The 141149-nt window shown below is 40.9% G+C and overlaps 6 protein-coding genes, 2 long non-coding RNA genes and 1 pseudogene across 33 annotated transcripts; 5 read left to right on the forward strand and 4 right to left on the reverse strand.

Annotated features, from left to right (window-relative positions):
* Positions 1 to 6: 6 nt before the first annotated feature.
* smug1 (single-strand-selective monofunctional uracil-DNA glycosylase 1) lies at positions 7 to 27228 on the reverse strand. Its single transcript, XM_034083864.2, has 2 exons — positions 26699 to 27228; positions 7 to 1405 (listed from the first exon to the last, which is right to left on the reverse strand). The coding sequence occupies exons 1-2, from the start codon at positions 27017 to 27019 to the stop codon at positions 869 to 871; spliced, it is 858 nt and encodes a 285-aa protein (XP_033939755.1). The 5' UTR covers positions 27020 to 27228; the 3' UTR covers positions 7 to 868.
* On the forward strand, positions 22946 to 23755 carry LOC139433823 (uncharacterized). The gene is made up of 2 exons (XR_011643227.1): positions 22946 to 23084; positions 23664 to 23755. It is a non-coding gene; the product is annotated as an uncharacterized lncRNA (long non-coding RNA).
* Positions 27229 to 27356: 128 nt separating the features above from the next.
* Positions 27357 to 33268, forward strand: LOC117447201 (uncharacterized). 2 transcript variants are annotated; one of them, XR_004552204.2, is made up of 4 exons: positions 27357 to 27892; positions 28358 to 28915; positions 29923 to 30015; positions 32728 to 33268. It is a non-coding gene; the product is annotated as an uncharacterized lncRNA (long non-coding RNA). The 2 variants fall into 2 exon arrangements; XR_004552205.2 differs by lacking the exon at positions 29923 to 30015.
* Positions 33269 to 44463: 11195 nt separating this feature from the next.
* On the reverse strand, positions 44464 to 64328 carry znf740a (zinc finger protein 740a). 24 transcript variants are annotated; one of them, XM_071203151.1, is made up of 21 exons: positions 64031 to 64328; positions 61804 to 61987; positions 61451 to 61633; positions 60893 to 61039; positions 60149 to 60269; positions 59820 to 59903; positions 57918 to 58031; positions 56379 to 56462; positions 55851 to 55934; positions 55296 to 55379; positions 54887 to 54970; positions 54093 to 54176; positions 52433 to 52516; positions 52000 to 52083; positions 51556 to 51639; positions 51087 to 51170; positions 50252 to 50335; positions 49724 to 49807; positions 48412 to 48495; positions 47886 to 48004; positions 44464 to 47683 (listed from the first exon to the last, which is right to left on the reverse strand). In XM_071203151.1, the coding sequence occupies exons 2-21, from the start codon at positions 61867 to 61869 to the stop codon at positions 47510 to 47512; spliced, it is 2016 nt and encodes a 671-aa protein (XP_071059252.1). In that variant the 5' UTR covers positions 61870 to 61987; positions 64031 to 64328; the 3' UTR covers positions 44464 to 47509. The 24 variants fall into 24 exon arrangements, with proteins under 24 accessions (XP_071059252.1, XP_071059254.1, XP_071059250.1 ...); XM_071203153.1 differs by having other exon boundaries at positions 61825 to 61987; positions 64031 to 64327; XM_071203149.1 differs by having other exon boundaries at positions 61430 to 61633; positions 64031 to 64326.
* Positions 64329 to 65762: 1434 nt separating this feature from the next.
* Positions 65763 to 83304, forward strand: LOC117446949 (LIM domain and actin-binding protein 1-like). Its single transcript, XM_034083481.1, has 10 exons — positions 65763 to 65866; positions 68754 to 68892; positions 69009 to 69054; positions 76321 to 76749; positions 79738 to 79792; positions 80096 to 80193; positions 80375 to 80447; positions 80645 to 80679; positions 80789 to 80922; positions 81053 to 83304. Exons 2-10 carry the CDS (start codon positions 68774 to 68776, stop codon positions 82134 to 82136), a joined length of 2073 nt encoding a protein of 690 aa, XP_033939372.1. The 5' UTR covers positions 65763 to 65866; positions 68754 to 68773; the 3' UTR covers positions 82137 to 83304.
* A 596-nt stretch (positions 83305 to 83900) lies between these two features.
* LOC117446741 (SPRY domain-containing protein 3-like) lies at positions 83901 to 105135 on the reverse strand. Its single transcript, XM_034083113.1, has 11 exons — positions 105041 to 105135; positions 102756 to 102902; positions 102519 to 102594; positions 92715 to 92839; positions 92344 to 92476; positions 92034 to 92222; positions 89223 to 89372; positions 87261 to 87318; positions 86521 to 86640; positions 86286 to 86425; positions 83901 to 86087 (listed from the first exon to the last, which is right to left on the reverse strand). The coding sequence occupies exons 2-11, from the start codon at positions 102881 to 102883 to the stop codon at positions 85953 to 85955; spliced, it is 1254 nt and encodes a 417-aa protein (XP_033939004.1). The 5' UTR covers positions 102884 to 102902; positions 105041 to 105135; the 3' UTR covers positions 83901 to 85952.
* A 1534-nt stretch (positions 105136 to 106669) lies between these two features.
* LOC117446742 (insulin-like growth factor-binding protein 6) lies at positions 106670 to 109247 on the forward strand. Of its 2 annotated transcripts, XM_034083116.2 has the most exons (5): positions 106670 to 106803; positions 107170 to 107443; positions 107863 to 107891; positions 107979 to 108098; positions 108201 to 109247. In XM_034083116.2, exons 1-5 carry the CDS (start codon positions 106801 to 106803, stop codon positions 108303 to 108305), a joined length of 531 nt encoding a protein of 176 aa, XP_033939007.1. In that variant the 5' UTR covers positions 106670 to 106800; the 3' UTR covers positions 108306 to 109247. The 2 variants fall into 2 exon arrangements, with proteins under 2 accessions (XP_033939007.1, XP_033939006.1); XM_034083115.2 differs by lacking the exon at positions 106670 to 106803 and having other exon boundaries at positions 106855 to 107443.
* An 847-nt stretch (positions 109248 to 110094) lies between these two features.
* On the forward strand, positions 110095 to 119867 carry LOC117447236 (phosphatidylinositol 5-phosphate 4-kinase type-2 gamma-like). Its single transcript, XM_034083917.1, has 10 exons — positions 110095 to 110244; positions 110327 to 110424; positions 111510 to 111606; positions 112762 to 112911; positions 114146 to 114292; positions 114584 to 114622; positions 117024 to 117137; positions 117215 to 117473; positions 119347 to 119450; positions 119585 to 119867. The coding sequence occupies exons 1-10, from the start codon at positions 110095 to 110097 to the stop codon at positions 119663 to 119665; spliced, it is 1239 nt and encodes a 412-aa protein (XP_033939808.1). The 3' UTR covers positions 119666 to 119867.
* A 3970-nt stretch (positions 119868 to 123837) lies between these two features.
* On the reverse strand, positions 123838 to 141143 carry LOC117446166 (arf-GAP with GTPase, ANK repeat and PH domain-containing protein 1-like; annotated as a pseudogene).
* Between the last annotated feature and the right edge of the window lie 6 nt (positions 141144 to 141149).

The raw sequence follows: 141149 nt of genomic DNA on the forward strand, positions 1-141149 counted from the left end.
TAAAAAGGCAAGCACACATAAAATAAGTAAAATAAGTCATATAAAAGCACGCTAAATAGGGGAATATAAAATAAACTACTCAGCGGTGAGTAGCTGCTGTAACAGGCTACTACTCCGAGTATGTTTTTCTTCCTGAGGACTGCACCTATACAGCTTAATTTTCTTCGGAAACATAGGACATGAAAGACCTTGTTTATATAAGGTAAAAATGAAGGGCATAATGATAAATGTTCAACTTGGTAAATGATTGAATACATTTTTTAAGGTAAATTCAAATACCTAATATGTGCATGGAAAGCACCGCATTGTGAAATACATTTTTTTCTTTCGACATGTTTAGTGGTCAGTGTGTGTCCCAATACACAGGATACATGTCCGGACAATTTGTAATGCCTGTATTAATATATTCCTAAGAAGTTCAATTAATGCTATTACCTGACAACAACTCCTAAACACAGCATTCTCACCAAACACTGAGCTTACACTTTGACTATAGACTTACAAGCATATACAGTACAGACAGTAGTGTTGTTTTTTTCTTACAATAAATGCCTAATACCATAGTGCTGTGCTCAGCATGCTACCTTCAGATAAACAGACAAATCAATGTTTACAGAAAAATAAAGTTTGCATACGCTGACAGTTGTGATGCCAGACGTGGGATAGTATGACGAGATCTCCTTGGAGCAGCTCAAATACAGACTGATCTGTAAGGGGAATTGTGATCCTGCCCTTATAAGAAGAACACTAACCCATTGATCACATCACACACACTAAAGTCTCTAACTCAAACTTCTCACATCCTGGTCGATTTTCAGAGGTAGTGCGCTGCTGTTGATAAGGCCCGTGTCAGAGAAGGTGTGTTAGCTCACAGGTTGTCCTTGTTCAGCAGTGACAACACACCAAGTTCTTCCAGCTTGGCTCTGGCTACTTCCTCCCAGCCCTTATTGGCTCGAGGGTTCCTGGGTGACGGGTGCATAATGCCCTCGACTCGGACCCTAACCCCTGCTGCTGACAGGGCTTTCCTCGCTCGCTGCTCTGCCACCCTCCCAACCCCGATCACCATGGAGACACCCAGAGCCTCCACTGCCTGGCACAGAGCAATATCACACAGGGCAAGGAGGGCCTCCCGCTCACCTGCAGGCAGCTCAGGGGGGGTTAGATTCTTCCCACTGGCCCCGAGGAACATGAGCGGACATAGATTGTGCACAAAGCAGTGCTGGAAGAACAGTGCTGGTTCACCACACAGCTTCCTGAAGAAGCCCCAGAAACGTGCGCCGCTCACTTCCTTCTGAGTGCAGGCAAGTCCTGTGATCCGCCGCTTTGGATGCTCGTCCTGAGGATGACCCACCTCCCCTGTGATCTGCAGCCAATCCACAACTGAGCTCACCTCACCAAAGGGGACCTGTGGCCAGAAAAGTAGATATTTGTTTTTTTACCACATCATTTACTGCAGTACTTGACACTGATTTGTGTTGGTTAAAGGTAAACAGCACACCAGAAACTGGTTGGAAATAAAATAGGAAACTATAGTTTGAACTAGGTTTATTTTTTTTTAAATCTGAATTTCTAGATTAAAATCAGAGTTTTGAGATTTTAATTTGAACCCTTATTTTTCCCGCTAGGAATTCTGAATTCAAACTAAGCATTCTCAGATAAATTATTATTTAGATCTCAAAATTCTAAATGTGAATTTAGAAAAGGGGGGGGGGGGTTATGTCACAATGTTAATAGTGCTATTGAGACCAAATATGTAATCATTTATTGTTAGAATCATCCTTTCAATACATGATACAGCTTATACAGATACAAAAACGAAATACCAGTAATGTGTCAAAGATCACCTGTCAGTTGCATGGTTGCGTAGAGAAAACAAGAAACAAGATTTAATCTTAAGAAAATTACCATGAAGTGATCATCAGGAGAAAAAAATAAGGCAAAGACTTACAGTATAAAATGTACAGCCACGTGATAATATAATATGTATATAACATTGCACAATATACAAACAAAAAAAGGGAAACCACGCATGTAAAACAAATGAAGTGTACAGAATATACAACAAGGCACGTGGAAGAAACCTGTCTTTGGATGGATCTGCCGCCCGCGGAGCTCCAGTGAAATGCCGACCCCAGCAAGTCTTTAAACTAAAATCTGATCGATTACATCGATAATTCAGAAACAAATAATTGTTCAATATTTGCAGTCTGAGTCACTTAAAAGGGGCATTGCGTACTGTTATAAGGCCATTAAATGGTGCTACATCAGGAGCTTTCGATGAAAATGCAATAATTGTGGCGGTAAAAGCCATACTCTTTTTTAGCCTCGAAATTCCGAATTCTTAAAAAAAGGTTGAATTGTGAGATAAATATCTAAATTATTTTCTCCCTTTGCTATTCTTTGAATACGTTTAGTAAATACAAATAAAATTGAAATAGTGCAAGAATTTCAATTTTATTTGTATTTACTTGTATTTTACTTGACTGACGATGTCATCACATTCTGCATAATGTCATGTGATCACCGGTGAAGAAAGGCTCTTTGAAATCAGTGATGCGGAGTGCGATGACATCATTGGTGACATCATGCAGAATGTAGTGACATCATCGGTGACATCACAGAACCTCTCCTGAAAGTTTGCAAATAGAACTCAAATAGTGAACTCCACCAAGCAAAAGACTACCAAGTGCTTGCCCTGTGTAAAAAAGCTGATCGGCAGCTTTGATACCTTGCGGAGCATGATCACGTTGTGACGTCACTCCGAAGTGATGACGTCACCGATGAATACTTGAAATTATTATGGATTAATTACTAGGGCTGTCAGTCGATTAAATATTTTAATCGACTGACAGCCCTAGTAATTAATCCATAATAATGATAGTGATGTCACCGATGATGTCACTACATTCTGCATGATGTCACCAATGATGTCATCGCACTCCGCATCACTGATTTCAAAGAGCCTTTCTTCACCGGTGATCACATGACATTATGCAGAATGTGATGACATCTTCAGTCAAGTAAAATACAAGTAAATACAAATAAAATTGAAATTCTTGCACTATTTCAATTTTATTTGTATTTACTAAACGTATTCAAAGAATAGCAAAGGGAGAAAATAATTCAGATTTTTATCTCACAATTTACAATATGTCCACCAGAGTGCGCTATTATATTTCTAACTTTTGTCCACTATATTTAATTTGCAGATGTAATACCTAAAATGTGATTTTATTAGCCTTAATATGAAGTAACATTAAGTAACCCAAAATGTTAAACAGTAAGAGTAGTAGTCATATTTCGTGAACCCTTTGAAGAGTACTGTCACCGGTGTGATCATTCTATAATACACAATTTAAGCCCGGGGGAGAAATGCTAATGCTAGCATCTGCGATCGCCGATCTTTTCTACTTCATGCTATCTGCACAAATGGTTGACATTAAACATTAAAAAGACCAGGCAGTTCAGAGAGAATCAATGGAAGGCAGGCAGGCAGCTTTGCATGACATTCTTCTGAACGTGTTTCATTGTGGTGATAGTGGGGTAGTCAATCGTTTGGTTGACAAGACAGTAGTGACGGCCATCTTGGTGACGTGTGTTGTTCTGCGAGACCAGATATGTAGTTAATTGAGCGTTTCACACAAACAAATGTGTTACTTCAGAGTTTTACAACAATTCTTTTTATGTTTGACTTGCAAAATTATTTTTTAAATTGACAAACATCATATGTGTAATTCGTGGCACAATTCAAATGGGATTGAAAGATAATCTCTCCATTGACTTCAATACATATTTTTTTCGAAATAAGGTCCCATGGAGGTCCACTGGAAGGGGAGGGACTTCGCCACTCTATAAAATATATTGCATCAATTCTTAAAATATAGCGCCCCCAGTGCCTAGTGGACATTTTAGGTATTACATCTGCAAATTAAATGTAGCGCCCCTAGTGGACAAAAGCTAGAAATATAATAGCGCACTCTGGTGGACATATTGTATATTATTATATACATTATAAATAATACAATTCAGTCACACACTGGTGTTCAAATTTAGAACTATTATATTTAGCACATATTTGTATATTTAAAGCATTACACATAAATAATTGTTATCAGAAGTACAAAAGGGATTAGTAATTAATAGGGCTGTCAAGTTAACGCGTTAATAAAAAAAATTGACGCCACTAATTATTTTAACGCGATTAACGCATGTGTATTTTTTGATGACGTCACCGATGAATACTTGAAATTATTATGGATTAATTACTAGGGCTGTCAGTCGATTAAAATATTTAATCGCGATTAAATATTTTAATCGACTGACAGCCCTAGTAATTAATCCATAATAATTTCAAGTATTCATCGGTGACGTCATCACTTCGGAGTGACGTCACAACGTGATCATGCTCCGCAAGGTATCAAAGCTGCCGATCAGCTTTTTTACACAGGGCAAGCACTTGGTAGTCTTTTGCTTGGTGGAGTTCACTATTTGAGTTCTATTTGCAAACTTTCAGGAGAGGCTCTGTGATGTCACCGATGATGTCACTACATTCTGCATGATGTCACCAATGATGTCATCGCACTCCGCATCACTGATTTCAAAGAGCCTTTCTTCACCGGTGATCACATGACATTATGCAGAATGTGATGACATCGTCAGTCAAGTAAAATACAAGTAAATACAAATAAAATTGAAATTCTTGCACTATTTCAATTTTATTTGTATTTACTAAACGTATTCAAAGAATAGCAAAGGGAGAAAATAATTCAGATTTTTATCTCACAATTTACAATATGTCCACCAGAGTGCGCTATTATATTTCTAACTTTTGTCCACTATATTTAATTTGCAGATGTAATACCTAAAATGTGATTTTATTAGCCTTAATATGAAGTAACATTAAGTAACCCAAAATGTTAAACAGTAAGAGTAGTAGTCATATTTCGTGAACCCTTTGAAGAGTACTGTCACCGGTGTGATCATTCTATAATACACAATTTAAGCCCGGGGGAGAAATGCTAATGCTAGCATCTGCGATCGCCGATCTTTTCTACTTCATGCTATCTGCACAAATGGTTGACATTAAACATTAAAAAGACCAGGCAGTTCAGAGAGAATCAATGGAAGGCAGGCAGGCAGCTTTGCATGACATTCTTCTGAACGTGTTTCATTGTGGTGATAGTGGGGTAGTCAATCGTTTGGTTGACAAGACAGTAGTGACGGCCATCTTGGTGACGTGTGTTGTTCTGCGAGACCAGATATGTAGTTAATTGAGCGTTTCACACAAACAAATGTGTTACTTCAGAGTTTTACAACAATTCTTTTTATGTTTGACTTGCAAAATTATTTTTTAAATTGACAAACATCATATGTGTAATTCGTGGCACAATTCAAATGGGATTGAAAGATAATCTCTCCATTGACTTCAATACATATTTTTTTCGAAATAAGGTCCCATGGAGGTCCACTGGAAGGGGAGGGACTTCGCCACTCTATAAAATATATTGCATCAATTCTTAAAATATAGCGCCCCCAGTGCCTAGTGGACATTTTAGGTATTACATCTGCAAATTAAATGTAGCGCCCCTAGTGGACAAAAGCTAGAAATATAATAGCGCACTCTGGTGGACATATTGTATATTATTATATACATTATAAATAATACAATTCAGTCACACACTGGTGTTCAAATTTAGAACTATTATATTTAGCACATATTTGTATATTTAAAGCATTACACATAAATAATTGTTATCAGAAGTACAAAAGGGATTAGTAATTAATAGGGCTGTCAAGTTAACGCGTTAATAAAAAAAATTGACGCCACTAATTATTTTAACGCGATTAACGCATGTGTATTTTTTGATGACGTCACCGATGAATACTTGAAATTATTATGGATTAATTACTAGGGCTGTCAGTCGATTAAAATATTTAATCGCGATTAAATATTTTAATCGACTGACAGCCCTAGTAATTAATCCATAATAATTTCAAGTATTCATCGGTGACGTCATCACTTCGGAGTGACGTCACAACGTGATCATGCTCCGCAAGGTATCAAAGCTGCCGATCAGCTTTTTTACACAGGGCAAGCACTTGGTAGTCTTTTGCTTGGTGGAGTTCACTATTTGAGTTCTATTTGCAAACTTTCAGGAGAGGCTCTGTGATGTCACCGATGATGTCACTACATTCTGCATGATGTCACCAATGATGTCATCGCACTCCGCATCACTGATTTCAAAGAGCCTTTCTTCACCGGTGATCACATGACATTATGCAGAATGTGATGACATCGTCAGTCAAGTAAAATACAAGTAAATACAAATAAAATTGAAATTCTTGCACTATTTCAATTTTATTTGTATTTACTAAACGTATTCAAAGAATAGCAAAGGGAGAAAATAATTCAGATTTTTATCTCACAATTTACAATATGTCCACCAGAGTGCGCTATTATATTTCTAACTTTTGTCCACTATATTTAATTTGCAGATGTAATACCTAAAATGTGATTTTATTAGCCTTAATATGAAGTAACATTAAGTAACCCAAAATGTTAAACAGTAAGAGTAGTAGTCATATTTCGTGAACCCTTTGAAGAGTACTGTCACCGGTGTGATCATTCTATAATACACAATTTAAGCCCGGGGGAGAAATGCTAATGCTAGCATCTGCGATCGCCGATCTTTTCTACTTCATGCTATCTGCACAAATGGTTGACATTAAACATTAAAAAGACCAGGCAGTTCAGAGAGAATCAATGGAAGGCAGGCAGGCAGCTTTGCATGACATTCTTCTGAACGTGTTTCATTGTGGTGATAGTGGGGTAGTCAATCGTTTGGTTGACAAGACAGTAGTGACGGCCATCTTGGTGACGTGTGTTGTTCTGCGAGACCAGATATGTAGTTAATTGAGCGTTTCACACAAACAAATGTGTTACTTCAGAGTTTTACAACAATTCTTTTTATGTTTGACTTGCAAAATTATTTTTTAAATTGACAAACATCATATGTGTAATTCGTGGCACAATTCAAATGGGATTGAAAGATAATCTCTCCATTGACTTCAATACATATTTTTTTCGAAATAAGGTCCCATGGAGGTCCACTGGAAGGGGAGGGACTTCGCCACTCTATAAAATATATTGCATCAATTCTTAAAATATAGCGCCCCCAGTGCCTAGTGGACATTTTAGGTATTACATCTGCAAATTAAATGTAGCGCCCCTAGTGGACAAAAGCTAGAAATATAATAGCGCACTCTGGTGGACATATTGTATATTATTATATACATTATAAATAATACAATTCAGTCACACACTGGTGTTCAAATTTAGAACTATTATATTTAGCACATATTTGTATATTTAAAGCATTACACATAAATAATTGTTATCAGAAGTACAAAAGGGATTAGTAATTAATAGGGCTGTCAAGTTAACGCGTTAATAAAAAAAATTGACGCCACTAATTATTTTAACGCGATTAACGCATGTGTATTTTTTGATGACGTCACCGATGAATACTTGAAATTATTATGGATTAATTACTAGGGCTGTCAGTCGATTAAAATATTTAATCGCGATTAAATATTTTAATCGACTGACAGCCCTAGTAATTAATCCATAATAATTTCAAGTATTCATCGGTGACGTCATCACTTCGGAGTGACGTCACAACGTGATCATGCTCCGCAAGGTATCAAAGCTGCCGATCAGCTTTTTTACACAGGGCAAGCACTTGGTAGTCTTTTGCTTGGTGGAGTTCACTATTTGAGTTCTATTTGCAAACTTTCAGGAGAGGCTCTGTGATGTCACCGATGATGTCACTACATTCTGCATGATGTCACCAATGATGTCATCGCACTCCGCATCACTGATTTCAAAGAGCCTTTCTTCACCGCGATTAACTATGGACAATCATGCGATTAATCGCGATTAAATATTTTAATCGCGATTAATCGCATGATTGTCCATAGTTAATCGCGATTAATCGCACATTTTGTATCTGTTCTAAATGTACCTTAGAGGAATATTTTTCATGTTTTTAATACTCTTATCAACATATGAGTGGACAAATATGCTTTATGCAAATGTTTATTATCATTTGAACAATGACGAATATTCTCATGAATATTAAACACAACAACTTCTGAACATTACAAATATTCGCCTCAATTCAACCTGGAACCTCTCTCATACAATAATACAATACAAATGGTGTGTGTGTGTGTGTGTGTGTGTGTGTGTGTGTGTGTGTGTGTGTGTGTGTGTGTGTGTGTGTGTGTGTGTGTGTGTGTGTGTGTGTGTGTGTGTGTGTGTGTGTGTGTGTGTGTGTGTGTGTGTGTGTGTGTGTGTGTGTGTGTGTGTGTGTGTGTGTGTGTGTGCACGTTCTCACTCTCATCCCGTCACATATTGACGGACGGTCAGGGCCCCTCCCCGTCGCTATATTACGTACAGGGTACCCCTTTCCCGTCATTTTCTACGGGCAGGGCGTCCCATAGACCTTCATTGCGGACACAGCGGACCCCTTGCCCGTCAGGCTTCTACGGGCAGGGCGTCCCATGGACCTTCATAATGCCTATTTTAAGGTTCATTTGGCCATTAAAATGCGTTTTGATCTCATTTTATGCGAGTAATGAGTTTTTATTTCTGATTATTTGTGCAGTACATGTACATGATGTTTAGTTTGCTAGTTATGACGAAGATTACTTCATGAATGTGTACACATTCATGGTTGCTAAGGTGGTTGCTATGGACGCTGCAACAGCTCCCAGACCACGTGATCAACAACAATGGCTGTCCTTCGTGTTATTCTCGGTGAAAATGCCTATTTTAAGGTTCATTTGGCCATTAAAATGCGTTTTGATGTCATTGTATGCGAGTAATGAGTTTTTATTTCTGATTATTTGTGCAGTACATGTACATGATGTTTAGTTTGCTAGTTATGACGAAGATTACCTTACGTCTGTGAGGAAAATACACGGGGCTCAGAGCCTCGTATTTTTTAAATCTTTTTTTCCTTCTAATTTATTATTCTTTTCAAAATAACACACAACAACACAATTATCCTTGCTTTTATTTATTGGTTTAATTCCATAATCTCGGTCTCTTTTGGCGTTCGTCAGGAACTGAATTTAACAATAAAAATAACCGGAAACTGACGTGGGCATTTCGAGCGATTACCCAAGATTCTCAGCTACGCTGATTGGATGTTTTAGCCGCAATGCATGCTGGGGTTTGGTGTTTATATTAGATGAAATCCGGAAAACATTTGAAAAGACTAAAATAATACTTAATTCCGAGTGTTCTTGCTTTTCTATTTGAAAGTCATCACATAACGGCATTGTAATACACGGTTCGGCTGCATTACATATTACAGATATGCCGTAGTTCTTTATTTAGAGCGCCCTGATGAGAAGACCTTTGGAAAAACTGAAGAAATGCCGCCGAAACTGAATACTTGACGTGGATCATAAATATATCAACAATTAAAAAACTTCTCAATTTCTCTTCACACAATACGTCTCCTTGCAGTATCAACACTAATTCGGCTGACTTTTACATTTGATATAATTCATAGATAGGTTATATTTACACCATAACGGTGCACAGCTGATATAATAGGACTTGTAGTTTTTAAAGATATTACTGATTTGAATTGGATTGAATTTTGAATGTAAGAATGTAAATACTGAGTCTGAAATAGTATAGCAATATGCTGTAAAATTATGTGAAAGCATGAATAAAACTACACATCTTCAGATGTTGTACATACAAGTGTCTGTGTGTACCTTGTGTGCCTAGTGGTTAAAGCACGTTATTGAATTATTGTTTTTATGTGTTATATTTGATTAAAAAAATATTAAGAGTACATATACTTTCATAGGGGGAAAGTAGAAGGTCTGTGATAGAAATATAGAATATAAAAAATCAAGAAGATACTATAAGTGATCTCTTCAATAAAACAGTTTAGTGCAGGATGTACAAAGATATTAATAGGAGGAGGTGCAAAACAGAAAAACGAATTAACCTTTATTTAAACATTAAATAACAGATTACGGTCTTCTTTTAAATAAGAAAAAAACGTTGGGGGTATCTATCTACAGATAAATACAAAGTACTTAACGTCTAATATATTGCTTTCCTGCAATGTTAACTATGTTGAAGCACTTATTTTAACTGATATTATACATATGGATTATACTCTTATGTATGTAGATAGAATAAGAAATGTGCAGAATATGGCAGTTTAATGGTGGAGGTACACACATATTGATAGATGTCTTGTAATGCACTGTTGAGGGACCTGTGACCCAAGTTTTTCATTCATTTCATAACTACACCGTAAGTTGTGTATGATATGTCAATACACCTTTAAAATCTTGAAATCTTGAAAGATGTGCAAAATAGCCATAATATATAGTCTTTAATTAACTATTAGTAGAGAATAACGAGTAATTAATATACTTTATTACTCGTTTCCATTAATGTCAATTGCAGATACGTGTTTAGTCTTCTCAAGCACCAACTATCAAATATCTCTCCTGATTGTTGGCACTTGACAATCACCTTACCTGAATGTCACTCAGGTGTAACTAAAGTCTGATTTAAGGGTTGTTTATATTTCACATCATTAATCAGAATCTGCAAAGTAACTCAAATAAGTGTAGTGGAGTAAAAATACCAGGTTACCCTCTGAATTGTAGTGGAGTAGAATTACAAAGTATCAATGAGCGGTCATGTGGGTATATTAATGCTATATATTGATGCTGCGCATTATGGACAGCGATTTTCACCCATTTATTAATTATATGTTTTACATTTGATAACACCAATGTGTTTAATACTGGCAACTTCTAATTGTGGGAAAAACGAAAACGTTCAGTAGAGACGTCCCATAGAACATTTTGCGAAACACAATAGTGTAGTGTGTAGTTCTGGGGGGGCGTTCGATTCCAGTTTTGGATAGTCTGGCGTGGTTTCGTTCCATTTCAAACAGCTGTTTGACGCTGTAACCTTGGCGCACTGCCACTCCAACATCCAATCCCAGACCTTGAAGAGTAATCACGGGGACTGTAGTCCTAAACGATAGCTGGGGATTCTGGGTAGTGTAGTGTCTTCGGCCATCCTAACTCAAACATTTTGACAATCGCAATGATGCTCGAAATGTCCCTTATAGGCCTACGTCTGTTTCCGGTTATTTTTATTTTGAAATTCAGTTCCTGACGGACACCAAAAAAGACCGAGATTATGGAATTAAACCAATAAAAAAAAGCAAGGATTATTGTGTGTTATTGGTGAGTAAATAACAGTGTGTTATTTTGAAAAGAATAATAAATTAGAAGGAAAAAAAGATTTAAAAAATACGAGGCTCTGAGCCCCGTGTATTTTCCTCACAGACGTAAGGTAATCTTCGTCATAACTAGCAAACTAAACATCATGTACATGTACTGCACAAATAATCAGAAATAAAAACTCATTACTCGCATACAATGACATCAAAACGCATTTTAATGGCCAAATGAACCTTAAAATAGGCATTTTCACCGAGAATAACACGAAGGACAGCCATTGTTGTTGATCACGTGGTCTGGGAGCTGTTGCAGCGTCCATAGCAACCACCTTAGCAACCATGAATGTGTACACATTCATGAAGTAATCTTCGTCATAACTAGCAAACTAAACATCATGTACATGTACTGCACAAATAATCAGAAATAAAAACTCATTACTCGCATAAAATGAGATCAAAACGCATTTTAATGGCCAAATGAACCTTAAAATAGGCATTATGAAGGTCCATGGGACGCCCTGCCCGTAGAAGCCTGACGGGCAAGGGGTCCGCTGTGTCCGCAATGAAGGTCTATGGGACGCCCTGCCCGTAGAAAATGACGGGAAAGGGGTACCCTGTACGTAATATAGCGACGGGGAGGGGCCCTGACCGTCCGTCAATATGTGACGGGATGAGAGTGAGAACGTGTGTGTGTGTGTGTGTGTGTGTGTGTGTGTGTGTGTGTGTGTGTGTGTGTGTGTGTGTGTGTGTGTGTGTGTGTGTGTGTGTGTGTGTGTGTGTGTGTGTGTGTGTGTGTGTGTGTGTGTGTGTGTGTGTGTGTGTGTGTGTGTGTGTGTGTGTGTGTGTGTGTGTGTGTGTGTGTGTGTGTGTGTGTGTGTGTGTGTGTGATGGATTGTTGGAGCTATGTGCATCTTAACCTGTTAAACCCCGAGCCTGTTTTTCAGGTTTCAGGCTCGAAAATGACATTCCCCGAACAAATGACTATAACTTCACTTCTAAAAGGTTTATATGAATAATTGTTATTATCAAAGCAAGGTTACTTCTGTGAGTTGGATGTAGAAGTGTCAGAATCAATATAGATTTTTCTGTGTCAGAGTAAATTCAGATGGAACATAGCAAAAAAATGTAAATTCCTGTCTCCGCCTAAAGAAAACCCATTACTTATAGTGAAGACCAACCTTGAATGATGGGTTAGTAGCCTAAAAGCTTTAGGAATCCAAAGTATAACATATAATAAGTACCCTGTATCAAGATTGAGGAAAAACAAGTGACATTTGAACTTTTTAGAGAGGTTTATGAAAATAAAGTCCAGGCGGAATAAGCTTTGGGCACATTTGGGCACATTTGGTTCCATCAGTGCCATTTGACCTTTTTCAGCTACCAGACTATAAAAATCATTGTATTACATTGAATCATCACTATAGGTATTCATTCCACCCAAAAAAATAACTCAGTTGTTTTTCTTGCAACTGTTCTTCTAGCAGTGTGCTAGAAGAACAAAAAACATTTATACTAAGAGATAATAATTCATTATACTGTTTTGACCATTGATGGTTCTGTTTTATATTGAACATAATTGAACCTGCTGGCATTCACAAAAGCAAAAATCCACAAAATATGACTAAAAGTCAAATTTGTATTGAAAGCTCCTGATGTATCACCATTTACGGCCCCTACACACGGCGGCGTGCGTTGCCGCTTCAACGCTTCTGCCCATTCACTTTGAATGGGGTGACGTCACGATTCGCCGAACTGCATTGTGGGAGCAAAGCGTAGCTTCTCTCGAGGTGCTCGCTGCAAAAGTAGAGCAATGTTTTACTTTTGCCGCCTCGACGGAGGCGTCAGCCGATCAAATCCCTCGTATGAAAATCTGACAGTACAAGCACTAGCCAATCAAACCGCGTGTATGTTGGGAGAGCCAGACCGCAGTTATTTCCCATATGTCAACAAATGGAGGAGAAAATTATCGTGGCGGTAGGGAACATACAGGGATACAAACCGGAGGAGCCAGGCATGGGGGGAGGTGGCAAAGACAGTGGGGGAAACTGGTAGGTTTTCGCTTGTTTGGGGAGTTTATATCCAGTGTATTTCGTTTGAATGGACAGCTAGCAAGCATAGACAGTATATTTAGCCAGCATGGATGTAGCATGAATGCTTTGCTTTGTATGTCCGGGGCGGGACATTCATGTGGTTGGTTGTTGGTCGTGTTGCTCGCGTTGACTCCCCAAGCTCAAGACACGCCCACCGCCAAGCGGCAACGCACGCCGCCGTGTGTAGGGGCCGTTAGGCCTTAAAACATGGGACCTTATTTTGAAAAAATTATGTATTGAAGTCAATGGGGAGAGAAAGATTATCTTTCGATCCCGTTTGAATTGTGCCAAGAATTACACATATGATGTTTGTCAATCTTAAAAAATCAATTCCATGTCAAAAAAGTCACAGTTTGTCTTAAAACTGTTGAAATATAAGACTATGAAAAATACGCAACTAGAAAGACTACAAATCCCAGAGTCGTGTAAGTGATTTCATTAACGTTACACTCGTGTTACTCACCGAAACCTTGTAAAGCCGGTCCTGCATGCTGGCTCTTACGGAACCGACTAACTCCCCTTTTTTGTGTATGTACAGCTCTCAACATGCCCAGACTTGCAGTGATTTTCACCTCTTAATACTTTTCACCTTATTCTGAAAGAAAGAGGTGAAATGTGCCAAAGTGACGGCCATCTTGGTGTTGGTGACGTGTGCGAGACCAGAGATGTAGTTCATTGAGCGTTACTTCATAGTTTTACGACACATTTAAATTATCTTTTAAATTGACAAACATATGTGTAATTCGTGGCACAATTCAAACGGGATCGAAAGATAATCTTTCTCTCGCCATTGACTTAAATACATAATTCTTCCGAAATAAGGTCCCATGGAGGTCCACCGGAAAGGGGGGGACTTCACCTCTCTATATCTTTGATAGAATGCCCTGGCCGTTGCACTGAATGAGAGCGTACATTTGGACTGACAGTTTGATCCACCAATCATATATCGATTTGTAGCCAATGGGCATATTCTTTAGAGTTTCCCTCGGTTCCAGGGTACTCTAGAAGGCTCCATAGTTCACTGGCTCGAGACAGAGGATCTAGATCAGGGGTGGGGAACCTTTTTCCTCTCAAGGGCCATTTCAATTTTTTCAACATCCTCCGAGGGCCGTACAAATGATTGACCTCTGATTAAAAAGCACAGCCCATTCATTTCACCTTTCTTTCATGCTGTGCAAAGAAAAAGCAACCTCTTAATCCAGATATTTTACCATGACTCGCGTATGCATGCACGTGCACGGTTGTGGCATGAACACTACAACAGAAAGATATGGACACAAGATGTGTGCAAATGTATTTACTTTCCTATCCATGTGGACATGATTGAAGTGGGGGGGTACCTAACCTCCTCTAGGGGGGTCCAGGGGGTATGCTCCCCCGGGAAGATTTTTTTTAAATGTTGAAGTTAAAAGCATCAATCTGGTGCACTTTTGCCCCTTTCACACCAACGCGTTTTCAGCTCCGGTTCGGAGCTGGAGTGTGAAAAGTACCGGTTTTTCCTGTTCACACCGCAGAGGCGCCGCCTCTTAGCTCCGGAATCCGGTTCACTTCCAGCTCCAAAATATTGTCGGTCTAGAGGCAAGAGCTTCGGAGCTAAGAGGCGGTGTCGCTTACGTCCCTCTTACGTTGAGGCGGGGGCAGGGGCATTCGTCGTTGAAGTAGATGCTGAAGACCACAAAGAAGTCTTGCATTTCGCATGTGATGTTTGTAAAGTTCCAAGTAAAGTCGTCCCTTGTAAAGCCGTCCCTTGTAAAGTCGTCCGATGCCTTCCATTTCGTTCCGTAAGAGGATAACCAAAGCGAACAGCGCTTCAATACAATCGGCCATTGTTGTTGTTGTCGATGTGAGGGATTTCCGCGCGGTTTGGATTTTATGAAGCAGGCACGTAAACGGTGACGTCATGATGCAGCAGCGGCAGCTCTGGGCGGTGTGAACAGAGCGGGAGCAGAAAAGGGAAACCGGAGCTGAACCAGAAAAGCTCCCGCTCGGAGCTAGAAAGGGAAAAGCGCTGGTGTGAAAGCCGCATTTGAGAGCAACATTGTGGTGGTTGCATTCTCCAGCCACCTTCCTTGTGTGTGTGTTTTCCCTTTCCCTGTCTGTGTGGGCGTGGTGCCTGTCACTCCTGGCTCCCGGCTCAAATCTCCACCAGCTGCAAACAGTTGAGCACTCTCCTCTGCGACACACCTGATTCCCATCAGCCATTACGGATGGTATATCAGCGGAGACTCCACAACCTGTCAGCGCCAGATCGTTGTTAAACCCCAGTGGTAAAACTCTTAGCCTTCTCAGCCTTCTTAGAGTATAGTGACTATTTTCGCTACACCTGAATATATTCTTACCTGTTCTTCTTGTGCTCCAGGATTACGCTTCAGTGGATTACGTTCCAGTGGATTAAAATTTTGGAGGATACTCTTCAGTGGATTACGCTCCAGTGGATACTCTCCAGCCGGATTATCTCCTCCAAATAAAACCTTTGTAACACACTGCCGTGTCCTGCGTTTGGGTTCTCTCAGATAACCGTAACAGAACGATCTGGCCAGTATGGACCCAGCGGACACCGGCTACCAGGCCAAAACTACGGACGAACTCTGCCAAGCCCTGGCCAGTCAAGGCGCTCTCGTGGGGCATCATGATACAGTTCTCCGTGAGGCATTGGAGACTCTCCGGAACCTCTCCGTTAATGTGCAAAGAATCGGCACGCAGGTAGAACTGCTCACTTCACAGGCTTTTCCTCCGCAGCACGCTGCACAGCCGACAGCCCCTCCCCCCCCTCCTGCCGCACTCCTCCATCAGCTACGAGAGGCTGTCATTCCCACACCTGAACGATACGCTGGAGATTTGGGTAATTGTAGAGCCTTTTTGTTCCAGTGTACGTTAGTTTTTGAGCAGCAGCCTAGTACTTATCACACAGATGGGGCTAGGGTATATATGTAATGAGCCTGTTGAGGGGGAGGGCTTTAGATTGGGCTACAGCTGTTAGGGAGAGCCAGCCACACATTTGCTGGTCATATGATACTTTCATTTCCGAAATGAAAAAAGTTTTTGATCACCCGGTACGGGGGAGGGATGCTGCTAGGCGCCTTCTTTCTCTCCGGCAGGGCTCCCGTAGTGTAGCCGAATTTTCAGTGGAGTTTAGAACAGTGGCTTCCGACTCACGCTGGAATAACGAGTCACTACAGGATGCTTTTCTTCAGGGGCTGAACGAAGCAATTAAAGACGAGCTAGCGGCTAGGGATGATCCAGGTAGCTTGGATAATTTAATAGCCACAGCCATTAAGATTGATAATCGCCTCAAAGAGAGACGTAGGGATAGGACTAGCCGTCACTCCAATCCCAGCGACTTCTCACTTGATCCCCAAATTGGAACCGCCACTACCCCTATTCCCCGATCTTTCCCGACTCCTTACTCAGCCTCATCCCATGGAGATGAGCCCATGCAAGTGGGAAGGGCCCGCCTCTCACCATCTGAGCGTGCTAGAAGGATCCATGCTGGGGAATGTGTTTATTGCAGCCAAACCAGTCATCTCGTTTCCTCCTGTCCTAGTCTGCCAAAAGGTCAGGCTCGTCAGTAGCTGTGGGGATTCTGGCGAGCCCTTCCTCCTCTCTCAACCCCCGACCCAGAACGCAGCTAGAAGCCATGCTTTGCTGCAACGAACAGTCCCTACCCCTGCTCGCCTTAGTGGACTCGGGGGCGGATGAGAATTTTTTGGACATTGACATTGCAGCTCAGGCAGGAATTTCCTGCAAAGTGTTAGATTCACCTCTTAGTGCTAATGCTCTAAATGGAAAATTCCTGGCCCAAGTCACTCACCGCACCAAGCCAGTAAACCTCATTCTGTCTGGAAACCATCGTGAGTTTATTCAGTTTCACCTAATTTCCTCACCTCAGGCCCCCATAGTGTTGGGCCATCCCTGGTTAAGAACTCACAACCCCCAGATTGATTGGGTAACTGGCAAGATCATTAGTTGGAGTTCTTTTTGCTTATCCTCATGCCTGCAGTCTGCCCTACCGCCAGCAGAGGCCGCCTCTCCACCACTCAAGATCGAGCCGCCTGACCTGTCATCTGTTCCCACTGAATATCATAACCTAGGAGAGGTGTTCAGTAAACAGCGACCCTACGACTGTCCCATTGACCTCCTTCCCGGGGCCCCTCTGCCTTCCTCACGTCTGTTCAACCTATCTCGCCCTGAGAGAAAATCCATGGAAAATTACATCCATGACTCCCTGGCTGCTGGTGTCATTTGGCCATCCTCCTCCCCGGTCGGTGCTGGGTTTTTCTTCGTCTCCAAGAAGGACCGCTCACTGCGGCCCTGCATTGATTACAGGGGTCTCAATGCCATTACTGTAAAAAACAAATACCCACTACCCCTCATTAACTCCGCCTTTGAACCCCTCCAGGAAGCCACCATTTTTTCCAAACTGGACCTCCGCAATGCCTACCACCTCGTCAGAATCCGAGAAGGGGACGAGTGGAAGACGGCCTTTAACACACCACTCGGTCACTTCGAGTATCTGGTGATGCCTTTTGGACTGACGAATGCCCCTGCAGTCTTTCAGTCAATGGTGAACGATGTGCTCCGTGACCTCCTCAACCGGTCAGTCTTTGTCTAGCTGGATGACATCCTCATATTCTCTCGTAACAAGGAGGAGCACATTATCCATGTCAGGCAGGTGCTGCAGAGACTCCGGGAGAACAGACTCTTTGTAAAGGCGGAGAAATGCGAATTCCATGTCAACACAGTCTCATTCCTGGGCTACATCGTTGAGGAAGGAAAGCTTAGGTCCGACCCTGAGAAGATCCAAGCGGTGGTGGGGTGGCCCAAACCAACCTCAGTTAAACTGCTTCAACAGTTTCTTGGTTTCGCCAATTTCTATCGGCGCTTCATCAGGGACTACAGCAGAGTGGCGGGTCCTTTAACCAGACTCACTTCCCCCACAACTGGCTTTTCCTGGACCCCAGAGTGCGATGCAGCCTTTTCAGAGCTAAAGAGACTCTTCACCACTGCCCCTGTGCTCATCCACCCTGATTCCTCTCGCCAGTTCGTTGTGGAGGTCGATGCCTCCAACACCGGGGTAGGAGCAGTTCTTTCCCAGCGCTCGGAACGAGACCAAAAATTGCATCCTTGTGCATTTTTCTCTCGCCGCCTCACCCCAGCTGAGAAGAACTATGACGTGGGTAACAGAGAGCTGCTGGCTGTCAAACTTGCCCTAGAGGAGTGGAGGCACTGGCTGGAGGGAGCTGAACTCCCTTTTATTGTATGGACGGACCACAAGAACCTGGCGTACATCCAATCTGCCAAGCGCCTTAACTCCCGTTAGGCTCGATGGGCCCTGTATTTCGGCCGCTTCTCATTCACCCTCACCTACCGTCCAGGGTCACGGAACCTCAAGCCTGACGCCCTCTCTCGCCAGTTCGCTTCCGATGGACCAGCTGCCAGTCCAGACACTATCCTGCCTGCCTCCTGCGTGGTGGGGGCTGTTACCTTGGAGATTGAGTCATTGGTCAGGGAGGCTCAGCGAAGGCAGCCTAGCCCAGGTAACTGCCCAGCTAATTGTATTTTTGTGCCTACCCCTGTTCGCTCCAAGGTCCTGCAGTGGGCACACACCTCTCGTTTCTCATGTCATCCTGGTATCCATCGCACACTGTTCGTTCTCAAACAACGCTTCTGGTGGCCTTCCATGGCTCAAGACACCAGGGCCTTTGTTGCTGCCTGTACAGTGTGTGCCCGCGCCAAGTCCTCCCACCAGCCTCCCGCTGGCCTGCTTCGCCCACTGCCAGTACCTAGTCGCCCTTGGTCGCATGTGGCATTGGATTTTGTTACTGGACTTCCACTTTCACAAGGAAATACCATCATCCTAACTATTGTGGACAGATTCTCAAAGATGGTACACTTTGTGGCTCTTTCCAAACTTCCCACTGACCGAGAGACTGCAGATCTTCTGGTCAACCATGTAGTTCGACTTCATGGGATCCCCACCGACATCGTCTCTGACCGGGGCCCCCAGTTCATTTCCCACGTTTGGAAGGCCTTCTGTCAGGCTCTGGGAGCATCGGTGAGCCTATCATCTGGCTATCATCCTCAGACGAACGGGCAAACAGAACGGGCCAACCAGGATCTGGGGTCGGCCCTTCGTTGTGTGGCTTTCAAGAACCCTTCGTCATGGGTCCCACATCTGCCATGGATCGAGTATGCCCACAACTCCCTGCCAAGTGCAGCCACAGGTATTTCACCTTTTCATTGTGCCATGGGTTTCCAATAGGGCTGCAACAAACGACTAATTTGATAATCGATTAATCTATCGATTAATGAAACGATTAATCGATTATTCGGATCGTTAAGGTTTTAACTGTACTACTACTTATATCGATACTGCTTATCGATCCGGTCCTTTTAACAATAGTATTAACGGTTCTTTTGACAAGAAATAAGGTAAACTAACTAAACAAATTGTGAACAAAACTAACATCGCTTTTTATTTTAATTAAATGCATAATATTTCACATCAAAAGAAACAACAATGTTTTAACAAATCATATTAAATAATCTGAAGACAGAACTGGAAACAGAATAGTTGAAACTTTAACAAAATAAATAACTCCGTTACCTCTAATCATTAACCTATGTTTTTATAACTGAGTTAACTCGGTGTGTTGCTGCTAGCATACATAACACCTGACGTGGAAACGTTACTCGTGGACGGGGCTACAGAGCTGCTAGAAAGACAGTCGAACCCGGTGCATTCCTCCGTCTGGATCTGGAGCACTTTCGCTAAATGTTTAGACAAATTGCTCGTGTCACCGCCCTTACATGATAAACTGTTATTGCACTTTTGGTAACGAGCATTGTCCACATCGAGGCGGCTAAAGTTTAACCACACCTCGGAGCGCGCTCTCTCCGCCATCTCCTCCGTATGTGTGTGTTGCATGCATGTAGCAGCTGCATGTGTGTGTAAACTGCCCCGCCCCCTCGCAAGCAGGCGGGGGAGAGATCTCTCGTCTGAATTGGGAAGATCGAAAATACATTATAGACGCATTTTGTAGTCATATTGCATATTAGAAACGAAGTTGGCGACACTAAGACTGCAATATAATGTTTTTGTAGCAATAATACATATGACATGTTTTAAATGTCTCCTGTACCGATAAAAAAGTACAGGATAACGTTGGAGCTTAACGGGGTGTAGAACACATGTGATGACGTCACCAACGAATCGACGACTGAATTAGTTGCCAACTAATTTGCTAATCGATTTTAATCGATTAAGTCGATTAGTTGTTGCACCCCTAGTTTCCAACCACCTCTGTTTCCAGCCCAGGAAGAGGAAGTTGCTGTTCCCTCCGTTCAGACCCACCTTCGTCGCTGTCGTAAGGTGTGGAGGGACACCCGAGCAGCCCTGCTCCGCTCCGCTGCCCGCAACCGCCTCATCGCAGACCGCCACAGGACTCAGGCCCCCAACTACTTACCAGGTCAGAGTGTTTGGCTTTCGTCCAAAGATCTCCCACTCAAGACAGAGTCAAAGAAACTTACCCCACGGTATGTCGGCCCCTTCATCATCGACTCCATTATTAATCCATCTGCAGTCAAACTCAAACTTCCCTCACACATGAAGGTTCATCCAACATTTCATGTATCTCTGTTTAAACCTGTTGCCAGCAGTCCTTTGTCTCCTCCAGTGAGTGTTCCCCCACCCCCCCGCATCATCAATAATCATCCAACGTACACCGTCAGGCGATTGTTGGACGTTCGTCGCCGTGGAAGGGGATTCCAATATCTGGTGGATTGGGAGGGCTATGGTCTAGAGGAGAGGTGTTGGGTTCCCCGGCGGGACATCGTGGGCGCATCTCTGATACGGGACTTCCACCGGGATAACCCTGGAAGACCTGGTAAACCTGGTAGACCGCCTGGAGGCGTCCCTTAAGGGGGGGGTACTGTGGTGGTAACCCTACATCTCTCAACATCCATATGAAACAGAACTGTAAACAGATTTATTTTTCTTTATGGAAATGTTACAAATCACTCTCCTTTCAAACTGTATTCTTGTTTACTAATAACAACTTTTTTTTACTGTCATATTGTATTTTATACCTGTTTACTTTATTCTCTTGTTTTTTTATAACTATAATGATCATATAAAGATGTGCCTTTACCTCACTGGTTGTAGAAAAAGCTTCTTATATTCGTTAGCATAGCTAGCTAACCAGATGCTAATGACAACAAAGTTATTGACTGTATGATCAGTATGACAGATGAACAGATCGCCACTGGGCTTTCAACTAAAGACACAGACACGCAAAAACTGTGGCATGGATACGGCAATTTTTGGAAGTGCCGGAGCGACGTTCTGGTGCTCTCCGTCAGAACTGCACCCCTGTCAGACGAGACATATACCACGTGATGACCAAGCGGCAAACTCTGGGGAAGAGCCGGGACGCCAATACGGAAGTGCCACACACTGCAGTTCATATATTGGCCGATAGGCGATGGCTGCAGAAAGGAGCAATTTCCATAGACCCCATGTTAAAATGCCCAACTTTACAGCAGAAAAAAACATGTTTCTACCCCTGGCTGCAATAAATATTATTATGCATATAGTTAGATTCCACCATCATGATTATGGATCTGTGAGTGAATTGTTTTCTAGCGCGATCCTTTTATTTATATTAGGTCTTAACGTTTTTGCATAAATTAGGGCGTGGTCACATTGAGTGACAGCTCTGTCAAGTGACTGCTGCTGCTAGCTTCTCGTCTCTCTGCTAGCTGCTCCGTGAAGCTACTGGGACTCTGCCTGCTCAGCTCATCCAGGGAACACAACTTGAAGCCGGCCGTGGTTGTTTGTTCTTCATGCTTATATATCGGACTATTGTGACTCGCTCTGCGGTTAAAACAGACGGTGCATGAATGCGGTTTTGCGGTAAGTGAAATGCAAGTACTTTATTTATGTGTTAATGATTTTAATCAGCTACGACGTAATGAATGTTAAGGCTTGGGTTAGCGTGTAAGCGAGTGGTAGCTACATCGGTGCTAACGATGCTAATAGTAGCCTCCAATTTAAAATCATAGACTATATATATAAAGGTTATAACGAAATAGACGTTAAGTGGGATAATACTGTAGAACAAACGGCTTCTGTTTGAGGTTGATCAAATAAGGTCATCCTTGTAACTTAGAGAGATATGTTATTATGTAGGAGGAACTGTATGCATCGCTAAGGTTAATTTAAATTGGCTATGCTCAAGTATGTAGACAAGCTAATGTCGAAGTAGTGTATGTGAAATCAACCTCACAATAAGATGTGTGTATATTACAAATAATAATGTCATATTTCTAGATGATTACTTAGATATTACAATATGGTTGATTGAGCTGGAGTTCATTATCGAGCTTACACGTTAACGTCACAGTCATCTGAAGAACGAACCCAAACCTTGTTGTTTTTATTAATTGCATTACCAAATGGGTATCAAATAAACAGTAAGCATTGGTAACACAACTTCCAAAGTTACAGTAAAACAAAAAGGACCCTGACTCAGACAATACACAATCCAACATGTTCAACAGAAGAGAATGCGTTGTTTGTACACATGGTACTTTACACATATATCTGTTTGTTTAAAGTGTCCAGGTGATGCAGACAGGCTGGACCAGAGAGTGAGAGACAGAACTGGACTCCTCACAGCAGTGAACTTCAGCACAGGTACAAAGACTCTATTTTTCATACTGTACAAAGAATAAAGAAAGATATTGGTTTAAATAAATAAAGTATTGACTTGAATACACTGATATACATTCCATTAAACAATACTAAATACTAGATCACCTACACATCAGTTAAGTTGAGGGGTTTTTCCATGCAAAAAGTTACATTTAGATATTTAGCAATATGACTTTGTCAGCTTTCTAATTTAATGTATTGAAGGCAAAGATATATAACACAGTGAGAACTGCTACTATTTATCTCTCAATATTGTCTGAGAAAACGTGGTAAAAGTTATTCTTTCAGTGAGACAACAGAGCAAGCTTCTACAGTTGCACTACGTTTTGATAACAGTTAAATATTATTTTGATAATAACATATATTTCAATGTTGATGAATTTCATACTGTTTGTTCATAATCTGATTGTCTTTGTCGCTCACTGTTGAAATAAAAAAAAAAAACATTACAATTACAAAATAATTATATCTACAGCCCCTAAACACACAAACACTCTGCTTTCATAAATAACACACTTGTTCTGCAATAATATGTTTTATGTTTCCTATCATTTTTGTTAGGAAAGGACATGCCTGAAAGACACGACATTTTCTCCTTCTCTGAGGGTCAAGAAGAACATCCAAGAGGAACATTAAAAGCTGATGTTATGAGATTTTAAGACCAGTACAGGACATTCACTAAGAAACTACTTTTATTGTAAAAACAGTCAGCTGATCGAATGCACCTATTTCCACATCTACACTCCATCCGCTGATTATTTCTATTTGCCTCACTTTATGAGCTTCACATCACCTGTGCCTTGTACCGCAGAGTTTGCAACGTCACAAATAAATGGGGCCAATCTTCAGTCAGATGTGAATGTGTAATCTAACATTTTCAGTAAGAATAATGGACAAAAGGAGTGCAAATACAATTTATTGAAATGTAAACCAAAAGTTAATCAAATGTTTTAAATAAAAAGCACATATGGACAGAAGGTATAAACCTATTAAATATATAAATAAACACATTTAGTCAAATAAAGTGACAGACTAGGCCTGTGCAGTTGGTATCAGCTATGCCCAGCATGGGCTCCTCCATCAGGCCTGGTCCTCCTCGTAGAGGAAAGACCCTCAGTCCTCTCCAAACCAACAGACAGGACGTCCATCACACGGAGGTTTCTCCCTGAAGTCTCTGCAGCCCTCTGGACACCACGCTGTCTCAATCCGTCCACACTGGATATGAGAGGGGGAAAAGGAAAATAATAAATGCTTTGGACAATAAGAAATATAAAGTTGACTGTTGAGTTGCTCAGTTTTTTTAGATTGTCAATACTATTACTGTATAACTAATATCTCAGGTTAAGAGGCACCTTCAAATAAAGATTGGTCTTTAAAAATACATATTGTCTTTTGATTTGTTTGTCTAAAGTCAAGGATCTAGAACTGGTACTTAGTTTTAATGATACAGTCTGGTTATTATGCTGTTTGGAGGAGGCCTCACATGTAAGAACACTAACTAGCTACCATCACATGTACCTTAGCTTGACTTAAATGTATAATTAAGTGATATCAAAATATAAATAACTAATATCATGCAAACATATTAATATTTGCTTGATTCCAGTGTTGAATTTAGCACAATTGCATACAAACGTTAAGGGATTTTAAGATTCTGAAGTATTATGCTAAAAACTCAATAACTTAGATTATTATTTATAGTTTTGCTGAATAGTTTGTCCGCTTACCTTAGAAACATAAAATGCGACGGCAGTGTGCAGATGGGGAGCATGTTAGCTTAGCTTGGTAGCTTCAGCTAGCTCTGGAACTTCCAACTCGGTAGCAGGAGGTCCCGCCTCTTTGCCCTTCTTTGGAGCAGGCGGGAGTTGAACTCTGACGTCACTGTTGAGCCGTTAGTGGCCGACTCCGCCTACTAAGGGCTTCTCGGCAACTCTGCAGAATCCTATGGGTGACGTCACGGACCCTACGTCCATTTATATATATAGTCTATGGTGATGACACGTTAGGCCCGTGTTGTGTTCAAGGACCCTGACCAAGGAAAAACAGGCACTCGAAAAAGAGGCACTCGCTTGTTTAATTTTTTTTGCGGTCTAGATTTCTTAAAGGGCAGTGGTTTTCAAATTGTGGGGCGCTACCCCTGGTGGGTCGCGGGGGTACTGCAGGGGGGTCGCGGGAAGATTTTTTTATTTTATTATTTTCTTTTTTTAGCTTTGTGAAGCACCTTGAGATGACGTTGTTTTTAAAGTGCACCTATATACATCAAATGTATTGTTATTATTCAATTGTAAACAAACACTGCAAACATTGGTCAGAGAGCTGTGGGCATAATGCTGCCTTTTGCAACATTACTTGTGTGAGATAGGCTTTTTCTGCTGTTGCTGCCATCAAAACGAAATACAGATCAAAGCTGAACATTGAGACTGAACTGAGAGGGGCATGCAGTCTCAAAACAACAGCCCCGGTTTGAGAAGATCTGCAAGGGAAAGCAAGCACACACAAGTAATTGATAAACTAGTGTGGAATAGGAATGGTAAAGTGATGTGATCGTTTTCAACCTGCAGTAGAAATAGTAGTTAATTAATATATTTTCCTTAAAGAAATTTGAATTAAAAAATCTACTACTCAGGGAAGAAGGCCAACCAGTTTTAATTAGGCCAAATGAATTCACAGTATCTATTACAAGCACTTTTGTTCATGTGTAATCCATAATAAAATATACAATTGTAGTTGGATCTTTGTATCTTCTTATTATTAGCAGAGAAAATGTAATGTTTTTACAACAATATACAATTAATCCTACCAATATAGATGGGAACCGTGTTGGGGGGTCCCGAAAATATTTCCAATACCCAAGGGGGTCCCGACTGAAAAAGTTTGGGAACCACTGGGTTAGGGGGATTCTACAAGCTGTTTGCATTGTCTTGTTGTAATTTCAGCTGTGATTTTATTGAATGAATATTAAAGGTGGGGTAGGTACGTTTGAGAAACTGGCTTGAGAAACACTTTGTTATATTCCATGGAATGCTCTTAACATCCCGATAGCAATGAATATCTTAAGTGCTTTGACAAAAAATCCATTAAAAAATGTCACCTGCGGAAGCCGTAGGCCGAGTACTGTAAAAAGCACGACCAATCATTTTAGCTGGCCGGCTAAAATAACTGGATGGCCTACCTGCCTGTCAGCCTTCAATCTGTGCGCAAACTTATCTCGCGCCCTCATTGGTCATGTGCGCGTTCGTGTGTGTTGGAGGAGGGGCTCAGTAAGGAAGTAGCAGATTTCTTCCGGCTGTGTATTTTCAAATTCTATCGATTCTAGCGCACTCGAGCTGGTTTCTCCAAAATGACCTACCCCACCTTTAAGATAATATAACTGTTATTTGCTTTTATGATCAAATACAAAGAACAAAGGAAAAACGAACATGTTCTTGCAGTGAAAAATAGGGATTGTTGTTGTTTAGGTTAACTTCCGCATTCAGATCATCGCGCATGAATGATGCATGACTGAGCAGAGACTCTGAGACCAACTGTCTCTACCAGTTAAACATGTACGCCAAGTAAAAAAAGCTAACTGACAGAAATCTAAACGCGGTGCTCACCCCGGTCTGTGCCATGCCGAAAGGTCCCGGATTCATCCCTAGAAACAGGATCCTCTGTCCGGGCCGACAGTACCTCTGCACGTAGCAGCGGTGCGTGTCCCAGGCGTACTCCAGTGGGTTGTAGATGTGCCGGACGGGCTCACTGAAGGACAGCCGGCGGAGGTGGGCGTTCAGCTCCAGCTCCACCTGCAGGAACCTGGCGGAGGGGGGTTGACCGACCCCTGGTCCTGGTTTAAAGCCCTGCTCCTCTGACCCACACAAAGGCAGCTCCTTCCCCCCATCTGCAAGCGCGTGCTCCCCTGTATCTTCTGCACACGACATGTTTTATTCTAAGTGCATTGAACGAGGTGTCAGAGTAAAACGTAACTCTACGTTACGACAGCTTTCCTAAAATGTTGCCTTGATAGCGTACTGAGCTGCAGGGTTTTGTTGATGTGTGTGATTTCTTCCTCTGCTGTTTCCTGCAAAATCGTCGTATTCATAGTGGTTGGCCCCCTCTAAAGCATCACTGGTGGCATTACAGCCAAACAGATAGGGTGTTTGTTTTTTGAGACTGGGGCTGCAGTCGGATAGTTTAAAAATCAGCTCCTAAATTCTAACCCTATCGTCTATTCCTTGACCTCTGAGTGAAACGTCACGGGGTTAAGGGATAGTGGATAGGAGAATTCAAAAGGACTTAGGAGAAGAGACTGCGGTACTTTTAGAGAATCCGAATGCACTTTCACTATCCAACGTGTTTATGATGCGCCCGCGGACGTCATTGTGTGCGTCTGCTGCTGTGGGGAAACTATGGAAACTACAGTTTTCTATACAGCGGACTACAACATGGATGTTTAATAAGAACGAGGGACAGCTGTAAACTCATCTAGAGACTCTGCTCCGTGCTCTGATGCTGCTGCTTTGCTTTATGAACGTAGACAACAGAGAAACATATTCTTCATGACCAAAGTTGGAATTGAAATAAAAAAGGAAAGTGAAACTTATGCTCGTCACCCTCTCCCTCCGGTCCACATTAATACCAATGATCCCAATACGTATGATTGTATGAACTAAAGATCTTAAAATCAATACAGATGTATTTATTATAAACGTTAGTCCTTAACATCTATCACTGTGTATATCACCATTCAAACATCTTTTAAAAGTTGAACAAACTCCACACAGCTCAGTAAAGACTGAAATGTTGACTTTCAGGTAAGTAATTTAACAACAATTATAAACCGTGTTATTATAGTTGTATTTATGTCTAAAGTGATGATGTTAGCTTGCTAGCCAGTTGCTAGAAAATGGTATTTCCAGCTAACATCATAACTCCAGCTAGCTATATTGTTTTAAAGCAACATACTCTTCTTTCAATGACAAATTCATTCTTATTTTTTTCTACATAAGCAAGAGGTCCATATTTATTTCACGATTCTCTGTCACTTGCACTATTGTTATATTTTGCGTTGCTCTATCTTTACTTGTTTTTTTATGTCTTAAGGATATTGTATGTTGTAGCCTACTTTTGGAGCAGCCTGGGACTTCAGATATGAAATGCCAATCTGCGCTGTAGCTATTGTATTTGACAATAAACCTTTGAATCTTACATTTGTACAAGCTTAGGAGAGTTTAGCTTTTATATGACACAATTAATGTTCTGCATTTTGCACTTAACAGGTCAATCATTCCCAGGCTTTGAACAGCAAACCAACATCTCCATGGATTGTGGTGCAGGAGGACGGGACAGTGGTGATGGCGCATTGTACATGCATGGCAGGGTTAGGAGAGGTTTGTTCCCACGCAGCAGCACTTATGTTTACAGTTTTGGCTGCTGTTGAGAAGAGAGAAAACCAGACATGCACAGAGAAGCCATGCACATGGATACAGCCTAGCACTGAAATTGTGAAGTACGATGAGGTGTCTTAACATCTTCGCCATTAAAGAACAAGTTCAAACCGAAGACCTGTTTCAGCACATGAGACCATCTGCTGATGATTTCAAGTTATTCTGTGAACAACTCCACCAAAGTGAAGAACAAGAGACAAAGCCCAAGAAAAGTTCTATCCTGTCAGTCATTGAAGGCCATCCCCACAGATACACGCCAAATATGTACAACTGGATCTGCCAACACCCCTTACCAGTCTGTATCAAAGCAGCATACTTGTACTGGATTTGCCTGCACTGCTAGAGGAGGGTGCCAAAGTTGTTGATGAGCTGAATCTCACACCAGAGCAGGTAAGAAATAGAAATGGCTTACGGTATAAAGCGTGTCACAATGCTAAATCCTAAACGTCACTATATTCATTAAGAATAACTTTACTGCTTTCTGATAATTACAGCTCTTTTGATAGTTCAATTCTTTTTGAGTGTTTGTTAGTTGAGGAGAAGACCAGGAAACAGTAGGTTGAGGGTCTGGTTTGAGCAGGTAGAGTTACTGCGTCATCCTTCCATGAGGCAGCCAAGACAGAGAGCTCTTCGTCTTTGATTAAAAGAGTTTGCTATCCTCGCTCCTCTCAGTTTTCCACTGAAGCGACCAGGTATATATATATATATATATATATATATATATATCGAGGGGTGAGAACCAGAGGGGCGTAAGTGACATTTGACCAACTTTACAGGAGAGCCAAAACAAAAAATGACAATACTTTGTCCTGACTTTGTTTATTAAATTCAATCTTTAATATGAAAACTTCATAAACATGTGGATGACAATATACTTAATGAACAATATTTTGACTTTCATTGAAAAAAATATTCTTCTATTTTTTTTTTATTCGAAATAAAGTCACATGCGCCTTTTTGGAACTAAGATTTTATCTCATATGAACTAAGAAAAAGGGCGTATCTGATAAAAATAGGAAAAAGGCTTTACATTAATGAGGTCAAAAGTAACAGTAATCAATTGTTATAATAACAATATTATATGAAAATATCCTTATATCATATTAGTTCATTGAATGTAATTATTTAAAAAAAAAAAAACATTAATAACCATTGTGCCAAATAGTTAATTATTTAGCCATTTCCCCAAATAACCGATTGAAAATAGGCTACAGAGTCCATTGTGATCATATAAAATATCAATATCACATTAGTTCACTGAATAACAATCAATTACATTAAACCTGGCCTAATAACTGTTTGGCAAATCAAAAACTACTTTAGAACATTGGGAATGTCAAATATAGCAATATAATATACGACAACAGCATATTTCATGCAGATCATGTACGTTTCAGATTGATTTGAAAGGACATACTAGCCTACTCTGCCTGGATGACTTGCAAAGAATGGTAGAAGTCCACATAAGAGTGAGGGATACTCCCATTTGTGTGAGTACGTCTTTCTTTTTCACAGCAGTGGTCCCAGGTGGACCTGTGTGCATCTTCTTTGGTTCAATTGCATGAGCACCTCTGGTCTCCTGCTTTCCAATTTGCAGCTTGGTTGGACAGCTCATATTTGAACTGATTCCTTTTCGGATCCTCTTTTGTGTAGCACAGGCGCAGCCATTTCATTTTCTGCCAAATAACTGTTTGTCCCTCTGTGTCTTTGGTTCTGTTTCGGACCGTGTGTTGTAGGGCTGTGCAATTAATCGTATTTTAATCTCGATTACGATTTTGGCTTGCAACGAGGTCCACAGTTTCCCCGCAGCGAGGCCCCCCGCCCCCCTGTTGACAGTTCACGAGCGTGCACCCTCGACTTCATTCACCACATCACAGTCATCAATTAAGGACGCGCTTTACAGTGCAACGGCTTACTGAAGCAGCTCGCAAGGACACAAAGATATAACACATGCCATCACATTCTACATAGCTAAAGACATGTGCCCAGTTAGCACGGTTAGCAACCAGGGGTTTAAGCAACTGGTTAACACTATGGACAAGCGTTAAGCGATGCCATCTCGGCATAATTTCACCAGATCTGCACTGCCTGCCCTATATGACAAATGTCGTGGGGAAGTTAAAAAAGATGTGGCTTCAGCTGAATACTTTGCAGTTGAGTTATACTTAAAGTTCAGGGTAATCAACTGTTAAAAAGATACTGTTCAAATTATTATTATTTTTTAAGTTCAATAAATGGATGTTTTCAAAGTCAATGAATAATCATATTTAATAATCGTGATATCAATATTGACCAAAAATAATCGTGATTATGATTTTTGCCATAATTGAGCATCCCTAGTGTGTTAATAATAATAATAATTCCTTGCATTTATTATAGCTCAAAGCGCTTTACACATATTTGTTATACATGCAATGGTCACTGTGGACAATACCCACAGGAGCAAGTTCAGGTGAAGTGTCTTGCCCAAGGACACAACGGCTTTACAGACGACGCAGCAGCGGCAGGTTTCACCTGATGATGATCTGATGATCATTGCACAGCGCACTGCCCCACACCATCCATCTTCACGCCTCGAAGTCATCGAGGCGCTTTTACAAGTACACATTGATATCATACATGTACTGTGGACAATACCCACAGGAGCAAATCCGGGTGAAGTGTCTTGCCCAAGGACACAACGGCCTGACACAGTGGCGGCAGGAGCGGGTTTCGAACTTGATCTGATGATCAGATTCTCATGGTTGACCTAGCTTGCTTACATAGGTGTCAGCCATTTTGACTCAAGTGCAATCCAAAGGCTTTACCCATAATACATTTCTCAGGGCCAAAAGGGCGTAAGTGCACTTACGTCCTTTTGGCCCCAAATAGTTCAGTGTGTTCTGTGTTAGGTCTTTTGGTTTTTGATGAATAACTCTGGATTGGTTTAGAATTCACATGCACCCTTTTGGCAGTAGAAAGAGCTCATTGAGAGCTTTCATTTGATATATATAACTCATTTTGGACCAAAATGTCACTTACGCCCCTCTGGTTCTCACCCCTCGATATATATATTAGGGCTGTCAAGTTAACGCGTTAATAACGCATTAACGTATAAATAAAAAATAAAATTAACGCCACTAATTATTTTAACGCGATTAACGCATGTGTATTTTTTTTTCTCGGCCGCCCCGTAGTTTCAGAGCGCATCGAGTTTAAAATACCATCTACAAGCTGATGCTGACAGCCCCGCTCCTGCCGCCCGCTTGTGGCAGACCACACTTCCACGCTCACCGGCAGGCACCGACTGGCCATCTGGAGGACCGGGCGGGTGTGTGTGTGTGTGTGTGGCCCGAGCGAGCGAGAGAGAGACCTTACGTGCATTGTTGTTGTTAGCATCTGGTGCTAGCTAGCTGCGCTAACGGATATAAGGAGCTGTTTAAATGAAAACAGAGGAGCGACATTTCGCCACAACTGCGCCGAGCACTTGACTTTATGCAGGAAGCCAGACAGTGGGACATTGTACGAGAAGTCAGCACACTCAGCATGGATAGTGCGCAACATGATCACAGCGTCCAGGCAGCTCCCGCTCGAGCATATGCCTTAGTTGCACATAGCTCCAACGATCCATCACACACACACACACACACACACACACACACACACACACACACACACACACACACACACACACACACACACACACACACACACACGCACGCACGCACGCACACACACACACACGATTTGTATTGTATGAGAGGTTCCAGGTTGAATTGAGGCGAATATGTGTAATGTTCAGAGGTTGTTGTGTTTAATATTCATGAGAATATTTGTCATTGTTCAAATGATAATAAACATTTGCATAAAGCATATTTGTCCACTCATATGTTGATAAGAGTATTAAAAACTTGAAAAATATTCCTCTAAGGTACATTTAGAACAGATAAAAAATGTGCGATTAATTTGTGATTAACTATGGACAATCATGCGATTAATCGCGATTAAATATTTTAATCGACTGACAGCCCTAATATATATATACATTTAGGCAGCAAGACTAAATCATACATTCTTTCCACTACTTCATCATGAATAAATACAATAATTGAGTAACTAGATATTATGAGGGTAAAACAAGATATTAACATTCTAATAACAGTATTTTAGGGGCTTTTTAAAGTGATGAGTTTTTTTCCAAAATAACATGTTCTTTTCTTCAGATGGGGTTTACAAAACGAGGACACTGCCAAAAAGTCTTACCTGGTGGCTATGCAAGATCACCATGAAGACATTAATGTTGCAGCATCAGGGCTCATCCTCAACCCAGAGCTGCCATGGATTGGTGCATCCCCAGATGGTGTCGTGACCGGTGCTTGCCATGAGCCTGGCATTTTAGAAATTAAGTGTCCTTTCAGCGCTAAAGACCGCAGTCTACTTGAATGCACCAAAGACTCGTGGTTCTGCCTGACTGTCCCTGAGGGAGGTGTGATGAGCCTAAAGCTGAATCACAGCTACATGTATCAAGTGCAGGCACAAATGCGTGTCGCAGAGGTAATGTTCTGTGATTTTGTTGTGTGGACACCTCAAGAACTTTTTAAACAGCGCATCATGTTTGATGGTGCATTTTTTGATGTTGCACATTCAAAGGTGGTAAACTTCTCATTAGAACGGGGATACTACCAGAGTTGTTGGGTAAATGGTTTACTGTGCCATGCTTCTCCCCCACTGCAACCTCTGACAAAACATCTGAGGGGCATTAAGAAGCTGACAATAAATAAGCTCTTCTTGTCAGACACTGGTCTTTTTCTTTTGTCTTCATGGTCAGGTTTTTGTTTACCCATTAAGCTTACATATTCATACACTGTAGATTGTGCAATAAATAACTGTATCTAATACTTGCAGATGCATTGTAGTATAAGTAGGAGTATTTCAAAAAACCTCAAGAAACAAATACTTGGAAAAAGTGATGTTTATTAGTTCAAGACTGGACATTGTAATGTATTAATTGTAAAGATAATAGAGAGAAGATCCAACATACATAGAAAAGGGAATACACAATAAGCATTTTGTTTTATTTAGCTGACGCTTTTATCAAAAGCGACTTACAAATAGTATCTATCTATTCTGTGGGTACCACAGATGGGCAGACATTACAAAGAACAGCAAACTGTTACCATCTTGTCAAGGGAAGTAGGTTGTCCTTGAGTGGCTGCTTGGCAAAGAGACGGCGGGATGGTGTATTTGTTCCTGACCAGGCCAATGACTCTGTCCACATGGATCCTGACAGCAGCGAGTCCCCTTGTGGATTCAAGTTCCAGTGGATGGAGCTGCTGCTTGCCTTTGGTGAATGCTGGTATTTTCAACTGTGCATTATACAGTCCCACAGTGTCTTTCACATTGAAGCCTCTATCAGCAAGAACAACATCTCCTGGTGAAAATTTCTCAAGATATGAGCAGTTTTCTGTAATGTACTTGTCGCTTGTGCGTCCCCCCCAGCCCTTTGACACAAAGGATGTAACACCCTGTGGTGTTATAGAAATGAGATATTGTACAGTGTTGTGGTGCTTGTAATAGGAGTATGTTTGTGCACGAGCCCTTAAATTCTTTGGCTTCTCTACAAACATTTCAAAACAGTCAATGATGGAAGTGCAGTTGCTAAAATTATCCCTGAAACACATGGGCAGACTAACCTGAATTTGATCTTTTGAGGGCCAAAATATAAGTGGTGACAGTCTGACATACATGACATCTAAAGTATTGTTGAACATTCTGACAACACTGCTCTTAGACATATGAAAAAGATAAAGGTAAGTTAAGCCTCATTCTCATCAGTGTTAATAAAAAGCTATGAAAGGGAGTCAGTCTTGGACCGGCTTTCACAAACCCAGACAGGAAGCCAAAAACAACCATCATTTTAGCATAGCTTGGTAGGCCTGTTAGTTCCTGTACCATCTCATCATTTCCTTTGAAGGCTTCCATTGAAAGACAGCACATTAACTTTGTCCTTAAGACAATTAACTTCAGCTCTTAATAGTGCACACTCGTTTGTCAATGCCTTGACTGTAGCTTGGCAGGCTGCATTTGAGCATGGTTCCACAATACCTGAGCTAAGAATGGCGTGAGAGTAACTGGTCATCTTTCACACATTCTACCTGTTCAACTAAGGTGATGTCAAGCCCAGTGGAGGGAAGAGGCTGTGAATTACTTTACATTGTGGATCCACAATGTAAAGTGATTAACACAGCCTCTTCCCTCTTCTCTCTGTGAGGAGCAGCAGGTTCAGCTCTCAGAACAAAGTAACACAAAACTAAAATGGCATTCATTTGTTTAAATATGTCGTGGAGTAATAGATGTTTTTATTTTTCTTCTCAAGAGAGTACCAGAATGTGTATTTTATGTTAGTATTTCAAAAAATCTCCTGGGGGAGAATCCCCCCAGACTCCCCTGCAGGAGTTGGGTTTTCAGCATGTCAACTCTTTCACCTGTGGGTAAATTGCAGGATTGGCTCCAGGTCGCCCTTTTTATTTACTACAAGACAAATGTGCCTTTTTATTTCATACAGTTCAATTTGGATTGAGACAGGAAAATAATCTAAACCTCACGCGTGGCGTTTCACTGTCAAGGGGAGCGTGTAATTACATTGCAAATACTGACTTGAGCCCCACCACTTTATGGGTTAGCCCTACCATATTACCCAACACAGATACTTTGGAGCCGCAACTGCCGACCCGTATTGCGCATGCGCAGATCTAAGATCCAGTAGAAATTATACAAAAGTAAAAGTCTGCTGCTTATTGTTCTACTAGGCCAGGGGTCTGCAACGAAGAATATGTCAGCATAAATGAGGCCACTCCACCCAGCCATATCAACACTCATATTGCTCGAGGCACGGGCCGAGGAGGTGGAGTTGCAGCAATCTTTGACTCAAGTTTACTTATCAATACTAAACCAAAATTAAATTATACCTCCTTTGAAAGCCTCGTTTTTAGTCTTACGCATCCGACCTGGAAAACTTTGCAGCCAATCTTATTTGTTACAGTGTATCGTGCACCAGGTCCTTATTCAGAATTCTTATCAGAATTCTCTGAGTTTTTATCAACTTTGGTTCTTAAAACAGACAAAGTAATTATCGTAGGTGACTTTAATATTCATGTTGACGATGATAAAAATAGCCCTACTGTTGCATTTAACTCTATATTAGATTCTGTTGGTTTCTGTGTAAATAAACCAACCCACTGCTATAATCACACTCTCGACCTTGTTCTGACTTATGGTATGAAATTGAGCAACTATTAGTCGAACCGCATAATCCTGCTTTATCCGACCATTTCTTAGTAACTTTTGAAGTACTATTACGAGACTACAAAGCATTAGTCAAAAGCTCTTGCAGCAGAAACCTATCTGTTAGTGCTATAGCCACATTTAAAGAAGAGATTCCACTAATACTTAACTCGATAGCATGTCTGCATGTAGGGGAGGAAACTTATACAAAATGTACACCACCCCAAATTGATCATGTTGTTGATAGTGCTACAGATGCGCTGCGAATAAAATTAGACTCTGTTGCTCCTTTGAAAAAGAAGAAAATAAAACAACATAGATTAGCTCCATGGCATAATGCCGAAACCCGCAAAATAAAGCAAAAGTCTAGACAACTTGAAAGGATATGGCGTTCCACTAAACTTGAAGCATCTCGTTTAATTTGGCATATTACTCTCAATGAATATAAGAAAGCACTGCGTAAAGCGAGAGCAGCCTACTACTCTTCATTAATAGATGAGAATAAGAATAATGCAAGATTTCTTTTCAGCACTGTAGCCAGGCTGACAGAGAGCCACAGCTCCATTGAGCCTTCTATTCCCATAGCACTCAGTAGTAATGATTTTATGTGCTTTTTTTTAACGATAAAATTGTTACTCTTAGAAACAAAATTAATGACCTCTTGCCTTTGACCAGTATAGTGTTATCAACAGCTCCCGGAAACCTAAGTTCTAATATTACACTAGATAGTAAACTAGAATGCTTTTCAGCCATAAACCTTGAACAATTAAATTCAATGATTCTCTCTTCTAAACCACCAACGTGCATGTTAGACCCAATTACAACTAAGCAGTTGAAGGAAGTTTTTCCATTAATTAGCACTTCTTTATTAAATATTATGAATATGTCTTTATTATCAGGCTATGTTCCACAAACATTCAAAGTAGCAGTGATAAAACCGCTTCTTAAAAAGCACAACCTCGATCCAGAGGTTTTAGCCAACTATAGACCTATTTCTAATCTTCCGTTCCTCTCAAAAATTCTTGAGAAAGCGGTCGCAAAACAGCTGTGTGATTACTTAAAAAACAATGATTTATCTGAAGATTTTCAGTCTGGCTTTAGTCACAAATGACATTCTAATAGCCTCAGACAAGGGACTTGTCTCTATTCTTGTTTTGCTCGATCTCAGTGCTGCATTTGATACTATCGACCATGATATCCTATTGCAAAGACTAGAGAACTTAGTTGGCATACAGGGAACTGCTTTAGGCTGGTTTAGGTCCTATCTATCTGAACGCTCTCAGTTTGTACGTGTTAACGATGAATCTTCCACGCAAACCAAAGTTAGCCATGGAGTGCCACAGGGCTCAGTGCTCGGACCTATTTTGTTCACATTATATATGCTTCCGTTAGGCAATATTATAAGGAATCATTCTGTAAACTTTCATTGTTATGCGGATGATACTCAACTATATTTATCAATCAAGCCTGATGAAATTAATCATCTAAATAAAATTCAAGACTGCCTTAAGGACTTAAAAACGTGGATGACCTCATTTTTTGATGTTAAACACGACCAAAACTGAAGTTATTGTACTTGGCCCGAAGAATCTACGAAACAAATTATCTAAAGATATACTAACTATGGATGGCATTAATTTGGCCTCCAGTGAGACTGTAAGGAATCTTGGTGTTATATTTGATCAGGATTTATCCTTTAACGCCCACATAAAATCAATTTCAAGGACTGGATTATTGTAACTCCTTATTATCAGGGTGTACCAAGAAGTCAGTCAAGTCGCTTCAGCTGATTCAAAATGCTGCAGCTCGTGTACTAACCAGAGTTAGGAAAAGGGACCACATTACTCCTGTTCTGGCTGCCTCACACTGGCTCCCTATAGAACACAGGATATCATTTAAAATTCTTCTTCTCGCCTACAAAGCCCTTAATGGGCAGGCGCCATCTTACCTTAAATAACTCATTATACCCTACTGTCCTACTAGGGCATTGCGTTCCAAGAATGCAGGGTTGTTGGTTGTTCCTAGAGTCTCTAAAAGTACAATGGGAGCCAGAGCCTTTTCTTATCAAGCTCCACATTTGTGGAATCAGCTTCCAGTTTGTGTTCGGGCGGCAGACACCCTATCCGTTTTTAAGAGTGCGCTTAAGACCTTCCTTTTTGATAAAGCTTATAGTTAGGGCTGATTAGATTCAGCCCCTAGTTTTGCTGATATAGGCTTAGTTTGTCGGGGGACATCTTACTTCTTCCTTCTCTCTGTCTATACCTGTGTACTCTCATGTTCCGATTAACCCAGCTTCCCCAAATTTCTTTCTTTTTGGTGTCTATATACGCCGGGATCCGGAGTCATGGATGATCCTGCGGTCCTGTGTCCTGGATTGCGAGCCCTGGATCGCGAGTCGTGGCTGTGGTCCTGGATCATCGGTCCTGGATGGATATCCTTGTGGATCCATCCATCCATCTTCTCCCGCTTATCCGTGGTCGGGTCGCGGGGGTAACAGTTCCAGCAGAGAGCCCCAAACTTTCTTTTCCCTGGCGACATCAACCAGCTCTGACTGGGGGATCCAAAGGCGCTCCCAGGCCAGCGAAGAGATATAATCCCTCCACTTGGTCCTAGGTCTACCCCTTGGTCTCTTCCCAGCTGGACGTGCCTGGAACACCTCCCTAGGGAGGCGCCCAGGTGGCATCCTAACTAGGTGCCCGAACCACCTCAACTGGCTTCTTTCGACGCGAAGGAGGAGCGGCTCAACTCCGAGTCCCTCCCTGATGACCGAACTTCTCACCTTATCTCTAAGGGAGACACCAGCCACCCGGCGGAGGAAACCCATCTCGGCCGCTTGTATCCGCGATCTCGTTCTTTCGGTCATGACCCATCCTTCATGACCATAGGTGAGGGTAGGAACGAAAATGGCCCGGTAGACAGAGAGCTTTGCCTTCTGGCTCAGCTCCCTTTTCGTCACAACGGTGCGGTAAAGCGACTGCAGTACCGCTCCCGCTGCTCCGATTCTCCGGCCCATCTCACGCTCCATTGTTCCCTCACTCGAGAACAAGACCCCGAGATACTTGAACTCCTTCACTTGGGGTAAGGACTCATTCCCTACTTGGAGTGGACAGTCCATCGGTTTCCTGCTGAGAACCATGGCCTCAGATTTGGAGGTGCTGATCCTCATCCCAGCCACTTCACACTCGGTTGCGAACCGATCCAGTGAGTGCTGAAGGTCGCAGACCGATGAAGCCATTAGAACCACATAATCTGCAAAAAGCAGTGGTGCAATCCTTAGTCCACCGAACTGCAGACCCCCTCCCCCACGACTACGCCTCGAAATCCGATCCATGTATATTACAAACAGGATTGGTGACAAAGCGCAGCCCTGGCGGAGGCCAACCCTCACCGGAAATGGGTCCGACTTACTGCCGAGGACCCGGACACAGCTCTCGCTTTGGGAGTACAGAGATTGGATGGCCCTGAGTAGAGACCCCCTCACCCCATACTCCCGCAGCACCTCCCACAGTAACTCCCTGGGAACTCGATCATATGCCTTCTCCAAGTCTACAAAACACATGTAGACCGGATAAGCGTACTCCCAGGCCCCCTCCAGGATCCTTGCGAGAGTAAAAAGCTGATCCGTCGTTCCACGACCAGGACGGAATCCGCATTGTTCCTCCTCAATCTGAGGTTCGACAATCGGCCTGACCCTCCTTTCGAGTACCTTGGAGTAAACTTTCCCGGGGAGGCTGAGTAGTGTGATGCCTCTGTAATTGGCACACACCCTCTGATCCCCCTTTTTGAAAAGGGGAACCACCACCCCGGTCTGCCACTCCTTCGGTACTGTTTCCGACTTCCACGCAACGTTGATGAGACGTGTCAACCATGACAGTCCCTCAACACCCAGAGCCTTCAGCATTTCCGGGCGGATCTCATCCACCCCCGGGGCTTTGCCACTGTGGAGTTGTTTGACGACCTCAGTGACCTCCCCCCGGGAGATTGGTGTTGATCCCCCGTCATACTCCAGCTCTGCCTCTAACATAGAGGGCGGAGTTGTCGGGTTCAGGAGTTACTCAAAGTGTTCCTTCCAACGCCCTAACACTCCATCAGTTGAGGTCAACAACGTCCCATCCTTACTGTACACAGCTTGGATGGTCCCCTGCTTCCCCCTCCTGAGGTGTCGGACAGTTTTCCAGAACAACTTTGGTGCCGCCCGAAAGTCCTTCTCCATGTCTTCTCCGAACTTCTCCCACACCCGCTGCTTTGCCTCGGCCACGGATGAGGCTGCTGCCCTTCGGGCCTGTCGGTACCTTGCAACTGCCTCGGGAGTCCCCTGGGATAACAAATCCCTGAAGGCCTCCTTCTTCAGTCGGACGGCTTCCCTGACCACCGGTGTCCACCAGGAGGTTCGAGGGTTACCGCCCCTTGAGGCACCTAGGACCTTGAGACCACAGCTCCCCGCCGCGGCTTCGGCAATAGAGGCTTTGAACACCGACCACTCTGGTTCAATGTCCCCAACCTCCACAGGAATGCCCGAAAAGCTCCGCCGGAGGTGTGAGTTGAAGGCCTCCTGAACTTGGGCCTCCTCCAGACGTTCCCAGTTCACCCGAACTACACGTTTAGGCTTACCAGGTCTACCCAGAGGCTTCCCCCGCCACTCGACCCAACTCACCACCAGATGGTGATCAGTTGACAACTCCGCCCCTCTCTTTACCCGAGTGTCCAAAACATACGGCCTCAGGTCCGATGATACGATAACGAAATCGATCATGGACCTTCTGCCTAGGGTGCTCTGGTACCACGTACACTTATGAGCATCCTTATGTTCGAACATGGTGTTTGTTAAGGCCAATCCATGACTAGCACAGAAGTCCAGTAACAAACCACCACTCCGGTTCAGATCAGGGGGGCCGTTCCTCCCAATCACGCCCCTCCAAGTGTCTCCATCATTGCCCACATGTGCGTTGAAGTCTCCCAGCAAGATTAAAGAGTCCCCTTCAGGAGCCCCATACAGGACTCTTTCCAGGGTCTCCAAGAAGGCTGTATACTCTGAACTGCTGTTGGGTGCATAAGCACACACAACAGTCAGAGTTTTCCCCCCCATAACCCTCTCGTCCACTGGGGTAAACTCCAACAACGAAGCACCTAACCGGGGACTTGTGAGTATCCCCACACCCGCCCGGCGCCTCACACCTTGAGCAACTCCGGAGAAGAATAGAGTCCAACCCCTATCCAGAAGTAAGGTTCCAGAGCCGACGCTGTGCGTAGAGGTGAGCCCAACCAGATCCAACTGGTACCGCTCCACCTCCCGCACAAGCTCCGGCTCCTTCCCCCCCAGAGAGGTGACGTTCCACGTCCCCAAAGCCAGCTTCTGCCGCCCGGGTCTGGTCCGTCGAGACCCTCCGCTTTCACTGCCACCCTTCTGGCAGCGCACCCGACCCCATCGTTGTTTCCCGTAGGTGGTGGGCCCGCGGGACGGAGAAGCGGAGGTGTTGCCCACGTTGCCTTTTCGGGCTGGGCCCGGCCGGGCTCCGTGGCAAGCCCAGCCACCAGACGCTCGCCGACGAGTCCTCCTTCTGGGCCTGGCTCCAGAAGGGGACCCCGGGTTTCCTCCGGGCCGGGTATCCTCACTTCTTGTGTCGTCTTTCATGAGGTCTTTTGAACCAATCTTAGTCTGGCCCCTTGCCTGAGACCAATTTGCCATGGGAGACCCTACCAGGAACACAAGGTTCCAGACAACACAGCCCCCAGGTTCATCAGGGCACACAAACCTCTCTACCACGGTAAGGTGCTGGTTCTTCAGAGAGGTCCTTGTGGATTCATCTTCCTATTATACACACATGCATTTCCAAACATTTGGACTACCTATGTTGCAAATGTATTATCTTTTCAATTTACACACGACATCTATTGCACGTCTGTCCGTCCTGGGAGAGGGATCCCTGCTCTGTTGCTCTCCCTGAGGTTTCTCCCATTTTCCCCTTTAAACTGTGGGTTTTCTCCGGAAGTTTTTCCTTGTACGATGTGAGGGTCTAAGGACAGAGGGTGTCGTATTGTCATACTGATATTCTGTACACACTGTGAAGACCACTGAGACAAATGTAACATTTGTGATATTGGGCTATATAAATAAACATTGATTGATAGATGTTGAAATATTGTGTGTGTGTGTGTGTGTGTGTGTGTGTGTGTGTGTGTGTGTGTGTGTGTGTGTGTGTGTGTGTGTGTGTGTGTGTGTGTGTGTGTGTGTGTGTGTGTGTGTGTGTGTGTGTGTGTGTGTGTGTGTGTGTGTGTGTGTGTGTGTGTGTGTGTGTGTGGGTGTGTGTTTCGGGCATGGGAGAAGAAGGAGAAATAGTGGAGCAGTGATATAAAGAGGGGCTTGCAGGGGTATGGGACAGCAGCAGAGAGAGAGAGAGAGAGAGAGAATTGTTGTTGTTAGCATCTGGTGCTAGCTAGCTACGCTAACGGATATAAGGAGCTTTTCTATGGCGTTATATTTGTGCCTCTATCCTGAGCACGCAATGAAACATGTTGAGCATAGAAAATGCTATTGAGCACGCACTTGAACATTTTTGAGCACAGAGAAATACATTTTCTCTCATAAAACTCCTGCTCCGTGTGCAAGCAGACCGCTGCACGCGCTCTCTCTCCCTCGCTCGCTCGACCTCTCCAGCCTGTGCGCGCTCAGCTTTGCCTGCGCTCGCTCAAGTTGTCACAGTGTTACAAATGTGCCACGAAACCAACCAATCGGAGAACTCGAGAAGGTCAATTCTGATTGGCTGGTCGTCTCCAATCATTATCTTCTATCTGAGATGAGAGAGGGATTTTCGTTTGCCATCAGGCTGTTGACGTTCTTATTACACATCTATCGTTGACATTTACAGGACATGACAGACTCGAATTAAGAGAATAGTACGCCACAGTGTCAGGTGAGTTATACATTTCTAGTGTTCTGATATCACGTTATTGTTTGCAATGCCTGAGTTTGCTAGCCGGCAACATAGCTGACAAACCTTAGCCTACATCAGTGGTTCTCAAACTTTTTCTGTCAGGTCCCCCCTTTGGAGAAAAAAAAAAGTCGGGCCCCCCCAACACAAATAGTCAGGCTCAGTGGCGCCGCCAGAGATTTATTTTGGGGGTGCTGTGGGGTAGCTTGACGTTTCATAGAGGGTGCTCAAACATTTAGGGTTTCCCATTAATGTCCCGGGCGCTACAGTGGAAGTTTCTACTGCAACACTCCCCACGCACATACACAGTGTTCCCGCAACTGTTACAATGAAGGCTCGATAATCAGCTCACGGCATATAGGTGTAAGCTGGGGTAAAGTGCTATTTTTATAGGTGGTGTGTGGACCTCACATAGGGGGGTCCGGGGGCATGCTCCCCCGGGAAGATTTTTAAATATTGAAGTTAAAAGCATCAATCTGGTGCACTTTGAGAGCAAAATGAAGAGATCTATGGATACATCTCTCAACACAGAACTGTAAAGAGATTTACTATTTCTTTATGGATATTTTACAAATCACTCCCCTTTTAAACTTTATTCATTTTTTAATGTCATATAGTATTTCATACCTGTTTTTCATTTATTCTCTTATTTTGTTATAACTATAATGATCATATAAACAACACAGCCGAGCTTTAATGAAACACAGAGACCCAGACGTAATAGAACTGTATCATATTATTTTCGAATCAATAATTTTTCAAAATATGATTTTTTTTTTTCAAATTTTTTTTAATAACCATTTTTCCTCCTGGTCTCTCCCCACATTGAGAACCACTGTCCTACATGTACATGAACCTTTCTGAAGTATTGATTACTTGCTGTAAGCATTAGAGGTGGCAGAATGACAAAACATGTTTCTCTCTCTATCACAATTTTGGGTTGACCAGAACCTGGACCAACTTCTGTTTCCTGTTCTACAATGGGCATAGAGCTTGTGTTAATTTTCAACCGGACAACTAAACAGATTAGGCTAGGATATCGGATAAAGTTAGCAACACACGTTATCCATGAACAGCCTATTAATCCAACGATGTGGAATTAGAGAAAAGGGGCTTCTTAACGTGCTTTTATCCGGGGTGGAGGGAGTTACATATTAGTTAAATATAACATTGGGGCGTGTGATTGTAGTGGGTGGAGGTGGTGAAATGAGGATATCCATCTTGGAGTTCAAGCTAGTATAATATAGTTAACGTTACACAATAATAAGGAAAAGAGCTATTTTTGTGATACATCGCTATTGATATGGATTTAGAGTGGATATTTGAGACTTCCAAACAGTAAACAAAAATGTAACTTATGGGAGTGTTTTTAGCAGAGCCATATTGTCCTTGTGATTCTGTTGATTATTACCTGTCTGTATTATGTTGCAGCTCAGCTGATTTTGGATTGATGGCAAAGGGAGAGGGACTTCAGTGAGTGAAAACACAAGTAAAAAAAAAAGTCGGGCCCTGGCGGAAAAACTGGTTTGAGAACCACTGCATTACTGTGTCATGGGATAAATTATTTTCCATTTAGAGTTGTATATGTCTAACATCTAACCCTCGACCTGTTGAGGCCCTGGAAAACACTTGTGCTGTTTGGCCTGATGGTCTAAATAAGATGCAACATTTATTGTCTCCACTTTTAACTTTGAGAAACTAAAAACATAAAAATGAAGTCAACAAAGCCAGTAAGCATACAAAAGGTCCTTTACAAATTCTTTTATTTCAGCATAATAGTAAGAAGCCTCTCCTCTGATTTTCATATAGTTGAAACTAATTGGATCACAAGGGTACATATTAGTTAGCCCATTTTACAATAATCATTGTAACATCTTTTTAGGAAGTTATTCTTATGCACTCATTTTCCTACACAAAATAATCAATATCAAGATCCTGTCTTAACTGAGGACCATAACTCTGCATGCAAGACTAATAAAGAAAACAACTAATCTGTGATAGCTACTGTTATGCTGTTGTTCATCTAATACCATTATCAATATAATTTACTACAAATACCAGGGACTTCAATATGAGAAAGAAAACATTTTTCTTGTGGTACTACTGCCTATAATGTCAAAATTATCAAACATACTGGGCTCCCAACTGTACTGATCCAAAATGTTCTGTCCACCTTCTGTGTCAAGTTGAGGAGAAATAGGCTTTGTCTAAAACCTAAAATCTAGTACAGTCTGAAGAAAAAAATAACCATCTTTCTTTTTTTTCCTTTTCACTCCAGTGTTTACAATTTCATCAGAATAAAAAAAGGTCCTTGAAACAATCATCAAAATGTGATGAGAACATCTCAGAGAAATAAATCCTCGGATCCGTCTGAAAAATTAAACTTCAATCTTATAAACAAATGATCTGAGACTCAAGGATTCTATTGCGTTTTAACAATGAGATTGAGACTAAAAACAATAAAAGACATAAAAAGATATTAACACATGATGTCAACTATGTACTGTTCTGCCCTTTAGCCATTTGAGTATGTGCTTGCACTAGCTGTATCTCCTCCACTGATTTGGAATAGTGTTTCCAGAGCAAATGAATGCATTTCTCAAACTTGGCCCCTTCACTTATCAAAACATGTGAAATCCCATCTCTGTACACACTTATACCGTCACACAACTTTGCCTTGATATCATTGACCACTTGAAAGAAACATTCCCGATAATACTTGTTGTAAAATACCACTTAACTCAGTGATATTCGTCTTATTGTAACAAACATCTGTTCCTCCAGAGACCAGATAATGCACTCTGGGATTCCATCTCCACATTCACCGAAGCTTATCTGGACCTTGAAATAAAAACGACAAAGAAATCCGGTCCCCTGAAGGTAGCTGGGCTCTGAGACGTCGCTCTGGCAGTTGTGAAGACTTAACATGTCGGTCTCCCACACACACACATTACTGGCTGAAACAGAACAGTTAGGACGATGCTAACGTTAGCCCATCAGTCACAGAAAGGATCAAGTTTGAGAAACTTCTTCAATAGGCCCCTCCGTATAACTGCTCTCTGCTGTCTGACCGCCAAAGACTTTTACACAGTACGATCAAAGGTCATGATAGGTGAAAATAAATTGTTTGTTACAATATCATTTAGCACTACGATGATTACTTTGTGTATCCGCACTTACTTAAGGCTAAACCCAATGACATGACAGACATCCATTATTACACACCAACCACATAACATTTGGATAAAAAAGGCAATTGTTAGTGTGAAGCAGAGTCGAGCACGTGCTGATTCTGCCAGAGCGCTGCAGTGGGTCAGCTCTACCGACTTCTCACAAGGACTGTCAAACACTCGGGGGCTCCTTCCATACTGTGTGCATCAGTAACAATGACCCAAAATATTAATCATCATCAAAAGACAACCTAGGTCGACAGGCGAACACATTAGTTTGTTTTAGCGCCACTCAAGCCGTCAACATTCTGTAACCATGGCGGCTTTAGGATTAAAAAACAAAAACATACCATGATGAAGACTGGCTGTCTCTTCTTAGTTAATACATCTGATCCACAATAATAAACAGCTGAGAAACAAGGCAAAAGAAAAGAAACAAAACACACTAAGGCCACAAGATTTTGTATACCCTCGCTGATCTCACATGAGAGTATCTGTACAGACAACATAATGGGACTTCAAGTGGCCAACCTGTGCTATTCAGAACAAGAATCTATAGACAGATTGAGCAGAGGCCTTCCTGTACGTACTGGGGATCTCTGCTTATATACTGTGTATATATATATATATATACACACACACACACACATACATACATATATATATATATATATACACACACACAGCTGAAAATATATAAGAGGGCCATCATGGGCCCTTTCCCCGAGTCCTCAGCACGTCACACAGAACATGAGACACACAGGTGATAATCCTGGGACCCAGACCTGCAGGCTGCACCTCTTCACCACTTCCTGGAAGCCCTGGTTTGATATTACTTTTGTTTTAAAAAACACTTAGTTACTCAGGTTTCCTTAGGATATCTCAGAAACAGAGGCAGAGGAGTGTTTGACCTCATTTCTTATGATCAGCTGGTTTTTTGGCCCATTTCGTGCACACACAAACATCCCTAATTTAGTCTCAAATTAAACCATTATTACATTATTACCATTATTAAAACTGTACCTCCCATGTTGATAAAGTCAGGAAAATCCTATTGTTCAGATCACATTCAGACCGATGCTTAGCGCTATGTTTGCTACATAGTGCAAACATAGCACTCTCCTTGCTTTACCTGGAAGGAAAGTTCAGTCTTAATATTTAAACGACCAAAGTGACGATTCTTGTGTTTTACAAAATGGGCCACATGAAAAATCAGAAAGAAGCTCAAATACTTTTCCTCAGCACCACGTCATCCCATTTTGTTGTTGCCAACACGTCTGGATAAACAATACCTACAGCCCTTCCCGAGTACCACCAAATGCAGATATATTTGAACAACGATAAAAACTTCTTTTTTTTTTGCAAAAATCAAATAGATTAAGTACAAAACAGGACCACTGTTCATCACAGAAAAGTCTAGTCTTTAAAAAAAACGTGGGGAGGAAAGGAAACACAGTAAAAAGTCAACAAAACAAAGACACAAATGTCCCTCGATCATCAGTAATCCCAAGACGAGCTGCAGAAGGGTCGGCGCTGGAGTGTGGCGTCACTCAGCGCAGAAGAAGAAACCCTGTGGCTCCTCTGCTCTCTGGCGTGGTTGTGGATGTGGGGAGGGTGGAATGTCAGACTGCCAGTCGGCCTGGGGGGGGGTGCAGGGGGCTCCAGGTCTGAGGGGCGGGGGGGGGCTCCTGGCCGTACGGGCGCGGTTCGCAGCACGGCTGGTTCTCCACTTTGGCTACGCCGCGACCCTGGCACAACCGCCGGTGCCGCAACAGCCTGTCTGTCCGTGAAAAGTTCTTCAAAACAGACAACATGGACATAGTTATTATACTAGTTAGTAGTTATTAAAGTAAATGTGTGTGGTAAATCTGTTTCAATAGGTATAGAGACCGAGAGAAAACAACATGACTGCATTTTGTAAACATCAAGAAATCTTCGTATTTTATACATCCAAGATTTGACCCAATGAACTCATTTAAGGTGACATCTTGAGCATACCTGCTGGCACCGCTCACACTGGTAAGGCTTCTCCCCACTATGGACACGCTTGTGTCTCTCAAGGTGGTAGCGCTGGATAAACCTCATATCACACATGTCACAAGCAAATGGCTTCTCTCCTGAAATTGCACACAAATACACAGTCAATTAATCTATTTTAGCGTCTAGTAGCAACAAACTGGCTGCATTTTTCACTTACTAAACTTTAACTGCAAACTATATTTCCAACACTCGTAAAAAAGTTGGGGCAAAATGCCCTAATGGTACATTTCAACAGTGTAGTTTCAGCATATTTTTAAAAAGGCCTCGTCATCAACTCATTATGTGTAGATCAAAGTGGAATTTTGTTGTTTTCATGGTCTAGATCTACGTAACATAGTGGCCCAAAAGCTGGGGCAAGTATTTTGAGGCTGGTTCAACATCCCATCAAATGACTTGACAATCCAAACTCGAGTTTGTTGTGACCCGTTGTGTTGGAGGCAGCAGAGCCTCGCTCAGTAGGGAGGGAACGGGGAGGAGCGCATACCCGTATGAGTGAGGCAGTGTCTCTCCAGGTGGTTACGCTGAATAAACCTCATGTCACACATGGAACAAGCATACGGCTTCACCCCTACACACACACAGAGCAATATATTAGCCCTACCACCCACAAGTGCAACAAATACAACTTTCAAGCTGAAGCTAGCACGAGGACTAAAACACTGACAGATTATACCTCATCATTTATTAAGGTAATGTGCATTTCCTCTTAAGTTTAATGAAATGTTCAGACATGCAATTATAAGCTGATTTGTGAATAGAGTCAAGTCAGTTTTTAACATAATGTAGGTGTTATATAAAAGAACAAAGATCTGAAATGAGTATGAATCATAAAATGTAATCACAGTTTGCTTGTCTTAATAAACATATGTTTCACTTGCCATCGCAACAAATACCATTTTATCTTCTCTCACCTAGAATCTATAATGCCTACAACTTAACAGCAAAAACATGGTTACATCATTACCACCTATTTTGAGTTTGAACCTCTTATTACTGGATGTTAAGTTTCCTAAAGCCATCCTCTACATTCAAGTTTAAACTTTATCCCCGCAAAATGCTGTTTAAAGATGAATCTAATGGAAGACTTGTATTACGACTATCATAAATACACGAAGGCAGAATTAAAATAAGTTTAGGTTCCAAGAACCCATCATAAGCATTGGTTTAGATGTACGCTTGTTGAGTACCGAGAGCGGGCTTTTGGCTACAAAAATGTTTGAGAAATTAGCACAAATGTGCTGGAGATTTGTTTTTCTAAAACACATTGGCGTTATTCTTTAATGAAGAATAACGCCAATGATTGAAACCATGACTTAATAGGACTCTGAATTCACGAGTCAGAATCCGTAACTTTGAATTCTTGCTGAAAGGCAATATATTTAATCTTTTGCATCCACTTTAAAAAGTCCCTGAATTCCTCTACAGTATTTCTGGTATACATAGTAACAACTCAATTAAATTGCTAGTTAACAAATACAGGCCAGCAGGTTTTCTCTACAATGAACTGTATCTAAAAAGAAAATCTCAAATATTGTATCCCGATTGCATTAACACTATTGGCCGAGGATTCTATAGGAACATGAGGTTTTTGCTATACAACATAGCATTAAGTATAGGGAATGGGAAGAAAAGAGTAGATACTAGCAATTTTAACGTCCGATTAACCAACTCAAACACCTACGTAAAAAACACGTTCTGACTACTATAATAACCGCACAGTAATGATCCCTCATATTAGCACTGAGTAGCAAACTGTGGCAACACAATGTGAGTCGGGCAGGTGCACGGACCCATACCCGTATGAGTGAGGCTGTGTCTCGCCAGGTGGTACCGCTGAACAAACCTCATGTCACACATGGTGCAAGCAAAAGGTTTCACACCTAAATGCAGAGCATCAATACGTTATTTTCAGGACTTTGAATTTGTTTTACAATCCAATCAATCAGTGTTGAAATGTAGACATATAATTACAATTGATGGGTTGTTAACCACTTTTCACTTGCTACGGGAAATGTTCCTAAAAACAATGGAAGTTGAATTTAATTTGTTTTCTCCAAGCCAAATCAAAAACATAGAACTGTTGATTGAATTTTAAATCCACAACTAAAACACATCTCATGAGCTGATGATGTCACAGTCCTGTATTTAGGTACATGTAGGGATTTGATTTAATGTTGCATTTACAAACATAATTCAGGAAATCCTTGGTGAGAGAAAATGCACAACTAGTTACCTTTACAGAATAACACTAACTAGCTGACAGATAAAACATGTTGTGTTTACATCTAATCTCAGTGATATGGGTAAGGTGTGCGGGCGCATACCCAAATGAGTGAGGCTGTGTCTCGCCAGGTGGTAGCGCTGAAAAAACCTCTTGTCGCACATGGTGCAAGCATAAGGTTTCACACCTAAATGCAAAGTAGCAGTATTATTTTACTTTATCTCCAATTCCATTCCTTAGATTACATACCTAAGCTATTGGAGTTCAACAACACATTACCATATTCATGCAAAAACAAAAAGATATGTCTAAAGTGTTCTTCATTTAGTACTCATAGTTCACACAAGGACAGCTGAAGTGACCAATGGAGCTAAATCACCAACAGTTTGTTTTATTCTTTCAACTGTATTGCAATCAGTGCCTTTATCTGTGTGTATCAAATGTTAATGGAGATTGACTAAGGTATAATTGAAATCATGCTAATAATTAACTGAGTATGTTTGCTTTACCATTGTCTTATAAAGCACATTTCTGTGAAAACAATGTAAAGCAATTGATCCTTTTGACACTTGTGATCATGTGTATTGAAGCTGATAAGGTGATATTATTTTCTGAGAACTATTGTGACCAAACATGCAGTAGAGTTTTAAAAGCAGAGGATGGATCCAAATGTATCATTACTGTTGTTTTTTCAGCCTTTTTGGTTCATTTTAAATAAAAAGGCAGTACATATTCTAGAAGGTAAAAAAAATGTAAAATATCAAAATCTACTGAGAGTAAAGATTACGGATATTTATCACAAATAATTTGCTTGAAAGTTTTACACAACAACTTTAGCTACCTCAAGAAGACATCTGTATTGAAACTTTTCTGTAAACAATAAAGATGATTTAATAATTGCCTAGAAATGTGAGTCGGGCAGGTGCACTGACGCATACCCGTATGAGTGAGGCTGTGTCTCGCCAGGTGGTAACGCTGAACAAACCTCATGTCACACATGGTACAAGCAAAAGGTTTCACACCTAAACGCAGAGCATCATGGTATTATTTTCAGAATTTGTATCTCTTTGTGTTCACAATCCATCAATCAGGCAACATACTTTGATTATCTATTCAGAATTGATGGGTTGTTAACCACTTATTGAAAACGTTTTTTAATGTCTTTTTAATTAATTGATGTTTTTTCACTATGTGTGAACCAATTCTCAAATCCACAACTTAACACATCACATGAGCTGATGATGTTGCATGTCGTTTACACATTCACTTTTAACACACACATAATGTAGGGAAGGCAGAACATAGTTTTAGAGTAGTGATTGATAGGTTAGATGGCTGACCCTCTATATAACATCAAGTCATGACAGTCTGATCTCAGTGATATGGGTAAGGTGTGCGGGCGCATACCCAAATGAGTGAGGCTGTGTCTCGCCAGGTGGTAGCGCTGAAAAAACCTCTTGTCGCACATGGTGCAAGCATAAGGTTTCACACCTAAATGCAAAGTAGCAGTATTATATTACTTTGCCTCACTTTCCAGTTCTTATTTCAGGAGTTAATATATACACTATTGGTTATTAACCACACAGTTGCCAATTCATGCAAAAGACAAACACTTCAAATAAATAATTCCTTAAAATGCTTTTATCCATCTGGTAGGGTTGTACTACACAGAAGAGCATCTGATTTATGGTTTTCCAGCTTAACTAATAATGCCTAACAACAACAGACCTTGTTCTAACTTCATATCCCTTCAATGGTGCAGGCGTATGTCTGAAGTGAGCTAGGGAAATAAAAAATGTCCCGGCTGATTTCTAACAGTGAGTGTCATGGGCGCGGTGCACGGACCCATACCCGTATGAGTGAGGCTGTGTCTCGCCAGGTGGTAACGCTGAAAAAACTTCATGTCACACATGGTGCACGCATAAGGTTTCACACCTAAACGCAGAGCATCAAAATCATTATTTTTGTGTCTGCCAGCAGGAGAAAAAAGGATCTGTATTATTGTGAACTATCCTATTGTATCATTTAAGTGAGTAACAATCTGGAAACAATTGATATTTGTGGTTAATAACCAATGTCAATCCCTAAGTTACTTACAAAAAAAAGGTACAATATGATTCTTGTTTTCAATTACAGAATTCCCTAACAACTCATGAGATGATGATGTCATCTATTTGATATCACACTTGTATTATTGGTGTATAAATACAGATACACTAGATGAAGCATACAGGTGTTGCAGCATCCTAATCTTTTGACTTGGTTAAGATTGGCTGACGCATACCCATGTGAGTGAGGCTGTGTCTCGCCAGGTGGTAGCGCTGAAAAAACCTCTTGTCACACATGGTGCAAGCGTACGGCTTCACCCCTACACACACACAAAGTACCAACTTTAGCATCAAACACTCAACTGCCAAAAATAATCCACATGAAACTTTACTAATTGCTTAGTAAAGTTTGGCTGCACTTATCAGCGCCCTTTTTACACTGGAAAGTCCAGCATGCTCCAAAACGTCTCCAATTAGAAATTACATTTTGTTTAAGTTTAGGTGTAACTGCTCAAGGGGTAAGGCCAGAATTTAAATGGAAAACAATGGGGGAAATTTACATTTTCTGTGATGAATGCTGAATTAACTTTTAAACTTAAAAAAAACCCACGGGAGGGCCAGTTAATAACTGATGCAAAACCAGAGTCCCTTCTGGGCAGATTCAAACGATACCTGACACGATAGCAGGCTTTTCAGACGATGCCAAAAGGTTTAGGTCAGAATTTAAATCATAATGCATACATACTGCCGGATAGTGTTTACTTGAATTTTAGTAACGCTGATCGCAGGGGTTAGACCATTTTAGGCAGTTGGCAAACAACTATGCATAATACATTTAGATCAGTCAACTGTTGCAAATCTTTACAGTGACCAAAACTGCTCTGAAAACCAACATACAAAACTAAGAAAGAAAAAATCAATTCAGTTTTACCTTAGCATTTAAAACTGTAATGCCTGTAATATCCTTGAATCAAACTTGTTCTAAAATATAACGAACAATTAAACTAAACTTATCAAAACAGAGAGATATGTTATTTCTTCATCATTACTTTGAATGTGAAATGACATAATGAAAAAGCTGCACTTTTTGGATTTTTAGGAAAAAAAGAAATCACTGTGCACTCGGCCAAATTGAAAAATAAGTCCAATTCATTTCAACCCCCACACAATTTCCCCATCGCCCAACAGGCCACTCTTTAAATAAGAATTAGATTAGTCTTTCATTACGGTTTCAAAATGAACAAGACTCCATAAATCCTTGAATCGTTTCTAATGGGAGCGACAGCTAGTCTGGTTCCAGGTTGTCTTCAATCATCTGCAGGTGATGCACATGAAACTCTTATCTTTCACTTTTAAAATTCAAGATGTGAATGTTTTTGGACACATTTTGAACTTTCCTCACGTAGGTTTTACGTTTATTAATATTATAAATATGAAACCAGGGAATGGGAACGTTAAAACTTTGGATGGACTCTAATCACAAAAATAGTTTTCGATATCTTAAAAAAGAGACAAGAGATGGTAATGTGCCGTGGTTTCTTTAAGGCTGAAAGAATAAACCTTCCGTGATGGAAACTATTTTTGGCTTGCAACTAAAAGAAACACAGTAAACAGTTTGGGGTAAAAGGGCTGAAAATACTAAAAACCAAACAGTGTTGTAATTTTCCTTCACGGTCATCATGTCATTTCATAAACAACGAATGCAAAGAGATATCTTTATGCAGCTACTTATGAAGCTCTTTGTAGATGCTGCGTGAAACATTAGCACTTATCAACAGCGTGACAGAAAGCAATACAAACTCCAGTTTGAAGCGGCCATGTAAACACTGAGGTGGGGCACATGCATGACCAAAGTCAGGGGAAAACAGGGTCATAGGTAAAGAAATGAGGACATACCTGTATGAGTAAGACTGTGCCGCTCCAGTTGGTAACGTTGTATAAACCGCATGTCACACATGGTGCAAGCATACGGCTTCACCCCTAAACAAAGCACAAGAACGTTAGATGTATTTCAAGGCAGTGAAGGTCATCAACACCAAGATCTAAAAACACATGAAATGCTTGACTTGTCCTATCACATGCTTTATTTCAGATCAATTCTGTCAAGAGACATTACACAGAAAACATTTTTAGAACCTGCAGACATCAAAAGTTAAGGTGCCCCATCAATAATACAAAAAAACTGGTTTACACATTGGAGTTTAGACCAGCTTGAGCAATATTCAGTCATCCTACAAACTGGATGGTGGTAGTAATAGCATTTCAACTTCAAACCCCAATTGTTAAACATGCATCATCTCAAGTCAAGCAAGACATGAGAAACAAAACTCACATACCTGACAATTAATATTATTGATGTCTGCATTCAAAACGTGTTTTAGTGTAATATGCCTTGCGTTGGAGTTATAACAAAGTACTCAACAGTACACATGCAACAGAACCATAACAGCTTTTTATCACAAAAGAAGGTAACTGACAGAGTCACTTTTTCCATGGACAGTTTTCCAACAAAGCCTAAAAATTCTATTAAACATTTTTTGGAAGGGGAAATTAATTTATGAACATGGAGAAATGATGCTACTGTATATAAAGGGGTTGTCCATTTTTTAGAATAATGTGTAGATTTTTATATAAAAAGGTTTCATACTGAAAGGGGACAAATAATAATTGAACAAATAATTCAAGCATACCAGTATGAGTGAGGCTGTGTCTTGCCAAATGGTAACGCTGGAAGAACCTCATGTCACACATGGAGCAAGCGTACGGCTTCACCCCTAAACGCATACAGTACCAAACTTTAGAAAAGTGTTCTCTTGAACCATGTAAACACAATATGTCATCTTATATACACTAGTCATGGTTAAGTCATTACAAAGTCTCTATTATTTTCTTGGTAAACTAAACTGTGTACATACAAGACATGAAATGTGACCTGTCGACCCTTAAAGCAGTTAGCTAAGTAAAATGAGTACACCTAAAAGGAAATAGAATATCTACAAGTGCTTAAACTTTAACCTTTCATAGTTAAACATTTTAACTGGGTGGTGATGTATACACCCCATAATAATGTTAAGTGAGAGGGATAAATAAAATGTATACCCGTATGGGTGAGAGTGTGTCTTGCCAGGTGGTATCTCTGGAAAAATCTCATGTCACACATGGAGCAAGCATATGGCTTCACCCCTGCACACACAGAGCAAACATATTTGGTAATCACAATCAACTGAACAGGACACACTCACTTCTACCATGTATCCAGACATGCCCAACGGCCCAGCATGATGCAACAGTAAATCATTCGGCTAACATTTCCTAATCTGGTAACGTGCGTGACAAGGGACCTGGATTAACTTCTTTTTTGTGTTGCTTAAATCAGTGCAGATGTTCAACATGCATTGCAATTTAGACTAGACAAGTCAAGGTGTCATTTGAAGGCACTGCAGTTGAGTACTAATGGAGTTAACTTGGGAAATGCCGCCTAAAATGTAGCACTAAAGGGGTAAGACAAAAACTAAAATGCACTCCTCAAGCAAGCCCAGTTGAAAGAGATTGATGCTAAAAACGTTTTGTTTGAACCTATATAAACAAAGGACAGATAAACTTCAATAAACTGGGTAATTGGGCTCTAATGTAGCAAGAAAGGGCGACCCATACCCGTGTGAGTGAGGCTGTGTCTTGCCAAGTGGTAGCGTTGGAAAAACCTCATGTCACACATGGAGCAAGCGTATGGCTTCACCCCTACACACATGAAAAATATGTAAGTATAAACTAGAAACAGACAACATATTAAAAACACACAACCATCAACTCTTTCCTTTCAATGACTCTTCGAATGCAGCTACACATTATTCCATCACCCTATGTGTATTGGGACCACGAGTGGGTAGTTTCAGTCAACAAAATATCTAATGGCGCAGAACAAAGTAGAGCATTTAGAAGGGAAAACATTATGTTGTGTACATTCAGGTGCCCAACTATATGTGCATGTATTTATATCAGAGCTAAAAGTGGTGGGTTTTATATTACTAATACATGTCTGGATACAACTTCATGTTTCTGAATATGTCAATAGTTTAAGCTGGTAGTCATTCTAGGCACTTTAAATCTCTGTTTACACTGCTGTGATTGGAAAAGTGACTTAAAACAATGCTACTTTATGAGCTATGGTGAGCGGACGCATACCAGTATGAGTGAGGCTGTGTCTTGCCAGATGGTAACGTTGGAAGAACCTCATGTCACACATGGAGCAAGCGTACGGCTTCACCCCTACATACACAAAGTATCAACAGATTAGCTAGGGCGCTCCTTAAGCATCAAAGGGAAGCATCATTGACAGACATGAAATCACTAGGACCCTGCAGACATTACACATTCCATCAAGCTTCATGCGAAGGGGTTTTACTTTCTAATTTAAATGTTTCTTCTGTTATGGGGGAGCATTTTTTATTTACCTGGATAACATCATAGAATAAAAGCAAGCCAAGCAAGGTCAACAAGACATACAGCAAAGAAACATCTAAGACAGGGATCACACTGGCCAGCTGAAGCAGAAATGTCAGCACACTTCTCCACCGTTCACTTTTAAAGGTGGCGACAAAGTCTTATAGAATTGTGGTGAGCATGTGTGTTGCAACTTCAAATTGGTTAAGCGCCTATATAGTGCACGTTAATTTCTTTTATGATGAAATGAGTGTTTGCTGATGATCTGCCTCAACTTTCAAAAGCTTCCAATCTGATCTCCGCCATAAATGACCAGCAGAAGCATCTGTATACGCAACTATACAATAAAACAATTAATTAAGAAAGCAAGACAACAGCAGCGAAGACACATGAGTTGTGCAGCCATTTATCTGCTTGTAAAATAGGAGTGGACATCAAAGGACTATTCCCATAATATACCATGGCCAAAGTGAATCAGCTGTTACTGTTGTAAGAACTTGAAACAATCACATTTTTTATTTCTAGAAAAGCCAACAACCAGATTTGTTTAAACACTTGAGTGAGAAGGCCTCCTGTAAAATGTTTGTCTGCAGATATTACATCTCTGTCCTTAATACGTTGTGACCTATCAAACCTCCTCTTATACTGTGGCTTTGACCATGTCCTAACCACGATGGGTACATCCGTGACAAATATATATGGCATACTGTATCTCAGTTCAAACATGAGACTATAAAAAGTTATCATTAGAACGTATGTACACTATGATAGATTACTTTATGGGTTCAGCTCTTCTAGAACGATAAAGCACTGGTAATCTCAGAGCATGAACAAAAATAATATATTATTTTGTAAATATTCTTGGGCAGCAATGGTACATTAGGGATAATACACTTTGAGGTGTCCAGGGGAGCACTTTCAGATCATGGTAGGTGTTTGCTTACATTAACAAGCAGTTCTGTGTCAGGTGGTTCAACCCTGTAGTAATTCAACTGTTGCTGTTTTAAACTGAAAAGATGTTCCTAAAATGTGTCCACCCAATCAAACAAAAGACTAACGTTCTCATTTCAGAATACTTTGATATTTGAATCGTCCTATAGTTAGAACCCTTTAATAGGGGGTAATGAATAATGTTTTATGTTAATGTGATACTACACGACTGTTGGATAAACTCCAAAGGGTTGTTTTGTGTCTTCACATTTGCTTCTACACTGTTTGTGTCATTGTATTGTTGTTTAGACTGTTGTTTGTGTTTAAGCCGATTGAAAAAAGTGTCTTAACTTGAACTGGGTACGGTAAAAGGACGCATACCCGTATGAGTGAGTCTGTGTCTCTCCAGGTGGTAACGCTGGAAAAACCTCATGTCACACATGGAACAAGCGTACGGCTTCACCCCTACACACACACACACACACACACACACACACACACACACACACACACACACACACACACACACACACACACACACACACACACACAGAGCATACAAATATTAGCTATTCAGTGTATCAAATTTGTAAAAATGTGGAAAACAAAATGACAAAATGTATTATGTGGTTAACAGAAAGAACAGATGCAATGCTGCCAAAAAGAGCAACTGCTTAAATAATCTACTGGGATATTGGGATGAAATCATAAATATATACACTGTATGTTCATATGTTTACATTAACCATGATAGCTGAGGGTATATTTGGTCAATATTGGGACATTTAATTTTGTGATTACTGGGGCAGTAGTCATTGACTTGACAAACAATTAAGTTGGAAGGTGACTTACCCAGAGTGCATACCTCTTAAACAATGGAAAACAAAGAATTTTGTGTGAAAGGCTGAAAATAGGTACGATGCAAACGTTTTTAAACTTAAGTTACTTAACTCCTCAATGTTTATCTTGTATAAATGATTAAGAACATAGTCCTTTGATGTCCATGCAGCTATTTTAACTGACACAGTAACATTGAAAAAATAAATAAAACATAAATAAATAATGCATGTTTTATGAAGCCTGGGCTTTGAGGCGTTCACACGCATACACTGAGGTCCACAAGTTTGAGTCCACTTTCAAGTCCACTATCAAAAAGTCTTGTTGAAACAATGTTTTTCTTTACGACATGACAATTATTACAGTCAAAAGTTATTGTGGTGGTTAAAGAATACCATATGTTGACATAATGAATATGGCCGTCTATGTGTGGCTGCTGCTAACCTCGAGTTACAACTGTAAAATACTTTCCGCTTGTCTGTTAACAATCTTTCAAAGTTGTTTTGTTTTCAAAGTGGTTCTTAGGAGTAAATCACAGGGAGATCACAGCACCAATCTTCCCTAACTGAAAGAGACTGCCCGCTGAAAAGATTCTATAAAGTTGAATTATTCAAACAAAGACATGACGGACTTTAAGATTAAGAGTATGCTTTGACGGAAGTGCTTTTCAAATGGTCGAACAGCAGAGCAGGCAGCAACAGCTAGGTGGCTTATAGCCTGGGTGGAGTCACTCTTTATAAAGATCTCAGCATGTGAAGAGCAGTATATTAAGTGGACATTTCTTCAGGACCTAACAGCATTTTCATAACAATTAAACAGCACAATTAAAGCCAAACAAAGTAAAAGTATCACAGTTGAAACAGGAACAACCATTGTTATACTGGCAGATTAACGTTTGAATTTGCAATAAGAGTTTTTGATGGTGATAAGAGAGGCTAATTTCTCTCACACGGCCAATAACGCTCAACCCCAAGGAGCATTCTGGGGGAAAGTAGGAATGTGCCTCAAACACCTCAGTAATCTTCCAAAGTTGCAATAACATGATATTCTCAAATATCGCAAACATTTCTACAACTGATTCCAGTCAAATGAAATAATGCACCTATCAAAAAGAGACTTTTTATATGTATGTTTCATAGATTTAAAACAACTATTTTTAATAGTGGACTCAGGACTATTGGACCTCACTATATATCATAGCCTCCTATCATTTTTTTCCTGGTGTTGGGGGACCAATATATATATACGACAAATACTGTGCTTTATATTTTGGGGTGAACAGATTTTGGGAGATGGCTTTGTTGGAAATTACTGTCCACAGACAAAATTACCCTGAGCATCTGTCCATTGATTCAAGTGACAGACTACAGATGTAGTCAGATAAATGTAATATGGGTACGGTTAAAGGACGCATACCCGTGTGAATGAGGCTGTGTCTCTCCAGGTGGTAACGCTGAATAAACCTCATGTCACAAACGGCACAAGCATACGGCTTCTCCCCTAAACCGAAGAGCACCAGTTTTAGTCAAAGTCCCCACAGATACCACCAATTAGCTGTGAGGCAAAAGCTTTTACCAAACAAGGTTTTTTTAAGCAGGCCACTGCAAAACCTTACAGTAGCTGCACACTCTTCATTCCAATTCAAACTTTCAGGGCCTCTTTCAACAAATGATTAATGTAGTCAGGCATTAAAAAGCAGTTTTGGCTTAACTGTAAACTAGACTTGTTCCCAGCATGACCCATACCTGTATGAATGAGGATATGTCTCTTCAGGTGGTATCCACTCCTAAATGCTCCGTAACAGTGATCACAAATAAAGTTTTTCTGCACTTTGGACGCTGGACCATTCTCATCTCCACCTGTGCCCTAATGAGGACAGTAAGGATGATTGTTTAACATTTATGTCAAACAGCAGTTTCATACTGAATTAAAAACACAAGCAGATACTGTGCATTTCATCACAAACAGAAAATGGTACAATTTATCAAACATTCCCACCCATCAGCTGGTCAGTACGTATTTCTAGAACTGTTTGAAGAGTGTCATTTTTCATGTAGATACTATGCTAAAAGCCCATTTATCTTTGATATGCACTAATGTTTTTTTATTTCTACATGTATTTAACATTGTAATCGACAAATACCCCACAATGCCTTCCAATGGCCTAATGCCCTCATGTTACTGCTCCCCCTGTTATGCACACAACCGCAGTTATTGTGCTCTGCTTCACTCTGCTCCCCTCCCCCTCTTTCCTCTCTAGAGATCCTCCACCCCCTCAACATCTTCCCTGAACTCCTCCCCCCACCCCCACCACCACACAAACAAAATTTGCACACATGAAAGCTCCAAGCTAGGCGCTACTTGGAATGAAGTTAAATGCTTATCCAAAAACGTGTGCAAGCTGCTAACTTGCGCATTTTATGAAATGAGGAAAAATAAAAAAGTGCACTGCAGAGACCCTTCACTATTTAGCCACCACAGCCACTAACCTTCCCTCCCATTCCTTCTTGTTCTCTCACTTTGCAGGGCGTAACTGATTTCCTGTTCTTTTTTTTCTGCTGCATGTCCTCGTTGGCCCTCATCTCCTTCTCATCCAGCAGACGGGGAGCTTGGAATTCACCTTCCTTCCGGATGAGCTACAGAGCCAGAAAAGAGCAATTATTTCCTGATTTTTGAACACGACTTAAATTAAGCGATGCATGTGAATCTCAATTATTAGTTTTTTTTGTTTAATAGTGTGGGTTTTGTAAATGACAGAAAATATATCTAATGCTTTACCTGAAGGTGATTATATAAATTTGGATTTGTATCCTTAAAAAAAAAGGTATGACACACTCATAATCCAATGTTTAGGTAAGAACACTACCTAGTACAGTTGAGCTTGTTTTGAAGTTGAACAACTCATCAAGAATGCATTCAGAGAGAAACTCCTCCCACACACAAAATCTCAATTTCACGAAGGCTACAAATCTACATTTTTCACAATATTAAAAGCATGGCATTTGACCGCCTAATTTCCACTCTACATTTCCGAAGTTGGTCCTAACCAGGGGAGGACAGCTCATTCCAGAGGGGAGGATCATATGGCTCTGCGGAGCACGGTCAGGTGCCTCTCTCTGCGGGAGTCCGTGGCCGAGTGGAGCCATCATTTTTTTGGGCGGAGCGGCCATGGAGCTGGCCTGCATCAGGGCCATGCTGGAGAGGACGGCCTCGCAGCCAAGCAGCCCCGCCTGCAGAGAAAATTATGGAAAAGTTTACAAACCAAGTCACACTTTTAAAAGCTAGTCTGCAAAAGAAAAGCTTCTGCACCTAAGATAATATTGCAATGGCATTTGCCAAGCTAGTCATCAACGACAACATCCTGAGTGACATGATGGCAAGGAAAGGTATTTGTAATCACTTTGGTGTTCTCAAAACAAACCCATTTCATATGGTCGCGGACTGAGCTGCTGGGCAGATGTGACATTTCTGTGGTGTATGTGAGCGCAGGGACAGGGGTGGGGACAAGGTCATCCAGAGATCCGTCAGTCAGGATGGTCGGGCTGGTGGGAAGCCACACCCACCTCACTCATCTAGCATTAAAACTGAGGAAGAGGAGGATGCAGATGAAACAGACAAGCATTAGATGACAACAGCATCACTGGCTGTCTTAACCATTTACAGATTCCATTAACTCCAATTAGGATGGTCAATTGCCCTAACCACATTCAAACACCATAAAATATAGACACACATAGATGTGTTGTATTCATACAAACAACTATGTAAGCACCTTTTGCTTTGCTTTTGTTCATAGAACTTAGTCAGTGCACTTGCCATTAAAAAAGCTTACCAAAAACAGAGTTTACTGGTTGTAGCTGCAAATGTGTTATTTGTGGTACACTACCCAAACAATAATACAACAATTTAATTTTTTTTTTTTATCCAGTTAGTTAAATGGCTACCACTGATACAGATCTGTAGTTTGCATTGCAGCTAACTTAATACCACAGAGCATAGATGGAGGTGCTATGTATTAATTAAGTAGTATAAAAAGTAAATTCATACTTGTTTGTATGACATGAAGGAAAAACAAATTCAAAAGTGAAGTCAGGAGGGGGCTGTACAGAAATGTTAAGATAAGGGAAGAATTTAGAGGAGAATAATTCTAAAGCACATTACATTAATACAGAACATTCACATTTAACAAAAAAATGTTATACTGTAAAACCTGGACATAAACCCAAAACCTTCAATGGTTGAAGACTCACATTAAAATGTTTCAACTTGTTGGGGTGGAAAAGAGGGTTCATTAGCACCCTTTCCCAATATAACAATATATGTGAATCAAAGGTGTCAATTGGTTTCAGTTTATTTGACTTTGAGTTTATTATTTGGGATATCTATCTCATTTAGGTGAAATCCTAAAAATTAGTACACCGCTTTTAAACCGTAAAGCATATTCCAGCTATAATGTAGATAAGAGTTAAATAATTGTCCTCATTCCTAAAAAAAAAATGCGTACATATTTTATCCCGTACAATACACCTTTATAAGCACGACTTTCCTAATACAGTTTAGCTTAATGGAACGTTTCTGAAAGAATAAGCCGAGACAAAAACCAAGAAAAAAGACTGGTTGCAATTCTACATTTATAGTGAAAAGGGAGTGCAAAAGCTAACATTTAACAAATGCAGTAAATATAACGTTATTTATCGCTCTGCACCTTTGCTAATCTAGTACATTAAGACGTATATTTTGCCATGGGGCTTTAACAATTATCGTTATATGTTAAGAGGAGGCCATTAATTCACCAACAGAAACATGGCTGTATCTTGTTATGACTTTTCAAGGTTCGTTTCAACTGTGGCAACACGTTAATGTGTGTGCTATCATATTGCTAAAAAAAGAGGCAGATAGGCTATATACTTTGAAGACACAGTGCTTTCGCCATTAGCGTTGGTTAGCTAGCTAACGCTGCGAGGAAAATAGACAGCTAGCGTAGAGCTAACAGTGGCTACCCCAAATTAAAATACATCTTAGCCACGTCGTACAGTTTTATTGTTCTGGCTGCCGTTTAGTTATTTGCAAGCGGAAGAAATGCCATAATCATAACAATGTTGGTTTTAAAATGTACATGTCATTCATCAACACTGGGTGAGCTGGCCTTCGCATTACCAGCCAAACCTAACGTTAGTTTTGCTGATGTTGAACAAGCTGGCTAACATCGGCTAGCCAGAAGCTAGCTGCTCGCTGGCGCTCTCGCCCACTGAAATGTTGGAAACCGAACATTTATTAGCCCAACTGCTCATTTGTTTTACACGGTAGCTTCAAGGGAGTGTCTATTTTGCAGACGTGACTGATGCATCGTTTCATTAAGAGGATACTTTAAGAAACAAGCTCAACTGGTTAAGACAAGATTGAGCGATAAAGACATTCGTGATGGCCGTCGTTGCTAGTGCCTCCCCCTCCCGATGATTAAGCTAGCGTTTGTTAGCGAGCTAGCAATGGCCAACATTGACGCTCTAATATAAAGTAAATCCCATTGCGGCCATCTCCAAGCATGACTGCGTGCAAATAAAATTGCACACCATGGAATGCACGGTTAAAATGTAACCATCGAAGATGATAAAGAGATTTGTATCTACCTTTCAGCTTCACTCGCCCGACGTTTTCACGACCGTCTAGTTTACAAACACAGGAAACGCCACAGGATGTTCCCCTCTCCCCCACACAGCAGATCCTCAAGCGAACAGAAACGGGGCATCTTCGTCTTCCAGCTCCCACTGAACACAGAGCGATGGCAGAAAATGCGAAGAGAATCAGTTGTGTTACGACTTCTTTGGTTGTGGTGTTGAGAACGGCTTGTCTCAGACTGTAGCAGAAGACGACGACTGAAAAGATGAAAAAGAAGGAGTGGGCACTCAAATTAAAGAAAACAGGGATTATATTTGATAATTATATTATGTCAGTTTTAGTGGCTCAATCCGCTTCCCCCTTTCACCCCGTTGTCTAAAGTGTGCATCAGGCTAAAATATTTTTTATTATTAAAGCTGAATCTTTTAATATTAAAAGCCAATTTGGCTCCCTCCAAACTGCCGTTTAACACGCGTGACGTCATCCTCAATGGTGGCAGTGTTGATTTATATTAGTGAGTTTATAGTCTAACCTTTGCTGTTTGCTTTTTTATGGGTTTAATAGTTGAGTTTACATGTAAATCTGAACATTAAAATACTTTCTTTCTAAATTGGTTCTCATGTAACGGGTTAATAGCATAGGAGTAGCTTTAAATGTTTGTTTTTCCATTATTGGACTTGGCCATTTGCAAAATCTATAACATTAAATATAAATATTTATTTATTTATGGATCTGAGTAACATAAACTTACTCAATTACTACTTTAGTGTATCTTTGCAGCAGATACTCTGGTATTCTCTTTAGCTTTTAAGTCGGTGTGTCATCATTGCATACATGTACTATGCACCATAAAACTGGTTTTGAGTACTTTGTCAGATCTTTATATTTCTGTCTGGGGATATATTTTGTCACAACCATGCAATGTAGACACAACAGCACTTTACAGACGTGTAGTGGAGCTCAACATGAAGGTTGGATCAAACATACTGTCGTGGTCCAAGAAAGGATGGCAAAGCTTATTGAGCTCATGTAAGTTCCTCAAATGAGTGCCATGATTTCCTTTTGCACTACACTACCTGACTTGACTTATTTAGAAGGCAAATGGAATGCAAACACATCCAATGCACTCTCCACATCGTCAACCTTTAGATCCCACCAAGATAGCTAAAAAGTTGCCTTTTTTGAAGTTGTTTATACTTGTCCGTTCATTAACACGATTGCCTTAGGAGCATGAACATGTCTGAATCAGGGCTCTTTTTTATGTATACTAATTTCTTTCTTCTCATATTTTTTGTAAGTCTTTGGAGCATCTTGTAAAGTGAATGATGCTATAAATAAAGTTTATTATGAGTATTATTATGTTTAGTAAAGTCATTTTAGTAATATTGTAAATTAATATATTTCATTTAACCAAATCACTTTTATAAGAGCAGTGTTCAACCAAACTGTGTCCTAGTCTACATCAGTCTCTGGAGAATCAGATGCTGTTCTGTCCAAGAGACCTGAGTTGTTTCTGCTGTCTTTATCTCTCTTAATTCCCCGTTCTTTAATTTTCCTTGAAAAATGAATTAGTATTGCTTGGTCTTCGCAGGAATTTGGGTGGGTGTGGGTGGGTTGGTGATGGGCGCACCCACGCACTGGCTCACACAGACATGTACCAAGGGGTAATGCAACACCTCAGCTCATTGGTGCATAAAGTCACATGATCCATCTCTTCCACTCCCATGACACCTTTCTGGTCTCTCCACCTCTGCCTGTCCCACACCGGGCGGTGACGCAGAGGCGGCAGCTAGTGTCAGGTGTCTCAAGGTTTCACAGAAAGAGTGACTCAACGGAAGTTCGCACAGGTAAGACAAAACTCAAAGAAAGGACGTGAAAATGTATGTTAATGACTCGAGTTCGGGCTGTGGTAAAATATATATACATATTTTGAATAGTCGAAATATTGGTGGAAACGTTTAGCCTTTGATTTTTTTTTAAATAATGCAGGTGCACGTACTAGGCGTCGGCTACTCTGTGTTGCTCTTAAAGCACTTACTGCTTCGATATAGGCTATGTATCGATGCAAACCCAGTCCAGCTGCTAAGTCTGTGTTGAAGTCTTAGATTTTACCATTATATTGCTCAGTCTGAATACAATTTATAACAAAATGCTCTATGAAGTAGATAACTAAATGTTGGCTCTCAAACTAGTTTCGCTTTTTACGATGCTACAAACCTGAAATGTACATTCTCCAGTTAACAAGCTGGCCTCGTAAGAGCTGCCAATCTTCAACACTTTAAAAAATACATTTTATCACCTGATATTGTGCATTTTACTTTAAATAGGAGTTGCTTCTTGGTCAATCATACGTTAAATATTGCCGACTCCTCCTTATGAGTCATACTGTGTCTGATTGTGTTGTGGTTACTTGCTTTGAAAGAAAGGTTGGTCTTAATGCAAGGGTTAAAGGTCAGTATGCACCTTTCACTGATACAGAGTGATGGAGATGAAGCTAAATGCGGGTGTTTTGATAAGCAGATTTCAAAAGCTCATAAATCAGATTGCAATGGTTTTAACGCTTGACATTGCTCGGCTTTGCAACTTGGTTGAATCAAGAACAACTTGTATTTTCTTCGTTATGATTAATTACCATAACGTCTATGTTCTCTGAAATCTTCTATACAGATAAGTAATACACAAAGTGAATGAAATCATTCCAGGAAGGGTGGAGGTCAAGCAAATAATCATTAGAGCAATGGGAGCTGGGAAATCGTGGGAATGTCATGCTACTTCTAATGTCTCTGCTTATAGCTTGAAGAGGAGTCCTTAACACAAATCAACTAAACCTATTTCAGAAAATCAGTCAAACACAATTTACTTATATAGCAACACATTTTCCTCAGGGTGCTTTATATCTGTACAGCAGATATATCTTTATGTTTAAGTTCCATTTGTTTAACTTAAACGTATTTGTTTGTATAGTTTATATTTACACCTGCATGTCGTCATCAGTGAGAGTGGTCTCCTGGGTGATTCTATTAGCTTCTCATACAAAACTGTCTAGAGAGTATTGACTTCTAAACAATGAGACCAACTTGAGGTTCAGTTCTCAGCCCTAGTCATTTTCACATGGAGTTGATGTGTACTCCATGTTTTTGATGTTGGTTTCTACAACTGTTACCTTTATGTAAAACAGGTGGATTGGCGACTCTTTACTCAGTCCACCTGTGTTATCCCTGTGAGGGACTCGTGGCTTGTTCAGGGTGTGTCCCTGCTTTAGCTTGATATCATACAATGGAGCTAGCAGGGATAGAAAGAGGAAGTTCTGGCAGGTTAAATGGTGCTGTGCTTAAAGCAATGTACCCCTTGAATAGTAACTGTACACAGAATAATATACAACTAATCAAAGACATGGTAAACTAACTTGTCCATCGGCCTCTGAACAATGTAGCAACTGTAAATAGCCTCAAGCGATTCAGACGGGAGAAACCCAATAGTCAGTCGACCGCCCTTCATATGCACGCTGAAGGCTCTTTGAGCATGTTTTTCTCTCACTGATTGTGCTGCTATGTTAAATGTTTGTGTTTCATGTATTTGTGTATGCTTATTTGTCTGTTGATGTTGGACATGGAGCTGCTGTGACGCAAGTCAAATTTCAGACTTGATTAAAGTAATATCGTATCGTATATCATTGTGCTGTTTCTAATCTTTGCTTCTGCCCATCTAGAAGCACAAACAATGGCCTGACAGTCAGTGTAATTAATTACATTACATATCATTATTACATATGATTATAATGTAATATAACATTTATGTTACTATGTAGGTAATACACGCAGTAGTGAAGTGTAGTTGCATTTGACAGTTTTCTACTCGGCTTATGTTGAAATTCAGTTGGGTCCAAAGTCCTCCCACTTGTCACCTGCATTGCCTTGCTACTGAGTGGTGATGTAATAGGTGTAACTGAGTAAAACGGCCTTGTTAGTAAATGATTATTGAGTCTGTCAGCTGTGCACAGTGGTGATTTTAACATAGTTATAATATTCTGTCTGAGCAGTAAAGTCGGATTCATAGTCTGACATTAAGACGTCTCTGAAACTGCATCAAAGGTGCATCTTCCGTCTGTAGCACCTATTTAAGTGTAGGTTTGTCCAAGTGACGTTAAAAAAGACTTTGTGTGCTATGTTGTGTCATTGTCAGGCACTGCTTCTCTCTGGTCTTTTGTGGATGTTGCCTATTGCGAGTTATCCTCTCATAATGATAATGTGCTCACTCTTGTGTTTCCATTTTGCATTCATGCGGCACAAACCGGTCTGCAAGTTCAAACATGCTAAGTTGTTTGTTTCCATGCATGCTGTATGAACACATACATGGGCAGCAACTCTATGGTATGTATGTTAGCGTGTTGAGTTGTGGGGTTAATTGATGGATAGCATGATACAGACCCAATCACTGATCTCAGACACCAGACAGTGCCTCGACATGCACAAACCTGGACTGTGCACATCAAGACGTTTTGTATCTAGTTACATGCTGTTTTTTTAAAATTATACTTCACCAACAAAACCGTTTGTATATCCAACGCTGTGTTACCTTGATTTACTTTGGAACAATTAGCTGGGGGGGACTGCATTTATCAACAGCTGAACTGGGACTGAAGTTTAGTTTTCCCCAACAAAGGTTTGGGAAATGATTTAGAAGGGATACTATGGTGTAGTACATAGCTAACAGTGGTTTGTGTTTTATTTCAAGTATTCTGATACGGTCTAAAGATGGAAAGTGCTCCCTTCAATCGACGGAACTGGGCGGCTCAGTCCCTGCGAGTCACTGCGAAGGAGCTGTCACTCAGCGGCCGAGGGAGAAACAATGCCCTCGCGGAACGCTTCTTCAAGTGAGTAACACCACTGATGTTTGTTGTTAACTCAAACCTGTTTTAATGCAAGAAAAATATTGTAAATGTTTTGGTTTTGAGTTCCCAGAGGTCACTGTTGCGTCTGTCTCTCTCAGGTATCAAAAATCTGCTGAAGTGTCAACTGCGGAGAAGAAAAAAGGAGTGAGTATATCTCTGTTAAGAAATTGCATTTCCATAAATGTTCAGATCTGAGATTTGTTGAGGTTTATGAAATAGCAGTGTACAGCTGTTCCTAAAGTTGTTACAAGAAAGACTGATTTAATTTGAGGTTTCACCCATGGAAATCTAAATCTACGATACGTTTATAGCTCTGTCATCTGCTTCTGCTATAGTCAAATGTAATGGTTACTTGAAGTGTGTGCATGCTGCATGTTATGCTCAGTAGCTGCTTGTGATGATCATTTGAACACACACTCAACATGCCAACACACTGTCTTTCCTGACCTCTCATTGGCTACTTGTTGTGATGGGCAGGCTATCAAACCTATAATCCTAATTCAGTGTAATCCCTTACAAATGCTCTTTGTTGCACCATCATGTACTGCAGCAGTACTGAAGATAGTTAGTTACTGATCATCAGCCTATAACATGAAGAAATATAAGGTAATGTCGCTGTGAAAGTTCTCTATGAAATTGTGTGTGTGTGTGTGTGTGTGTGTGTGTGTGTGTGTGTGTGTGTGTGTGTGTGTGTGTGTGTGTGTGTGTGTGTGTGTGTGTGTGTGTGTGTGTGTGTGTGTGTGTGTGTGTGTGTGTGTGTGTGTGTGTGTGTGTGTGTGTGTGTGTGTGTGTGTGTGTGTGTGTGTGTGTGTGTGTGTGTGTGTGTGTGTGTGTGTGTGTGTGTGTGTGTGTGTGTGTGTGTGTGTGTGTGTGTGTGTGTGTGTGTGTGTGTGATAATAACAACAACAAGAATACTTTGTTTTTGTACTTCATTATTACTTTCATATCCAGGTCCAATAGTATGTGTGAAATGTACAGGGATACATTTAAATGAGCAAAAGACCATCTGTCTGTGAGAAGGGCGTGGGGGGATTGAGGGAAGGGGGGACTTTTTAAAGACTTTTTAAAGATGACAATACAAGGGTTGGATAAATTACATTAAAAAGTTCATAGACATTTTAAACATTTTTGGGCCACAGCTTCTCACATGTGAAGATGTGCTGCCTTTCTCTGTCATTATTAATTATTATATAGTGTTTGGACATCATACTGAACTGAATTTATTTGTGAGTGGTCTGTAATTAGGGTTGGGTACCGAGAACCGGTTCCGGTTCGGAACCGGTTCCAACATTTCGATTCCAACGGTATCATTTAGAAATGTGAATTTCGGTTCCGCTTTTCGATTCCTGAGGAAATGTTTCTCGCCGCTCTCCGTAGCCTACTGCATGACTGCAGCGGGGCGGGAAATGTAGCGTTGTACCTACACTTCCTACAGTGTAACCTGAGACCAGGGCCGGCCCGTCGCACTGGCATTATAAATGTTCGCCTAGGGCGCCAGATCTGTGGAGGCGCTGCGCTGACAGCTCTGGGAGAAAAAATAAATGTTTTGACCGTTGGTGCTCATCCTAATTTTCGGCCTTGATGTAACAACATTCATAATTAAGTAAATGTAACACCCTTTTCATCCCGGTTACACTTTTCATTTGCCCTGTACGATGGGCGCTGCAAGTGATGAAAATGGGGGATGTTGGCTTATCTGGCAACCGCAGCTCACGAGGGTGCACTGGAACCGGCGCTGTTGTTATTAGCATCTGGTGCTAGCTGCTCTAACGGAAGAAGAAGAAGATGTTTCTACAATGATGTGGAGGGAGAGTCCTCTCCAGTCAGACTGAGAGGCTGATAACTTCAGCTCAGTGAGGTAAAGGACTCTCAGTGTTTAGATAGTTCACTTTAGTCTAAGTTATCTCAGTGGGTCTCAAACGTTTTGATCACAATTTATGTAAACACATATTTCCAAGGCACTCCTTTATAATTATTGGGATAAAACAGGTTTGAAATCATTCCAATGTAAACTATAGGACAGTAAACCAGACATATCGTTTTAAACTGGAGATCAAAAAATATGCATAAATAAAATAGTAAAATAAGATATGAATGAACAACAAAAATAAAATGCATTACATGTAGGCTATTTGTTATTTAATTATTCAAATGTAAACCGATCTTTTTCATATGGGTGTTTGGAGTTGTGCCCCCTAGATCTAGTCTCTAGTAATTTTGCGTGTGCACCAGATTGAAGCATTTTACTTCAAAATGTTCAAACATTTCTTCCCGGTATGCCTGAGAAGGCAGATATGCTTGTTTTTCTCAACAAGAACTGTTTTTAAAAGTTGTACTGTTGTAGCTTCAGGGGTTCTCAGGTTAAAGTTACATAGCAGTGAATATAAACAGACTGATTAATGTGAATATTACTTTAAACTAACCTGTGTAAAAGTTTCTCGAATAAATGTAATTTTTTTTGGTGGAAGAAGCATGTATCATTTTTTTACCCTGCCCCTCAAAGAATCGGAATCGAGAACCGTTAAGAACCGGAATCGAAAAGTAGAATCGGAATCGGAATCGTGGAAATTCAAACGATACCCAACCCTATCTGTAATTATCTTGGTCATTATCAGAAAATAACTGAAGAACTCTGAATATAATCTGTGAAACATTTTTTTTAATCTATGTACTAGATTTGAGACAGTTTCCACAACAGAGTGATTGCTTGGTCCAGGCCCAGTTCCAGAACAAAATGACTCGGAGTGCATCTGAGATTAGAGAGGGTGCAGGGGTAAAGTGCTATTTTTATAAGTGAGGAGTGGACCTAACACCTTCTAGGGGGGTCCGGGGGCATGCTCCCCCGGGAAGATTTATTTTTTAAATATTGAAGTTAAAAGCATCAATCTGGTGCACTTTGAGAGCAACATTAAGAGATCTATGGATCTATGTGCTCTTTGCTTGATTCATGCCTTCCCAGTCCCTTATCACGTAGCCTATAAAAGCATGGTGCCAGTTGTAGTAGCCAGTTGTGGTGAAGGCATCTGACTTACTTGAACCGAAATGTCTACATGCATAGCAGAAGATGGCATATTTTTTACATGAATATTCCAGCCAATCTCTGTTTTGAAACCATGAGCTGCAAAATGAGCGCCTTACCCCGCTGTACAGGAGAGTTGGGTACTTGTTTAAATATACCTGGGCAGGCTCTGTTTTGCCGAGGTCCTCTGGCACTTGCGGGCCGCTGAGGGGTGGCGGTGTTTGGGGCAACGAAGACGGCTGCGGCTGCTCCGCCTCCGTGGGCGAGGCGGACAAAGCCGGCGAGGCGGACAAAGCCGGCGAGTCGGGCGTTAGTGTCCACGACAGTGGCCGCGGGTAACGTAATGTCCCCATGATCTGAACTGTTATTACCTGCAGTAGATGCAGTGTTACTGCTGGCGATAAGGGCTGGTTGTTTTAACAATTTTCTGAGTTCCATCATTGACTGCTGTGTAAGCACCTTGCAGATGACGAACGTGCAGCGGCACAGGTCACGCGCACCTGACATAATAACGTTACTTACCGTTTAAATTGACCAAATAAAATGCAGCAGACAATGTTATTTAACCACAATTTATTTTATTTCAACTATATTCTTCTTCTTATTATTATTGTTATTATACATGTAATATTTTTCACTTTTCATTTTTCAAATGAGGGTGCATAACGACTCAACTGAGGGTGCAATGCACCCCCGTAGAACCGGGCCTGTGTGAGCTGTTATCACATTGAGGAAGATCATTTTCCCTCAGAGTAATCCCCATCAGCCTTCAAAAAGAGATGGGTCTGTCTGCAGACCGCAGCAAGGAGGCGTTTCCTATAGGGGCGTTTCCTAACTTTTTTTATCCAGCTGCTTTTATAAATCCTCGCAGAAGAAGTCATTGTTCTAGTGATGGGAATTCCGGCTCTTCTTGCTGAGCCGGATCATTTGGCTCACCAAGAAGAGCCGGCTCTTTCGGCTCCCGAAGGGCTCTTCAGTTTACCACATATTATACCTTTTAATTAAATCAAATGTAGCGCTGTTTTGACTAATTATTTATATGTGTACACATATATCACTTAAATTATTCAAGACATCCTTTGTACTAAATTATTCAAAAGTAAAAATTACATGTTTAATATAAATTATTTGCTGTGGCCAATTGTTTTCATTGCATTTACAGACCCGTGTAACTCTCTGATACCACCCAATTAATGCATTGACTTGCTTGTAGAACCACGCTACACAAAACAGATGGCAACACCTATAAAAACTATTTAAAAAAAGGGGCTACTGTATCAACCTATATAAAGTATATAAATATAGTTTTTCTCCCTGCAGGAGAGGGGAGCGTGCTTTGAGATCAACTGCTAGGCTGCAGCGGGGAGAAGAGGGGGACAAAAAGTAGGAAGAGAAGTAATGGGTCAGAAACCCTCCTTTTTACGCAGCGGTCCAGACATAGACATCATAGCTACGGCGACATAGTTGCCAGTTACTTTTGGCATTAGGGCAGGGATATCTTTCAAGGTTTGACATAATGAATTGTGCTACTTGTAAAGCAAGCAACGATGTTTTCAAATCTGTAATCAAAAAGCTCCTCAAAAACACTATAGAAGCAGTTCCTGCCGTTGTTACGTTAGTTCAAACAGTAACAACGGACTACTTTTCTTAGCGGATGCATGTCAATTTAAATCAATACAAAAAACAATTTTTTAAATCATTAAAATCTTTTTCTAAATCCATAAAAGCATTTCAATTATTATTGGGAGTCATGTCGTTACTTTGTTGAGAATGTGGCCGTGTGTAATAAGCGGGATAATGTCCACATTGCACATTGCATGTGCCTTCATGCCGATCTAGATCCCTCCGCAAAAACAAAACAAAAAACGTCTCGTTCGCGGGCGAGAGCCGGCTCCCGTCGTTCACTATAGGAAACGCCCCTATAGGAAACGCCCTATAGGAAACGCCCCTATAGGAAACGCCTCCTTGCTGCGGTCTGCAGACAGACTCTATAGTTCAAAAAGGCTTGACGGTCTCAGCATTGGTCCACGTGGTGCAGTCTAAGGTCCTTAATGAGGAGGAGTTTGAAAGATCAAGGCATCTCTCTCCATAGAGGAGCATTTACACGTTTACAGCGTGTATTGCCTCCTTTAGGCTTCAACACTCCTTTAGGCTTCATCTCCAGAGTGTACAGGGAGCAGTTCAATATATTGTAATAGCGTAAGACAAATGGACTTCATTCAGTTTTATAGTTAAGGTGTGTTTTTGGTAGATTCAGGTTTAGCTTGTTATTGATTCTTCTTAAGCTGCCCTAAACAGTTTCTTTTGTACAATATTCTGCGTTTTTCTCTGATGGGCTCAGGGTTATACAACATATATATCAGTTCACTGCAGTCATTTCATACGTTAAAAACCACAGAGGATGAAAACACAATAAAGCAAGAAGGCTTATTTTCAGAGTGAATGCTTTTTAACTGCAACATCCGGGGTTTTAATCAGGTTTAAAATCCAGTTTTGGGACCTTGCTAAATGTCATCAACTTTTGACATTGTCCTTTGTCAAACGCCGGTTAAAATGCAACTAAAAATAATCTTTTAAAAACATCAGTTTTAGTGGCTATTGTTATTTTTTCTTCCAGTGTTTTCCCCTACACTTTGGTGTGTATTCCATATGTTATGTCATTTATTTTCAATCTCTCAAAATAAGTGCTAAGTAGACACATTTGTATTGCTATTATCTTGAGAAATAATTTGTGAGTGGATAATTTAAAAGCCGGCACAGCATACAAAGAGTTAACTTTTCCCTGAATGTATCATTTCCTGCTGTGGTTTCCTGGGTATTCTGCCTCTCTCAGTCGCTCTCCTGGTGTTAAAGGGGCTGGACTAGCTCTCAGATTCTGTTCAGCCGCTAACATCTGTGAGAGTTCTGTCTCTCAGCACCCTGACCTGTGAAGGACCAGCCAAAGGACTCTCTATTTCATTGCTGTCAAGTTGGAGTTACATCTTGTTTGTACTCAAACAAATTCACAAGTTTCTCCTTCTTTCAATCTTACTGCTTAAAAAACGGGAACAATCTTGCCACTGTCCTGCCTTCTCTGCTCACCCCGGACTTTCCTCACAAAGACAGTAATTGTGCGTCAGTTTTTTGTACACTTTGGGGTTTTTGTCCCTTCTGTTCAGTTCTTTATTCTCACATTTGTATTCTTCCTCTTTTTGTCTGATTGTGTTCTTGCATGTTCTTATAACTTATTTGTAGATCTACCAGATGTCGTTTTCTGTACTGTTATGCTATGGAAGTTGTTCATTTAGGGAGTAATTGTGTGCTTTTCTTTGTTGGTCAACTTTAATCCTCTTTATATTAAATGTTAGATTCATTTGTACTTTGTGGAGTTGTGGTTTTCATAACATAACATTGTTTAAATGTTTTCTTCTGGCCTGACTTTAGCTGGGAGGCTTTCCAACAAAAGCTCACAATGTTCTCTAAGATTTATTAGCTGATTATTTTACTTATATGAAAGTGATTTATTCACATGTCCACATCCTCTTTATTCAACGTGTCATTCCTTTTTTAAAATAAAGGAAGTTCACAGCGGTCACCCGGCAGTAGTGTGCCTCCTGTGGAGCTGTTGTGCAGTTTGCTGCTCAACATGTTTTATTGTCACGAATGGCTGAGTGTTGAACAGAGCACTCCCCAGTGTTCTTTTGGGAAAGGTGAAGTTGTCGCGTGGAAAGGAATGCAGCTGAATAAAATCTGCCTGCATGCTCGTCCCTGTTATGTCCATCTTGAGCCAATCGTAGCCTTCAGTTGCCGCAGGAAAACATCTACTTCCTGGACCAACTTTGAACAGCTGTTCACCTAATCTGTCAGTGAAGCCAAGCTCAGATTCTGGCATGTCCTTTATTCCATCCAGCTGTGGGTTTAGTACTGTTTGCTGCCAAAAGGAAATGCTTTTATAATTCACCATATAGACAGATGACAGGAACAAGACCAAACTATACTTTTAATTGGCAGTGCTTTTGAATAATTCTCACTAAATAACAGTTTTTTCCACCAGGCTGAACTCTCTCCCCCCTCTCCCCACTGGACTTTAACACTCCACACACACTCAGACACTCAAATCCAGTACCAGACACCTTCTACACTGCTATGGACAATCTTGCACTAATGTACATTTCCCAAAGATAATGAAGTGACTGTTATTTTGTATTTATTGATTGTTGTGCTTTTATTTATGTCTTAATGTGTGCATATGTATACATGTGTCTGTTGATTGTGTATATACATATTTTTATATATATTTGTATTCAGGATTGTGGGAAACGGTATTTTGATCTCTCTGTCTGTACACACAAACTGAAAGATTGACAATAAAGTTGACCTTAAAGTTTGAATCTTTTTTGTCTTCCTCACAGTCTAACAGTGTGACATCCTCCCTGCGGTCGGGCAACCTGAGTGCTCTGAAGAAGCGCTGGGAGCAGCCACAGAACAAGCCGTCCTCCGTCCCGACCCCCAGCCAGCCCCCCCCTCGCAGCAGGCCCCCTGCTTTGGCCAGGCCTGCATCTATCGCTGAGCACGACCCTCCATTGAAGAGCCCCGGGGTGCCACCCTCTCAGGGAGATCAACTTACAGCCAGTGTGGTCCAGAAGCCCGCAGCAGCTCCAGAGGCATCCAAAGGCGAAGAGCAAACCGAGATGGAGAGGGATGTGCTGACACACCGGGAAAGACCTGAAAAGCTTGAAGAGCAAGTTCCAACCAGCCCCTGTGCCTCTTATGAAAAACCCAGAGTGCCACTAACCAACCTGAAGATGAAGTTTGAGAGGGGAGAGGAGACCATGGGCAAGGTACACACAAATCACTTCATGTTTAACATCAGACACATTTGAGACACTTCTAGGTGGGACAGCCCCTCCACACTTTAATAAGTACAATATTTTAAAAAGACTGGCAAAAAGTTCTCAATTTGTGTCTACATTCGACATTAACTGAGGTCATATTTGCTTATGAATGAGGCTCTTGGTCACTTTGTTTGCCAACATTGCCAGCTGTTAATGTGTTGGCCAAGTTTATCAGGCATTGGTCATAAACACCCTTTTCTGAACCCATGTTGAGAAGAAAAGATGTAGTTAAATTTATGTTGCATTACCTCAATCTGTTTCAATTCAAATCTTTAAAGGAACTCTTTAAACAGTTATGGCGCTTTTCCACTGTAGCACGGTTTAAGCTTTTTTTTGCTTTTCCACTAGGGGTAGTTCCGGCTCAGGGCTACTTTTTCACATTTTTTCTGGCCTTACAAAATCGAGGTTCTTACCGGGCTGAATATGCTAAACTAGTGACGTAAACACTCTCGACTGCTGAATGGTCAGAGTGAATCGCTGGCAAGGGGGCTACAATTACAACAAAATGAACATATTTGACCGTGATTTAATTGTACTACACGTTTCAAAATGATGCCGAAATAACAACATACTGATACCGGTCTGCAGACAAGACGGCAGGCGAAAAATGCGTGTTTTCTGAATGGAGATCGGATCGATCAGGCTAAGCTAACGTTGTATATGCTCCGTCCACACTCACAACAACGGCCTACAGACATAAATAAACCAGCGACTGTATTCACCATGACACAGACAGTCTGTGGTTTGTACTTGTTTAACTTTTGTCCAGTTTCTGTACAGATATGAGGAGCTGTGAGGTGAGTGCTAGCGGCTGATGTTTTGGTTTTGTGGTTCGCATTGAAGATGACGTCACGGCAGTTTTACGCAGTGTCGCTCCGCCCGCCGAACAGCCGATTGCCCCGCCACAATGCGTTACTATAGCTACTACCCCAGTTGGTAAACTGTAATGGAAACACAGCATAAAGTGAGCCTGGCCTACCAAGGCCTAACCATACAGTACTAAGCCGTGCTAGGTCCTGCAGTGGAAAAGTGCCATTAGATCCTAATTTACAAGGCTTGTTATGCCCTCCAGCCTTACAGCAAAACAATAGTGACTAAACCAAACAGAGGACAGGAATGAGTGGTGCAGTTTGTTGTAGGACAATGCAATTAGTTTGCATATGTAAAACAGAGATAAGAAGCCACCTGTTATTGAGTATAATAACCATTTCCAAACAGCAGCTAAGGACAAGGACAAGGTCCTTTCTTTGACCACGGAGTTGTGTTTAGGTTGTCATACTTTCAGATGCAGTATCCACTGTTCCCTGTATTTTCCGAAGATGTCTTGTTCCACCTGGTTTGTGGCCCTTCTCCCCCCCCCCATTTTCGGTCTCTCACTCTCCTGCAGTGTCTCTCTCCCTCTTAGCCCAAAACAACAAGCCCTCCACTCTTCACCTTCCATAAGAGAGGAATGTGGGAACATTCCTGACCGAAAGCTGTTTCTTTCTTCAGAGGATCACCTCTGAGGAGCGACGGGCTTTATCTCACTTTTCATTAGCCACAGTGTGTGTTTCCAGCAGCCCTGAGCTTCAGTTTTAGGTTTCCATTTTATAGGCTTTTTTATGTCATGTTGTGCAGTTTGTGGTGTGTGCTACAGTTTTCAACACACTGCTTGAACACCTTTTTTGCAAGTAGCAGTGTCTAAAAATGCTGACATATGGCTTTAGGTTACTGTTGAACATGTACAGGGTGGACTGAGTTGTAACACTTATGGCGCATTTCCACTGCAGCGGGTAGCCCCGTTTAAGTGTCCTTAATCGTCCTCAAGCGGCCAGGCCAGTTTTTGGTGGCCTTTCCATATAGCGTAGCACCGGCTAGCGGGTACTTTTTCCCTCTTTTTCCGGCCCCATAAAATCGTGGTTCTATCAGGCCAGGGCCAGGGCCAGGGCTGAACTAGTGACGTCATCACTCTCGACTGCTGATTGGTCAGGGAGAATCGTCACAAGATCGCGCGCGAGATCATCCCTAGCGTCACAAATATATCTAGAAGCAAGCCAAAAAGCCGATCGCCCCGCCTACACTGCGTTGCTACCCCAGGTCCTAAACTGTAATGGAAATGCGCCACGGCCTCGGACTGCCTGCGAGGCAGCCCGAAGCCTGAGCAAGGACGCTTAAACGAGGCTACCCCGCTGCAGTGGAAATGTGCCATTAACTCTGTCAATAATCCTGCAAGAAAAGGTTCAATCTTCTTATATTTAGTATACACAAAGCTTTGAGTGTTTTATATTGCGTTTGGTGGTTTGGATTGGATGAGGACGACGGTGGCACAACACAAATCCACAGTCCCACTAAAAACGTTCTGAAAAATAATTGTCCACAACTCTTCTCCACCTGTGTGTGCATGTGTGTATGTATGTGTGTATGTGTGTGTGTTCAATACAACTGCTGAGAGGAACTGTCTGGTTTAGTTAATGTTAGTGACACATGGGCATACACACAAAGCAGGGGTTAAAGGCATGTTACAGGGTGTCCATGCAGATACCTGGCATTTTTTCTGCTGGAGACAGATGTCAAAAAGTATAAAAACTGGTGACTGTACTAGCTGGTGTGTCTTTACTGAAGTGTTGCTGAGACGGAGCATGTAGTTTGGTGTTTGAGAAGTACGACACCTACAGGTCCTCAGTTAAGGTTGAAAGATTTAGATATAGTACGTGTCCCTGAATCTCCCACTAAGGCATCTTAATCAAGTTGTTGTTTGTTGCAGTGTTCTCCAAAATGTGAGGATGATGCATTCCAAAACCTTTGTGAATAATTGGTCTGGATGTCTTGTGATATCCATTTGTGAAACAGTTAGTGCCTCACATATAGGCTGTGAATTTTGTACTTTTTCATGCCATTAACTTAGTAATTAGGCCTCTGATCTCAACTATTTTTCTTTCCCTTTTCCTCTTACAGGCTGGCAGGACAACCCTTCGCAGTACTTCATCAGAGGACATGGACCAACATGAGGGTAAAGAAAACACACACACACACACACACACACACACACACACACACACACACACACACACACACACACACAGCACTTTAGATAATGAATGGAGCTTCTGCACAATAGTGGGGGTGATGCAAAATGCAGAATTAAATAATTGTCATCTCCTAACCCCTAACTTTTTTCCCGAATCCACTGAGTTAGAAGAAAGTTTTGTTTCAATGAACACAATGAAATGTGTGAAATGCAGCCATAGATTTGACGTGTGTTTACTGCAGAATACAATGAAAGGATTAAGCGTGTTTATATGTCCTGCTTTAGGTCTGACTGTGCGTGACAGAGTGTTGGACTCCACATCCACGAGGGACAAGATGGCCAAGTATCAGGCTGCTGCTTCTAAACAAGGCGCCACCCGCTCTGTGAGTTCAACAAGAGCTGAATTTAAACATATAACTGGGATAACAGTGGGGTTTTTTGTAAATACAGGTGTTTTCAAAGTCTGTTTTTTTTAACTGGGAAATACACAGCAGTTCTCTCTGTCGCAGCCACTTGACACATGTGTTTGTTTCCCTCTTTTCTTCCCCTTTGTGCTTCCTCCAGGCCGCAGAGGTGCCTGCTCCAAAAACATCTGCACCATCAATTCAGAAACACATTCCTGCACCTGAACGCAATGGTGAGTCGTAGTGGACACTCAAAGGGCATTGATAGTGTTATTTATGCAGTTTAACCTGTAATGTAAAATGGAACATTAACTACTATATTAATATTCCCAAATTACTCTGACACCGAGTATGAGACACGGTTTGGTTTGGTTTGATTGCTCTTTCCAGCTGCTCAGTAAAACACTGACTGATGCTTTGTCTGTTTCAGGGGACAGCAGCAGCGAGCAGCCCAAAGCACCTCGGGTGAGTCAGTCATTCCAAAAAGATGGACACATTCATGAAGCATCGAAAGAAATGTGCACTTTTAGCCCTTTCTAATTATGGATTTGTGTTACTTTCATTGTGTGTTTAGAAGTTCAGCGCACCGGTGAGGGAGACGTGCGTCGATTGTGAGAAGACGGTGTACCCGTTGGAGAGACTGGTCGCTCTTCAGCATGTCTACCACAAAAGTTGCTTCCGCTGTGTTCACTGCAGCACCACGCTCAGGTCAGTTGTGCACTGTCACATATTTCCTACATTTTCAACGTGATTTTGAAATGCCTCCCTGGTGGCCGATCACAAGAACCTCAAAAACGGAAATTAGCAAAATAACATCTTTGCCATTTTTCATTTCTAGTCTTGGGAACTACGCCTCTCTGCATGGCAAAGTCTACTGCAAGCCCCATTTCAGCCAGCTGTTCAAAGCTAAAGGCAACTATGACGAGGGCTTCGGCCATCGGCCTCACAAGGAGCTCTGGGAGCCTCGAGCTGATGGAGAGGAAGGTGAGGAAGTGTTGACACCGAGGGAGCAAGCGGCCCCAGCAGCGCTGACGCGTCCCGCTGAGACTGTCTCAGAGAAACAGGGGCCTCCGGCTGTGGAGACCTCTCAGCCGGTGAAGGTAGGAGACCTGACTGCCAGACTGGAGACACGTGTGCAGAAACCTGTCAGGGCCGAGGAGAAGCCAGAGTCTGCAGAGAAGCCGGTGGAGAAACGCAGGCTGAGGGTCGCCTGGCCCCCCCCGGCTGGTGAGGGCCCCTGTGGGACAGAAGCACTCAGTCCAGTCACAGAGGGAGTTTCTTCAAACCGACCTTGGAGAGCCAAGTGGCCCCCGGGGGACGAGGTGCCTTCACCCTTCCAGAGCTCAGACCGGGCTGAGCTGAAGAGCCTGAGGAGGAGCTCTTCTCTGAAGGAGCGCATTCGGCCTTTTACAATCGCACCCAAACCCCGCGCAGCCGCCCCCCCGGAGCCCAGGGAGCTTCGGCGCCCTCTCAAATCCCTGCTGGACTGGAGGGCATCCTTCGAGGACAAACAGTCTGAAGAACCAGCAGTGGAGAAGAAGCCAGAGCCGCAGAAGCTGAAACGGCAGGAAAAGAAAGAAGAGTCATTGCCTCGAATACCGAGCGAAGATGAAGAAAATACAAGCGATGCCATCTCAGACGAGGCTGTGGAGACCGAGCCGCTGGAAGAGAGAGAGAAACCATGGAAGAGAGGAACAGCAGCAGCAGAAGACAAGATGGTGGAAGATGAACACTCTCTGAGAAGCAACTCCCCCGATATCTCACCGTCCGCCTCTCCACCTCCACAGCCGAAGCAGGACCGCGCCTCCCAGGATGTGGGCTTCTGGGAGGAGGACAAAGAAGGAAGTGATGCAGAGGAGCTGAGTGCGGAGGATATGATCAAGAGGAACCGCTACTATGACGACTCTGACTCTGACTCATAGAGACATCTAACAGTCCTATAGTCACCTCCAGCCACCCTATAACACTTTTACGGTTTTGTATATTCAGTTTATTGGTAGATCACAAATCTAGCTTTGCAGGATTTTATAGTGTTATAGGAGAGTTGCGAAAATGTGGAATAGGTGTGTGTGTGCTTTTATATTCGATAACTGCCTTTTAATTGTATACTGATAAATATCTAATTCAGCCTTCACACGGCTCCTGATTATACTGGAAGGTCGGCCTCTATGCATTCATTAACGTTATATTATGTTTTATTTTGACATGTATTTGTCAGAGGCAAGTTTAGAAATAGCGGCGAGAGGGGGGGGGGGGGGGCTGTGAAATGTCGGAATCAAACCTGGTACGTTCTGTTCTGTAACCACTCCAAAGCACTCCATGCCTCTATTTAATGTAATCATCTCGTGATCATTTGATGCACCATCATTTCATTTGTAGGTAATGTGTCCAAAAACCCTTAAACTTTAGGCAGCACTTTAAGTGCTTTTTAATGACATTCAGCTAAACAGTCCAGAAAAGACCAAATAATCTTTTACCAAAAAGCCCTCACCACGATGTTTTCAGGGAGTAAATGTCTGGGCGTCTTGTAGCTATTTTTTTTTTAACAAAGTGCCTCAATTTAAATTGTCAACACTAGAAACAAACGTAAGACACATTAGAAAGCTCTGGATTAGATTTGAGCAACGCTAGAAATCAACCAAATGAGTTTAGAAATAACTGGAAATGTTAAAATACTTAATAGCAGACAATAGCAGTCTACTGACTTGTTAGTGAGCCTTTTTCAGTAGACATTAATATCAGTATCCTGCAGGGGGCTCTCTGGTTTGGTGGATCATTTACCTGTTCCTGAACTCTTCTAATCACCATAGCAACATTCGGAGGAGAAAATGTGATTAATTAACGTTTCTACTGACAGCTATATTCAAGTCTAAGTAGCATATAAATCATCTCCCTGGGCCTTCTGGATTTGTGTTCAACATTTCCAAATGTGATCAACTTTATATGGTTTGTAAAACATTTTGTATTTTGTAATGTGCCTGGAACATTTGTTCGCCATGCAGAATATTTTTTCATAATTTGTATAATGCCATAAAGGGCTTTCTGTCTAAAATGTTGTTGAAACACAATTAAAATATATCAAAACGGAAATGGAGTTTGCAGCCAATTACTTTGACTTTTAACATCCAGCACGTGTTTTACTCGATTCAGGTTTCTTTACCTGCTGGCTAGTGTCAGTTTCATCTTGTTGTATTCATGTATTGTTTATGAGCGTCCTTCATGCTATGCTTTTGAGAACAGACGGCCATTATAACTATGAATCCAAAGAAAATGCCCAACAAAACTGGATGATGGATATAATGTCCTTTTTTAAAGATCCTTTTTTAGATAAATAATAAGTACCACTGCTGTAAGTACTTGCATAGTTTAAAACATCCAAGACAGTAACAAAACATTTTTGTAACAGCTTTAAGCCTTAATAATGCCATTGATATTCCACTATGAACAGCTTTAGGGTCATCACTTCTTAAAAAACCTAAATAGCTCTATTAAAGACAATAATTGCTGTGATAATTTAACTCCGGTCCGACCGTGCAGTTCAGGGAAGAAAGATTCATCATACATAAATCATTTAGCGATTCAAATATCCGTTCTGCATTTTAAAAGACATCTAAGATGATCTCATTAGCATTTTAGGTCAGTAAATGTCATTTATATTAAACTTGATGCAAAAGAAAAGGCCAAAGCAGGGTGTGAATATTGTTTTATTTTAAATGATTTTTGGCAGTTTACCCGATTGCTTTGAGGGAAAAGAGACAAGGAAGACCATAAAAGTCAAGAAGAAATGAAAAAACATTACAGGATTTACACAAGGGCTGGACTGAGAAAGACTGATAATAAACTTCATTCATGATTCATTAAATAAAATATAAAGTGGGGCTAAACATTAAACGTGAGTTGATGCATCCAACAGCAGCAGACGCCCATCATTAGCTCCCATGATAAGATGACCACTAACACAAATGTGGACGATGACAATAACAAGTGAATAACAAACACAGAACACCCCTCTACAGTACGGCTGATATAATGATGTGCAGAGCGTTCCCTCGGCACACACTTAGCAGCAGTTGAGCATCACATGAGCAACAGCCTTTAAATTGTCTTGCTGACCAGGAAGATACTTCATGGATGCAATCTTTCCTTATTTATGCAACATGCATCCGATAATGTGACATTTCCAGCACTCGTATGGAATATTAAACAAGGCACTTTGCTCATTAGGTCAAGCCTTTAAAAGCAGTCAGGCTTTTAGGCCTAAAGAAGTACTACATGTGTTTATTATAACCATGATATACAGCTAGTTTTAACAGCCTGTGATATTTGCATGAATAACTTCCAATTGCATCACAGAAAGCAAAGTAGGTGTGCAAAATGGTGTCGCAAAAATAAAACAATAGGAACATTTAGCATTTACTTGGAGTTGGGGAGGGGATCACAAATTCTCCTTTAACAGTCTTCAATGTCAAAAAGATAAGATTTATGAGGGAAATGGGCACAGTTGTTAAAAGAAATACAGGCTTGTGACAATCAATGGTTGACTTGAACATACAGCAACATCACAAAAATAACCAGGAAAGACAAGGTATGTGAATTTGGATTTTCAAATATACCTGAGAGCAGCACATATTACAGTATGGCTTCATTTACAACATTCAAATCTCTTGAAATACCATGTTTAGTCGTGAGAGAGTTTAATAGTCTGAGACAACTTAGTTTCTATTTCCCCTTAAACCCTAACGATGAGGTTCCATTGTATCCATCATTACTATGTTAACTTAGATATAGAGATCAGTTTTATTCTTGGTTTGTCGGGAGTTTAAGGTAAACCGCGAGATAAACGGGAACAAATGAATTTTGGTTTCTTTTTTGCATCTTTTAGACACGCATGTTTCTCCGAAAGACTTTGGAGTGATTATGTCCAGCATAGGATTTGGATTACATTACATCCTGTACACTTTGGTTAACATCATATATTAAAAGAGGACAAAAGCAAGTCATGATATTAAAACAATCCTAATTTAGAATTCAGCTTTTCAAACTGCTTCCCCCAACAGGACAATTAAACTGTTTTGGATTTAGCTTCAGCAACATGTTTGGAAATGTAATCATCCCATTATTCCTATTGCAGGTTTGCACTAAACATGGCGTAATGAGTCCATGTCAGAATATGAACTCACACGTGTAAAGCAGCGGATTTAAGTAAAGGCACTGTTCATTCAGTGCACTACTTCTTTCGTTTGGAAGACTATGTGAGCATGTCTCCCTCCCACCACTGAGTGTCAGTAACACACCGTTGATAGGAGGTGCAGCAGACCTCCGGTGATGAGCAGTGTGTCTCAGCCTGCTGTCACATATCTATTGCTGATAAGATGGTTCACTTGTTGGCTGGCATTTGCTCTGATTGGATTTTAACATTCATTCTGGTGTGACCCTTTCTTTGGCATTCTATGAACTTTACTCATAGTGATGAGAAAAGTTTTCCCTATGCAAACCACTGGATTTTCTGAAAAACATGAATTATAAAAGCACTTTAAGGCACGCATGTAAAATTAACATACATTATGTTGATCATTCTTACAGCATGAGCCACAGTCACGTCTACACTGGACTCTTCAAGTCACATCTTGGAGCATTTTGATGTGGAGGTATTATTCAGTATCTGATCTCCAAAAATGTACCAGAGCTCAATTATTCGTCCATGCTCTGATTTCTCCGCAGTTTTTTCTCCTCTCTACTCAGCCACTGAGGGGGTGCAGGTCCACTTTGACCTTCTCCCCAGTGCTCATCATGCCTATGGTGGGGTACAAGCCCCCCACAGGTAAGGCCACGTCCCTCCGGCCCACCACCTTTCCATTTCTGGTGAAGAACACCTGTTAAACACAAGGGGATAATATGAATATTTGTACACTTAATTTTTAAATGTATACAGTATTCTTATACTTTTTTCCTGACTGTGTATTATGTATACACCAAAGCACATTCCTTGCATGTGTAAACCTACTTGGCTTTTAACCTGGTTCTGAAGGATTTAAGAGTCTTGTTTTATAGTCTTCTTGAAATAATCTTACCGTGACCTTCCTCCCCTCCAAATCTTCTCCCTCCTCCTCCTCCTCCTCCTCCTCCTCTTCTTCTTCATTGTTTGCATACAGATCATTCTGAACTTCACTGGGTTTTGGAATAACGTCAAAGTCCCAATCATCTACGTCATCTGAGAGAACCCAGACAGAGAAATAGAAAGAAAGCTTATAAGAGGTCGTACATGCTGAGGCACAGTGCTTTTGGAAACATTATGAAGACTTTCACCTCCAGCGTCCAGGCTGTAGTCGCGTGGAAACATGATCCCACAGCCCATGATATCCCCTTCAAAGCAGCGCGGGCCAAACGCGTCCCCGACCCCGCTGCCCTGGAACAACTTTCCATCATCTGCGAAGAACAACAGGGGCGTCGATCAGTGCTTTGTGTCACATGCGTGTGGGCGTGATACACTCAAGACACAAGACAACATCTGCCTCGGCTAACAACATCTTTCTGTTGGGTGGAGCAGTGTAAACTAATATCCGTCCATTTGTTTTCCGAGCCACTGGTCGTGCTCAGACAACTACAGACAGACAAACTCATTCCCACTCAGCCCTGCAGGCATTTGAAAGTTTCCAGTTCGTCTGACCTGCTGTGGGATGAAACCAGAGCAACAAGGCGAAACCCGGGGAAGAACAAACATTCAGTTGGAGCAATTACACTCACAAGTTCATTGGGAACTCTTTTCTGAAATACACTTTTTTGGCTGGTGGAAGACAGCTTTTACATATTCAATTATAACTGGCATGGCAACCAATAAATAATACATATGCAGCTTATATTATTGCCAGAAACATGAGACAAGTTGGTGCTCTTAGTGATTGCTAACCGGTAATGTGTACAGTACGAAACATAAGAAAGGATATGTAACACTTACACTGACCACAATGACAGTTTAATACGGTTTTAATTTGAATGCAGAACCATCACATTGACGGATCGACATGCACCATCACGACGGCACTGACCTGCATGATAGGCTATAGACCCTCTGCTCCAGCCTGGATGTCTGTTTTTGGGGTAGTCCTGTGAGACAAAGGAGAAAGCGACATCTTAAGATCGATAAGCACACCCTCAAGTTTCTTTCCCTCTCTATATTTTTGTATTGAATTGGGGAGACAGACTCAAACTTCAAAACAAGATTTTGCTTCATGAATAACAAACATTGTTTGTAGCTTTTGGCATCCAGAAAACGTCAGTGTTTAGACTGAGGTGTCAGGAGGTTAGGAACCCAGGTGCAGAGAGACTGTGCTGTGAGGTTAGCTGATAGCTCACTCAATTGGGAATATAATATGTCAATATAATGTCTTTAGGTAATAAATATTTTTGATTGGGATATCTCAACAAAGGTGTTTTTGATTATTATCTTGAGGAGTTTTACCTAATTATATTGACATATTGGACAAGCTGCAGACATTTTTTTCATCTATTGGTTTCCTTATTAATCACTGCCATAACACAGTTCATTGTGTTGGCTACCAAAGTGATTTGTAACTGAAAATTGCTCAGAGGCCCAGGCAGCTAAATAAAACATCAATAACTGTGAGTCTGTGTTTACGGTACAGAATCCATGCAGAACGTTGAGAAGTCTGCTCACTGCACTTGTTTATTCCCAGTAAGTGGAGATGGAGAACATCATTTCCATTTAAGACCCCTAACCTAATCCTGTCCAGACAACTATTTGCTTCTTCAAATAGAGCTAGACACTTTGTATCTAGCTTTGGGAAAGTGTCATTTACAGAGGGTTTGATGGACAAACTAAATCATCTGCGGCAACTTTCAGGGAGGGATTCTTGAATTGGATTTCCTGTAATAAAACAGATGACACCTTACAGTGAGAAGTAACCATATAAGCCCTTGAGAGAGGTGCATTGATATGATGATAAGCACAGCAACAGGTGAGATAAAGCATGAGAAGACAAGACTGAAGCAAAACCATAGAATTAAATAGATAAGGTACGTAGAAGAAAATAAGCCTTTCGCCTGGAGCAACAGAAGAGAAAAGGAATGCACTGACAACAAATGCTTCTTCATCCACTATAAGCAACCGTTGAGCAAATTGAAAACGTGAAGCATGTGTTACCACCATGGTTACCACGAGCCAGAGAGACACCTTTGTTTTGATTTCTGCAGCGAGAGGTAATGCTTCCCATCAGCAGACTGGTGCATCTTGCATGGGTTGACGGAGGGGCGGGGGGGGCGGGATACAGAACGTAACCTCAGGAATGACCCTTTGAAGGATTTACAATGCTCCTCCAAAACCGCAGACACGTTGAGAAATACACTTCCTGGGAAACAATCAGCGAAATGACAAAGCTCCATTCTCCACCGAGTGTGACCCGAGGGAGCTGCGTGCACGGACGACTGGCGAGGAGTCGGAGGAAGCTTCATGTCCTTCAAGTCTTCTCTCAGTCCTAATTTACTTACAAAATACGGATCAGTGCTTGCGGTTATCTTTTATGATTTAATATCACCTCGTTAATTAGGATTAAACCTTTAATTGCTTAGCCTGAGGAACTCCTGCATACTTTGAATTCCTTTTTATTCTTTTCTAAAGCTGGAACAAAGCGAGCTAAGATCAGATATTCTCCTCGCATCTTTTCAATAACCTCTCATGAACCTGACTGCAGTGTTGTAGTCGACATGGTAGATTAGCATGTAAATGGAACAACCTGTTTTCTATGGAAGACCAGAAGCAGGGGTAAAATGAGACAATATTTATTCAGTTGTTAGCTTTTCCTCTTTCGGTCATCGATCACTCAGACTGGAAACAGTGAGAGCAGGGGTGCACATGAGGAAACGCGATGACGCGGTGAGAGGGGGGGGAGAGACGTTTTCTTTACCGACAGAAAACCAGCAGAGTGTGGGGAAAAAGTGATATGGTGTGTCATTGATAAAGACATGTGTGATGAGTAGAGTGAGGCCGTTACCCTGCGTGCCAGCCCCAGGGCGATGTAGCACTTCTCTCCAGGGTCTGTGATCTCCAGCTCGTAGTAGTGGAAGCGCGTGTTGAGGGGCCGCCGGGCCTGAGCCAAGCCCACGTCCACGATGCTCTTCCCCTTACCCACGTACTCCAGCAGCTGTGGAAACAACACATACAGTAACCTGCTCGGCACAGAACATCTGATCTGGAGACAGATCATCTTCTTGTGAGAGGATCAAGACCAAAAGAGCTGAAGCAAAAAAAAAGGCCATAACAATGACAGCAAATCAAATCTATTGTTCCTGATTGCGCTTCTTAATGTGTAAATACACTCTCTTGCCAAATTGGTTGTCACTGCATACAATATGTCTTAGCCACAATTACTATGAAAGATGACCAAATGTCAGTGTTGTGTACTCATGACTATATTCGTCTTAGAAAACTTAAAATTAAAAACATTGACTCTTAAAGCACATCCTTGCTGAATCCAATACACTTAGTTCTACAGAATAATTTAGTCTAGTATGAACGTATGTTGGTGGCTAATGAAAGAGATAAATATCTAACATAAATGCATCAATAAGATTATTTTATGACAATGTTGTTTGTCTGTGTTACTGTACTTGTGTGACTGTTACATCATTTTTGAACAAATGGGTGATTTGTAATAATTGTCTGTATAAGTATAATGCGATTTGATTTGTTTCACATAAAGCACCGTATCATATGTGTCACTTGTGGCCTCAATAGCTGCTGTTCGCAAAAGTCACAGAGGCTTGCTTTAAGCAGTGCATCTGTCCCACATAGAGAGCAGAAGTCTTGCTCCATTTAACCTCACAATCATCTGGGTCTTCTTACTATTTACATAAATAAGCGTAAACACTGCCTAACTATTGTCAAGCAGGATGTTACACCAACTGTATACTTAGGCATGTCAATACAACTGGAGGAAGAATGTATTCAATTATTATAATGACTCCTGAGTTCGGCCCAGTCACTAGCTAGTGTTAGCTTGTCTGATGTGCACTGCTGCCTTCCTCTCATGCTGATGGAGACATTAGCTACATAAGATGAAAGAACGTGTTTTATTACTCAATTATCCTGTTGCATGCAATACTTCCTGTCCTCAAAGAAAAAGGGGTCAGGATTTGGATTAGTCATCACTGACTGCTCCAAACTGTTTGTGTAAGGAAAGCCAAGAAGATAACATTACTGTTTACTACAAGCAGCAGAGGATAACATCAACAGCAGGAAAACTGGGTCCATTTCCAGAGTGACCTTCTCAAATGTCATCAGAGCAGTAGCTGAACACAAGGGAACGCAATACAACTGGCTGAAGATAACAAGCTAGGAAACATATCTGAGAGTCGAGGGCCAACATCTAATTACTACCATGGTTATCGATTAACAAAGTTAAACTCACTCCGCTATCATTAAGAAGCAGCAGGCTCCTTGGAAAGAGGACATTCAGATTGCTTGTGTCCTCTTAATCTCTTTCTGGCAGTCAGCACAGCCTCGTGAGGTACACAGGCGCTCCAGTGCATATGCAAGTAGATGAAGAACCCCAGAAACAGAGATTGTTTGATAATAGAAACACATCAAACTGTAATCCAAAAACGTAAACGTCACAATTAAAACATCAAAGCAAACAGCTCTGACCCTCAGGAGCTATTCCACAGAAAAGCACCAATCCGTCTTTATTAATAACCCTTTTCATTTGTGTCCTGACAGCTTTCCTGTGTAATTGATGCGCTGCAGGGGAGCTCAGCCCTGCATTCATACAGGACAGGGCCACATTGGTACTAATAAAGGATCATTAAATGTGCGGGTGGCATAAAGGTACTGCCTGAAGGCTAGTGAGCCGCGAGCCCCTGCCATCCTATTCAGGTTTTGTGCGTAATATGTCCTGAGTCCGACACAAACACTGCAGGCCTGCCGTCACAGGGAGAGTGGAGTCCCCCGCAGAGAGACAGGGAGGGTGGAGTCCCCCGCAGAGAGACAGGGAGGGTGGAGTCCCCCGCAGAGAGACAGGGAGGGTGGAGTCCCCCGCAGAGAGACAGGGAGAAACAAACAGAGAATTCCGTATCTGCTGTTCCTCTTATCAGGTATCTAGCAAAAGATAATAATTACGTCTATTTCTATATTGATTATCTGAGACTTAAGGGTTTGTCATCTACATGTAGGTGTTTGCACTTTGCCTTATTGATCGTAAATATGGACAATCCTTTTTAGTGTTATTTAAATAAACCAACCATTTTGAATAGAGTCAAGTGAATAGACAGCGTTGGACTTGGTACATCTGTGTGTCTCGGGTCCTGGACATGATGGCCAGAGAAACACTTACCTCTCCAAAAGCAACGTTGCACTTACCACTGCACACATTTATTTTATTCGTTTATTTACATGTTTTTGCATCATTCATACTTATAAAACATGTCATTAGCACTACCCCGCTTGCACTGACTGAACCATAAACACTGTTTCATTATTGTTACTGTACATAAAAAGTAACTGTACATGTCTTTTATACTGTTTTACTGTTTTACATTACGCCTACTATTACATTCTCTAACTCCACTTATCCTATGTTGGTACATATTTAAAGATTTAAATGTATGAAATCTGTATATTGCCATTTATAACATCACTCATGTTGTAGTGCTTACATATTTCAGTAATGAATACATTAGTAAATGCACTTCTGGCAAGAAGATATGTGCTTTAATTGGCCTGTTCCTGTGCTCGTATGTCACTGAGTGGCAGACCTGCTCACAGTAGAAATGATAAAAATGATGTCAATTTTCTCAGCAACACTTACCGTGCCGGTCACCTTGACGTCATGGAGACGGCTCCAGTCCTCTTCATGACTATCCACAATCATCTGTCCATCATCCTCCTCCACCCCCCACTCAGCGTTCAGGTCCAGCAGAACTTCTTCCCCCAAAGAGTGCATCCCCACGGCGGGGTAAAAAGCCTCAGGAGAGGCTGGGATCTCCACACTGCCGACCTAGGCACACACAGGCACAAACAGTTTTAGCTCTGAACTCTGAATACATTAATATATAAATGTGTAATGGCTGAATACATTCTGTATGAGGGGAATCATTCCAGGGTGAAGTAGCACTTACCTCTTTGCCATTCTTTGTAAAAAACACAGTGAGCTGTCCATCATCAGAGTCCAGAGATACGCCACAGCCGATTCTGTCTCCTCTGCAGCATTTTGGACCAAACTGCTGTCCTACAGTGTTGCCATTGTACAATCTGCGGAAAGACAAGAAGGGAAGGCTCAAGAGTTTCAGATGTTGCCAATGTAGAGACTAGAAAACCAGAAATATGTATTTAATATTTCATCAGATGCAGTGATACAATGTTTTTTAAATATTGCAATAGTCAGATGTATCAACATTTCCCTACTCCTAATAAAAATGACCAGCCATTATATTGTTTCCTAGAATAAAGTCCACCTGTATATTAAGAACAAATGTGTAATATCACATACTTGCCGTCATCAGCATGAAAGGCCACAGAGTGGGGGAGCCAGCCCGGCTGATGGTCCAGCTTGTAGAGCTGAGGCACCAAGCCCACCGCGATCATTCCCCTCACTCCTGTGTCGACGATGGTCACCTGAACACACCACAGGTTGAATTATCTCAGAGAAACTGCAGTTAAAAATCACACTTCCCGAGGTGGTTTGATTCTTGTTAGGGACTCCAAAAAAACAGATTATCTTGAGGATGCGCCAATTTACCTTCTCAATGATGTGAGGGGTCATACACATTGTTCTTACACATATTAGGACGTCAATCATGAATTCAAAAGCAGCTCTTTTTACATCCAAAACAACAGGTCATGAACTACTGGTTACACATAATGTGTGGGAGGCTGTTTCTATTGTGCATAAACAGAGCAAACCTTGTTAAGCCAGAAGAAAAGGACTGAGGAGGAGTATGAAGGGAGGGTGGAGGACGCAGATTAATTTCTTTCTTTTTTTATCAAGGCAAGGCAAGGCAAGGCAAGTTTATTTATATAGCACCTTTCAGCACCAGGCAATTCAAGGTGCTTTACAAAAATGAAAGACATTCAGATAAAGGCATTTAGAAACAGTAAAAGATAATAAAAGAAACATTAAAAGAAAAACAAAAAATGAAAGACATTAAGAAAATGGCATTTAAAATCAGTCATTAAAAAGAAAAGCTAATAAAATAAACATTAAAAGATAAAAGTTACAGTGCAGTCTAAGATATGAATAGTTCAATTATTTCGGTTCTTGATTTTTTATTTATTCACAGAACCTCCCTTTGGAAATCCGAACATTTCCGTCCCGATTGTTAATTTAGACTGATTGTTTTCACCATGTTATGCTCGCATGACATCCACAATCGGACCCTCAGGAGGGTGTACTAGCCCCCTACTCGGCTTTGCGTTCCATAACAAAGTCTTTAAGTGTTACCTGAACACCCCGTGTTACCAAAACACTATTTTTCACCCGTCGGTGCTGTGATACTTGTTCCTCAGTACAAATCACCTAAAAACTGATCGTAAACCCTGGCTACGATGGATATCCCAAATATCCTACTTTCGAGCAGTCCCTCTCATAAATGTCATGGAGAAATTAATTCAATTTAAATTTAAAACATTAAAAGAAAAAATACATGGATAAAAGTTACAGTGCAGTCTAAGATATGAATAGTTCAATTAAAAGCAGCGACAAAAAGAAAAGTCTTTAGTCTGGATTTAAAAGTAGTCAGAGTTGCAGCGGACCTGCAGGTTTCTGGGAGTTTGTTCCAGATGTTTGGAGCATAATAACTGAACGCTGCTTTTCCATGTTTAGTTCTGACTCTGGGGACAGAAAGCTGACCAGTCCCTGAAGACCTGAGAGATCTGGATGGTTCATCATTTAGCAGGAGGTCAGAAATGTATTTTGGGCCTAAACCATTCAGTGCTTTATAAACCAGCAGCAGTATTTTGAAATCTATTCTTTGACACACAGGAAGCCAGTGTAAAGACTTCAGAACAGGAGTGATGTGGTCCACTTTCTTAGTGTCAGTGAGGACTCGAGCAGCGGCGTTCTGAATCAGCTGCAGCTTCCTAATAGATTTTTTAGTGAGACCTGTGAAGACACCATTGCAGTAGTCGAGTCTACTGAAGATAAAAGCATGGACAAGTTTTTCCAAATCCTGCTGTGACATTAGTCTTTTAATCCTAGATATGCTCTTTAGGTGATAATAGGCTGATTTAGTAACTGTTTTAATGTGACTGTTGAAACTCAGGTCAGAGTCCATAGAGGCTTCTCAATACTCAAATTTCCCCTCCTCGACTCCTCGACTCCTCGGTCCTCCGGTAGTGACCCGGAAATGAATTTCAGCGCGCCATTTTGAAGGACGTCTAATTTCTCTAAATGCACACCGAGGACCGAGGATCGAGCGTCGAGGAGGCTCTCTGGAGGAGCTATAACCGAGGATACACTGATGGTTCCTCCACGGCTCCTCCGCGGATGCATTTCCCGGGAACGGTGGAGGCGTGACGCACGGCCGGACTTATCTCAGCCAATGACAGCTCTGCATGCAACCCCTGGATATTATTTTAGAAACTGCTTTCATCGCGACGCGATGTTTACAGAGAGAACAGCTGTGAGGCCCGTGCAGAAAGCAGAGCAGTGTGTAGAATGTATATCACTCAGTATAACAGGCCTACTCTCTTTATTTGCTTTAGTTTAGTAGATATCTACAAACAAAGAGTCGATATTTTTCTAAAACCATTTAGTGCTTCCCATAATAAAATACACAACGGCTGTAGCCTAATTATGCTTTAGGAGCTGTAGGTGTGAGTGGTACAGTGTGTAGGTGTGTGTGGTACAGTGTGTGCGTAGATGCGGCGGACAGACGGGTCTCAGTTGGTTTGGTGTCCTCTGCTTACTTTTAATACTTGCAAATACAACTTTTGGCCCGTAATTTCAATTCCCCATTTCAGCGACCAGAGAGAGGGGGGGGGATATATCCAGTCTCTGATTGTGTTACGTTATTATGAGAGTGCTCTCATACTTTAAATTGCATATATTTATATAAATATATTTGTGTGTGTGTGTCCGCATCTGTAGCCTGGTATTGTCTCATTATACCGCACTCTCAATGAATTCAAAGCAAATATGTGGGGGAACAATGTTCAGCTGATCCAGCAGAGATTATAAAATATGACAAAACACTCGACAGATGATGCAGCTGTTGCCACGTAATAATGAACGGACGTCGCTTTAATATGACCGCTCAGAGGAGAGGAGTTCTCATTTCTTTAAACGTCTGCTGCTTCCCCTCCTCTCTCCTCGGTTCCCCTCCTCGGTCCTCCGCTCGCATCTCCTGTGGGCGGGACTAAGTCTCGAGGAGGGGAGTCGAGGAGGGGACATTTAAGAATTGAGAAGCCTCTCGTGACTACACCTAGATTTCTGGCTTTATATGTTGTTTTGAACATTGCAGACTGAAGCTCAGCGCTCACTTTTATACGTTCTGACTTTGCTCCAAAAACCATTGCCTCAGTTTTATCTTTGTTTAATTGGAGAAAGTTCTGACACATCCATATCAGACATCTTCTTTCTTTGTATTTCTTTTGTTGGAAGTGGTCATTCAGCCAATGAAATACAAATTTAGAAACATGCACAAAACGTGTATCTTTTGTTCACAAATAAACAGATAAAGTCATCCTGTTTATTAAGCTAATACGGCATTTGATTGTAAAAAACAAGACTAAGAGCTGAATCTTGATCACTGAGCTAAATGCTAATTCTAGCAGGCTCTTAATGAAAGGGCTACGCTGCTGGTATAATGATGAATAAGCAAATATACGCTTTCTAACACACTTAAGTACAGGTAAGGCTGATGGGAGACAAATATATTTGTGATGCCGGTGCTGCTACTGGTGTCGGGTGTTCCCCAAAGCCAGAAGAAATTATTCTCTGCAGACCAATGGTGTGCATTTAAAATAGAATTATTAGAATCTTTGACTCAAGTTTACTTATCAATACTAAACCAAAATTAAATTATACCTCCTTTGAAAGCCTCGTTTTTAGTCTTACGCATCCGACCTGGAAAACTTTGCAGCCAATCTTATTTGTTACAGTGTATCGTGCACCAGGTCCTTATTCAGAATTCTTATCAGAATTCTCTGAGTTTTTATCAACTTTGGTTCTTAAAACAGACAAAGTAATTATCGTAGGTGACTTTAATATTCATGTTGACGATGATAAAAATAGCCTTACTGTTGCATTTAACTCTATATTAGATTCTGTTGGTTTCTGTCAGAGTGTAAATAAACCAACCCACTGCTATAATCACACTCTCGACCTTGTTCTGACTTATGGTATTGAAATTGAGCAACTATTAGTCGAACCGCATAATCCTGCTTTATCCGACCATTTCTTAGTAACTTTTGAAGTACTATTACGAGACTACAAAGCATTAGTCAAAAGCTCCTGCAGCAGAAACCTATCTGTTAGTGCTATAGCCACATTTAAGGAAGAGATTCCACCAATACTTAACTCGATAGCATGTCTGCATGTAGGGGAGGAAACGTATACAAAATGTACACCACCCCAAATTGATCATGTTGTTGATAGTGCTATAGATGCGCTGTGAATAAAATTAGACTCTGTTGTTCCTTTGAAAAAGAAGAAAATAAAACATAGATTAGCTCCATGGCATAATGCCGAAACCCGCAAAATAAAGCAAAAGTCTAGACAACTTGAAAGGATATGGCGTTCCACTAAACTTGAAGCATCTCGTTTAATTTGGCATATTACTCTCAATGAATATAAGAAAGCACTGCGTAAAGCGAGAGCAGCCTACTACTCTTCATTAATAGATGAGAATAAGAATAATGCAAGATTTCTTTTCAGCACTGTAGCCAGGCTGACAGAGAGCCACAGCTCCATTGAGCCTTCTATTCCCATAGCACTCAGTAGTAATGATTGTATGTGCTTTTTTAACGATAACATTGTTACTCTTAGAAACAAAATTAATGACCTCTTGCCTTCGACCAGTATAGTGTTATCAACAGCTCCCGGAAACGTAAGTTCTAATATTACACTAGATAGTAAACTAGAATGCTTTTCAGCCATTAACCTTGAACAATTACATTCAATGATTCTCTCTTCTAAACCATCAACGTGCATGTTAGACCCAATTCCAACTAAGCTGTTGAAGGACGTTTTTCCATTAATTAGCACTTCTTTATTAAATATTATGAATATGTCTTTATTATCAGGCTATGTTCCACAATCATTCAAAGTAGCAGTGATAAAACCGCTTCTTAAAAAGCACAACCTCGATCCAGAGGTTTTAGCCAACTATAGACCTATTTCTAATCTTCCGTTCCTCTCAAAGATTCTTGAGAAAGCGGTCGCAAACCAGCTGTGTGATTACTTAAAAAACAATGATTTATTTGAAGATTTTCAGTCTGGCTTTAGAACACATCATAGCACAGAGACAGCTCTGGTTAAAGTCACAAATGATATTCTAATAGCCTCAGACAAGGGACTTGTCTCTATTCTTGTTTTGCTCGATCTCAGTGCTGCATTTGATACTATCGACCATGATATCCTATTGCAAAGACTAGAGCACTTAGTTGGCATACAGGGAACTGCTTTAGGCTGGTTTAGGTCCTATCTATCTGAACGCTCTCAGTTTGTACGTGTTAACGATGAATCTTCCACGCAAACCAAAGTTAGCCATGGAGTGCCACAGGGCTCAGTGCTCGGACCTATTTTGTTCACATTATATATGCTTCCGTTAGGCAATATTATAAGGAATCATTCTGTAAACTTTCATTGTTATGCGGATGATACTCAACTATATTTATCAATCAAGCCTGATGAAATTAATCATCTAAATAAAATTCAAGACTGCCTTAAGGACTTAAAAACGTGGATTACCTTAAACTTTTTGATGTTAAACACGACCAAAACTGAAGTTATTGTACTTGGCCCGAAGAATCTACGAAACAAATTATCTAAAGATATACTAACTATGGATGGCATTAATTTGGCCTCCAGTGAGACTGTAAGGAATCTTGGTGTTATATTTGATCAGGATTTATCCTTTAACGCCCACATAAAATCAATTTCAAGGACCGCCTACTTCCATCTACGTAACATTGCAAAAATCAGGCATATCTTGCCTCAAAGCGATGCAGAGAAACTAGTCCATGCATTTGTTACTTCTAGGCTGGATTATTGTAACTCTTTATTATCAGGGAGTACCAAGAAGTCAGTCAAGTCGCTTCAGCTGATTCAAAAATGCTGCAGCTCGTGTACTAACCAGAGTTAGGAAAAGGGACCACATTACTCCTGTTCTGGCTGCCTTACACTGGCTCCCTATAGAACACAGGATAGAATTTAAAATTCTTCTTCTTGCCTACAAAGCCCTTAATGGGCAAGCGCCATCTTACCTTAAATAACTCATTATACCCTACTGTCCTACTAGGGCATTGCGTTCCAAGAATGCAGGTTGTTGGTTGTTCCTAGAATCTCTAAAAGTACAATGGGAGCCAGAGCCTTTTCTTATCAAGCTCCACATTTGTGGAATCAGCTTCCAGTTTGTGTTCGGGCGGCAGACACCCTATCCATTTTTAAGAGTGCGCTTAAGACCTTCCTTTTTGATAAAGCTTATAGTTAGGGCTGATTAGATTCAGCCCCTAGTTTTGCTGATATAGGCTTAGTTTGTCGGGGGACATCTTACTTCTTCCTTCTCTCTGTCTGTACCTGTGTACTCTCACGTTCCGATTAACCCAGCTTCCCCAAATGTCTTTCTTTTTGGTGTCTATATACGCTGGGATCCGGAGTCATGGATGATCCTGCGGTCCTGTGTCCTGGATCGCGAGCGCTGGATCTTGAGTCGTGGCTGTGGTCCTGGATGGATATCCTCGTGGATTCATCTTCCTATCATACACACATGCATTTCCAAACATTTGGACTACCTATGTTGCAAATGTATTATCTTTTCAATTTACACACGGCATCTATTGCACGTCTGTCCGTCCTGGGAGAGGGATCCCTCCTCTGTTGCTCTCCCTGAGGTTTCTCCCATTTTTCCCTTTAAACTGGGTTTTCTTTGGAAGTTTTTCCTTGTACGGTGTGAGGGTCTAAGGACAGAGGGTGTCGTATTGTCATACTGATATTCTGTACACACTGTGAAGACCACTGAGACATATGTAACATTTGTGATATTGGGCTATATAAATAAACATTGATTGATTGATTGATTGATTGATTGATTGATTGATTGATTGATTGATTGATTGATTGAATTACAATCCATCTCATAGTTGTTGAGACATCTCAGTTAAAGTGGTGAACTGACTACCTCCTAGTTGTATACACATTATGGTAGGAGGCAACTTAAGGGTTACAAAATGTCCACTTGACTGCTTCGAGTATATATGCTAGAAATGCTTTCGGTTTCTGCTCCTTCAGGCTTGTTACACCCCGAGACAACTTGCTGTTGAGTTAGCATGACTTCTCTTTTTATATCATGTCATTTCCAAGTCAACTTAAAATGATATGGCCTCTCAAAAACTGCATGTTTGTTCAAAGTGAAAACCCTGAAGTAAAGAGCTGGCCTTAAGCATTGTTATCTCTGATCTACCAGCAACTTCTTAACTATGATTTATTAGCTTCTATATCCATTTACGCAGAAAGCTTTTCCCTCCTCCTACGTGACTCCCACAAAGTGAGTCACAATGATGTAGAATATGCAAGAATAAAGGCTGAGTGGGCTAGTTAGTGCTTCACTACACGTCAGACCGGGGCAGGATGTGTTTGTGTGTTAGGCAAGTTTCAACATGGTTTATCCTGAGAAACAGTCACTGTGCTGGGCTGTTTTTGAACTACAGTGTCTAGACTATCAACATTCGCAAAAAAACACAGCACAGGATTTGTAAAGAGCTGCATATTATTTTGGCTTTGTGAAACCAGTTTGTCAGGGTCCCACGTATAGGATGAAGGCGGTACACCCAGCAAGTCAACTACCATCACTGACTTATATATACAAATATATGTATGAAGCAGCTGTGAATGTAGTGTTAGTTCAGTACTGACACTTCATACTGGCTGAGGCTGCTTACAAATAACAATCTGCCCCCAGGTGACTAAGACTTGTTGATAGCATTCAGCACAATATCATGCATGCAGCCATTAAGTCAATATTTTCATATTGAAACAAGTCAGCTATAAACAGAGGCTTACAGGTCAAAGATGTTTAAACTTACATTATCTTCCACTGAACAAAAATATAAATGCAACACTTTTGTTTTTGCTCCCATTTTTCATGAGATGAACTCAAAGATCTAAAACATTTTCTATATACACAAAATAACCATTTCTAGGGTTAGGGTAATGTTGTGAATCGAGTGGCCCATGGTGGTGGTGGGGTTATGGTATGGGCAGGCGTATGTTATGGACGACAAACACATGCCACTCGATTCACAACATTACCCTAACCCTAACACCAGATACTGACTGGTTTTCGGACCCCCCCAGACCCCCCAATAAAGCAAAACTGCACGTTTCAGAGTGGCCTTTTATTGTGGCCAGCCTAAGGCACACCTGTGCAATAATCATGCTGTCTAATCAGCATCTTGATATGCCACACCTGTGAGGTGGGATGGATTATCTCGGCAAAGGAGAAGTGCTCACTATCACAGATTTTTTCAGATTTGTGAACAATATTTGAGAGAAATGGTTATTTTGTGTATATAGAAAATGTTTTAGATCTTTGAGTTCATCTCATGAAAAATGGGAGCAAAAACAAAAGTGTTGCATTTATATTTTTGTTCAGTGTAATTAGCTACAGCTAGAAAGATCTGCCAGCATCAGCTGTACTGTTTATTCCGCCTTCAGAATCGATTGTTTCGGACTAGAGACATGACGGATGTTTTTGTCTGCCTCCGTCTGAATTCAAGGAATGGTCTTTTAAAACATGTACATAGAGTTTCAAGTTCAAAATATGCCCTTATGATCATTGTGAATGAGATATGACTTGCGATATTTGTTTTTAAGCGACCCAACGGAAGTTTATTGAAAAATGCGGCCATATCTCCGGCTAGGAAGGTCGCTTCAACATGCTCCCGTCTCTAGAACCCCCCGCAGCCCGAGCTACGAGTGAAAGAACTAAACTTACATGAAACTTCCGTTGGGTTGCTTTAAAGTCAAGCTTCAGTTTAAGATTAACCCTGTGATAGATGTAAAACATGTGATGGAGCATTACTAACCTGACTCAGAAACCATCTAGGAAAGCTCCATTGGAAGCCATTTGGAAAAGTATTTCAAAAGCACTTGGCAGGTGATTGGATCAATCTGTCTATCACCTTCTATCATGGGCCACTTCTGATTGGTTAACAATGGCTGGTACATGTGGAGCACAGCACTTCTGATTGGTGTGGATGACTGACACACAAGAAGAACAAAAATAAATAAATAAATCGCAGGCTTTGTATCATTTCAAATCGCGATTTCGATTTAAAATTGATTTTTCGTTCAGCCCTAGTAGGTGAAGAGCTTGAAGGCAAATAAGTGTGTAGGGCTTAAAACACCCTCTGTATGAAGTGAAACTATGTTACTGAACTTACAGCAGAAAACAGAGCATGAAATGTGGCTGATGAATCAATGTACTGAATATCTGGATGACTAAAACTCTTTCTGCTTGGTCTCCTCTTTGATCTAAACATATATTGTTGTCTCTTCACAGTCACAAAGGTTTTACAATTAAAATGATGTGATTAAAAGACGTGCACATTGTGAGTTGACTGAACAGTGTGTCATTAAAGTATTTCAAGAAGTGATGTTCAGGATGCACAGCTTAATGCTCCTGACTTTGGGGTAAATGGTTTTGGCACACATTTCACTCCTGGTGTGAGTGTAGAAAGAGCTTTCAAGTGTTTCCAATATGAATAACTTTGTTTCTCATGAACAATGCTGTTCCAAGGAATTATTGAGAATTATTTTACGGTAAGGCTCATTAAGATGAAAGAAAGCAATTTGCTGCCAGCTCTCCTGTTATCAACACAACACATGGGCTGTGTCCTAAAACTATTGTAAAAAATGTATGCTGCATAAATATGTATCTTCTTCACTGCTGTGACAGTATCTGTACAACAATGTTGAATGCACTTTTTAGTCCCAGGAAATGAAATGCTGACAGTTTCTAACACACTGCAATGTTTTTACCAACAAAATTACATTTATTTTTGTTTTGAAATCTATTTGAGCTAAACCCAACATCATGTGGAAGAGCTAAAGTCATGTAATGTGAAGCCTTACTTCAAAATAGCGATTTCTTCTGGACAATGGCCTGGCCGCCACAAAACAGCCAACTTCATCTGAATTCCCATGATACCTACGAAGAAAAAAATAAAATATAACAAAAATCTTAACTTGCAAAATGCAAACAAAGTGTGATGCTGATTCAGCAAACAAAGGAAAAGCTCTGGCATAAAATATGGAACTAAAACACAAACATATTCTGTGTCTCACACACTTGGTACTCATCACTGTTACCTGAGTATGTCTCCGTCTCTCAGCATCCTTTTGAGTCGCTCCCGGTAACGCACTGCTCGCACATCACGAATTTCTCGAATTCGCCTCCTCCAGTTCAGAAAGCGATAATGAAGGTTTATGTCGTCCATGTCTGAAAATCATTACAAACTGGCACACAGAAAAACGAATCAAAAGCGGTTTTACTGATTTAGAGAACATTATTACAAAAGCAACTCGAGTAAGATTAGTGTTTTTCATTGTTGAAAAATCTGCACTGAAAAAACTGAAACTTTGACTTTAATTAAATGTACTATGCCAACAAATTAGGGCTGCTCAATTAAACGTATTTTAATTGCAATTACGATTTTGGCTTGCAACGATTATGAAAACAACATAATTGAAATAAAACGATTATTCTTTTTTTTTTTTTGGTTTTCCAGTTTAATTATACTTAAAGTTCAGGGTAATCAACTGTTAAAAACATACTGTTAAATTTTTCTTTCAATAAATGGATGTTTTCAAAGTAAATGGATAATCGTTTTTAATAATCGTGATATCAATTATTGACCCAAATAATCGAGATTATGATTTTTGCCATAATCGAGCAGCCCTACAACAGATGTCACATAACTGTATTTGGTTGGTTGAAACCAATACAATTAAGTTGAAGCTATTTGAACTTTAGATAATTGCTATATATATGATATTATTCAATTTTTTCTGTGTGTTGATTATTTGATTAGATAGTAGTTAGTAGTCTATAAAATGTCCGAAAATTATGAAAAGAGTAAATGTATAATGGAATTAGTTGGCTAATAATTTTATAATCGACAATTTGCCTTTTTTATCTTTGCAGCTCTAAACATTAGATATTTGCATAAAAAAAAGTTAAGCAGGCAATTTGTGCCTCAAGTTTTTTTTGTGACGCAAACAAATCACCTACGTTTGTTCAGTGAATTGTTATAGCCACAGAAGCTTGTCGGGAACAGGGATAGCTTTAAAACAAACAGCACAGGTCCTCCTTAAAACCAAAGCAAACCCCTTAACCACAACATGATTATCACTGTTGCCTGACAACGTTGGTCCTCAGGCCAAACCTTGCCTGCGACGAGTTGATGTGTTTGTGTTTTTCCATTTCCATTTAATCCCACATTCCAGAGACAAGCAAAGGCCTGGACAGTGATTGTACACTGCCAACAGGCACGAACGGGAATCTCTTGTTTGTATTAGCCCTATGATGGTCAGGTGTCTCCCTTAGGTGTCTTCCACCCCATATGAACTCCAACTGACTCAAGTATAGACTGGCTCCCAGCACTTTGGTAGCCGGGTGGTTAAAGCCATATAACCGTAAAGTCTTCTACTCTCTACACCCATTTCTACTTTGTCATCCGTCAAATAAATGCAATAAAGCCTAAAATGTATCTTTCAAAAAAGGATGAAGGATAAACTGGCTTATCTGCTAATGCTTGAGTAAAAGCAAAACTATGACTCCGTGTTTCTGGTCCTTTTCTCTCAGAAAAACAGCAAACCTGTTTCCCAACACTTGATAATGTAGGACTGCAAGCAGAGATTAGATTCATTTAATACCTAATCCTTTAAGAATTAAATTAATCCAACTATTAGTTTCACAATGTATCATCATTTAGTCAATAAAGGCCTACAAAATGAATAGACCATCCCTTTAAACAAGAAAAAAAGGATATAATACATTTGAAGATAATTGTTCTGTCCATCAACTAATCACTTTACCCATCAGCTCAACGCTGGAGCATTTATTATGGTATGCTTTGTTTGACATTTTTTTTAAAATTATTATTTAAATGGAAAATATGTTTTCGCTGGTTATTCATAGACTGTATATTATATTATGACGGTAGTATGGTAGGAGACTGTATATGGTAGTATTATAAAGACTGACGTAAGTAGTCAAGTAGTTTCGTTGCTTGAAAAAAATGTCGGTTCCTTGAAATAATGGCCTTCATCTTTTCAAAACAAGTTCACAGCCATAACAAAATATTTATAATATAGTTTAGGATCCAACTGATCATATGTTTTTGTAAAATAAACTAATATGCTAGCGATCACCTTATATTTTTATTTGTAACGTGTAAACTTCTCCGATGTTTCGTTTTACGAGACGACCCTAAAGGCAGCATTGTATTTCCTAAACTACAGACAGGACTTGGTTGGCCGGCTAGCTGCTTTCAGCGGTACGACGTTAAGGCTAATAAGGTACTGTAAACAGGACTATATCTCAGGTTAAACACAAGGTATTCACACCCGCTTTGTTTCATGTTGTTCCTTACTGTTTTATAACTTGTAATGCGTCGTCCTTCGGGTTTTCTTCCAATTTTAAGAAGGTGAAGTCTGTCACTTTATGTCCAACCTGCGCCGTCGGAAGTCCCGCCCTCTCAACCAATCACATCACAGCATACACACAGTGTGTAGACCTTAACCTGTGAACTGCCGTGTGTTTTTGTAGTCTTTCAAAAGGTTGTACAGATTGTGTTTAACATGATTTACACGAACATTACACATACAACTTGAAAGAAAAAACGTACTAAAAAGAGGCACCACATTGTTTTCTTTTCCTATAGGTATCCCACTGTTTTTTTAAAACAAATAACAATGTATCTGTTTGTCTCTATACGGAGTATTTACAGTCACATTTAATGAAGAATTGTATACTTTTAGAAAGGCAAGAATCACAGAGTAGCCAAAGTTGTTATCTTTAGTTAAAATAACGAGGATTGAAAATATTCGTTATATATCGTTAAACATTTCCACATATCCCTTTTGACGTGTGAAAGAAAGGGATTGTTTGCTACTTTGCTAAAAGTGATGCAATGTGGCAATTTTATTAGATTTTTTTCCTTCAATTGTTTGTTGTGATAATGATATTAATCATAAAATTGGCTAATACATGTTCACATTTTTTTATTAAGAAGCTGCTACAAAAGCTTCATAAAAATTTGGATTGTGTTCTTTTTGCCAAAAAATCCACAATACCTTATCAAATTAATGAAAATCAATGAATTCATAAACCCATGCCTAATACATCCAAACACAGTAAGGGACAGAGAGAGAAAATGTGTTGTTTCACAGTGTTATTATATTTTCACATCAAGTAGTCTAACGTGTGCTTTAAGTGACATTTATGACAAGTTCTGCGATTGTGTCTTCTAATTAATCTGTTTGTGACTCAGAAGAATTTGCAGGGTGGGACTTTTTGCTCATGGCCATTAATGCCTTAGTCATCCAGCGTTGAGTGGCACTCCTTCAGCCTCTCCGTGTGTCGGCCCTTTTCTCTGAATCTGTAGCCCTGCAGTCACAGACTGTCAACACGCTGTTTGTTTAGTGGTTGCTATTTAAAGTCAAAACAAATCAAGAATGAACATTTTGAACAACTAAATACTTAACACTGCTTAAATTATTCATTTCCCCCCAGTAGGTTTAGTCATGATTTGTGTACTTTTTACTGAATTTATATGCATTTTAAATAATGTATAATGTTGGGTCACAATAATCATGAACTGTAAATAATATTTATTAGTGTTAAGGTGGAGCTAGGTTTTCATTGTCATAATCCCCTTATAGGTTTTGTATATCAAATATACAGCGTTAATATATAAAATAACTTTTCCTTTTGTGTATAAATATATGAAAAAAGTACTATATTTACTTGAGAAATGTACAACTGTAAAATTACAGTGAAGACAGCGCTTGAATAAATGCTGATGGCTTAGCTTCTTTATTTTATGTTGTGCTTTTCCTTGAGGTCATTTCAACTACAGCTACTGGTGGTATTACATTGCATACATGCAGGTTACATAATTCAAATTGATGTTTGTTTTTTATGATGAAAAGCAATGATTTAAAAGCCTAAACGGATAATTTCTCATCTGCTGAGCTGTGATTGGTTGGTTACATAAAAGTGTCTCCTCGGTTAATAAATTATCCTCTCAGTGGGGAGCAGGCAGAGCAATGGAGTAGCATACATAGCAAACACTTGTGATTTATGTGGTTTTAGAAACACATTACTATCCTGCAGGATGACAGACAACAAATGGTATGAGCATGCGTGAGTGAGTTTTGGATAGAAGGGAAACGGGGTGTGCTCAGCTGTGTGAAAACAAGAGGGAAAACTAACATTCTCCATCACGTACCCTCCCATACCTTTTCCCACTGGTTTCAACTCTTTAAAAGCTGCTGCCAGTGTTGTCTCTCAGCCTCATTATCACTTTGCCTGGGCTTGAGGGAATTACTATCCAGCTTTCTAAACACAGGCACACTTCAGAGGGATTACTTTAGGATAGAGAGGGATCAAAAGTCCTGATACAACGAGTACATTTGTAGGACTGTTACCTTATTCGTGGACAACTTCCAGTGTGAGATGCTTCTGTGTTTAAACATCCTGTTGCTGCTATTCCTCCAGCCGGCTCTGTCGTCCCCAGTGCAGCTGACCACCCCGTCCAGAGGATGTGCCACCTGCAAATCAAAGTCCACACAGCGTCAGCCGGTCGTAGCTTTAAATGCCACCGCTCTGGCCATTGGAGAAGCTTGTGGGGTTTACACTCTCAGCTGCGCCCAAGGTCTGCGTTGTGCCCCTTCAGAGGATGAGCCGAGGCCCCTCCGTGCCCTGCTCGAAGGCAGGGGGGTCTGCAGTAACGCCAGCAGCACCAGCCCGACTGAAAGTGTCCCAACAGTAGGTAAGACGAGATTCAAGAAAGTGAGGTTCATGGTGTATGGGTTTCACCAACACTGACCATTTGCTGATTAGTTCGTCAGGATTTGACACCAATTATCAACAAGTGAGCATTCAGTAAATTCCTGTGAAGAGTTAAGAGTGGAGTGACGAGGACATTTGAACAGAAAAACATGTTTTTACACAACGAGTTTCAGCAAAGGAGATGTTTTTATGGCTCAAAGGTCGCAGTATAACTAATGATTCTCAAGATGGTTTTTACTTCATCTAATAGTAATTTTAGTATAATTATTGCTATTAGATAACTGTGAGTAAAGTGCATTCAAGTTGTTGAGTAGTGGAGAATGGAATGACTGTTGTTTGATTAAAGTGTTTACTTAAGAAGTGATCAAGGCTAAATGTGTTGTCTCTATTTGATCCTAGCTCCAGCATCTACTGAGGATCCGGATGAGGTAACAACATCATTTTTACTGATTGACCTAAAGAATGCTGAGACATGAATTCAGTCAGGCACTCACATGTGTTTTCAACTCTTACAGCATCCATGTCGTACATATATAACTACACTTATCGAAGGTCATGATGCCCACGTATTTAAGAAGGATGATGATATTTACATGCCCAACTGTGACAAGCGTGGTTTCTTCAGAAAGAAGCAGGTGAGTTTGCAAAACGAGAGGAATAATAAAAAGCCTTTCCTACGGATGTGTGGTTGTATTCCCAGCTGAAAAACTATATTTCTGTTTGCTCTGTTTGAGCAGTGTATGTCTTCTCGAGCTAAGCGACGTGGCAAGTGCTGGTGTGTGGATCAGAAGGGTGTGGAAGTCCCCTCAAAAACGAAACAGAAGGGCCCCCTGAGTTGTTGAATGGCATAAAGTCCACAATAATGAATCACAGGAGGCTGAAGCTTTATTGCTAAGGCGAGATAAAGATGAAGGAACACCAAACAGAGGAAGCTCATCAGAGTCTCACATTTCATTCTCCACCAGAAACAGCTCTCCACCAATGAAAAGCTGTTTCCAAATCTGGTGTAACTTTGTCTCCTTGCGCCCTCTACTGAACATATTAGGACTGTTTTAATTAGACATTCCTTTCATTTCTGCTTATGTGAGATTTAGATCAAATCTATATCTACATGTTAAATTATCCATCCATTATGTTAGTTGCAAAAATGCCCCCAGCGGTTAGAGCGTCATATTTGTGTATAACATTTTAGCTTCATTAATATTTCGAGCCATCAAACATTATCAGGAAAAAAAATGTTTGTAATAATGTTTTATATTTGTATATATTTTCAGTATTTGTTTTTACTTTGAAACCAATGTAATTGTATTACTGTAATTACTGTATGTAATCCTATTTATGTTGCTTTGAATATGATATTCTATTTATATTAATATATCTAGTAAGTAGATAATTAGACTAAAAGTCATGTATCAGTGGTTGCCCATTAAAGCAGACACTTAAGGTATTATTTTAAACAAAACGTGTGTTTTTATTACAGAATTAGATGGGCATTATTATTATTATGCTTTTTTGGCTTTCATGAAGAAAACGTGCCTCGAACAATAAGAGGAGGTGTGTTTAAGAAAGGTTCAAACTGACACTGATGGGCACTATTGCAAACATGCCCACAAGACACTCGATGGATGCTTTGTGGATTTTGTGCATTTAAATAATAAAACATACAAGTCATGCAAACATGTCTGTTATTGAACATAAAGGAGTTTGAAGGTAGAACAAACCCAATGAACTAATGTATCAATATTGGATTGATGATTTTGCTACAATAAAACAATTTGACAGTTTATTATCTTCACTTGCGAGACATCAAAATTGAAATAACTGCATATGTTTCCATATCATTAACTAAGGTGTTTAGTACCTAAGCATTACGTTTTTGTTAAGACAATTATACTGAAAGGTGTTTTATGTTATCAACCTCATCTAGATGAATGGAGTTTAATAACATAGTTTATAAACCTTACGACAGTGGTTACAAGTCATAAGGCTGCCAGGCCCAAGATAAATCTAAAGGGATGATTAAGTGATAAGGGGTTCTTCAAAAATCCTTAAAATTGAGCAACATGAGACATTTATTTATCATTTGTCACAAAATGATTGTATTAGTATTTGTGAGGAGGTATATTAATGATGAGGATAATGACTATTATCAGTGTTAATATTATAAGTGGCCAATAACACAACTCATTATGTTATACATCAAATAATCTGCAGTGATGTCAAATAATCTGCAGTGATGTCAAATAATCTGCAGTGATGTCGTTGGCAAAAGAACCCATTTCAAAATAAAATCCATACTCAAGTGAAGTAGCTTTAGTAGAGTACTTGAGTTAAGCTAATGCTACTTTCCACCACTGAAACCAGTCACACATCACGTGCATGAGATGAGTAAAGATTATTTCTGAACATTGCTACATTTTACCGACTGTAATGCTGATTTAGTTCCGAGTTTTGTCGGTGTTTAGTTTCATAGTGGCCCTGAATGGAGCAAAGCCTGTGGAGCAGGAGGTGTTCAGTCAGCAGGTTGCTGCTGCAGAGACAGACTACAAGGCGGACTTTAGGCTACTTTACATAGACAGGACGCCACTACAGATACAGCTCACCCTGCTCTCAGACTGAGATACAGGTGCCATGTCTTCCCCCGGAGCCACCTCCAGCTCTCTGAGCAGCCTGGCGCCCAAAAGGAAGACCAAGAAGAAGCATTTCGTGCAGCAGAAAGTGAAGGTTTTCCGAGCCAGTGACCCCGTGCTGAGCGTGCTGATGTGGGGCATCAATCACTCGGTAGGTACATGTTTTTTTAAAATAATTTTAACATATGAGTGAATATGTGTTGATTTACTCTTCATCCATTGATCATAAGCAGATTAACGACCTGAGCCATGTGCCTGTACCTGTCATGCTGCTCCCAGACGACTTCAAAGCCAGCACCAAGATCAAAGTCAGCAACCACCTCTTCAACAAGTACTGTGCTCCACCCAAATCTGTCCGTCTCATTGTAGGAACCTTCATCCTGCTTCCTCTGATTTGCACAGATTTATTTGTGGCCCCTGATTTATATGCTGGCCTGTGCTTAATGGAAATCGCAGTCCTCCCTTTAGAGAACAACAATGCTTTTACTGCAGTAACAATAACTTAAACACTGTTACAACCATTATTACTTACAATAACTGCCCAAACAATATGATAATGTTGCTTGGCTAGGGGATGGTGCCAAGCAATGTATGTCATTGTAATGTAAAATAATGAAAGTGTACACCAGCTTTGGGAATGCATTTTTCTTTTATTTACATATTTAAGACAAAACATTGTTTAATTAAACCCCTCAGATCATGTTGCACTCGCAGAGGATGAGCAATAATAAGAGAAAGTATAACCACAAAAAGCCTTTTTTGAATGGGAACTATATGAAAGCGGTGCTATTCAGTTTCCATACTAATAGAGTGTAGAAAACTTGAGGCTTTCAATAATCCCTTAATCCATCCAGGAATCCAGGTTGTGTAAAGATTTATAAACAGAAGTGGGGAGAACAACACACTATCTTTTCTCAAGCTAAAAATTACTGTTACCTTGGTGAGATTAGTTCAAGTGTGTTTCATGGTGCTTGATGTAGAAAACACTTAAGTGAAACAGCAAGGCATAAAGAGAATTAAGTCAAATAGTTTGATAGTAACCCATGATGCAGTTGTCAATTTGGACAATCGAAAAAGCAGCATATTGTAGCTTTTAGTGGTATTATATACTACAAAGCTACACTATTTGTGTTAAATAATGAACACAATTTGAATTGGTTACCGTCTTTGTTTGGATCAAATTCATTTTGTAAGAGAATGTCAGTCAAGCATAAGCTGAAATGTAATCATGTTACTTTTGGGAACAGAAATAACACATTTGAAAAATGTATTCAAAAAATATGTCTTTTATGGAAACATTGGCATCTGTTGTGAAGCTCCCAGTCAACAACAGTTGCTAATGATACGCTGAGTGAAGAATGCTGCAGCAGCAAAGTATATCAAGCTGCATTGAATCCTTTTATGTTTCTCTTTCAGAGAGAATCTTCCAGGACAGTTCAAATTTAAAGACTACTGCCCGCAGGTGTTCAGAAACCTGCGAGAGCGCTTCGGTATAGAGGACCAAGATTATCAGGTAAAGCTTCAAATTCAATGTAAATCAGCACTGGATTGTGCGAACAAAAAACCATGGACAGAAAAAACAATACCTTCCCTAACAAGATCTAACTATATGGAAAATAGAGACACAGTATTTCATGAACACTGAGCATAAAGGTTTTTCAGTGTGTGATTTCATAAAAAACAGACAATTCGCTGCATCAATTGAGCTGCTCCCTTCTAAATTTGCATTCCTTTGTGTGATATTTGCATGTGCCAGGTGGCAGACAGAGTTGTCGTCTGCTCAGCGCACATTTGCTTAGCCCACAATTGCTATGTGAGGCATACTGTATGTGCTGATAAATGTTTAGGTAACACTTTCTACAAAGACCATATCTATAATGTATCATGAGGGCAGTCTTAGTGAATAGTAATGCATGCATAATAATTCATGACTACTCTAACACACTTAATAGTCTCTGATGCAGCATATCAACAGCAATAAAATATTATAGATGTGTCTTATAATTGATTATAAATTAAAGTGTCTTATGGATGCTAATGACTCGTTCTAAACTAGAGGTTGACTGATGGGCATATAATGTTATGACTATTTATACCGACCTATGCACACCTCAGTACTCAACTCATAGTCTGCTTTAGTATCAGAAGTGATCGTTGTATATGTACAGTACAGACGTATTGGTGCATCTATAATAATGTTTCATCAGAAAGTCATAATAGCTGGTGGTAAATAAAGCGAGACGCATTTGCATGCATTTCATTTCATTAAATAATCTATGCAGAATTATAAGTGATTAGCATTTTACATGATAATCAATGATTGACCGATGAATTTGAGGCTTATAGTTCCTTTTAAGTCTCATCAATAATGTTTAATGAATGCACTCTAGAGGTGGTCTTCATAGAAGACCACATTTGTAAAGTGATGCAGCAAATGTCTTGTTACAAAGTGTGCATAAATACAAAATGCTTCCAAAGTTATAGTATGATAACAATAACATGAGTATGCCTTGTATCTTAAAATGTATGTTTGCTTTATAAATAGTGTTTCAGTGTAAAAACGGTTGTAAAACAGGACACTGGTGTAATGGAAGTAAAGGTTTCACTGACTTGGCAGATGTATTGTTCGTTTCATCTCTCATGTTGCCATCCTCTCTCTCACCAACAGGTGTCTCTGGCCCGCAGTCCTCCACTAAAAGACGAGGAGGGGCAACGCCTGGAGCTGCTGCTGACATCATACGACCACACATTGATAATAAAAGAAATCTCCAGTGAGGAGGTGGAGGAAATTCACAACATCCTCTCTGAGTATCACCAGGTAGGACTAACTCAGGGGGGGCGGGAGCTTACCTATGGTAGGAGGTTTCCTTTCACAGTGAGAAACACATCATCCTATAGATCTACATTCTAGTTTGTGGCTAGTCAGTATAATCTGAGGAAACATTTCATTAGTCGCATATTTTTCCACTCCTTTGAATACCAGGAGCAAATGTGCTCTTTCTGTGATAACCCTGGTTGCCATGGTACTTTACAACATCAAAGCAATAGGACGAGCATTTGAATTTCAAACGGAGAGTTTTTTGACTAGCAGTAATGATAAATGACCAGCGCTCTCATTTCAATTTGAGTTGATAAAGATATAAGCAAACACATGCTTTCATGACTGTGTCTGCTTCTACTGGCCTTCATAATGAGAGAGATAGAAACGATAAACACATTTAACAGGAAATTATATTTGACATTACATTTTGGCTTAAAGAACCCTCAACATTTGAGTTCTGCGTATGGACTTGGTTATAGTTAAGAAATGGTTCCTTTAGTTTTATTCCAAAAGACCCTTGTTTGTAAAAAGAAGTCCAGTTTTACAGAAGTCTATAAGAAAAAGAACCTGCTTCTCACTTCATTTGTTACCGCGGCAAACATATTCCTGACAAGTGCATGTTCTCACTTGCTAGTTTCAAGGCTTTTGTAATGCAACGTGATGTCTATTTTGTAAAAAACTGTAAAAACAGTATGTGCTTTAGGGCATGACTACCTTGTGATTGACAGGTCTCTACCACCGAGCTGTCTGTTTTTTTGTCTTAAAACTTTAAACCTTTCGCAGTGTAATCAAAAATTGTTGTTCAATGTTTCATTGTACATTGCTCCAGCGTCCTGTGTCACTGCTGGTTCCAAAAATAAACAAGATGATGGCAATGGCCAAAATAACAAAATCAAGGCTTCAATACAATAGTCGACAAAGTCCAAATGATGTGTGACATTACAGTGACTCTGACAACACCTTATTTACAGTCTATTGTTGCTATCCGTATTCTTCTTCTCTGCTTTTCTTGGTGATTTTTTTGTTTCTCTTGCATGACTTGCACCTGTGTACAATGTAATTATCTGAAACCATTGGCAGGACTTTGCATTGCACAATATAAACAAAACAGTGGCACACATCCTCCAAACATTTATGTATTGTCTTATATTTTTATTTACTTATCGCATTGTGTTGATGCATCCTTAATTTCCCCAAGATTCATTGTCTTTTCACTGCTGTTCCCTTGTAGCATATCGTCACGTGCCACGGCAGTACGCTGCTCCCTCAGTTCCTGGCCATGTACAGAATCACCGTGGAGAGCGAGGACACATACCTGCTAGTAATGAGGAACATGTTCAGCCACAGACTGCACGTACACAGGAAGTACGACCTCAAGGTAAATCCTGGCTTAAACTGATGAGGATTCAGAAACTACTATCAGTATGGACTTTCTGTTGACACTGGCATGGTGGGCTGTTGAAGCATCTGTAGTACATTTCAACTCAGCTCATTTTGCCACCTGACTGCTGAATTGTATGTAAAACACTGACTGACAATGGTCCTGTGATTGATACAAACTAAGCCAGAATGACAGTTTAAGAAGTTATGTGTGAATGTATATGTATAGTTTCTGTAGTATTTTGGCTCATATGTTAACTTTGAGTGAATATGTCTTTTCTTTCCTCAGGGGTCCCTGGTGTCTCGTGAAGCAAGTTTTAAAGAGAAGGTGAGATCGAGAAAAGGAAAAGGTCGAATGATAAGCTCTAGTAAACTCTGCATTCTTATAACCAGTATAGCACCCCCCAAGCTATGTATCATAGCTTAGGCTCAGAGAAAAAGTGCTGCCGGGATAATGTATTTTTGTAGGTCAACACAGAGGTCAGCATAGCACTGGTTGCCTAAACGGAAAGCCATAGGTTTGTTTTGATTATTTCAAAATAACACTCTCCGGCAAACACAAGTAGATGTGTATATGATAATGACAAAAAAATATCAGCAAGATAATCTTCACAAATGAACACCACTTCATTTTCAAAGCATAATACCAAACGTATGTGTGTAACCAAAAGCCTCTACAACTGACAACGTAACCTGACGTGGACAATGCTTACTTAATTACAGTTTTTAAAACACTTTCCTGAAGCACTTTATCTCAAATCCTTATGTTACTGGCAGCATGGTGAGGGCTAACGATGTATCAATACAGAGCACAGTTTGGCTGCTGATATTTCACCCACAATGGATTTGAACTTTCAGAAACTTCAGTCAGATAAAGGATAAATGAGTCAGACCATAAATAAAATGTTAACTAAACAACCACGCTCTCTCGAACCCGGGGAAGGAGAAGGAGCAGAGGGTTAACAAGTGGCTGCTCCTTCGGTTGTTTTGTTAACAAGCGAGGGTTGGCATCCCACTCATTGCCTAATGCCTACACGATGTTTATTATTGGCAGTCTGCTGAAGGAATGCAGTCAGGTTTGAGTTAAATAATCAGCATGAGTGTTGTCTTGTTTAAAGACTGTCTGTTGATATCAATGCCACAGAGAGAAAAAGTAATGTATGACTCACATCAACCTGTTCTCTTTAATATAATTGAACACAGACTAATGAAAACATAATGGATTAAATCCTGCAACCGTAGTTTAGCAATAGTAGATACAATGATACATTTGGCACAGCTACTGTTTATGGATTGTCTTGTTAAAGGAAAACGTTTTGAAAGATAGGTTAAGTATTACTTAGACCACTAAAAAGATTTGCTGGTCTTACATTCTTTAAAAAAAGAGTACTTCATTGACTTCTCTGGAGGAACTCTTCAGCCAACTTTGCCTCAACAGAGCAGGCAAAAAATAATAATTGCAGACTCTTCACACCCTGGACACTTCCTGTGTGCTCTTCTGCCCTCCGGTAGACGCTACAGGTCAATTCAATCAAGAACAAACCGACTGAAAAACAGTTTTTACCCCAGAGCCATACGAGAACTGAACACCGTCAAACGCTGAACTGACTGTTACAACTTCCAACTGCACTACTTTTTAATAGTTGTATTAACTTATTAACTGATCGACATCAGAGATGCAAAATATCATCCCTGTGTTTTTTTATATTGTAAACTGTATTTAAATAATGTGCGGGCATGTATGCATGTTGGTATGGATGTGTGAGCATGTTTAATGTGTATATGTTTATATAGATATATATTTATTTGTTTTATGTGGAAATGCACTGCGAGGATTGCTTTTTTAAATTTCGTTGTACCTGGTGCGATGACAATAAAGGAATTCTATTCTATTCTATTAATACTGCACTCACATAAAAAAAGCCTGAATCCTCCATTTCCCATAAAGTAGCTCCCTTCAGATATTGTCAACTCAACGGGTTTTTCAGGCTCGTTGGTATTTCTCCTGAAGATTAACCAGACGTTCATGTTCAATTGCGCAATGCCCCTTTAGCAGTCCCCCAAACCAGCAGAGTGCTAATTTGGAAACCATAATAAGAAATGTTAGGAGCCTGGTAGGTGAAATAATTATAGTGAGATCTTAGAGAACTGTAATTAAATTGATAAAAGGTCAATTAAATCTATAACTCTTTGTTGCATGCTAAACGATTACAACGTAATGAGATGAATTGGCTGCAGCTGAGCCACGGGCCTATTTGTAGGTGTGGGCGTATGTTCATTTCCCCCCAGTTTGAAATGCTGTATCTCTAACAACAACAATCCAGAGGAATACTGTGTGAAATGTGCGACTGAGGGCAGAGTATGAAATCACATTCCCAATATTTTGTATAATATTATTGTTTTTGACACATATGAGTTTAATATTAGATGTTCAGATATATTTGCACAGAAATTCACTTAGCAAATAAGACTTTAAATAACATAAGAACCCCTCTGTTTGGCTTGACCTCAATAACTAGACTACAAAATAGCTTGGTAAATGGATCGAGTCTAAATAACTGCAGGAAACCTTTGAGCTTTCCAACTGTGTTCATTAAAACAAAATGTGGGGTATGATTATTTGACATTTATGTTGTTGGAAATTGCATGAGAAAACTGCTAAAGGATATTGTGATCTTTACGCTAAAATGTACATTTAACGTTTGATGACCATAGCTCTTTATTTCCAGGTGAAGGAGCTTCCCACTTATAAAGATGTAGACTTCAGGAATAAGATGCAAAAAGTGTATGTGAGCGCCGAGGAGAGGGAAAAGATCATGGACAAACTGAACAGAGATATCGAGGTAAGAAAACTGTTGGAGAAGCGACCATTGTTTTCTCATACGTAACTTGTTCACATGTACATGTCCTCTCACTGCAGTTTCTGGTGCGTATGAAGATCATGGACTACAGCCTGCTGCTGGGCATCCATGATGTTGAGCGGGCCGAGAGGGACAAGGAGGACGAGGAGGACACGGAGTCGTCCTATGAAGAGGAAGAGGTGGAGGAAAACGGCCTGGCTCACGCTCCATGCTCCACCTCATCTGGGGGTATCGGAGGCTACATGAACTCCTTCAAACCGATGGGCCCCGGCGAGTTCGACCCTTACGTGGACGTGTACGCTATTCAGAGCGCTGTGGGTGAGTCGGGACAACTGAGATATCTCTGCTGAGTTTAAGTAGGTCACACTGTTGTTAGAGAAGTCACACATCTGGTATTTATGGTAACTGTTATATTTAAAAAAGGAAAACATATATTTTGTTTGTAATACTTATGACAATATCATAAATATTAAGTCATGTAAATAATGAAGTAAATAAATGCTTGTGCCTTAAATAGTATAAATCCATCCATCCATCTTCTCCCGCTTATCCGTGGTCGGGTCGCGGGGGTAGCAGTTCCAGCAGAGAGCCCCAAACTTTCTTTTCCCTGGCGACATCAACCAGCTCTGACTGGGGGATCCCAAGGCGCTCCCAGGCCAGAGAAGAGATATAATCCCTCCACCTGGTCCTAGGTCTACCCCTTGGTCTCTTCCCAGCTGGACGTGCCTGGAACACCTCCCTAGGGAGGCGCCCAGGTGGCATCCTAACTAGGTGCCCGAACCACCTCAACTGGCTTCTTTCGACGCGAAGGAGGAGCGGCTCAACTCCGAGTTCCTCCCTGATGACCGAACTTCTCACCTTATCCCTAAGGGAGACACCAGCCACCCGGCGGAGGAAACCCATCTCGGCCGCTTGTATCCGCGATCTCGTTCTTTCGGTCATGACCCATCCTTCATGACCATAGGTGAGGGTAGGAACGAAAATGGCCCGGTAGACAGAGAGCTTTGCCTTCTGGCTCAGCTCCCTTTTCGTCACAACGGTGCGGTAAAGCGACTGCAGTACCGCTCCCGCTGCTCTGATTCTCCGGCCCATCTCACGCTCCATTGTTCCCTCACTCGAGAACAAGACCCCGATATACTTGAACTCCTTCACTTGGGGTAAGGACTCATTCCCTACTTGGAGTGGACAGTCCATCGGTTTCCTGCTGAGAACCATGGCCTCAGATTTGGAGGTGCTGATCCTCATCCCAGCCGCTTCACACTCGGTTGCGAACCGATCCAGTGAGTGCTGAAGGTCGCAGACCGATGAAGCCATCAGAACCACATCATCTGCAAAAAGCAGTGGTGCAATCCTTAGTCCACCGAACTGCAGACCCCCCCCCCCACGACTACGCCTCGAAATCCGATCCATGTATATTACAAACAGGATTGGCGGAGGCCAACCCTCACCGGAAATGGGTCCGACTTACTGCCGAGGACCCGGACACAGCTCTCGCTTTGGGAGTACAGAGATTGGATGGCCCTGAGTAGAGACCCCCTCACCCCATACTCCCGCAGCACCTCCCACAGTACCTCCCTGGGAACCCGGTCATACGCCTTCTCCAAGTCTACAAAACACATGTAGACCGGATAAGCGTACTCCCAGGCCCCCTCCAGGATCCTTGCGAGAGTAAAAAGCTGATCCGTCGTTCCACGACCAGGACGGAATCCGCATTGTTCCTCCTCAATCTGAGGTTCGACAATCGAACCTCAGATAGTATAAATGACTTGTTTTATTGTTGTTGTTGTTTTTTCTAAAGATATTGAAATTATTTATAAGAGAAGATAAGATAAGATAAAATAGACCTTCATTCATCCCCGTAGGGAAAACACGTTTGCATAGCAGCAACAGAATAAGAGTTCACATAAGGATTATAAGAATAAAGTAAAAAGGAAAGTAACCGTATGAATAAAAAAAACGAAACAATAATAACATAAGGTAAGCTGCATTTACATACAGACAGTAGTGCTTAGATGTTGCATGTTAAAGCTTTGATTGTGGAGCCTGATTGTTGTCATCAAAATCTCGTGAAAGTCTGATATTGTGTCACCCCTCGTTGTAATACACTTGAACCTCATTTAATGCTGGGATGCAGTAGATAAGGGCATGTGTGCATATAACTGGCTGAAGGCTGTGAATCCCTCCCATGTAGGTGCACCGCAGAGGGAGGTGTATTTCATGGGCCTGATTGACATGCTGACACAGTACGACACAAAGAAGAAGGCTGCTCACGCTGCCAAGGCTGTCAAACACGGGGTGAGAGGTTTAAACGGATTGGTTGGCATATTCTGTCTTTACATGTCTATCCTGTGAAGTGTTAAGGTTTGCTTTCATGTTTATTCACATATCTTTAATAGACTGTGTCTGTGTGTGTGTTTTTATTTATGCAGGCAGGAGCAGAAATCTCCACAGTTCATCCAGAGCAGTACGCTAAACGTTTCCGGGAGTTTATCACTAAGATCTTTGCTTAGTTCAATGATTCAGTAGACTCCCGTCCTCATGTTATACAACAGGAGTCTCACTATGCAATACTTATGCAATCTAGAATCAAATGAAGACACACTGAACTTGTATTGTTAGTTTTTAAATGATCTACATATCTTTTACGCTTAATATCACCCTGAACTGAAATATGGACTGTGCATTCATTTTGAATGAAGATCAGGCTTTGCATTCAGGAGTAAATGTCTTCTTGGCGTCTGGTCTTTTTTAATGGGTTTTCTTTTGTTTTCATTTGTTGGCAATACTCCAGCCCCATCACAGAAGAAAAGCTGAGATGATGATAAAACATATTTTCTCAACACAATAATTGTGGCAAATCTCTTTTGCTGCTGCTCGAGAAAAGTATGTACATTTTGTTCTTGATTATTAATTTGTCTGCCTATGTTTTTTTCTAGTGACAACACATTGCAACACAAGAATAATTTAGGCAAATATACATAGTCTGAATTGGGAACAATGCATTATTCATCTCATTGTCAGCACCAATGTGTGATTGAAGCTTGTAATAAACAATGTTATCTTACTAAAATGTTGCCATATGCAAAATTAAAATGAATAGCACTAAAACAATGATTGAAAGAACTGCCAGCTGTTGAACATTGCCTAATACTGACAGCTTTTTTAAAGAATTACCATTGTATGATATTTAGCAGTCTCGCAAAGCCAAATGTTGTTTATCATGATGTATTCTAAATTATGATTTGATGTGCTATGTCATATGGAAAATTCATAAGGGTTTTATCATCTATTTATCACATCAGTAAAAAAAATGCACCACTGCCATTTTTGGTGAATAAATTGGTTAAAAATAATCTGCTGAAGATTTAAATAAAAGAGGTTGAATGCCTATGTTTTGAAAGCCTGAAACTGAAAATAGTTACTTGCACAGCTCCAGTAGTGCTGAGGGCAACGCTCCTCTCCTCTCTGTGTTAAGTATGTATTGTGTGACATAGCAGTGCAATGCTTCAGTGGAAGACACAGCCTTGCATCATCTGAAAGGCACCGTAGCACACAAATTATTAAGCTGTAAATTGATCAAAGGGCTTTTGCCAAATCGTGTTGCTTAGATCTTACGGTGTATTTCTTATTTCGCCTTTGAATGCAATGAACAATTTAACAAGAACATGTACCCACATGAGTAAAGGATAAAAGGAATCACAAACTTCGTATTTGTAAAAGAGAAGGCAAGTTAAAGCTCATTGTGAATCATGGCAGTACATGTATTCCTCTGAAATGTATTCTCGGAGGCAAAGCATTCATTGTTGTCCTTATTTAGTCCCTCTGCCCTGTCCCAGTCCTCCTGGCACACATTCGCTCCCACAGTCTCCTTCTGAGATTATCTGAAGTTTTCACTTTTAATAAGTGAGTGGACAAACATGGCACCAAAAGGCTCAAGGCTTAAGCAGTGATAACAAACTAAGTTGTAGATTCATTTTTGACAGTAGTCAAACTCACCCTAAACCAGCAAACAGGCAGCAGCTTTGCCCTTCATGGCTCATGACGTCTTAGTTTTATTTTACAGAAACCTTGTCTCCAACTATTTCTGTAATATCTGCAGTACAATATTCACACGTTAAGTCCAAGTAACTTTCTGTCCGAACACATTTGACACTTTGAATTATTGTCTAAGCTGAAGTCAGCTTCTACTCAAGAGAACATTGTCTCAGCAATTTACAGCCCATATATTGTGTAATACATTTATATTTGCAGTGCTTTTAGATCCTGTCCCTCCTCCGAAACTGCTTAGTATGGATTCAGATTTCACACGGGTGCTGCTATTACTGGATTTTCACTGCAGTTGTCCACACTATTCATTCATTGATCATACTCCTTGACCAATTCAATAACACATTTATCATCTCGGTCCTCTCACATGGTGAAAATCCTTCCTATCTGAATCCTTTAACACTGCATTAATATTTTCTGATGTGAATTCTGGAGGACCTCAGGGCTCTGTTCTTGGCCCCTTTGCCTTTCTCTCGTTATAATCTGCCTCACAATAATACAGTCATCGAATCACATGTTGCTGTGTGTGTCAGTAAAAGGCGGTTAAGTTATCAGATTTGTGCGTTTCCTTTCTTTCTGTTTGGTACTTTCAGTTCAATAAACCATAAGCAACTGACATTGTATTTTTGGGATTCTTCATGATGTATCCCAACCAAATACTTTTGGGATATTTTAATATAGTTCCTGACAATCAACATATACTGTTATGTATTTCATCATTCTCCAGTGTAAGCATTCCCATGTTATGTCACCTTGTTTTTTTTAATGTGTTTTTACCTGTGAATCCACAAAACTGAAACTATCCACCATGGTCTAAAATGAGTTCATCGCAACAACCTAGAAAGAAGTAGGTCAAAGCCTGCAGAGGCCTTTATCATGAACTGGTTTGACCCAGAATATCTCACCATCAAATTCTTGTCGACCTTTAAGTGTTGGCCGCTCGCTGCTTGCTGCACCTGTCAAGAAATCAGCTCTCAACAGGAGCTGTTTGAAACACAAACCGTCTGCACAGCAGCAAATGTGATGCAACTATACTGCATGATGTTCCTGCTTGCTAAAGTCTCTCTCACCCCTGTAAACGGCTGTTGTTAATTTGGACACAGCGAGAAACTGAGAAAATCCTAAAAAAAATAATTCAGCTAGCCTTTTGAAGCCCAGACACAGAGAAAACACACAACTCTGTACCAAACACCACAGCTTGGGCAGAAGCCTTAGTGTATTGATAATGAATGCTCTATGAATAATTGCATGAGTAAAAAAATACAAATGAAGAGATGCTTACATCACGGACATGTACACTCAGCTGAGTCTTTAGATCAACACAAAATTACATACAGTACTGCAGGAGGGTTGTTTTTTAAACATTTTTTTTTTAAACTGGGCAACATTCCTCTATTTCATGTGGATTTTCATCCACTTACAAATATATTCATAGACATCCAAAGTCCCAGTTTTATAGATCAGAACCTTTGCAGAGCTTGAATCTATTAAAACATACTTTCTATTAGTCACAGCTGGAATAATATTAGTTAATAAAAAAATGAAACACCCCAACAGTCCACCAATACTGCATCATCACTGTTTGAGATAATGAACTCATACCATCTGTTTTGTATACATTCAATCAAAATCAAGGCATTTACACATCTAGTATTACACTGGCCTTGATGATGACCTGCTGCTGGATTCATAATGCACACCATCATGTACAGTGCTCATGTCACACACAGTGATACAAACATAACATAGACATCTCAGTCTTGGATGTCGAAGAGTTAATCAGGTGGTTGTTAAAGAAAAACCAAACCAAGACGCTGTACAGGATTTTTCTGAACAGCTATAAGTAATTCCTTTGAGTTTTTTACATTTGACACATAACCAACTGTACAAATCATACAATAACAATCTTGAAAATGAAGCACTTTTACATTTTTAGAATTCTATTTTTATCAATGCATTTCTATACAGATATTTTAATTATCTATAAAGTGACCTCTCAGCCACAGTCAAGTTTATATATTTTTTACTCGAACAACATTTTAATTTTTTATTTAACGACTGGCTGTGTTTAGCATAACACAGTATATGCACTCTGAATTTAAAAGTGACATTCTTTGTTAATAAAGTTAAGAAGTGTTCATGTGTTTAGCGTTAACTTCTGTCTATGAAATCGTAAACTTATTGCAGTTCTTTACTTCTGGGCCCGAGATGCTCAGATAAGCTGTTTGAGCCAAAGGCAAATTCCCATTCTTAACTGAGCGGAGAATAAGGTTGAATATCGACTGCATGATGAAATATGAATCATACCGGCTGGTACACAGTGCAATACATTCCTAATGAGGCATCTGAATGTAACGTCATGTCCTTTTATCTTATGTAGAAAGTGTAGTAAGGAAAATGTATCTTTTTGTTTTGGTTAAATCATTCTAGTAGCCTCATGTGACTGTGTTATTACCAGTGTGTATTCATCCCTGACACACACACACACACACACACACACACACACACACACACACACACACACACACACACACACACACACACACACACACACACACACACACACACACACACACACACACACACACACACACACACACACACACACACACACACACACACACACACACACACACACACACACACACACACACACACACACACACACACACACAGCCTTTAAAACATCAGGAAGTGCAACATCTGGCAACATGTTCATCAGTCCTGTAGGCCTGTGTGAAGGTACAGGACCGTATGAGGGCAAACTACACACACACACACACACACACATTGACCACACCACACAGTTTACGACACTGCTCTTCTAGAGGTACTGTAACTCAAGCTGGCGCCGCTGTTCTTGTGCGAGATCTTCAGTGTCGTAGCAACCGTCAGGCTCGGCGTCATGGCAACAGGGAAGCTGGGTGTGGCAGCTGCTGTAAAACCAACTGTCGTCGCGACAGTGAAGGAGGAGGCCGGTTCATTTGGGCATCCGTGCTGCAGTAAAATGTCGACACACTCCTGGCTGCCAGCACTGCGAGCCAGAACCAGAGCGGTGTGGCCCTGAGCATCCCGGTACCGGACATCAAAGCCGTACTGCAGTCAATCGAATAAAGAAGAGAAATCAATGGATTAGATTATGTTATGTTCTAAATGTTAAAGGTTTAATATGCGGCATTTTCCCTAAAATATATAATGAATGAACTCATTGAAAAGTAATCCCTCTCAATCATAATTTATGGACAGACCCTCTGCCTGGACCTTCTCTTTTAGGGGTGTCAGCAAATTACTTTTAGGCCCCACATGGGTGTGTAACACCTGGCAAATGACACAACTCATTCCATTTTAAGGTAGCAAAATTCCTCTTTGATGCACCTGCACCCTTTTCTGTCCATATGTTACGAAGTAGTGGTATTTGATTCAAGATCTTCAAGATTCAAGGCTTTATTGTCATGTGCACATTAGCTACAGTGGAGATATGGCATTGATAAACTTAGGTCACAGGCTCCTCCAACAGTGCAACATGAGTATATATAGGACATAGAACAAATAAAACAGATAAAATAGTGCAAGAGAATGTTTTGAGATGTGCTAGTTAATACAAATAAAATAGAAATAGTTTGATGACCTGGATTGAGAACGGGCTGGTATTACGCTGTGTTTTATGACCCCTCCTTCCCCCATCCCCTGGGTGTGCTTCCACTGCTTTCATTCAAAATCCGGTACCCAATGGGTGTGGGTGTGTTTGTTTGTGTTTAACAATATGCCATGCAACAATCAGAATTTGGCTTTTATTTTTTCTGATTTGCTGCTGTGTTCTTGTTGACGTCTCTCCATCTCTTCATTCACACAGTTAGCTCAGCCAACGCTGCTCTTTCTCTGTCTGTGGTTAACTTAAATGTGAGTGTTTGTAAGCATCAACCAACAAAAGAAATATATTATACCCTTAAGGAAGTTTTATCTGTGGAATAAATTCCAACTTCAACCAGACAGGCCTGTCTTAAATAATCTCAACATGGTGTGACTCAATGAGCTTTAATTCCTTTCCTCCTACGTGTAGATCACCTTGAGCGGTCTGCTGAGTCATCGGTTATAAAGCTTTGTTTTTTTGCTGAGGGATTTACTTAGAGGTTCTTGAAGGGTAACATTTATTATCTTGCCAGTTTTTCATAACTCTACATGATATTTCACATATAGAAGGAATGTAAAACCATTTCACACCTTGTCAATACTACACTTTAAGTTCCTATTTCTTCAGTAGTATGTATTAGAACACCCACTAAGGTTTTTTTAACAAGAGAAGGAGGAAAACGTACCCAAAGAAGAAGCTGCGTCATTACCACATCAGCCTGCTGACAGGCAGCATGCAGGGCAGAGGCGGGCAGCCGCAGCGCTAGCAGCGACCTGCAGGAGAGCGCCAGGCTGAGAGGAGCGTTAATATCCTCCTTACAGCAGTGGGCCAACAGGAGCAGCAGCTTGGGGAGATTGTGCTCCATCACTGCCAGCAGGAGACGGCCAGATAGTGTAATGTCTGGGCCCTCGCCAGGAGTGGGAGGGGGCAACGGCGCCACAAACAGTTTCTGCTCATATTTGGCCCTGATCCACGACTCCCGTTCCTCACTAAACAAGCAAAGAAAGCAAAGAGAAATAATGAATATTCAGTGAAATACATTTCTTGTCTTTCTTAAGTACAAGAATGACAACAAAATATCGCTCTAGTGAAACTTAACATACAACTTACATGACACTATTTCTAAGATTGCAGCTCATACCAAAACACAACATTTAGCTAGAGCAGTGTTTAGTCACATGACATGATGGTGTTTACCGTGAAGCATCAGGAGCTGGTTTACGGCCTAGCGTGCGCCCCTCCCATACACTGTTGACCATGTGGTTACCGATGGCACTGAGAACCAGCGTGAGCTCTCGTGGAAGATCATCGAGATCCAACGAGCGAACACGCGACAGGTGGGTTCCTAAGTTTCTGTGGATCCCTGAACACTCGATGCATATGAGAGCGCCCAGATTCAGACTGGCCCAGGTTGGATCTTAGAGAAAAAAGGGTGCAAACAACAAATGAAGTCGCTAGTTTATTTGAAACTGAACTATGTTGATTTTGTTGACAGATTTCTACCATTTAATTTGCTGTGTGACATTTAAGTATGCCAGTTTTGCCAAGTCTTCCCATGAAAATGACAGAAGTTGTGTGAAATCCTATTTGGACAGGTTTTAAAGCAGGGCTGTTTAATCTGAGGCCAATGTGCCAAACATAATATTCCCCAGAAACATTGGCACTTCAAACTGGGAGGAATATTCAGTATTTGATCTATTTTTGTTTGGTTTATTCATATTGAGATCCAGATTCTAAATACAGTGTATATTAATGACACTTTGCATAAACATTAATTCTATTCATTTTCAAGAATATTCTTGAAAATGTGTGTATGTCGCTTCCTATTTATCATTATTATGTACAGTTCTCAATATAACATGTTTCCCTCCAGAGGCACATACTTTTATTTATTATTTAAAGGCTTGGATGAGAACTTGGTTCAATTTTAGTTAGGCATTTAGGTGATGACTTCCATCTCTTTCCCTAATAAATAAGTCAGCAAATTCACACAATAAAACAGCGCGCACGCACATGACACACACACACACACACACACACACACACACACACACACACACACACACACACACACACACACACACACACACACACACACACACACACACACACACACACACACACACACACACACACACACACACACACACACACACACACACACACACACACACACACACACACACACACGACTCAGACTGAGATTGTGCCTAAGAGTGATGGTACACAAACGAGCACTGGGATAATTTGGGATTCTCTCACCGTTTCAGTGTTAATTGCATGTTAACTACTCTACATAGTAATTCATTTTTCTCACATACTGTATTTTAAAATACAGTAAGTGTCAGCCGGTGGAAAGACCAAAAGCAGAGAGATACAAATGCATACAAAGAGGAGAAAAGCTGTTGATGTGTGGTACCAACTTGGAGCATCACAGTCCACACAGAAGTTGTTCCCCTTTGCGTTGCGGATCGCCTGCAGAACCACTGCTTCGCTCAGGCTGTTCCTGCGGGCCTGGGGAAACCAAACAGTGTATGTTTTAAATGAGAGAAACATCAGCAAACTAACCTGCTGTTAAACAAGCTCTGATAACTGCTCTAATTATTAACAATGAGAAAAGTGGCGCTAGATGGCTATCATCATTATCATGACCATTAAAAGCATTACAATGAGTGGTGTTGGCCTCCTAGGACATACAATCCCTATAACATGAATAAAGTAATGCAACATTTGGTTTGCGCAATAATTAGCAGAACAATTATCTTAGTGGCAATTATCATATTTAGAGATGATCTAATCCCAAACAAGGACTTACTCCCCACACAGGAACAGAAACCAGCACAGTCCATTAGTAGACAGGACTGTTAGTTTGCCACAAACACTCAAGGAAATGATGTGGGTTTTGGTAATGGACAATCAAATGAGCTGCCCTCATCCCTTTTTAAAATTAGAAGCAGTAAGAGTTTCCAGGGCCAGCTTCTCCTGTGAGAAAACTGTTCTTATCCAGGAGCCCCAGGGTGCAAGTACACAGAAAGGATTATACAACCCTCTTGTTCTTCCAAGGGCAGATAATGTCGCTTTTAAATATGAATTTACATTTCATGGAGTGAAAAGATGAGCGCTTATAGGATATATGTACAATGTAATATATATTACATATTGATATGTTTTGTATAAAGTGTACATGTTATGTTTTATAATAATTGTGTGGAATAAACTACACTCATAAACTAATATAATTTGTGTGTGTCTCTGCTAAATAATTGTTTGCTTTAAGAGGTGGTCTGAGCAGAGGAAAATGGAGACACTATTTCATGACATAATGGGTACCATGCAGTATTGCGCTCCAGCAGCTAATCTGCATAACTATAACCCCGGGTGTATTGCTCTGCCCGCGTTGGTTCAAGCAGGAGCATTTGAGGCCACATAATACTAATAAAGGTGAACATTATGCTGTACCAAAATGACATTGTAACTGCTTAAAGGCCCTGTCACACTGTCCCGAAATTGACACCCGATGGACACACGATAAAGGAAATGTTCAAATTCAGCTGTGATCGTAGCAACATCGGGCCATTCGTGAGGGCATCTAAGCCATCTTGTGCCTCACTCTGATCGGGGCGAATGCCCGATGGCACCGATGATAACAAGATGCCCTCACGATGGCCTTACGAAGGGCAAAATTGACACACGAATTCAACACGAAAATGAACCTTCGCAAGGTCCTTCGGCAATTTTTTGGCATGCCAAAGATTTTGCCTCCGCTCACGAAGTTGCTGCCGGTGCCTGAGAAACTCCACCGGCGGTCATACGAAGGCTTAAGATGCCCTCACGAACAGCCCGATGTTGCTACGATCACAGCCGAATTTGAACATTTCCTTTATCGTGTGTCCATTGGGTTGTTTTATTGCACAACAAAATCATGTAAACATATTATGTAAATAACCCAATTTGTGTTCTGTGAAACTAAAAAGGATATAATATATTATTTTGAAGGACAGTTGACAGGAAATTGTTGTTGTTATGGAAACAACATTACGGAGAAAACGTAATATTTTCTACATATAAAGACGGATAAAGTAAAGAACAAAGTCTGAAGATATCAGTACAGTATCATAGTACTGTAACATAATTGTTTTTGGTACTTTCATTGCAGTTGTATGTCTTAAATGTAATGCAAATGTTGCCTTCGTGTGTGGTTCGGGGCCATCTTCGTGCGAAATTCACAATTCCATATTCGTGTGTCCATCGGGTGTCAATTTCGGGACAGTGTGACAGGGCCTTTAGGGCTTCTACCTGCTTTGTGACTGCATCAAATGTGAAACTATTCCTAATACTGACCTTATTCGTCCATTAAACTATTGCTGCCTTTTTCTTTCATTCTTGCCTTGTTTTTGCTGCTCTCACACAGCTGCAGGCTTGCCAGGATCTGACTCTCGATGGCTGCGACCCAGGAGTCCCTTTCCTCCACACTCTGAGCTTCAAAGTGCCACGTCTGGCCGGTGCTCGACACGATGAGGAAGTCAAAGTTATCCTCATCTGACACAGAGAAACACAAACATAGAAGCAAGACATTTTTCAGCAGGTATTCTGTTTTTGAAATGTCATTCTGAAGTAGATATATTGTCTGGTCAATATTAGGCATAAGCGTTAGTGAAGTGTACAATTATAACCACATTCTCAAATTGAAATACATGTAGTTAAAATATTTGTTATGTTGACAAAAGCTTGACAAACTGACAGTGTTCAGAGGGTCTGACTGAGTGCAAAAGATGCAACGTGACAGATCAACATTACCTGTCTTGCTTACGTTTCTTAAGCTACCAAAGCTTTTCAGTTTCCACATTTTGCGCTTGGCTGTATGAGAGGAAAGAAAACAGGAAATATTAAAAGTTAGTTGTTGAAAGTATCCCATTTTAAGTAATCGATAACTGCTATTACTATTCAGACAACTAAAGTCATACTGAAATGATCACAGCATGTTTTTTGTTTTGCTAAATGCTGAAAAAAAGGGTTTACCATCTGCTGGGCCAATGGTTGCGTCTCCTTTCTGGTTAATGCTCTTCTTCCTGCGATGCTTCTTCCTGTCCGTCAGCGGGGAGGAGGAGCCTACGTCTTTGGTGGAGGAGGAGCTGGACACACCCTCTACTGCAGAGTCTGCCAACCCCATTACACACACAAAAACAAATGTATCCAATGCATGTTGGTTAGACTAAATATATGCACAGAAAGGTTCCTTACTCACCAACACTTTGAGCGTTGTTAGACAGTGTGGAGGGACACCGCTGCACGCCTCTGTTGCTCCTCAGGAACAGTGCACCACCGAGTCCTTCCATCTCCTCCACTTGCAGGAGGCTGCTGGCGCTCACAGGGACTGCAAGGATGAAAGCAAGCATGCACTTAATAAAGTAACACAAACTTACACAAACATCAAATGTAAAACAGAGCTGCTAGAATCAAATAAATGAACTGAGATAAAAGCTTTAGCATTCCCTTGCAACATTTTTCCTCTCCAGAGAAGCTTTACCCCTCTTCACAAACAACGTCTTAACAATCCACTGATCAGGGGATTTATGTATTTGTGTTGGCTGCTTTTCCCCAAACGCTCATTACTATGCAGGGTCAGGAGGTTCCACATTTCTCTTACAACGCTATAATAATAACAATAAATGTTATATATAGAGCGCCTTTTAAGGTTCTCAAAGACACTTTACTGGGTCAAAATCATAAAACATCATTAAAACAACAAAACAATACATTAATTAAACACTAAAGAGGCCCTATTATGCTTTTTGGGGTTTTCCCTTTCCTGTAGCATGTTATAAGGGTTTGTGTGCATGTACATGCCAACAGGGTTTCTCTCCTACACACTCCCCCCTGCCTGAAAAGCCTTGATTTGACTCCTTTGTTTACTTCAGTAACATAATGACATCACTATGTAGCTTGCACTTCTATTGGCTAGTGCTCCAACACATTGTATGTGATAGGCTAAGGGGCGGGACATCTCTAAGCGGTTGACAAATCACAACAGAGCCGGCCAGCTAACCAATCAGTGCAGACTGGGCTCTAGTTTCAGACAGAGGGTGAAAAGAGGTGATGCAGCACAGGCAGTATGAAAATAATAAAGACCGTTTTGAACATAAAAGCATGTAAACAGGTCACTGTAATAACACTAAATACAAATATGACCCTACAATTGAGCATAATAGGGCCCCTTTAGAAGTAGTTCTGAAGAGGTGAGTTTTGATTTGTGACTAGAACATCGAAAACATGTCTATAGAGCCCAGCTTCACAGAGCAAAGGGCCAGTGTGTAGAGCCACTGCTATTCAAGCAAAGTATAGTTCTATTAATCCTCTCATAGTAAACAACATCTTTTCATATCGATTCATGCATGTACATTGATTTGGGTAAAGGAATCAGTTGAGTGTATACTTTAAAAGGCATCTAAAGAATATATGATGTATATATGTAGGTATATTTGTTTACCTGGGCTGAGACCCTCTGGACCCGGCACATCTTTGACGCGTCCATTGAGCCCGACTGGAAGCCCCCCGGCAGGTACAGCACGAGGCGGCCGTTTCCCTGGCACCTTCACTGTGACGCGCAGCAGGTCCATCTCCTTCCCGGGGGCGTTCAGCATGTAGTCCTGCCAAGCAAACACCAGCCATTACACATCAACCACTAGCTGTCAGTGGTGCTTTCAGCATGAACCAATCCTTTTGAGCTCCGTCAACCCTCTGACTCACATTGACACTGGAGTGATAGGACAGTATGCCGTCGTTGGACAGCGTGACATACTTCTTCTTCCACTCTTTGTTGAGCGAGTTCCCGCTGCGCTTCAGCAAGATGCCCTGATGGAGGTGAAAAAAATGGAAGAGTGAGAATTTATTGCAAACGTCTTGTGTGTTCATCTCTCACATTTCGGCAGCGTGTCGACTGCTGCCTGCCAAAAACAGCAACTTTGCTATTCATCAGGCCAATATGGGAGATCACAACACCTCACCGCTCCACATGATAAAACTGCTTTCAAATATTTGATTTGAAATGACTGCTGGTGCGATGTCAGCTGCCGAGGGTCATTAGATATATCATATTTGTTTTTTCATCAAATGCAAATCTGTGTCCTACCTGTTTGATGGGAATGAAGCGTCCACTGCCCAGATCTCCCTTACACTCTGCACTCCTTCTGTTTGAGTCACTGCCTCTCCGACCCTAGACAAAGTACAAGAGGAGCAATAACTGAGGCGTGAATGGGGCACTTTGTTAAAGAATACAATAAAGGGCTCATGAATTATGGACGTTTTTGTTATGAATTGCTCTGCATTTTGTTAAAAATCCATAAGAAGTATTTGGATTTTCTGCTGACTGCGTAACCTTTCTTCCAAATGTGATAATTAAAGAAACTGATTAAATATTAGAGCCATTCAGCCATCACTTGTGCGAATGAGCTTATACATATCAGGTAATACACCCTACAGTAGTTTTAAAGCAAGAGACTACAAAAAACCCCAAAACTAATAGTGGCCACAGACTTAACATTAATATTGAATCATCATTCAGCACCACATTGATCCAGGTTTGTGTAATTCTTCTTAATAAAAGGTACATTTCATCATTCTGAATAACTTTATCAATATATAATTTGATATTTTTAAATGTGTTTCAAACATGTTTAGTTTCAAACATGGCTAAATGGCAAACAATGTGTAGTTGTTTCGAGAAATGAAAGGAAAATCAATAAAGAGGGAAATGAAGTAGACTGCTCCTTGGGCCCCTCAAAAAACATTCCCTTTATGTACCGCAAATCTGGGGGTGCGTCTCCGAGTGGCACTGCGGACGGATCCAGGCGTGGCACTGTCCTGCTTTTCGCCTCTCAAAGTTTTTCCAATCTCTTTATGACTGATCACGGGAGTGGAGGGAAGTGATGAGGAGTAGTCACTGCTCTGACCACCATTACTGGCCTAAAGAGAGGAGAGAGGAAAGGAGGAGGGGGTGGGGATGATGAAATCATATTTAATTGAGTTTGATACAACAGTATGCTGACTGCCTTTAAAAAGGGCCTGACAGCAAGACTCAAATATGCAATTCAACCAATAAAACAAGATATATGTCAATGATCAGTGAACAGATGGTGGTCTAACCTGTCCTGGGAAGACCCCCGACACTGGGGTGGAGCCTCCGGAGTGACTGGGAGAGTTAGGGAGAGATTTACAGGAAGCCAGGAGGGCAGCTTGCTTCTTAGCTGCCATGATCTTCTGAGCAGCTGTGGAACAAATACAATTGACACACAATCTTCATATATCTGCATCTTCTATGGCAGAATCCTCAAAGCTCAGGTTTGCTCACATACCATCAGTGAAGACTCTGTTGACATTGAGGCCGTACGTCGCACAGGTTTCATAGTACGTGCAACGCCGCACATCAGAGCAGAGCTGTCTGGCCCTGGCATCATCGATGACTCTGGGGTTGGTGCTGCTGATTTTATCTAGAAAAAGCACAAATAATAAATATAATATCTGATTTTTATGTCACTAGTATCGTGGCCACAACAATTCAAGATAAAGGTATTAGTGCGACATCTATAGAAAATAATAAAAGAAAAATGCTATCAGTCATCTTGTACATGTAATTAATTACATGTGTTTGTGTGGGATGCTTTGCATAAAGGAGACAAACCAAGAACAGGAAGAAACTGACATTAATAAAGAGGCGCTGGACTGTTAAGACGATATTATCATATTTGTATGAATAACAATCAATATTTTGTAATTTGGATATCACAGGTATTGCCAATACCACCCCAAATTGAATTAAAAGGCGAGTGTCTTACCCTGAGTACCGACTACGATGAAAGCTATCTCAGAGACGGGCCGGTGCATAGCGAGCTGGTGGTAGATTCTGTAAACTTCCTGGAAGCTGGCCTCATTTTCCAAACTGAAGACCAAGATTACTGCATCCACCCAACATGCAAACTGGAGAGAAGAGAGGAGAAGAACAAGAGCATTAAAGTACCCAAGAGATAAATTACATCAAGTTCAAATTGAGTTGTCCAAGGTCAAACCCACCTGAGCATCTGGGAGTTCTGTCTCTTCTCTGAATATCATCAAGTGGCCTCTGTCCATCAACCAGGACGTCCTTACTGCACTGGCGCCCTGAAAATACAAAAGTGTGAATACAGTTTGACTTTGTATACTAACATGTCAAACTGATAACATTAATGGATCATCTAAATGACATGTAGCTGCCGGTATAAGCTCCATTGTCATAGAGAACACACATCATGGTTGTAGATGAGGACATGTGACAACCAACCTCAGTGTTCTCCATCTGAAGGTAACTGCAAGTCATATGTCTGTGGACAAGAGCGGACTTCCCACTGCACAGACCTCCAAAACACCCTTTAGAGCACAAACACATACAGATAGGGGAGAGAAAATATTAGTTTAGTGATGAATCCCATCCATCAGCTTGTAAAGGTACACTATATCTGATGCTTACCAGATTGAAGCTCTTGTATAGTTTGGCTCATGGTCCATTCTTGACTGCTGGTACATGCAGCTGAAGGAGGAAATAATACAGCAGAAGAGAAGGAGAGGGGATTCATTAGGTATACATATTGTTTTTGCTTTCTAAATATGTAAGGTATTTGATGCAGGGCTAACATTTAGTTTAACAGTTCCCCCTTGCTATTCGACTCTTTGTGCTAAGCTGGGCTAAAAACACAACGTCCATTTTTGTCTACCTAATATCTTTTTCAATTCTGAGCAAGATAACGAACTATTTGAAAATGTCTGATGAGTGTTTCATACAGGTTGTTCTTTATGTCCTGCCTTAAATAGGTAATACAATTGGTTAGCCTCCACTAACAGCAACACAAATACATTTAGAAACTCCAAAACTGTCGTATTTACATGGTGTGTGTTATTAGCATCCAGTCAGTACCAAATACATGAGTCACCCGGTGTTTAGTGATTCAAGAAAATGTGTAAACTTTTCACAATAAGGAGATTACCTCTGGTGGCTGGTTTAAAAAAGCTAACAAGGCTAACCCTGCTCCCACACCTTTGTGCTAAGCTAAGCTAATTGTAAATCTACCAAAAATATGCTAGTAGTTACAGTACGAACTGCTTCTTACTTCTGGCTAAGTTAGAAAAGAGGAAAGCCTACTTCCATCCTTAAAATGAGTTTTTTCTGAGTGCCTGTGTCGACGCAGTACAGTGAGCAGAATCAGAGTTCTCCCCCCCCCCCCCTGGGTGCAGGGAGGCTGCAGCTCCCACCCAGTCACAGTGAGTGAGCACCAAAAGATGCAATCAAGTGTAAAACTGTGCAAGTCCAAAGGAGTTAGTGAGCATGCCAGATATCTTAAGTTTGCTAAAACATTGCTATATACGCAATACTGTGTGACCTTATAGTAGGGTTACACTGCAAAATAACAAGTAGCTCATAGTTTTACTCAGCCTCCTTTGAAAATCTATATTTCTTGTTTTTTTTCTTTGTAAAAGAAAGAAAGACCGTAGTGAGATAATTCATTTTGTTCCCAGGGCAGTTTCCCACATCCCAATGAATTTTATATAAGTAAGTGTCTAGTGAAACAAGACGGATTATCTCACGTGGTGCTCTGCCGTTTCAGGGAGAAATTAAAAGATTTGCATTAAAAAAGTTAAACACATCAGGCATGTTTTGATACAGGAGTTTGGGCCTCTTTGATTGAGTCAGCCAGAGACCTGCAAGTCCACGCAATGTGCCGAATCCAGTATGTGATATTGATCAAAGTGTCTAAAACAGCACAAGTGAAATTATTGCAACAGAGTTTTTTTAAAGAAAATACGTCTTTAAGCCTGAAGCTGGGACCAAAAGACTTTTGGATGGATGTTTTCAAACTTAATTAACAAAGTTGTGGTTTAGGTTTCTTTATGTGCAACTTTATTTAGTATCAGATTAATATGAAATGGCTGTTTAGAAATGATAGAGGATAACTGCTGCCAAGTGGACTTCATCTAGTTACAGAGCATGATTTCAGACTGCGGCAGGCGTCAGCTTCTCCAGAGAAAAACAAACTCATTGCTCTGTCCTTTTTCATACGCTTTTGTATTGCATCAGACATTTCACCGAATTGAATCACTTATTTATTAATATTATTAAGATATAAATCAACCCCATGAAGTCAAAAGCTATAATTTAAACAGAAATAAGTGCTAATTTGATTTCATATCTCCCTGTGAAAAACCAATGCACCACGATGCATCGTATTTGAAATGTAACACTAACGATGTATTAGGGTTATCTGTGCTTGTGTTGGTTTTATTGGCTTTGCTTTTACTAATAGGAACACCATTATGACTAAGTGTTAATATAAAAATTGAACATTGTATTCCAAGTGTCATGATGAGAAATAGGTTGTGAGATTATGACTAAATATATATCTACTTCATCTCCTCAATCTGCTTAGAATGATCCCCCAGCTGTGCAGGTTTCTTGTGTTGCAGTGGGTTCAGTAAATTATCAGATTTGGCGCAAAATATACTCAAATAAGAAACAAGGCCAAATGAAATGACACAGTCATTACAGTTACCTCCATTTGTTCAGTTTTTACTAATGTCATTGTGTGGAGGTACGTCACTACAGCAACTGATCAAATGTATCCTAATCCTAACTTTTACTCTTATTTAACTGTTAGGTCATGGGTATCTGTTCTATAAACTATATATGATATATTATGATGGAGTACTGTACCTCCATTTGGATAATGTAGATACATCCACTGGTGTCAAGAAAATGTTAATTGAAATTATTTTTAAAACTAGAGTATCTATTTTTAATGAATATATATGTATCATGCTTTCCACTACTGACAAACCGCAATTTCAAAGGTTTAGTTCAATCAATAACTTGCTGAGGATATTTTTGTACAGAACTTCAACTAAACCAGGGGTGTCAAACTCAATTTCATCCTAGGCCACATCAGCATTATGGTTGCACTCAAAGGGCCGGTTGTAATTTTAATTATATATAAAATATACATATGTAAATATATAATATATAATATATATTAAATAATGTATTATATTACATTGTTGCCCTGCATTGGATTATTATCAGTTCTGGTCAAATCTTCCTAAATAACTACGTCTGAAAGCAGAAGTCTAGGACAAATAATTGAAAGCAAATATTCAACAATTACACCTCTTGTATTGTATATTGTATTCTTTGCAAGCTCTTGCGGGCCACATAAAATGAGGTCGCAGGCCGGATTTGGCCCCCGGGCCTTGAGTTTGACACCCCTGAACTAAACCTTTTGGTTTGATTGCCTTGGCTCTTACTCCGTGAATGAACATGCAATAAAACACACCACACACACACACACACACACACACACACACACCCACACACACACCACACACACACACACAAACACACCACACACACCACCACACACACACACACCCACACACACACAAACACACCACACCACACACACACACACACACCACACACACACACACACACACACACACACACACACACACACACACACACTCTCTTGAAGGACATCTGCAGATGCAGTATGTGGCAAAACAGAGATAGATAAATGACTACCAGTGTGGACACCTGCAGGTAAACACATACTGTTCACACTCTCTGAATATCACTGGCTACAGATGTAAATCAATGCAGAAACCATGTTCAAAGGGACCCCCACGGTTCAAAACACACACACACACACACCTATACACACACACCCAGAAACACGCTCACTCTGCTGGGTCACGTTCAGCTTGGGCGGAGCCTCTGCTCTCTGAGGACACAGATTCCAAGTTTAAACCCCTCGACTCTCCCTCATCCCCTTCTTTGGGCGACCCCCATACCCACCAACCCCCCTTCCTCCATCAACAGCGTCACATCACAGACCAAATAGCATCTCTCACGGCTTGCTGTTGCCATGGCAACTCCATTTTCCAGAAGCCTCCAGCCCGGGTCTCTATACAATAACTGGTCTCTCTTGGATACAGAGACGTGTGCGAGAGGCAAAGAGACACGATGTCCACCTGTGTACACATGGTGCTAAAATACTAAAAAACGCCTTGAAAATTACATTTTCTTAATTAAATCAATTATGTTTGTATATCATTAGGATACTGACACAACATGGGGAAATTATAGGTTCAACATGACACAATGTTGATTATGCCGCTTCCAACACTTAAACACAGCGTCGGCGAATGAATGGGCTCCATTTGAATGCTGATTAACTCCACGCACAGAGCAGGAAGTAGCAGGTTCCCGCTCTCCTCGCTCCTCCGATGAACACAGCTCTGTGTATCCCCAACCTTAATTATTCATGTCCCACTTACTCCTGACAAATTATTCAGAGCTTACTCTAATACCACACTCTCTGTCAACGATGATTTTCTTTAGAATATATCAATACGATTAAGATTGATAAAGTAGCATCATTTCCTTCATTTGATGACAATATTTCATGAAGTGTTGTCGTCGTTTTGACAAGACTGAACTCATGTCTAATTGTTTGAGAGTCAGGGTTTGGGGAATAACTCTATCTAAAACATTGAGTACATTATTGAAAACGTATGCAGAAAGCTTTTTAACATCTGTAGTTACCAAATGTTTTACTATTAAAATGTGCAGTGAAGCAGATAAAGAAGAATCTGTTCTTAGTCATCAACATGAATACATTTAAAGTGTTTTTTATTGCTGGTTGTAGTTTAGTTGTATATTCTTCATACTCTTTTTAGCAGTTATGTTATAGTTACAGGTGTTGTTTTCTTTTGAAAATAGATCTTTTTTTATAAAGGAAGCTGGTTAACTTGACATTAAGATAAACATTTTTTAAATCTAGTGGTCAATCGGGCTGCTACGATTATTGTCATAACCAGGTCCTGTGAGGATTCAAGTAATTGATTTCTTTGGTCTGAAAAGTCAGAAAATGCCCATGACAATTATTTTAATCCAATGTGATGTATTCAAGTAGCTTAACCCAAAAGTGCAATGCCCCTGAACATACTGAGAATGATCATATAAGTCCAAACAAGCAGCAAATCATCACATTTGAGTAGAGGGAAACTAAGAATGTTTCTGCTTAAGTAAAAATGTACACGATTGGGGGGTGTGACTCCAATGAATATGTGATCCTGTGTAATCGCATTAAATAAAAATGATCTAGGTCTATATAATGGTAACTTAATTTTAAGCGAAAGGAGCACCGATGGGGGAAGCAAAACATCAGATGTGGCTGTTTTTAGTCACCTGTTGGTTCACTTTCCCTTATTGATATTACTCCCCTCTGTATTTTGATAAGTGCAGCACTGTGGGGCTCATTAGCATAAGAAGAAATGTATGACATTATGTGAACAGAAATATTGTATCTAAATGTAAAGCCTATCAAAAAAGATACATACTCTGAGTACTTTGAATGCATGAGGTGGCCTTACCTTCTTCCTCACTGGAGCCCCTCTCCACAGCTGGATAGAGGGGGGGTGTGGTGCTGACGCTGGCTGCCGCTGTACTTTTAGTGAAAATGCCACTTATGAACTTGAGCATCTTTCGGTCTTTCGGAGGAGCGCGCTGGATTGTCCCTCCCTGGCCCTCCTTCCCCCTTTTCAGGTCCTCAGAGGGGAGTGCAGGTCGCTGTTGTCCACGGTGCGACTCGGACCTTTCCTCTGAAGCCTGGACATGTCGGGGGCTACAGATGCAGGCAGGGAAACAGACACTGTTTTAAACCTCTCCCCCTGAGGACTGTCCCTGGCCATGATGCCTGAAAACCCCCCGCTGACAGGGGCTCCGGGGCGGATCAGCGTGCCCCTCCCGTCGCTGTCAGCCCAGGACGCCCTGTAAGGCCCCAGAGTTGTAGCTGCCATTAGAGGAGACTGGTCCCCGAACCGGTTATCCCTCCGATCCAAAGTCCTAGCAGAGTGATACAGGCCTGCGTTGGCTTCTCTGAGTTCCCTCCACCCAGCAGAGTTTCCTCCTGCATGTGACCTCATCAGGACCTCAGGACGCTGGCTGACCTGCGGCGGGATGGAAAAAGGGAGGCTGCAACGAGAGCGACTGCTCAGGTCTGCTCCATTTTCCCCCTTCAGGAACAGATTGGGGGGCTCTCTGTAGAGTTCAGTTTTAGGGCGCATGGCCTCTGAGCGGGGACCCTCTCTGCGCACTGTTCCCTCAGAGGTAGTCCCTCCATACACTTTGACCATTTGCCTAATAGGTGGATGTACAAAAGAAGTGTCTCTGCTTTTACCGACTGATACCATGTCTCTCTGAGGTTCCCTCCTCTCAAGCCTTCCCCAGTTCTCGATGGGACTGCCATATTTGACATGCTGCACCTGTTCCACCTCTTCTCCCCCCTGTGTGCTCTCCTCTTCCCCCACTTGTATGCACACGGGTTCTTCCTCCCGTTCAGGGGCATTGCTCACCTCCTCCTCCTGCTCCTCCTCTTTCTTAGGGCTCCCTTCCCCCTCTGGGAGCCTCCCTCTGGTTCCCTTCTACATCCTCTGGCACAGCCTCAACCTTCACCAGAGTGAGGGAGATGAGGTAGGTGGTGCGTTTCTGTGGGTTGGCTGCCTTGCTCATTGGGACAGCAACTTCAGCGCAGTGGCACCTGCAATCAGCCAGACCTGCACACCTCAGTCATGGCAACCGGGACACGACTGGAGCAGAGGAAAAGAAATCTAAGATCAACATCAAACACAGATCCAACCTGATGCTATCACACCTTGTGTAGAAGATTATGTCTGATATCAGGCTTGTGGCTTGACAGGAATCCAAGTTTCTTCATGAAAATATTCAATAAAGACATGATTCAGGGAAAATACAGGAATGCATTTTGAATTGCACATTTTTTAGAATATATTTGAAAAGGCTGACCCTGCTGTAACTAGTCTAGACTGAATTGTAATGCCTCCATTAATCCTCTTCGATACTACGGGTCCCATACTGATTCATTCATAATCCTTACCTCTCATTGCTCTGCTTTTCTTCCCTAACTATTTTAATCTGTGCAAATGTGACATGTAGTCACAGAGCTAGCTTAAGGAGAAAGGTATTTACACTCTGTTGATGCCTCAGACTCAGATTTCAGCCTGGAATTATGCAACAGCCAATACATTTGGTTGATCCATTTTTTGTGAGTACAAACTGAAATGAATGCTGGCTGAATAATGCCACCTTACTACAGAATGTGTCATGGCTTTTTTTTCAAATCATACCTTCATTTTTGCTGAAGAACATCATTGAACAGTTCCTCGTACATTCGATTTGATGAAGAATTGATCTTGCCATCAGATTACCATTCATATCA

This window comes from Pseudochaenichthys georgianus, chromosome 5 (assembly GCF_902827115.2).
Source record: "Pseudochaenichthys georgianus chromosome 5, fPseGeo1.2, whole genome shotgun sequence".
Taxonomy (NCBI): Eukaryota; Metazoa; Chordata; class Actinopteri; order Perciformes; family Channichthyidae; genus Pseudochaenichthys; species Pseudochaenichthys georgianus.

Coding starts and splice junctions, on each gene's coding strand:
- znf740a (XM_071203149.1), bottom strand. CDS start 61,869: ATGTCACATCTGCCCAGCAGCTCAGTCCGCGACCATATGAAATGGGTT. Junction 60,270..60,892: donor AAGAAGGAATGGGAGGGAAG/GTTAGTGGCTGT, acceptor TGTCCTCATTAG/GGCACAGGTGGAGATGAGAA. Junction 47,684..47,885: donor AGTGTGAGCGGTGCCAGCAG/GTATGCTCAAGA, acceptor TCTGTTTTGAAG/AACTTTTCACGGACAGACAG.
- LOC117446949 (XM_034083481.1), top strand. CDS start 68,774: ATGGAAAGTGCTCCCTTCAATCGACGGAACTGGGCGGCTCAGTCCCTG. Junction 69,055..76,320: donor CTGCGGAGAAGAAAAAAGGA/GTGAGTATATCT, acceptor TCTTCCTCACAG/TCTAACAGTGTGACATCCTC. Junction 76,750..79,737: donor GAGAGGAGACCATGGGCAAG/GTACACACAAAT, acceptor TTCCTCTTACAG/GCTGGCAGGACAACCCTTCG.
- LOC117446742 (XM_034083115.2), top strand. CDS start 107,128: ATGCTTCTGTGTTTAAACATCCTGTTGCTGCTATTCCTCCAGCCGGCT. Junction 107,892..107,978: donor CTACTGAGGATCCGGATGAG/GTAACAACATCA, acceptor CAACTCTTACAG/CATCCATGTCGTACATATAT. Junction 108,099..108,200: donor GTTTCTTCAGAAAGAAGCAG/GTGAGTTTGCAA, acceptor CTGTTTGAGCAG/TGTATGTCTTCTCGAGCTAA.
- LOC117447236 (XM_034083917.1), top strand. CDS start 110,095: ATGTCTTCCCCCGGAGCCACCTCCAGCTCTCTGAGCAGCCTGGCGCCC. Junction 110,425..111,509: donor AGCAACCACCTCTTCAACAA/GTACTGTGCTCC, acceptor TTTCTCTTTCAG/AGAGAATCTTCCAGGACAGT. Junction 112,912..114,145: donor TCCTCTCTGAGTATCACCAG/GTAGGACTAACT, acceptor GTTCCCTTGTAG/CATATCGTCACGTGCCACGG.
- smug1 (XM_034083864.2), bottom strand. CDS start 27,019: ATGTCGTGTGCAGAAGATACAGGGGAGCACGCGCTTGCAGATGGGGGG. Junction 1,406..26,698: donor TCGGCATGGCACAGACCGGG/GTGAGCACCGCG, acceptor TTCTGGCCACAG/GTCCCCTTTGGTGAGGTGAG.
- LOC117446741 (XM_034083113.1), bottom strand. CDS start 102,883: ATGGACGACATAAACCTTCATTATCGCTTTCTGAACTGGAGGAGGCGA. Junction 92,223..92,343: donor TTACAAAGAATGGCAAAGAG/GTAAGTGCTACT, acceptor GTGTGTGCCTAG/GTCGGCAGTGTGGAGATCCC. Junction 86,641..87,260: donor GTCTATAGCCTATCATGCAG/GTCAGTGCCGTC, acceptor TGTTCTTCGCAG/ATGATGGAAAGTTGTTCCAG.